The following is a 144179-nucleotide window of genomic DNA, read 5'->3' as shown; positions in this document are numbered from 1 at the left end:
GTCTTCCAGTGTTGAAGAATAGGCAGACGCGCGCGATCTAGCCGTAGCTGTAGCCAAAGTCGCCGTTTCGGACACGGCCTAACACTCTGAAGAGAATACTGTTCCTGCCATGGATAGTTCTTTCAAATTAGTAGATTTCAAAAAAATCTGCTAAGCAGATTGCTGAAAATTTGCTTAGCATGTTTCTAAGAAAAGTGCTTAGCAGATTTTTTTTAAAAACCTGCTTTGCTTAGCAGATTGCTGAACATCTGTTTTCAAGTGACGGAGTTGCCAAACAATTAGAAATAACATTACAGTGATGCATTCTAGCCGACATAGCAAACAGTCATCTCCTTGTTTTCCTGTAAAAACACACACAGGGTGAATTCATACGACTGTTGTATGCCTCCTAATTTTTTCTGAAGAGTTATCAAATTTAACCCATAGAGAAAATAATAATTTGTAACTCATTTGCAAATGAATTTGAAAATAAATGAAATTTTTTCTATTAAAGATATTTATTTGTGTCGCCGCTGATGCCAAATAAGGAGTAGGTATTGAGAAAGAAATAGGTCATACTTATTTATTTGTACAGTCTAACTGTAAAGAAAAGAAATACAGGAAAAATCTGCAGTGATTGTGAAATACTATTTGGCTTTATGCAGGGTGTTTGTACTTTTTACTTTGAAGGACTTCTTATGTTTCTTATGAGAATTAAAGGCAGTGGATCTGACACTATTGGTAATTACTCAAAATATTTATTAGCATAAAACCTTACTTGGTACATGTGGTAACAAGTAATGGGGAGAGGTTGGTAGTATAAAACATTGTGAGAAATAGCTCCCTCTGAAGTGAAGTAGTTTTTCGAGAAAGAAGTAATTTTCCATGAAATTGATTTCTTTGAGGTATCGCAATCAAGCATATGAAAGCACACAACTTCGTTTTTCAGTATTTGACAAATTTTCACAGGGTTGTTATTGTATGCATATGTTGAGATACAGCAAGTGAGAAGACTAGTCTTTGACAATTAATTTACCAACAGTGTCCAGAGTCTTTAAGCCAACATTTAAAAAATAATTGATCTGTGGTTCTAATTCGCTTCAAGTTGGAGCTGTACACATCAAATTGTGCCAATTCTTTACACAGATACCCTATTTTGAGTATGGAAATAAATGATACACCGAGTTGATTTATGAAACCTTTACTTTTTGCATATTATAATGTTTTTGACAGAAACTGTTTATTTGTGGGATATTTGTTTGTTGCTTTAAATTTTGATAGGAGGTAGGAAATGGTTTCTTTTGTCTTGGGGTTGTTGTTGTTTTTACTATAAAAAAAAACAACTTATTGTTTGACTCGTAAAAAAGCGTACCAGGTTATACTGAAATTTCAGAACTCTGACTTTTTTTATGATTGCCTTTTGGCCAAGGGGGCACCCTGGGCACTTGTTTTGTATGCCATTCTGCAATAACATATCATTTGGTGAAAGCACCCACAGAGTTAACCCTCCTACTATCTTACCATTCAATATAATCCACCTTGTCTTAGAATAATGAGTAAACTATGCTGGCCTGCAATATGACACCAGGACTGCATCTGCATTGTACACAGTCAAGCCTCCTTTTGTCTGACATACATGTATCAATATCATCCAATGCGGTGTTGAAAGAAATGATCTTGAACAATAAAATGGTCAGGTTTTTGTTATCGAAAGCTTTGGGTCTGCAGTAGATGACATAATTACAGGACTTATTGGTATACACAAAGTGTTAATTATTTGATGATGATAATAATAATAATAATCAAAGCCTTGTATGGCGCCTGTATCTGCCAAAGCAGGTGCTCATCCCTTGCTCAAAACACCTGCACTCTAGTCGTCAGCTGAGCTCCAAGTGCACTGCTCGCGATACCTAATAAAAAGTTGTAGTCATTATGCTTTTTGGTAAAATTCACATGTCCATATCTAAATAATGTCAAAGGCAATGATTACTAAAATAAAAAGTTGATCCCTAAGCTGCCTCTCCACAGGATGTATATTAAATGTTGAGGGAATCCCTGGCTATACAGCAGTTGCAGATTGAACGGCTTCTGTGACTGGCAACCCCTAACAAAGATATTGACTAAAATAGCAAAACCGCTAACATTAGTGCTAAATAGCTGATTTGGTGGAGCGACGCTACAATTCAAATCCCGCTCGAGTAAACTTTTCTTTGCTCAACCCCAAATTATTTATTATTGATGCCGAAATCATCGTGCAGCATTTGAGTATTGACATGAATTTGGGAGAAGTATTTGAGCTGATTGTAGACACTGTACATAATCATAATGAGACCGAGATGTCAAATAGAATAATATGGTTTGAACATTTTTGTGGAGTTTTGTTTTATAAATAAAATACAGTACATTTAAGAGACTTGAAGTATATAAAAATGGATTAAAACTAAGATTATAAACCTACTCAACTTTTGACTGCTTTTTTTGTGTGTGTTGGCACTCGAGTGCACTCCCTCTAACCTTTGATGAGAAGCCATGGTCCATTAACATAGCTCTGCCTACCGCCAAATTCTTCACGAATGCAATCATCATTCGTTGCTTTCAGGGCAAGCGCAAAGTTTCTGCGCTAGTAGTGTAGGTGAACACTGGTAGCATACATGCAAAACATTTCCCTGCTAACCTGTGACATGACGTAAACGAAGAATTCCCTGCTTCTAAAGCACAGATTCTTTGTTTACGGTAAGCAGCAATTAAGCTCAGTTCAAATCCTGTAATTGACAGCAGTTACTGCTTGTACATGTTGTATGTTACATGTACATGTAAATTTTCCAATAGTGTCCACTGCCTTTAAAAAGGCAGTGGACACTATTGGAAATTGTCAAAGACTAGCCTTCACAGTTGGTGTATCTCAACATATGCATAAAATTACAAACCTGTGAAAATTTGAGCTCAATCGGTCATCGAAGTTGTGAGATAATAGTGAAAGAAAAATAACCCTTGTCACACGAAGTTGTGTGCGTTTAGATGGTTGATTTCGAGACCTCAAGTTCTAAATATGAGGTGACGACATCAAATTTGTGGAAAATGACTTCTTTCTCAAAAACTATGGCACTTCAGAGGTAGCCGTTTCTCACAATGTTTTATACCATCAACCACTCCCCATACTCGTCACCTAGAAAGGTTTTATGCCAATAATTATTTTGAGTAATTACCAATAGTGTCCACTGCATTTAAGGGTACTTTTGGCTGAGCAGTATAGGGTACCAGACCCAAAGCTCTTTTGTTGTCGGCCGGCAAGAGAGTATGGGGTTCAAATATGGGTATATAGACACTTGTGCCCCTGAGCACGATGTTTTACCGTAATTGCTTTGTAATAAGTTGGGAAAGTAGGCTCCTACTCTTAGTTGATTGTAGGCTACCCATGCCTACATCCCGTTGCAACCCCGTTTCAGCCCCAGGAGTAGGTGGCAACATACTCCTGGTGGCAGTTCAGTGTAGCCCTCACACTGAAGTGGCCCTCTGGCCTTGTATTTGTAATGTAAGGCAATTTATTTTTTTGTTTAATCCTCGACGCTGAAAGGAGTACTAGTAGGACTACTACATCACACATTCGTCTTGGTACATTTTCATCAGTTTTTATTAATTTTATTTTTAGTTTTCATTTTGTGGCAAGACAGGTTGCCCTAACAACCAACATCAACTGCAAAATAAATCACGCATCTACATCCCCCATACAGTCCCTTGCCAAAGTCTCAAGATTAGAATTATATTTACTATTTGGTTTGGGAACTTGTAGTGGTACCCTAAAAAAGCTGGTCAAAACTTCAAACAAAATACCCCCAAAATAAGCATTTTTTTAACTTCCAAGGCAAAACCTCTCTTGGATCATTGAAACTTTTGCATATTATTTGAAGAATGATCCAGCTTTCAGGAACTGTACACTATTTTTAATAACTTTTTTGTTTTGTTAGAAACTTTCTAAAAAATTTCAGAAGATGGATGCAGGGAGAAGGAAAAATGGCGAAAATTATCCTGGCCCAACAATCCCAATTCCTCAATCGAAAACATCATTGTATGTTTTCAAACAAAAACCTAAAAGTTTACTCATCAAATGAGTTGAATTTCCACCCAATTTCTTCTCGGATATCGTTTGACCTGGAAAAAGCATGAAATCACTTGCAGATATTTCATAAAGTAGTGTACGGTCCCTGTATTTGGAATTTACAGATCAAACTATGTGGTGTAACAACTACTTTCAACTTAGTCACGATTCACAAAATATTAACAACAGTGAATAATAAATCTCTTAATTATTTAAGTCAATAAAACCATTTTTTTTTCAAGAAATAAAAATAAATGAAGTTACAATAAATAAGACTAAACAATATGCAGTTGGTTCACCACGGGTTACTACATAAAGATATACATTATTTTGAAGAATCGCTCTAAGATTTTTAATTTTTTTTTTGTCCGGGAAGGTATTTGGAGATTTGGGGAATTGTAAGCAACAACAGAAAAGTGTGACAAGTATTTTACACACACTGTACTGCCGGTACAAGAAAATTATCTCAGGGCCTTCAGCCAATTTCACAAAGCTGCTTAGCGGCCAATTTTGTGCTTACAGTTTCCATTTCATAGAGCTGCTAACCTTAAGCTCTGAAAAAGGCTTGATAACCTTCTGGTGCTTACTGAAAGCAAACAAGCTGGTCACCTTATTTTCTTGCTACCCTGTGAAATACACTTTAGCAATTATGTCCGTTACAGTTAGCACGAAACTCGTCTTACCATTAATTTGATTAAGCAATGCAATGGGATTGGTCCATGAGTTCCAGGCTGCATGAAACCAGTTTAGCATATATTATCTGCTAAGCAAGACTGTTTATTGCTTAACAGTTTTATGAAATTGGACCCTTACTTCACTTCTTCTTCTTCAATTCTTCAGACTTCATGGTAAGTCTAACCAAAGAATTGTCATATTTGAGGTATTCATTGTACAGTCAGCCACCCCAGACCGAACAAACTTGCTTTTCAGGATCAGGGCCCAATTTCATAGCACTGCTTAACGGTAAGCAAATTTGCGTGCTTAACTGTAGCAGAAAAATTTGCTTAAGCCTTAGCGTATTTCACAGGTTAGCAGAAAAATTGGACGGCCATATCGGTGTTTACCGTGGATATGCATTGTGACGTCATTTATTTTTGTGCGGTAAGCACCAGAAGGTTAGCACGCCTTTTCGTCTGCTTACGGTTAGCAGCGCTATGAAATAGAAATTGCACAGTAAGCACAAACTCGGCCGCTAAGCAGGGCTATGAAATTGGGCCCTGGCATACCACCATAATGGATGTTTGGATGTTTGAGTTTGAGAGAGAAGAAGTATCCATAATCACCTTAGGAAAATAAGGGCTAGGCAGGAATATTGGTTAGCTAGGGCGTTTTCTTAGTATTATTACAAATGTCATGCTTACAGAGCTACCGCATGCACTAATAATCCCTTAGAGTAGGAAAATAGTGAAAAGCTGAACAAGACACGCTGCCAAAGAGCAGTATCTAGAAATTGGGCAACAAACGATTGCTCTTCCCCCACAATTGCTAAACTCATTCTCCAAAAATTGAACATAACATTGAAACTTCTAGAATCTACATATTATGTGCGTACAACTCTACGTGCAGCAAGATACTCTTCTATCTTTAACTCTGTGGGTTAAAGCGAACTGGGCAACATTGGTAATTGTCAAAAGACCAGTATCGGCACTTTATGTGATCTTATGAATACATATAACAGCAAACCTGTGAAAATTTAAGCTTTACAAAAAGAGGTTAATTTTCACCCACAAATTTTGAATCTGAGATAAGGTTCCAGGCATGAAACCTTCTCAGGTATCTGAAATTACACAACTCAATGCAACGAGGGGTGGCTCCTTCTTGGAACGTCTTTGACCAATTGAGCCCAAATGTTCATAGGTGCGTTATTGTATGCATATATATTGGGATACACGAAGTAAGGATACTAGGTGGATTTCGCAAAGAGTAAAGATTAGTCTTAGCTCGAGTTTACTTTTCCTAACTTTAGGACTAGCCTTAAGTTTTGTATGACTAGTCCTAAGTTAGAACTATCCTTGTGAAATCGCCCCTGGTCTTTGACAACAATTACCTTAAGTATACCCTCCCTCTAAACAAACACCCCTCTTTCCCCGATGCATTCAAACTGGGTCGTCAAATTACTGTTTTACAAAAATTGAATAGTACGTATGTCTGAAATCTGACAGCAATCTCCACATAAGGCATATTTTTAAAGATAAACTTAGTACCCTAATCATTATATTCCATTACTTCAAGGTTATCACATGACAACAAATACTCGACGCATGCCACAAAAAAGCGGTTACATTCACTGTGCACAAAGCATATTAATCATGTTAATATATATACATTTTTTTTCGTCTTAAATCGTGACATAAAGGATCTACAACATCAACCTCAATGTGCTTTTCATTCCATTATGGTGTATTCTTTACCCAGAATTTCATGTTTAATAACTATTTGTTTTCAATGGATTTTATCCCATGCAGTAATTTTATGAATTACTCTTTCATGAAAGTTTATCAAAAAGTAACACAATTTCTGTTTTAATCATTGTCTAAGTGATCTTTTTGTAAAATAACTTGCAAAAAAAGTCTCCACTGAAGGAGAAAACATGTACGCAGTGAAATGGTGGAAGGAAAGACATTTCATATGGGAAAAAGGAAACGATAGAGCGATTAACAAGCCATGTTGAAGAAGCAATCTTCATTTGATTTCCTACATAGTATTTATAATATTTAGCCTTATATATAAAATATGATAAGGCATACTTCTAGAGCTGTAGGTAATTACAGTCAAAGAAAGTTTTTTTAAAAAACCTTTAGTTTAGCTTGATTAATATATGAATGTTTTTAATTTGAATTCTTAACATGAAGTGTTAACTTACAAATTAAGACAAAAATGATCTATTGTTACAGTTTTCTATGCTTGATGGTTCTGAATAGAACTACTCCGTACTAACAAAGAAGACTTCTTCAATGGTATTTAAAACCGTTCTCTTTTTTTCAAATCTCAAAAGGAAGAAAGCAATACATTGTATGGTACATGTACATTTTTTAATATGGATACAACTTACACCGAAAGACAATTTTGTCAGAACGGGTCGATAAAAATTTCAGAAGAAGTTCTCTTTTGATGTCACAATTGTACTGGAGTCAATTTTGCCGATCGATCGATACCAATAAACTGTTTCAGTCAATGGCCAGTGATCAACCAACCGCAATTGTACTGGAGTCCATTTTGCCGATCGATCGATACCAATAAACTGTTTCGCTCAATGGCCAGTGATCAACCAACCGCAAGTTCAACAGTTTTTGGTTACGACCACGAAAACTTACCCATGGTTCACAATGTGCAAGGGACTTCTGTCATATCCACTCAGTTATTGAAAACCTCAAGTAGGAAAATGAAAACATTTCACTGGTTGAACCTCACGTGGTTTTGGGGTCACATACATTTGACCATCCAGTAGCACTTTGTGCACTTTAATTTCTTAAAATAAACTTTCTTTTAAAACAAGTTTTTGATTTATTTTTCATTATACATCCGCATAAATGAAGCCTTTTTGAAAGTCGGAGAACACAAGTTTACCATACAAAACTTTGAACAAGTTAACCAGTTATTCAAAGTATGACTCAATCGAAGTATGGTTAACTAGTTAACTAGTTAGCTAAGCTCTGTAAACCAGGTTTGGATCCATGGTTCTCTGTAGAAGTTAATTAATGTGTAAGTACAAACAATGTAGTTAACATAAAAGCTAGTTACCCACACTCTGTATGGTTTACCGCACTATGCACGGTTGACCACACTCTGTAGGGATAACCACATTTTGTACAGTTGACCAAACTATGTACGGTTCACCACACTATCTGCAGTTATCCAATTTTTAAATTGGGAATTACAAACCATGCATTATGTTTTCCAATTAGATTGCCCGATGCATTTGTAATAATTGGATTTGTTGTCTAAAACACCACCTAAAGGCTCAGGAAAAGACTCTTTACATACATTACACTGCACATCTCACAAGTAGTTTCAAAAGCAATGAGATCGGCTGAGCTTTGTACAAGCACGCTCATCTACAATCACATCACAAGTAGTGCGTTTATTTTGGTAAGAACTTCAAAACTAGAAACATAGTTCCATGTGGGATGCAAAAAACATTCATGGAAGGTTATCGATGTCCACAACTCAAAAAAAACAATCCCTTTTTCCTCTCTCGGGCGTTTGGAATACATAACCAGAATATACTACATATTTTCACCTTTTTTTTTTTACTTTTTTTTTTTTAATAATAAGTTTTACACCGGTTGTTGCACATGAAGTCTAAACATAGAATATAATACGCGTGTTACTTGTAATGCCACCCTCCCTGGTTTTTTGTTTGGAAATGTGAGGACCTATTTTTAGCAGCAGCCCCCTCCGGCCTGTTGACCGCCCCCTTGTGATGGTAGCGTGGGGTTTGTTGGTGAGTGCTGGGGTCCTAGCTTGATGCCGTTGGCCTGGGAGATACAAACAAAACAAAAAAGAGACCATAAATGACAGAATACTGCAAGCAGGAAACTGTCAGTCAAAATACATTCCAAGTGGTCTTGATGGGTACTTCAGTGTTGAAAAGTATCCCCATTTAATATGAATTAAAGCCACGTGCAAAAGTTGACAGACAAGTGAAATGAAAATCTTAGACCCATTTCAGACAGGCGCTCCAGAGTCGCGCCGAACCAAGTTCTGAATTAAGTACATGAAAAGTTCCACGTCTTAAACAGTTAGGAGCAACTGGACGCGCTAGAAGTTGAAAGATTGATTGTGGCAGTCTTTGGGAACGGCTCTGGACTGCCTTGGTTTCATACATCGGTCATGTCATGTAAATATGTAAATGTTGGGTGTGTTCGTTTGGCTTCCCTGGGTCACCCCAGTCTGCCCCGGTACTTTCAAATAGCTTTGACAGGGCTCAACTAGGTCAGCCCCCAGTGCCCTGCTTGTCGAGTGGGTCACTTTGGGTATGCTGTCACCACGAGAGGGCCGGTGTGATCATTCGTTTAGCTCTTGTCAGGGGCTCACCCGAGTGAGCACCGCGGGGTAGACCCAGGGAAGCTAATCGAAGCACCCCTTATGCTAAGTTCACCTGTGTGAAACCAAAATTCATTTGGGTCGAGCTAGAGTCGCTTCTAATCTGTTTGGTTTGGTGCGACTCTGGCTCGCCTGTCTGAAATGGGTGTAACTGGTCCTTCTGGCTAAACACTGGAAACATTAAGAGCAAACGCTGACCTCATTGTTGATATCGAAGACGCCTTCCTGAATCTTCTGGTAGATCTCCTTAGCCGTGTTGATGAAGGCTTCTTCAACGTTGGCTGCCGTCTTGGCTGATGTCTCCATGAAGATCAGACCGTGCTCCCTCGCAAATGCTTCACCCTCCTCTTTCTTGACATCGCGTCTTGCCTCCAGATCACTGTGAATCAAGACAACCCAAGTTTATAATATGAATGCTTTATAAAGTATTTTTAATCAATCCATCTACTATCTGACCTCTTCAATGTTATCCACTGTGGTTTTACTGGTCGTGATAGTTGCCACTTTGACACTAGTTGCGACTCATTTTTAATTCCCAAGATGCACTGCGGCATAATGTTTGCCGTGGCACAATAACGTCAAAGTGGTGCTGAATGAATTGTTTCACTGATGGCTGATTGTGTTTCGTAAGTAATTTAGAAAGCCGTGAATAGTCCTGAACAACACATATAGTCAAAGTGGTGCTGAAAGAATTGTTTCACGGATGCCTGATTCAGATTTAGTTTGGTAAGTAATTTAGAATGTCGTGAATAGTCCTGAACAACACAATTGGTTCAGCAAGCAGGAGGTGACACGCTTTTTAATTCTCTTTTCATAGAAGCACTATACCTTTTGTTTCCGATGAGCATGATCACCATATTAGAACTGGAATGCTGACGGGCGTCTTCTAACCAGGTGGTCAGGTGGTTAAATGTGTCTCGCCTGATTGGCAAAAAAGAAAACAAACAAAATATATTTCAATCCTCTCTTATCAATCAATCAATCAATCATAATCAATGTATTGAGGGCCAAAATCCAAGGTTTGCTCAAAGGCGCTAAGGCACAGAAGAAATAAAGAAGTCATTGATGGTAGGCCTCATGAAACAAGTGGGCTTTCAGAAGTATCTTGAGCATGTTGAAGGATGTTGTGTCACGGATGTCATGGAGAAGTCTATTCCAGAGTTTGGGGTTTTACTTTGGGTGTCGTGGCCGAGCAGTCTAGGGTAGTGGTAGTTCCGTAGTTTACAGAATGCGGGTTCAAATCCTGGCCTGGACCCAATTTTATGGGTGTGCTTACCGTATTTACAGAATTGGCGCTTACGGAAGAAGGGAATTATGTGCTTACGGTGAGCGCGTTTTCACAGGTTAGCGGCGAACTTTGGCTTCTGCTACGTTACTAGGTATTACACGCTTACAAGGCTAGCGCAGAAATTCGGCACTTGCACGTAAGCTGGGAATTGTGATCGTAAGCGCATAATTTGGCGGTAAGCAGAGCCATGAAATTGGGCCCTGGTCAGTTTGCGACACTTTTAGTGCAAATGATCAAGGCTTTTTTATCATCTCTCAAATGGGTACCGGTGGGAGCTGGGGAGTAACCTGCGATGATTTTTCAAAACAGATTTTTCAAATGAAAATCCAACCAATCAAAGACCTTGTTATGTCTCTGATTAGGCAATTACATTGAGAATATTAAAATCCAGCCGATGACGTACCTTGTTATATCATAAACCAGCAGGGCACCAGCTGCTCCTCTGTAATAGGACCGTGTAATTGACCGGAATGATTCTTGACCAGCCTATACAGAAAAACAAAGAAACAAATTTAAAAAAAAAAAACATTCTAAAAATTTTGCACATATGTTAAATACAAAAATTCAAAATAAATACTCCCCATTTAAAAAAGTTATATAATAATTTTTATGGAGAATCACTTTAACTACCTGTCCGCCTTGTATGGTGCACACAAACACACTGTATGTACTGGTACATACAGGTACAATGACAACAAGACTTGTGCCGTTTATAAATTCATCGTCAACAAACAATTCAACAATACATCAATCCTGATGTAATAATTTATGCACCCGACACATGTAATGATTTCCTGGCCATTGGCCACCAGATCTACCTGTCACCAGATGTTTCTTGTTGGATTTGCACTTTAACTTTTAAGTTTTAGGTCTTACTCTTTATTTAATGTATCATTTAATCCTTGTTTACTTCTGTATAATATTGCTGCGTTTTTGTTTTTGTACAAGGCCAATACGATTTCCCATGCAGAGACAGTTATTTAAAACAGATTTATTATTGTAATTGTGTAAAACCTCTTAAAAAGATTCTACTTTTTTGATTGGTTTGCGAGCCCGACATATGATCAGATATAGTGTCTTAATTTTACTAGAAAGACACATGAACAAGACGCGCTATACTTGCAGAAAGTAATGAACTACTAGACCCATTCAACAACCAATGTACTAACCCATCTCAATCAGTGTACTATACCTATAGCAACCAGCAGCATCAAATCTTTGTACCTAGCGCCAAGACACAGTATTATCTTTAATTTTAATTGTTTTTACTTGTGCTACGGTTAAAGCTATGACTTCCTCATCAGTGATCCCCGGAGCAGTCCACTCGACCTCGGTTTGACTTCAGGGAAAATAGAACGCACCAAGGATCAACTCTTGAGTCAGAGTTTTACCCACAGCACTAGAAGCAGTTGATATTTGCATTCAATAATGCGTGTATGACGTACATGTACGTACCTCACCGCTGCCCGACCAACAATCGCTCCACTAATAAATTCTCCAGCCTCAAGCCAATATGGCCAATACAGAGTTCACCTATTGGTTATTATTAACAACAGTTAATAATCTACTACATGTACCAGAGGTCATATCAAGACGCTATCGTGAATTATTGAATTAGCTAAGGGGCTCCTTGGGAGTAAAGCCTGTGTGAGTGAGCTGATTATATTAGTAGTCTATTCTAAAAATGGACATTACAATTTTTTTTAGAGAGGGGCCGTCAAAAAACTGTCTGACTGAAATGCTTTTAAGGATTGGTCTGTCGTAGAGCCACACTCTCTGTGTGACAAATATTATAACTAGGTTCAATGTGAAATTGGTTTCAATTCATCACATAAGCTAAACATATTACTGTATGTGTCATTTTAAACTGATATAATTAGTCTTTTCCAAAAAATGGACTTTACAATCTTTGGAGAGACGGCCATTAAAAAACCGTCTGATCAAAATTCTTTTTAAAGGCAGTGGACACTATTGGTAATTACTCAAAAAAATTATTAGCATAAAACCTTTCTTGGTGACGAGTAATGGGTAGAGGTTGATGGTATAAAACATTGTGAGAAACGGCTCTCTCTGAAGTGCCATAGTTTTCGAGAAAGAAGTAACTTTCCACGAATTTGATTTTGAGACCTCAGATTTAGAACTTGAGGTCTCAAAATCAACCATGGTAATGCACACAGCTTCGTGTGACAAGGGTGTTTTTTCATTCATTATTATCTCCTAAGTTCGATGACCGATTGAGCTCAAATTTTCACAGGTTTGTTATTTTATGCATTTGTTGAGATACACCAACTGTGAAGGCTAGTCTTTGACAAATTACCAATAGTGTCCACTGCCTTTAAACCGACTATAATGTACACATTTAAATTTAATTTTAAATGCTGATTATGTGAGTCTATTCTTAAATGAAGCTTACTTTTGAGAGGGAGGGGGGGGGGGTCCAAAAAACATCTGAATTAAATGCATTTAATGGCCGGACTGGTCACAGTCTGTGTAGTACGCAGTGTGGGCTGTTCATGAATCCATATGCTACACACTATGTACTGTACACAATATGCACCCTTTGTTGAGTGCATTGTACATGCACTGGGTAATAAATGCATTGTCCCATGACGATAAACATGTCCAAAGTGAAAGTGGTTCCATTTCATTACAGATGTACACAAGGTACACATAATACGTGTCATTTTAAAGGCAGTGGACACTATTGGTAATTACTCAAAATAATTATTAGCATAAAACCTTTCTTGGTGACCAGTAATGGGGAGAGGTTGACGGTATAAAACATTGTGAGAAACGACTCCCTCTGAAGTGACATAGTTTTCGAGAAAGAAGTAATTTTCCATGAATTTGATTTCGAGACCTCAGATTTAGAACTTGAGGTCTCGAAATCAACCATCTAAACGCACATAACTTCGTGTGACAAGGGTGTTTTTTTTCTTTCATTATTATCTCCCAAGTTCGATGACCGATTGAGCTCAAATTTTCACAGGTTTGTTATTTTATGCATATGTTAACATACACCAAGTGAGAAGACTGGTCTTTGACAATTACCAATAGTGTCTACTGTCTTTAACTACTTTGCACTTAAAACGATTGTGTTCAAATTAATGTGTAAAACAGTAAAACAAACAGAATCATAAACGTGCCTTCTTTTGCTATCTTTTTCCTATATGTATACCATATGTTTATGCTACAAATCATCTGCTTGGTGCACATTGGTTATAATTTCATACTCCGCAACGATCAAAAGGTCATTAATTGAAAATTGCGTATAAATTTCAAACAAATAAATCCAAACCAAGAAATAAACGTTTTTATTTAGAAAATAAATACTTCTTTTTGTCTTGATCAATAAACCCCACTCACTAGGAGCTCCAAGTATATGCATTTAAACAATTCAATAAAATTCATACAACTGAATCTGCAGCAGAAAAAATCCTTGTGTGTGAGCACTTCATTATATCATTTAAATTATTTATATTGTGAAATACAATTAAATGCCTAATTTTTAAATCAAAACAAGCCAATTTTTTTTAATTGATTTTCAGGCCCTTTTGTTTTCTGAAAGCTCAATCTTGTATCTTTGTTGATTGCCTACTTCATTGCAGTACTTAAATTCAATTCAATTCAATTCAATTTTTTTATTGGTCCTACCATTAAAGGCATTTATTTTATAGTTTGACCATAAACAGCAAAACGCCCAAAACAGCTCAATATGGTGGTATGCAGCCCACAAATTTTTGTCAAAAGATACAGCAGAATACAGCTAAACGTCAACTTATCACGGCAAAACTTCCAACAAGTCCGTGATTTTTTTTAGCGGATCAAAAAATAGATGATAATAATAATATTAAGAGTATTTAATGAAATGTCCATTACAAAATAATGCACTGTCCGAGGGCGTCCTTGACCTTTGACCTCTACAATACCAACACACTGTGCATGGTGCTATGGTGGTGTGCATACGTCCATAACAAGAGGATCATTTACACTTGAGTCAACCACACTACACACAATGGCCCCTCAACGTTCCCAGTGTGGCTGTAGTGACCTGTACAGACTGATTGAATCATTATCATAACTCATTGATTAAAACCAATCAAGTCCATACACAGTTAGGCCAGTTAGGCTGTGTATTCTCATGCCAGTATAAAATCTGTAGATCACCTATGTAGTACAAGCACTCTAAGGTATGCCCACAGCTAACGCCTGGGTACAGTTTGGCTGTGTATCCTCAACAGAGATGCCAAGTTCAGAGGCCAGCTATGCGTGACATTTTTTAGGGGGATAAAATTATTTGTTGAGACAACAGTGTTTCAAAATGCAATAAAACCTCTTTAGTATACTTAGAACTCACACGTGGTACACAGAAGATGTTGCTGGTTAATGTGGAGGTACGATTGTGTCAGATTATTTCCCCTAAAATTTCTGGCTTAAATGATGTCCAAAATCCTGCGCTCAAGACTTCTGCCTGTTGAGTCTACGCCCGTGGAGCGCATTCAATGAATTTGCTTAGAGATCGAGACAAACATGTGCGCAATTCACATTTTGCGCGCTGCGGAATTGCCAAATTGTCGGCTGAATCTTCTCAGAGAGCAAAAAGCGTGCGCAATCTTGAAATTTGCCCAATGTTTGAATGCCAGCTCCAGTTGATAATTCTGAAAAACTCTGTGCAATCTGAAGATTGTGCATTACTAATTTTTTTCCTGGTCTGGCCCTAATGCGTGAGAAAATGGTTGCGGTGCTTGAGAGCGTGAGACAGACCCCTAATGCGTGAGTCTCACGTCTAATGCGTGAGACTTGGTAGGTCTGCCTCAAGCGGAATAACTGTGGTACACAAATGTACGTAAATACAAGCCCCAATCTATACCCAAAAAGATACATGTAGCTACAGTTCAAGCCTAGATACACACTTACGCTGTGTATCATCAAGTGGTAAAAGCCCCAATTGATATAACCCAGTACCCACAATGCAGGCCTTAATACCTGGTTGGGCTGCGCACCCTTAAATGGGTATATGGTTCAAGCCCCGATTTATACTTGGTTGCATTCCCACTGCAATTATTTTGTACATGTTGTCACAGTCAGAGGTTGTCCTAAAACCAACACAACTACACTATATGGTCTATGCATGGTCAGTGATGTATTGATTAAATGAAGGCATATCAGCAGCACTAATAAATTCATTCTGCAGTGTACATCCAATATTTCCCAGTATGTCCCAAGATACATGAACGTACATGTGTACTTGGTATGGAGTTATCACTGCTGTCCTCAAATCGGGGCTTAAATTTGGGGTAAAACCTACAAAACCACTGGGCCTATATGTATACAATTACTTTTATGAATCACAATATTATTACTGAAAAAGATATTTTGTATTTTTTTTGTAACAACCAGAGTCACAGTATAACGTAGTGTAACCTGGTTTTTAAATGTACTTCACGCGAAAGCAAGTGCAAGCAGCAAAGCTTATCACAGGGAGCAAACATTGCGTGTGTTGTTTTCTAATTGTGACACAGGGACATTCGCTCCATTTTTGCATGATTATTGTATGATTGGACCGGGCTGAACTCATTTTACTGGCACAATCACTGAAAGAGGCTTTACACAAATATATGTAGATCTAATTTGTTATAGGCCTACTGTACATGGCTAACTATTATTCAATTGAAAATGACATGACAGCCAGATTTGTTCGGACCTGAGTTCACTAGCACGACCTACTTCAATTACTGGCCTCAAGCCTGCAGTCCAATGTAAAATTCAAGCCCTACATGTATGAACTCAATGTGAAGTTGATGAACCTTGACATCGAGGTCAGATGATGACCTCTCCTTATGTCTGGGTCAGACCTATTCTAGAGGTCAGCATCCAGAAGGCCATGTGGGTTTGGTGTGTGATCAGATTCATTTAATGAGAAGAATTTCAACTCATTGAGCTCCAGCGTGGCGTCCGTCAAGACGCCACGTGAGCCCTCAGTATTAGCATGACATATCTCATCATTTCACACACCATCCTTCACTCACTAGTTCAGGGTACTTTCTCCTGAAGACAATCGTAGCAAACTAATATAAAAGTTGAGTCGTTAACCACCGGTTCTTTGCAGAGGCAACACTACTCAAAAAAAGCGTCAGGTTGGGAGAAGATGCATCCAAACATACTTACAGTGTCCCAAATCTGCAGTTTTATCTGTTTTCCATCAATGTTTATCATTCTGGCTCCAAATTCAACACCTGCACAAATAAAATAAATATACATCACATTAAAACATGTTTGCTTCTTTTTAACTAACTCGTTTAAACAGCTCTGGGCATCATCTATCACAGAAGACCCCCCCCCCAACCCTGTAAAGCAACACAGCTACAACTATAGACGATGTGACCTATGTTTACATTCAAACCGCCCTCTGTTGAAAAAACACTGTATACGTCATGTTTCGCCACACAAAATGACACATAGTCATGGTAAGATTGCATACACTTTCTAGCTGGCTGCCAAAACACAAAGGTTTTGCCCGGCGGTATGCGCGCGAATCATGTTATGATTTTCGTGTGACGTTCGAGGTCACATCGTCTATACGTGGAACCTGACCCAAATCTCCACAGTAATTTGAGAAGCTGCGCTCTCAACTCCCGGGTTTCCACCAATCGAGATTCAACCTGATAATAAAGTCAACTTTACACATGATCGACTTCCTGTATTCATTACCCAATAACCTTCTCACTTGTATCCCGCTGACAGTGTCATGGATTTCTAGCTAGTCATCCTCCACTAGCAATTCAAACACACCTTGCAGTCGCACTGCGCTTTTAATCACACTATGCACGATGTTGATTTCAGTCATTTGTGTATGTTAACATTAAAGTGTTCAGGGTTCTCCTCCATATTTTTCAAATCTGTTGGGCATTCAAGTTGCTAGAGAAGATGTTTTACCACTAGAATACTAGTGCAGGTAAAGTTAGTGAACATAATAGTGTTCACTTGACCAGTGATGATAACACAATACTTGTAGTAATACGATGACGAAATCATGGAAACTCACAGATTTGTATGCGCTGCGCACAGGATTTTACCAATTAAAGATGCTACGTCAGATTTTTTGGCCCAAACATAAACAAAAAGTTTCACTTTTAATGGTCAGGAACCGTGACAAAAATTTTAACCGTTTCTTATAAAACACATCAGAATTGGTCATGTGATATTTTGTCGGGATCCCAACAAAAAATTAATTTTGAGCACTTTATTTCACTGCTCATGCTGCTACTAATTATTGGCAGACTTTTTGCAAGCAATGGCTCAAATGAAAGCTTGTAACTTTTTCGACCCCCATCAAAATTTTGGGGTCAAATCAACCAAAAATCTGACATAGCATCTTTAACAACGTCCTTTTGACTTCTAGGCGAAGTGTCGACATAATGTGCATTGAGGGCAGTAATATAGAGGGAGACTTACCTATTGTAAGATCATGTACAGGTTGAAACCTCTTGTCTGTGAACTGTAGAAGAAGGCATGACTTTCCGACACCTTTAAAACAAAAACACAAATGCATAATCAATACAAAATGATGGTGTTTACATTTGTTGGTTAAGACACAATGTTTGTATGAATTTTGTAAGGGCAAAGACTTTTATTCTTCTTCTTATGAATGGGCACCTTTGTGAGGAAAAATATAATTGTTTACTAATTTAATAAATGGTGAGGGGTTACCAAAACAATGACCCAATGCATGACAAAGGCAATTTTTGTTCGGGAAACGTAATGGGGATGTGTACTTCACAATTCAGGGTAAACTAAAAACATAACTAAGTTTTGAGACAATCTTGGTAATTCAGTCCCATTCTTTTAGTTTTAGTTTGAATTATAAATTTAATATTTCTTTTCTTGGAAATGTAACACACAAGACAGAACAATTCTAATATTTTATCCCCCCAGGTAATTAGCCTGACCTGCACCACACACAAGTAGTGCAGCCAAACAAGGTTTTCAAAAAAAAAATGAAGTCAACTTTATATATCCTCCGCTTACCAGTTTTCACGCTATTATGCCTTTTTCTTTGAATTGGGAAAAAATAATGATGCCATATATCAACCGATGCCCTAATTATCTTTATTTGTTACTATGGAGTATGCAAACATATATTAAAACTTGATGGACATTGAAATGTTCACACCACACACCGATCTTCGATGACTTCAACTGGCCCCATTTGTTTCGAGTTTTTCCTGTTTTCACGGCAAACGAGAAAGTATGGTTTCCCGGTGAAGCCATACATGGAAGAAACATCTGCAGTGACTACAAGTGTTCTTTGAGACTTTGTGTATTACTCTATAGCCAGCAGTTGTCTTCGTTTTACTAAAAATATTTTTTTATTAAATTTTCAAAATTACCATGGTAATTTTCAAAATTACCATGGTAACTTGCAAAAAAAAAAAAAAATTATAAACATATAAAATGTGTGAATAATTACTGGCTTCCAAATCTGATTTTTTTATTTTTTTATTTTTTTTCCCTTTTTAATATTTACAATAAAGCGTTTAAATAAACAGTGATAATTGAATCAACAAGCTGATGTTTAAATTTTAATATTAATAATAATATTGATGAGGGATTGAGGGTTAAAAAATAAAAATCTCCAAAAATATTAGAAAATATTAAGGCACATGGCTTCTTTAAGCCTCTGTATTTTTTTTCCAGAATGCTCAGCAAATTATTCAGTCACATGATTTTGATCATCATGAATTGTGAATTGAAATGGTGTGTGATGAAACTTTTTCGGTGGGCAAATATTTTTATATGGCCTCAACACTATGACATGTTTTTGAACCTTGTAGAAATGCCTAAAATGACCAGTGGAGCCTTACATGTTTCTAAGTTTTGGTCAAGGGAGAGGAGACTCTTTGCTTGGCAAATAAAACAACACAATTTTTATCTAGGGACTGTTTACATCGCGCACAGAGAGGTAAAAGATTTGCCACGATTTTAGGGACACCTCGAAAACAGGACCTCCTACGATACGTTTGCCTTTTTTGTTTCAATCTTGGGCTTGTTTTTGTTTCAATCAAATATTCATAACAGTAACATAACACTAAACAAACAATGAAATAATATGGTTTTAAAACTTGATTGATAAACCATGGAGGTAGAAATAGAAAACAGGGTATTCGATAAACAAATACATTCCACCATCCATCCATGCATTGCCAGTACTATTTAAATAGGAATACAAATACATTGGGCACTTTATCAAACATCCAGGCCGTGTTTATTAATATTATTGAAATGAAATTCTAGTGTAGTAATATTATAATATAATTTATTGATTTATGATTTTAAGTGAGCAAGCATTATTTTACGAACTCATCTTATTAAGGAGAGATCAAGGAGCAGGTTTACATACGATAGCACTGCTACCAGCAGTGGCATTATTGACTGATTAATGACTGAATCCATCTACTTTTTAACTAAAAATAGTAAAACGCAGCCATCTTGAAAATGAAAATTATTCAATCGCCATTGGGTTGTGCACAAACCATGACAAAAAACCACGTCGACACTGCATAAATCGACAGATTTGCTTTTGCAAACACGTCAAAAACCCTACCGTCCAAAACGATCAAATATCATTCGAACACTAAGAACAACAAACATGATTATTTGTTACAAGAAAATCTTACCTGTGTCTCCTATAATAATATATTTGAAGAGATAAGCGTACGACATTTTGTCTTGTTTTTGTACACCGTGTAGAAAATAATGTAATGATTTTAGTATGGCACTGAGTGGAGCTGGTTCCCTGTTATTTTGTTCCGTGCGGATGCAGGTGGTTTTGATCTGTGGTTGTCGGGCACCATTGGAAGGTCTTCACTTTGATGACGACATCATGTTTATTGAAGATGCTGGGCGCTGATTACCAATGGTTTTACCGATCGTAAAATTGACGTGAGGGCGCTTTCGAATAGTTTGAAACAATATTATTAGCACTGGGGGGGGGGGGGGGGGGCGAAATGTAGGCCCTCTTCATGCTGTTACAGAAGGAATGCTACGGGATTTTGAGCGTGCACGATGGGTTTGAGCGTGTTTAATCTTTGTGTTGTAGCAGCTTCTTTTAGATATTAGAACACTAAAATAATATATAATGAATAGGGTAGATGGCCTTAGCTTTCGATCCCATCCGGACCTTCTTCAGAGGCATAAGACAAGTACAAACAAATACATATCCATTTATAGAAAAAGAGAGGGGGAAAGGGATTAAGGAAAGGATCCAGAAAGAAGCGGGAAAATAACAGCCAATCAAAGTTCCTATTTCAGAAACAATATTGGGGGCTATGAACCAATAGGAGTGAAGTGGCGAGGACAAAGGATGTTTAGAATGAAAGAAAGGGTTACTGGACCATAAAAGTGGTAAATGTATTGTTCGACAACAATGCAGGGAGACATGAAAGGGTAGGATTAGAGAGCAAGTTGCATCATGATGCAACTAACAATGGTCAATTAATAAGAATAGCAAGATCAAAGGTATGATGATTTTAAAAATAGGTATGAGGGACCTGTGGAAAAAAAGGGGGGGGTTACTTACATCAGATAGTTACAGTGATGAATTTATAAAAACAACTTTAAACTAGGTTAATTTATACTTTATGTACAGAATATATACAACATATGAATTCTTAGGCAGAAGTGAAGTGGAGGGTAATGAGAAGTTATTTAACACCAGTGTTTATGTTAAGTCCAAAGGGTTTTACTGTCTTGAGTTGGTGAATCCAGTGTGATTCTCTATTCTTGCGGTGTGTGTCATCACCATTGCAAGCTTCAATCACCAGAAGTTCAACATCAATGACACTATGATTGGGGCTGTTGAAGTGGATAGAGACTGGGTACGGTTTCTTAGTCTTTATGGAAGAGACATGATTCGCAAAGCGAAGACTAAGTTTGGTCTTAGTCTCTCCCACATATTGTAGCCCACATCTCTTACATGATATGACATAGACTACATTAGACGTGCTGCACTTCTTGTGTGTGGTGCAGGTCAGGCTAATTATCTGGGGGGATAAAATATTAAAATTGTTCTGTCTTGTTTGTTACATTTCCAAGAAAAGAAATATTAAATTTATAATTAAAACTAAAACTAAAAGAATTGGACTGAATTACCAAGATTATCTCAAAACTTAGTTATGTTTTTAGTTTACCCTGAATTGTGAAGTACACGTCCCCATAACGTTTCCCGAACAAAAATTGCCTTTGTCATGCATTGGGTCATTGTTTTGGTAACCCCTCACCATTTATTAAATTAGTAAACAATTATATTTTTCCTCACAAAGGTGCCCATTCATAAGAAGAAGAACAAAGTCTTTGCCCTTACAAAATTCATACAAACATTGTGTCTTAACCAACAAATGTAAACACCATCATTTTGTATTGGTTATGCATTTGTGTTTTTGTTTTAAAGGTGTCGGAAAGTCATGCCTTCTTCTACAGTTCACAGACAAGAGGTTTCAACCTGTACATGATCTTGCAATAGGTAAGTCTCCCTCTATATTACTGCCCTCAATGCACATTATGTCGATTGAGTAGGGCGCCCTCGCCTAGAAGTCAAAAGGACGTTGTTAAAGATGCTATGTCAGATTTTTGGTTGATTTGACCCCAAAATTTTGATGGGGGTCGAAAAAGTTACAAGCTTTCATTTGAGCCATTGCTTGAAAAAAGTCTGCCAATAATTAGTAGCAGCAAGAGCAGTGAAATAAAGTGCTCAAAATTAATTTTTTGTTGGGATTCCCGACAAAATATCACATGACCAATTCTGATGTGTTTTATAAGAAACGGTTAAAATTTTTGTCATGGTTCCTGACCATTAAAAGTGAAACTTTTTTGTTATGTTTGGGGCAAAAAATCTGACATAGCATCTTTAATATTGCTAAAATCCTGTGCGCAGCGCATACAAATCTGTGAGTTTCCATGATTTCGTCATCGTATTACTACAAGTATTGTGTTATCATCACTGGTCAAGTGAACACTATTATGTTCACTAACTTTACCTGCACTAGTAGTCTAGTGGTAAAACATCTTCTCTAGCAACTTGAATGCCCAACAGATTTGAAAAATATGGAGGAGAACCCTGAACACTTTAATGTTAACATACACAAATGACTGAAATCAACATCGTGCATAGTGTGATTAAAAGCGCAGTGCGACTGCAAGGTGTGTTTGAATTGCTAGTGGAGGATGACTAGCTAGAAATCCATGACACTGTCAGCGGGATACAAGTGAGAAGGTTATTGGGTAATGAATACAGGAAGTCGATCATGTGTAAAGTTGACTTTATTATCAGGTTGAATCTCGATTGGTGGAAACCCGGGAGTTGAGAGCGCAGCTTCTCAAATTACTGTGGAGATTTGGGTCAGGTTCCACGTATAGACGATGTGACCTCGAACGTCACACGAAAATCATAACATGATTCGCGCGCATACCGCCGGGCAAAACCTTTGTGTTTTGGCAGCCAGCTAGAAAGTGTATGCATTCTTACCATGACTATGTGTCATCTTGTGTGGCGAAACATGACGTATACAGTGTTTTTTCAACAGAGGGCGGTTTGAATGTAAACATAGGTCACATCGTCTATAGTTGTAGCTGTGTTGCTTTACAGGGTTGGGGACAATGATCGCATATCGTCACCAATTTAACGAAGGGCCAAAAAGCTTAAAATTCGATAAAAAACTGATTTTGATTTTTTTGGTGGATTTGACTATTGTGATCGGGATCTAACTATTTACAAAGTTATAGGTCTCAAAATTGTGTAGTTTCCTAATTACGCTAATTTGATGAATGACAAAAACCTCAAGAACCTGGAATTATGTTTTCACGTAGAGCCAAAAACCTTTTTGGAATTTTTTGTTATACCTTACCACGTTGATTGTAAAGCTGGCACAGTGCCAATCATGAGCGCGCCGGCTTTTGCGTTTTCACGACGAGCCAAAAACTTAAAAGGACAAAAAATAAGCACCACCCGGAATTGCGTTTTCACGAAGTGCAGAAAAGTGTATTGCTCTACCACGTGTAATTATCCCTTGGCAAGGTGCCAAAAGTGGGTGCTCCGGCTTTTGCGTTTTCACGAACAGCCAAAAAGTTTATACACGACGTGCTGCACGCAGACCATGTTTTGTAACGTTTTCACGAAAAGAACATTTTGTTAATTAAATAATTACTCATTAATTAAACATGTTAGGGACAAAATTGAAACAGATTTGTATGATTTAGGATCTCTTCTTCCCTGACATGTAAAAAATTCCAAGATTAAATTTCGAATAGTCTACCAACTTGTAGTTTCAAAATTAGCTAAACTTAAAACGCGGTTTTCTCGAAACAGACATTTTTGGCTGCAGGGGACTTTTTAGCCCTTCGTGAAATTGCTGACGATATAATATACTACAAAATTATCAAACATATATTAACAATTATTGCATATATATTACAAATTATCGCACATATATTACAATTTATCGCAAATATATTACAATTTATCGCACATATATTACAATTTATCGCACATATATTACAATTTATCGCACATATATTACAATTTATCGCATATATATTACAATTTATCGCACATATATTACAATTTATTGCACATATACTACAATTTATCGCACATATTTTACAATTTATCGCACATATATTACAATTTATTGCATATATATTACATTTATTGCATATATATTACATTTATTGCATATATATTACATTTATTGCATACATCAAATGAATATCGCACTTATATGTGACAATTATCGCATAATGAGAAACATCGCACATACATTGTACATTAATATCGAATAATGCAACGTTTGACACGCCATAGTGGGTCAACAAAATACTACGCACGCGCACAACTGGAAACAGAGAAGCAGGCCAGCCTGGTAACTTGCATGCATCGTTGTCCGAGTAAACATCGCTGCTGCCGCGGGAACCCGGGAAATGACATGTGCGTTTGTGGAAATCCGAAAAGTGTGCAATGTATTATAATAACAATGGCTTCCCTGGCCACTGGACCGCCGACGGGCCGTGGCCGCCTCGGCAAAACTCGATGGTGTTTTATTTGCGGCAGAGAACTTGTTACTTGTAGAAGATATTGCAAAATAATTTCGAAATTAATGAAAGACAGTCAGCTATTATCGGTATTAAGCACAATTTTGGGAGAAGAAATCACACCAACCGCCAGTATGAATATATGTGAGCAATGTGATACCAAAGTTGCCAAGTGGCGAAAGGGCAAAGTGATAGGGAACGAAATTAAACAACAGTTCTCGGCAACTACAGCCAAATATTCCACGTCTGCATCATCAGCTTCTGCTGCAACTTCCAGTGCAAGTCCAAGTACACCCGTCAGAACCCTATCACAAGATCACAAGAGGAAGGCTGTGTATTCACCAGGAACCCCATCGACCCGCAAAGTAAGTTCGATTAATTTTTAAACTCAATTAATAACTTTATTTGTAATGCGCCAAATTGCCAGAGAGTGCACGGCGTTGAAGAAAGAAGGAACTTCACCATAGACAAAGTTGACCAGCTATAGTATACGTATGAGGAGAGGAAAGCAGGTTTCTTAAAACCACATTTGTTGATGGAATGTTCTGTTTATGAGTCCCCTTTTGCTTTATGCCCATGCCTTACTCACAATCAAGTCAAGAAGACAACATCCCCAATTTAAAAAGAAAATGGCACTAGTACACTACATTTCAATTCGATGGCAATCTATAAAATATTGTGTGTTTCACTGTTAATATAGAGTCGTTTACGTAGAATAGAAGGTCAGTTTGTTTCGTGTGACTAATTTAATTTAGGAGCGTGAATAAAGTTACAGGGATAATATTGACATGGTTTTGGTTCCAAAAGTTTAAATAGAACGGTCTTCCAAATGGTTCCAGCATCCAGGGGAAGTTTCTTTTCTAATCGGAAAACTCGACTGTAGAATAATAGCGACATGTACACGGCTAAGTAAAACTGTTGTCCATTAATAAGTCAAAACTGTGTGCAAACTCAAACCAGTGTGTTGTTGTCGTCGTTGTATTGTACAAGTAGATGCCATGCCAAGCTGTTCCCACCAAAGACGTACAGATACCAGACTGATGCCGATACTGCAAGGTCAGAGTTAACCGAACGGAAGCTAGCACAGTATTGGGCCCGAAATAGCCAGCCGCGTATTCCCGGAAAAACCAGCCGCGTATTCGGGAAATAGAACACATACAGTACAGGGAGGTGACAAGATTTCGCATTTTGCTCGATTCAAAACTGTAATCCGTTATTTTAATCGAACGAATTTTGCAGTACAAGCAATACAACACAATTTTTTAATAGATAATATTTTTATTTATTAACTATAAATTATTTTGAGGCAAAACATTATATTTAACCAATTGAAAAATAAATGAAAAAATGGGCCGCAAACAATCGAGCCAAATCCGAGTCAGTTTGTTTGCATTACGTCTGTTTTGTACAAAATCATAGATTGAAAAGAATTTGTACCCTTCGTTATGATATAAAATTAATTTTTTAGACCAGAATCTTAAAGACTGATACCATAGGCACTCAAAATAACGAAGCGTCAAAAATTGGTTCACTAATTAGTTGTTAATTAACCACAGTAATGTATGCTATTTTCAATGAAAATGCGCACAACGGTTGACTTAAAAACTATTTGAAAAGAATTTGTACCCTTCGTTAAAATATAAAATTAATTTTTAAGACCAGAATCTTGAAGACTGATTTTATAGGCACTCAAAATAACAAAGCATGAAAAATTGGTCCACTAATTAGTTGTTAATTAACCACAGTAATGTATGCTATTTTCAATGAAAATGCGCACAATGGTTGACTTAAAAACTATTTGAAAAGAATTTGTACCCTTCGTTAAGATATAAAATTAATTTTTAAGACCAGAATCTTAAAGACTGATACCATAGGCACTCAAAATAACGAAGCGTCAAAAATTGGTCCACTAATTAATTGTTAATTAACCACAGTAATATATGCTATTTTCAATGAAAATGCACACAATATAATGCATAGTGGTTGACTTTAAAACTATTTGAAAAGAATTTGTACCCTTCGTTAAGATATAAAATTAATTTTTAAGACCAGAATCTTAAAGACTGATACCATAGGCACTCAAAATAACGAAGCGTCAAAAATTGGTCCACTAATTAATTGTTAATTAACCACAGTAATATATGCTATTTTCAATGAAAATGCGCACAATATAATGCATAGTGGTTGACTTTAAAACTATTTGAAAAGAATTTGTACCCTTCGTTAAGATATAAAATTAATTTTTAAGACCAGAATCTTAAAGACTGATACCATAGGCACTCAAAATAACAAAGCGTCAAAAATTGGTCCACTAATTAGTTGTGAATTAACCACAGGAATAATTATATGCTATTTTCAATGAAAATGCGCACAATATAATGCATAGCGGTTGACTTTAAAACTATTTGAAAAGAATTTGTACCCTTCGTTAAGATATAAAATTTATTTTTAAGACCAGAATCTTAAAGACTGATACCATAGGCACTCAAAATAACGAAGCGTCAAAAATTGGTCCACTAATTAGTTGTTAATTAACCACAGGAATATATGCTACTTTCAATGAAAATGCGCACAATGGTTGACTTTAAAACTATTTGAAAAGAATTTGTACCCTTCATTATGATATAAATTTAATTTTTTTAACCAGAATCTTTAAGACTGATACCAAAGGCACTCAAAATAACGAAGCGTGAAAAATTGGTCCACTAATTAATTGTTAATTAACCACAGTAATATATGCTATTTTCAATGAAAATGCGCACAACGGTTGACTTAAAAACTATTTGAAAAGAATTTGTACCCTTCGTTATGATATAAAATAATTTTTTTTAACCAGAATCTTTAAGACGGATACCAAAGGCACTCAAAATAACGAAGCATCAAAAATTGGTCCACTAATTAGTTGTTAATTAACCACAGGAATATATGCTACTTTCAATGAAAATGCGCACAACGGTTGACTTAAAAACTATTTGAAAAGAATTTGTACCCTTCATTAAGATATAAAATTAATTTTTAAGACCAGAATCTTAAAGACTGATACCATAGGCACTCAAAATAACGAAGCGTCAAAAATTGGTCCACTAATTAGTTGTGAATTAACCACAGGAATATATGCTATTTTCAATGAAAATGCGCACAATATAATGCATAGCGGTTGACTTTAAAACTATTTGAAAAGAATTTGTACCCTTCGTTAAGATATAAAATTTATTTTTAAGACCAGAATCTTAAAGACTGATACCATAGGCACTCAAAATAACGAAGCGTCAAAAATTGGTCCACTAATTAATTGTTAATTAACCACAGGAATATATGCTACTTTCAATGAAAATGCGCACAATGGTTGACTTTAAAACTATTTGAAAAGAATTTGTACCCTTCGTTATGACATAAAATTAATTTTAAAGACCAGAATCTTAAAGACTGATACCATAGGCACTCAAAATAATGAAGCGTCAAAAATTGGTCCACTAATTAGTTGTTAATTAACCACAGTAATATATGCTATTTTCAATGAAAATGCGCACAACGGTTGACTTAAAAACTATTTGAAAAGAATTTGTACCCTTCGTTATGATATAAAATAATTTTTTTTAACCAGAATCTTTAAGACGGATACCAAAGGCACTCAAAATAACAAAGCATGAAAAATTGGTCCACTAATTAGTTGTGAATTAACCACAGGAATATATGCTACTTTCAATGAAAATGCGCACAACGGTTGACTTAAAAACTATTTGAAAAGAATTTGTACCCTTCATTAAGATAAAAAATTAATTTTTAAGACCAGAATCTTGAAGACTGATACCATAGGCACTTCAAATAACGAACCTTGAAAAATTTGTTCACTAACTAGTAATTGTTATGATGTCCCATAGAGGACTATGGTGTTCCATAGAGGACAGCCTCCGTTGGAGTTGTGAGTTGGGCCGTCGGAGTTATGAGTTGGGCCGTCGGAGTTGTGCGTTGGGCCGTCGGAGTTGTGGGTTTTCCGTCGGAGTTGTGAGTTGGGACGTCGGAGTTGTGGGTTGTCCGTCGGAGTTGTGAGTTGGGCCATTTGAGTTATGGATTGTCCGTCGGAGTTGTGAGTTGGGCCGTCGGAGTTGTGAGTTGGGCCGTCGGAGTTGCGGGTTTTCTGTCGGAGTTGTGAGTTGTCCGTCGTAGTTGTGAGTTGTCTGTCGGAGTTGTGGTAAAGTTTAAGTGTAAGGGGTCCCGAAAAACCTACGCACGCGCGTGCCTTCGTCTCAATTGTCACAACACACATAGCCTGGATGATGGTTTGCCCGTATTCCTCAACAAAATGAATTTTTACATATTTTTAACACCAGGAACTTTAGGTACAACGATTTTTATTCAGACCGTTTCATTCCGATTGGTTAAACTGCGGTCAATCAGGAGAGAATGTGCAACTTAATGAGTATTCATGACTGTTAATTTCGTGCACACACTACGAAAGTGTTAGCTGTCACTTTGTGTACAGAAGTACATAATATTAAAGCACCAGACTGCTGTGACATTCAAATTATTGAAATTTACGTCATACTACATGAAAATGAAAAGGCTGATCCAGCCAATCACTATATATTTTTTTAACTTTTAATCGTTGAAATATTTTTTGATAAAGTAAAAGCCAACAACTCTCTATAATCCTTGGAAAATTGCAATGTTACATATTTTGGCCTTCAAATGGTCTTAAAATCTGGCAATGCATCTGTAAATTGCTATATTATTAGGTTCCCGGGTGATACATAAGGAGTAGTTTTTGTTTTTGTTTGACAAACAACCCATCAAGGATTAATATCAATAAAACTAACTCAAGGCATCGTCAGATTTATGATAATAATTTTATTAGTTGTAAGCACAGCTTTCATACACACAGATCACAGCTCGGGTATCAGGAAAACTTGCACAGTTCCGTTGGCTTAATTCATTCATGCGTTCGTATTGTCGTTTACAACAAACATAATATAGGTTTTCTCGGTCAATTTTCATGCGTTCGAATTAAAGCTAAAAAGAAACCCTAGTTTGAGAGGATTAGGAGGAAATGCGTGAATTTGAACGCATGTTAATGATTTTGAATGATTTTTTGCTGAAATTGGCCGGGAAAACCTATATTTAAACATGAGAGTATAATTATGTTTCTGAACAATAAAATAATGTTTTTGAGTAATTGTTTTTAACGATTTTTTTATGTAAAAAAAAAACTTTGCTTCGATCGAACGTCGAACACACGTCCGTCGTGAGTTTGTACGTTTCGAAAAAGTGTTTTTCTTGCATTTTTTTCCGGCAATGTCGACCAGGTGTATTGCTGCTGGATGCAGCAAAACAACTAAAGATGGGGTCAGTTTGCAAAGTGGTCCGGTCCGACGACCTTTCCAGCGCTGTGCAGCAAACACTTCGAGCCGTCCGCTCCGAGAATCCGCAATACACTACACATTTTGACATGAAGAGAAAAGTTCTTTTCTAAAACATGACGCCATCTCAACAATTTGTCCAGCTAGTGGAGAAGTCGAAGAAGTTGGCACTGCATGCGATTCATCGCGCCTCGATTGACGTCACGAACAGCGCCCTCTCGTGTCGGGCTTATTTTCAAATTTGTAAATAACATGGATACTAGTTTTAAAACCTTAGTTAATTTTGTATTCATATTCCACTCATCAAAACACATAATTTATTTTAGTGACAAAAGCTTTATTTTGACAATATTAATACCACTTCCAGGTGACTTTTGTGCCTACCCTTTACAAAGGTACAAATCAGAGACATTAATCGAGCAGGTGAAGGATATTTTTTGATATCCTTCCATTGTCTTTAGCTATGTCATTATTGAGCACATCACAACTTCTGGAAGGTGGTAGCAGCAGTCATATTTCATCATTGTTCGAGAGGTCTTAACACACGCTTGACGATGGCGTGCTGACCTGCCCTGTATGTTCAAATTCTACACTTTGCTGTTCGTGGTTTTCCCGGTCAATTTCGGGAAATGAGCAGCCAATTTAACCACCAGCCTATTCTTTTTCGCACAAAATCGAATGCTTCTGAAAAGGGTCATTCGATTTCATTTTAAGACTAGTCAAATGTACTTTTACGTCATTCAATTTAACAAAATAATCATTCCATTTAACAATTTATCGAAGCTGCATTCAAATTCGCATGATTTTTTGGGGGCAGTCAATTTTGGAATTTGTGCATTCTTAAAAACGCTTGGTTAACTTGTGTTTCCTTACTTATGTTAAAGGCATGCTGTTCATTATTTTTGCACTCTTCAACATAGTTATGCCAAGATGTCTGGCACGCCAACAGATTGATGGTTGGCGAAAATTTACCCCCCAAAAACATAAAAAATAAATGTAGGTTTTCTCGGTCAAATTCGGCAAATGAGCAGCCAATTTAATTTTCATGCGTTCGAATTAAAGCTATTTTGCCTCTCCAGTTTTTACTGCGTTTCAAATTCAGAATTCGGTCATTCAATTTCGTTTTGAGGCATTCAAGTTCCTAGCACATTCATTCTTTTTCATGACACACAATCATCATTCAATTTAGCAAAGCTGGTTCGACTAGAGATTTTGCTGATTTGATCATTTTCAATTTCGTAAAGAGGCAATCAATTTCGCTCACCGATAATTCAAATAAGTACGACTAAAGAAATACGAATAAACAGAAAAACTGTATAAGGCAAACCGTTTCGTACCTTCACTTTTAAATCAAGCGAACCTTATTTTCTTTGTTTTATGTTTCCAGTAGACTGGAAGGGTTGTTTTCTTCTTTATTTTTTTCGGGTGACCTTCAATGGTTAACTGACCAAGACCTGAAATTTGAATGTGTGCCAAAAAAAATTTGTTGTAAAAAAAAAAAAATTCCAGTTGTTGGTTTTTATAAATATTCACCAACCATCTGTTGGCGGGCCAGACATCTTGGCATAATTATGTTCAAGAGTGGCAAAAAATTAACCGCATGCCTTTAACATTCGTATAAGGAAACAACAAGTTAACCAAGCGTTTTTAAGACTGCACAAATATCAGAATTGACTGCCTCAAAATGAAATTGAATGACTAAACACATGCCTCAAAAATACTCCTGCGAATTTGAATGCAGCTTCGATGAATTGTTAAATTGAATGATTATTCTGTTAAATCGAATGACGTAAAAGTAGATTTGACTATAGTCTTAAAATGAAATCGAATGACCCTTTTTTAGTAGCATTCGATTTCGTGCGAAATAGAATAGGCTGGTGGTTAAATTGGCTGTTCATTTTCCGAAATTGACCAAGAAAACCTATATTAAAAAAATCGGGTCTTGCTCAGTTAACCAATAAATCTCTCCGGAAAAAAAAAATAAAGAAAGAAAAAAAATCTTAAGGGGCCCCAGGTAAAGTCTACTGGAAACATAAAAACAAAAAATTAAGGTTCGCTTGCTTTAAAAGGAAAATCACGAAACAGTTGCTTTTAACTTTACAGTTAATCTTATTATTCGTATTTCTTTGGTCGTACTTATTTGAATCCTCGTTTAGCGAAATTGATTGCCTCTTTACGAAATTGAAAATGATTAAATCAGCAAATCTCTAGTCGAACCAGCTTTGCTAAATTGAATAATGATTGTGCGTCAAAAGAAAAGAATGGTTGTGCTATGAATTTGAATGCCTCAAAACGAAATTGGATGACCTACTTCTGAATTTGAAACGCAGTAAAAACCGGAGAGGCAAAGTAGCTTTAATTCGAACGCCTGAAAATTAAATTGGCTGCTCATTTTCCGAAATTGACCGAGAAAACCTATATTCTAATCAGGCCCGCATCCTACCTGCAGTTATTAAAGAATATTGTTACAATGCACGAAGAACATTTCGAATAGGGGCGTAGATAAATAATTATAGGTTTTCTCGGTCAATAGCGGCAAATTAGCAGCCAATTTAACCACCAAGCTATTCTATTTCGCGCGAAATCGAATACTACTGAAAAGGATAACTCGATTTCGTTTTATGATTGGTCAAAATGTAATGTTGCGTCATTCGATTTAACAAAAATAATGATTCAATTTAATAATTCATCAAAGCAGCATTCAAATTCGCAGACGCTTCTTGAGGCGTGTGTGCCACGAAAAAGAATGTAAATACTCTAAATTGAACAGAGTGCTAAAGGAATTTGAATCAGCTCAAAACGAAATTGGATTGCCGAATTCCGAATTTGAAACGCAGTAACAACTGAGGAGACAAAACAGCTTCAACTCGAACGCACGAAAATAAAATGGCTGCTTATTTTCTGAATTCGACCGAGAAAACCTATAATTATGAGATCTGCCATCTGACAACATAGTGCGAACAAAACATCGGCCTAATTTCCCAATAAAAGCATAAAACACATGGGTCCATCCATTTCATGTAGGCCTAAGGTAAGCAAAAACGACATCTCATTGCCTTCTCGGTGAGGAATCGAGTCAGCAAGGTACAATAATCACAATCGGAACTCAATCACGGAGCCTCAATCACATGTGAAAATTGCCAAACAAGAACCCGCAAGTAGGCCTACGCCAGCAATTATTGGCCATTACAGTTTAGTAAAACAAATAAAAGTCAGACGGCCAACTCACAACTACGACGGCCAACCCACAACTACGACGGCCAACTCACAACTCCGACGGACAACTCACGACTCCGACGGCCAACTCACAACTCCGACGGAAAACCCACATCTCCGACGGACAACCCACAACTCCGACGGCCAACTAACAACTACGACGGCCCAACTAACAACTCCGACAGACAACCCAAAACTCAGACGGCCCAACTTACAACTCCGACGGACAGCCCACAACTCCGACGGACAACCCACAACTCCGACGGCCCAACTCACAATTCCGACGGACAACCCACAACTCCGACGGCCCAACGCACAACACGTCGTGTGCCCGGCAAAAGGACGTAAGGGAAAGTTCCCGGCAGAAGGACGTAAGCAATTTATGTTAAAATTTGTGTTTCAAGAATTATGAGCGGGAAAGTTTGGTAAATTTGTTGCCATGCAAAAGTCATTCTAGAAAGGTTAAATTCTGCATGGGGAATGGGGAAACATGTCTTCAGGGTAATTCTAGCAAAAGAACAAACAAAAATGACATATTTTTCATGTCAGGAGCCATTTTGTTGCTTACGTCCTTTTGTTACTGGGACGAACTACTTTATGTTCCCGGCAAAAGGGCGTAAGGCCTTACGCCCTTTTGCCGGGCACACTACTCCGAAGGCCCAACTCATAACTCCGACGGTCCAACTCACAACTCCAACAGAGGCTGTCCTCTATGGAACACCATAGTCCTCTATGGGACATCATAACAACTAGTTAGTGAACAAATTGTTCAAGGTTCGTTATTTGAAGTGCCTATGGTATCAGTCTTCAAGATTCTGGTCTTAAAAATTAATTTTTTATCATAACGAAGGGTACAAATTCTTTTCAAATAGTTTTAAAGTCAACCGCTATGCATTGAATTGTGCGCATTTTCATTGAATAAAATAGCATACATTACTTAGGTTAATTAACAACTAATTAGTGAACAAATTTTTCACGCTTCGCTATTTTAAGTGCCTATGGTATCAGTCTTCAAGATTCTGGTCTAAAAAATGAATTTGTTTTCATAACGAAGGGTACAAATTCTTTTCAAATAGTTTTAAAGTCAACCGCTATGCATTATATTGTGCGCATTTTCATTGAAAATAGCATATTACTGTGGTTAATTAACAACTAATTAGTGCACCAATTTTTTACGCTTTGTTATTTTGAGTGCCTATGGTATCAGTATTCAAGATTCTGGTCTTAAAAATTAATTTTTTATCATAACGAAGGGTACAAATTCTTTTCAAATAGTTTTAAAGTCAACCGTTGTGCGCATTTTCATTGAAAATAGCATATGCTAGTGTGGTTAATTAACAACTAATTAGTGGACCAATTTTTGACGCTTCGTTATTTTGAGTGCCTATGGTATCAGTCTTTAAGATTCTGGTCTTAAAAATTAATTTTATATCATATAAACGAAGGGTACAAATTCTTTTCAAATAGTTTTAAAGTCAACCGCTATGCATTATATTGTGCGCATTTTCATTGAAAATAGCATATATTCCTGTGGTTAATTCACAACTAATTAGTGGACCAATTTTTGACGCTTCGTTATTTTGAGTGCCTATGGTATCAGTCTTTAAGATTCTGGTCTTAAAAATTAATTTTATATCATATAAACGAAGGGTACAAATTCTTTTCAAATAGTTTTTAAGTCAACCGTTGTGCGCATTTTCATTGAAAATAGCATATATTACTGTGGTTAATTAACAACTAATTAGTGGACCAATTTTTGACGCTTCGTTATTTTGAGTGCCTATGGTATCAGTCTTTAAGATTCTGGTCTTAAAAATTAATTTTATATCATATAAACGAAGGGTACAAATTCTTTTCAAATAGTTTTTAAGTCAACCGCTATGCATTATATTGTGCGCATTTTCATTGAAAATAGCATATATTCCTGTGGTTAATTCACAACTAATTAGTGGACCAATTTTTGACGCTTCGTTATTTTGAGTGCCTATGGTATCAGTCTTTAAGATTCTGGTCTTAAAAATTAATTTTATATCATATAAACGAAGGGTACAAATTCTTTTCAAATAGTTTTTAAGTCAACCGTTGTGCGCATTTTCATTGAAAATAGCATATATTACTGTGGTTAATTAACAACTAATTAGTGGACCAATTTTTGACGCTTCGTTATTTTGAGTGCCTATGGTATCAGTCTTTAAGATTCTGGTCTTAAAATAAATTTTATATCTTAACGAAGGGTACAAATTCTTTTCAAATAGTTTTAAAGTCAACCGCTATGCATTATATTGTGCGCATTTTCATTGAAAATAGCATATATTCCTGTGGTTAATTCACAACTAATTAGTAGACCAATTTTTGACGCTTCGTTATTTTGAGTGCCTATGGTATCAGTCTTTAAGATTCTGGTCTTAAAAATTAATTTTATATCATATAAACGAAGGGTACAAATTCTTTTCAAATAGTTTTTAAGTCAACCGTTGTGCGCATTTTCATTGAAAATAGCATATATTATTACTGTGGTTAATTAACAACTAATTAGTGGACCAATTTTTGACGCTTCGTTATTTTGAGTGCCTATGGTATCAGTCTTTAAGATTCTGGTCTTAAAAATTAATTTTATATCATATAAACGAAGGGTACAAATTCTTTTCAAATAGTTTTTAAGTCAACCGCTATGCATTATATTGTGCGCATTTTCATTGAAAATAGCATATATTCCTGTGGTTAATTCACAACTAATTAGTGGACCAATTTTTGACGCTTCGTTATTTTGAGTGCCTATGGTATCAGTCTTTAAGATTCTGGTCTTAAAAATTAATTTTATATCATATAAACGAAGGGTACAAATTCTTTTCAAATAGTTTTTAAGTCAACCGTTGTGCGCATTTTCATTGAAAATAGCATATATTACTGTGGTTAATTAACAACTAATTAGTGGACCAATTTTTGACGCTTCGTTATTTTGAGTGCCTATGGTATCAGTCTTTAAGATTCTGGTCTTAAAAATAAATTTTATATCTTAACGAAGGGTACAAATTCTTTTCAAATAGTTTTAAAGTCAACCGCTATGCATTATATTGTGCGCATTTTCATTGAAAATAGCATATATTCCTGTGGTTAATTCACAACTAATTAGTAGACCAATTTTTGACGCTTCGTTATTTTGAGTGCCTATGGTATCAGTCTTTAAGATTCTGGTCTTAAAAATTAATTTTATATCATATAAACGAAGGGTACAAATTCTTTTCAAATAGTTTTTAAGTCAACCGTTGTGCGCATTTTCATTGAAAATAGCATATATTATTACTGTGGTTAATTAACAACTAATTAGTGGACCAATTTTTGACGCTTCGTTATTTTGAGTGCCTATGGTATCAGTCTTTAAGATTCTGGTCTTAAAAATTAATTTTATATCATATAAACGAAGGGTACAAATTCTTTTCAAATAGTTTTTAAGTCAACCGCTATGCATTATATTGTGCGCATTTTCATTGAAAATAGCATATATTCCTGTGGTTAATTCACAACTAATTAGTGGACCAATTTTTGACGCTTCGTTATTTTGAGTGCCTATGGTATCAGTCTTTAAGATTCTGGTCTTAAAATTAATTTTATATCATATAAACGAAGGGTACAAATTCTTTTCAAATAGTTTTTAAGTCAACCGTTGTGCGCATTTTCATTGAAAATAGCATATATTACTGTGGTTAATTAACAACTAATTAGTGGACCAATTTTTGACGCTTCGTTATTTTGAGTGCCTATGGTATCAGTCTTTAAGATTCTGGTCTTAAAAATAAATTTTATATCTTAACGAAGGGTACAAATTCTTTTCAAATAGTTTTAAAGTCAACCGCTATGCATTATATTGTGCGCATTTTCATTGAAAATAGCATATATTCCTGTGGTTAATTCACAACTAATTAGTAGACCAATTTTTGACGCTTCGTTATTTTGAGTGCCTATGGTATCAGTCTTTAAGATTCTGGTCTTAAAAATTAATTTTATATCATATAAACGAAGGGTACAAATTCTTTTCAAATAGTTTTTAAGTCAACCGTTGTGCGCATTTTCATTGAAAATAGCATATATTATTACTGTGGTTAATTAACAACTAATTAGTGGACCAATTTTTGACGCTTCGTTATTTTGAGTGCCTATGGTATCAGTCTTTAAGATTCTGGTCTTAAAAATAAATTTTATATCTTAACGAAGGGTACAAATTCTTTTCAAATAGTTTTTAAGTCAACCGTTGTGCGCATTTTCATTGAAAGTAGCATATATTCCTGTGGTTAATTAACAACTAATTAGTGGACCAATTTTTGACGCTTCGTTATTTTGAGTGCCTATGGTATCAGTCTTTAAGATTCTGGTCTTAAAAATAAATTTTATATCTTAACGAAGGGTACAAATTCTTTTCAAATAGTTTTAAAGTCAACCGTTGTGCGCATTTTCATTGAAAGTAGCATATATTCCTGTGGTTAATTAACAACTAATTAGTGGACCAATTTTTGACGCTTCGTTATTTTGAGTGCCTATGGTATCAGTCTTTAAGATTCTGGTCTTAAAAATAAATTTTATATCTTAACGAAGGGTACAAATTCTTTTCAAATAGTTTTTAAGTCAACCGTTGTGCGCATTTTCATTGAAAGTAGCATATATTCCTGTGGTTAATTCACAACTAATTAGTGGACCAATTTTTGACGCTTCGTTATTTTGAGTGCCTATGGTATCAGTCTTTAAGATTCTGGTCTTAAAAATAAATTTTATATCTTAACGAAGGGTACAAATTCTTTTCAAATAGTTTTAAAGTCAACCGCTATGCATTATATTGTGCGCATTTTCATTGAAAATAGCATATATTACTGTGGTTAATTAACAACTAATTAGTGGACCAATTTTTGACGCTTCGTTATTTTGAGTGCCTATGGTATCAGTCTTTAAGATTCTGGTCTTAAAAATAAATTTTATATCTTAACGAAGGGTACAAATTCTTTTCAAATAGTTTTAAAGTCAACCGCTATGCATTATATTGTGCGCATTTTCATTGAAAATAGCATATATTCCTGTGGTTAATTCACAACTAATTAGTAGACCAATTTTTGACGCTTCGTTATTTTGAGTGCCTATGGTATCAGTCTTTAAGATTCTGGTCTTAAAAATTAATTTTATATCATATAAACGAAGGGTACAAATTCTTTTCAAATAGTTTTTAAGTCAACCGTTGTGCGCATTTTCATTGAAAATAGCATATATTATTACTGTGGTTAATTAACAACTAATTAGTGGACCAATTTTTGACGCTTCGTTATTTTGAGTGCCTATGGTATCAGTCTTTAAGATTCTGGTCTTAAAAATAAATTTTATATCTTAACGAAGGGTACAAATTCTTTTCAAATAGTTTTAAAGTCAACCGCTATGCATTATATTGTGCGCATTTTCATTGAAAATAGCATATATTCCTGTGGTTAATTCACAACTAATTAGTGGACCAATTTTTGACGCTTCGTTATTTTGAGTGCCTATGGTATCAGTCTTTAAGATTCTGGTCTTAAAAATTAATTTTATATCATATAAACGAAGGGTACAAATTCTTTTCAAATAGTTTTTATGTCAACCGTTGTGCGCATTTTCATTGAAAATAGCATATATTACTGTGGTTAATTAACAACTAATTAGTGGACCAATTTTTGACGCTTCGTTATTTTGAGTGCCTATGGTATCAGTCTTTAAGATTCTGGTCTTAAAAATAAATTTTATATCTTAACGAAGGGTACAATTCTTTTCAAATAGTTTTAAAGTCAACCGCTATGCATTATATTGTGCGCATTTTCATTGAAAATAGCATATATTCCTGTGGTTAATTCACAACTAATTAGTGGACCAATTTTTGACGCTTCGTTATTTTGAGTGCCTATGGTATCAGTCTTTAAGATTCTGGTCTTAAAAATTAATTTTATATCTTAACGAAGGGTACAAATTCTTTTCAAATAGTTTTTAAGTCAACCGTTGTGCGCATTTTCATTGAAAGTAGCATATATTCCTGTGGTTAATTAACAACTAATTAGTGAACCAATTTTTGACGCTTCGTTATTTTGAGTGCCTATGGTATCAGTCTTTAAGATTCTGGTCTTAAAAATAAATTTTATATCTTAACGAAGGGTACAAATTCTTTTCAAATAGTTTTAAAGTCAACCGCTATGCATTATATTGTGCGCATTTTCATTGAAAATAGCATATATTCCTGTGGTTAATTCACAACTAATTAGTAGACCAATTTTTGACGCTTCGTTATTTTGAGTGCCTATGGTATCAGTCTTTAAGATTCTGGTCTTAAAAATTAATTTTATATCATATAAACGAAGGGTACAAATTCTTTTCAAATAGTTTTTAAGTCAACCGTTGTGCGCATTTTCATTGAAAATAGCATATATTATTACTGTGGTTAATTAACAACTAATTAGTGGACCAATTTTTGACGCTTCGTTATTTTGAGTGCCTATGGTATCAGTCTTTAAGATTCTGGTCTTAAAAATAAATTTTATATCTTAACGAAGGGTACAAATTCTTTTCAAATAGTTTTAAAGTCAACCGCTATGCATTATATTGTGCGCATTTTCATTGAAAATAGCATATATTCCTGTGGTTAATTCACAACTAATTAGTGGACCAATTTTTGACGCTTCGTTATTTTGAGTGCCTATGGTATCAGTCTTTAAGATTCTGGTCTTAAAAATTAATTTTATATCATATAAATGAAGGGTACAAATTCTTTTCAAATAGTTTTTAAGTCAACCGTTGTGCGCATTTTCATTGAAAATAGCATATATTACTGTGGTTAATTAACAACTAATTAGTGGACCAATTTTTGACGCTTCGTTATTTTGAGTGCCTATGGTATCAGTCTTTAAGATTCTGGTCTTAAAAATAAATTTTATATCTTAACGAAGGGTACAAATTCTTTTCAAATAGTTTTAAAGTCAACCGCTATGCATTATATTGTGCGCATTTTCATTGAAAATAGCATATATTCCTGTGGTTAATTCACAACTAATTAGTGGACCAATTTTTGACGCTTCGTTATTTTGAGTGCCTATGGTATCAGTCTTTAAGATTCTGGTCTTAAAAATTAATTTTATATCTTAACGAAGGGTACAAATTCTTTTCAAATAGTTTTTAAGTCAACCGTTGTGCGCATTTTCATTGAAAGTAGCATATATTCCTGTGGTTAATTAACAACTAATTAGTGGACCAATTTTTGACGCTTCGTTATTTTGAGTGCCTTTGGTATCCGTCTTAAAGATTCTGGTTAAAAAAAATTATTTTGTATCATAACGAAGGGTACAAATTCTTTTCAAATAGTTTTTAAGTCAACCGTTGTGCGCATTTTCATTGAAAATAGCATATATTACTGTGGTTAATTAACAATTAATTAGTAGACCAATTTTTCACGCTTCGTTATTTTGAGTGCCTTTGGTATCAGTCTTAAAGATTCTGGTTAAAAAAATTAAATTTATATCATAATGAAGGGTACAAATTCTTTTCAAATAGTTTTTAAGTCAACCGTTGTGCGCATTTTCATTGAAAATAGCATATATTACTGTGGTTAATTAACAATTAATTAGTGGACCAATTTTTGACGCTTCGTTATTTTGAGTGCCTATGGTATCAGTCTTTAAGATTCTGGTCTTTAAAATTAATTTTATATCATAACGAAGGGTACAAATTCTTTTCAAATAGTTTTAAAGTCAACCATTGTGCGCATTTTCATTGAAAGTAGCATATATTCCTGTGGTTAATTCACAACTAATTAGTGGACCAATTTTTGACGCTTCGTTATTTTGAGTGCCTATGGTATCAGTCTTTAAGATTCTGGTCTTAAAAATTAATTTTATATCTTAACGAAGGGTACAAATTCTTTTCAAATAGTTTTAAAGTCAACCACTATGCATTATATTGTGCGCATTTTCATTGAAAATAGCATATATTACTGTGGTAACAATTAATTAGTGAACCAATTTTTGACGCTTCGTTATTTTGAGTGCCTATGGTATCAGTCTTTAAGATTCTGGTCTTAAAAATTAATTTTATATCTTAACGAAGGGTACAAATTCTTTTCAAATAGTTTTAAAGTCAACCACTATGCATTATATTGTGCGCATTTTCATTGAAAATAGCATATATTACTGTGGTTAATTAACAATTAATTAGTGGACCAATTTTTGACGCTTCGTTATTTTGAGTGCCTATGGTATCAGTCTTTAAGATTCTGGTCTTAAAAATTAATTTTATATCTTAACGAAGGGTACAAATTCTTTTCAAATAGTTTTTAAGTCAACCGTTGTGCGCATTTTCATTGAAAATAGCATACATTACTGTGGTTAATTAACAACTAATTAGTGGACCAATTTTTCATGCTTTGTTATTTTGAGTGCCTATGGAATCAGTCTTCAAGATTCTGGTCTTAAAAATTAATTTTATATTTTAACGAAGGGTACAAATTCTTTTCAAATAGTTTTTAAGTCAACCGTTGTGCGCATTTTCATTGAAAATAGCATACATTACTGTGGTTAATTAACAACTAATTAGTGAACCAATTTTTGACGCTTCGTTATTTTGAGTGCCTATGGTATCAGTCTTTAAGATTCTGGTCTAAAAAATTAATTTTATATCATAACGAAGGGTACAAATTCTTTTCAATCTATGATTTTGTACAAAACAGACGTAATGCAAACAAACTGACTCGGATTTGGCTCGATTGTTTGCGGCCCATTTTTTCATTTATTTTTCAATTGGTTAAATATAATGTTTTGCCTCACAATAATTTATAGTTAATAAATAAAAATATTATCTATTAAAAAATTGTGTTGTATTGCTTGTACTGCAAAATTCGTTCGATTAAAATAACGGATTACAGTTTTGAATCGAGCAAAATGCGAAATCTTGTCACCTCCCTGTACTGTATGTGTTCTATTTCCCGAATACGCGGCTGGTTTTTCCGGGAATACGCGGCTGGCTATTTCGGGCCCAACACTGTGCTAGCTTCCGTTCGGTCAGAGTTATGCAGGCCAAGCGCAGCGGCATGGTTGGAATGTGCTCGGAATTTCCCGAGCGATTTGTACACGGACCAAGACCTTTCTTGGTGACGAGTAATAGGGAGAGGTTGACGGTATAAAACATTGTGAGAAACGACTCCCTCTGAAGTGACGTAGTTTTTGAGAAAGAAGTAATTTTCCACGAATTTGATTTTGAGACCTCAAGTTTAGGACTTGAGGTCTCGAAATCAACCATCTAAACGCACACAGTCACAGCTTTGTGTGACAAGGGTGTTTTTTCTTTCATTATTATCTCGCAACTTCGACGACCAATTGACCTAAAATTTTCACAGGTTTGTTATTTTATGCATACTTTGAGATACACCAAGTGAGAAGACTGGTCTTTGACAATACCAATAGTGTCCACTGTCTTTAAAGATTCAATGTTGGTACCTTTTCCCTTGAAAGTCAGCAGCGTCACACCTGCCGGCGGAAGGCAACAACTACAGGCAACATGCATCATAATGGAGACTTATGGTGTTTTCATGCTATGCTGAGTTAAGCTAGGCTGATTTATCGATCTTTTTCTCAAACAATATTAATTGGCACAAACGATGCTCATCTATTATTTTTGACCGGTGTCGCATGCAATATGTCCTCGATGCAATACTATCAGGAGGACATTATTGCATATGCAATAATGTCCGTCGGACGGTTTCAATATGCAATCATGTCCGCCTGGACGCTGCTGCATAACGTAATTGTGTCCGCCCGTACACATTTATACAGTTTGTGTCCGCCCTCGTGCAAAACCGCCCTTGGTCGATTATACTTTCAGTTTTATATTTACCAAAACACTTGGAGAGCGAGCCCAACATCTTCTGATTACACTGCAAGTTTAGAAGAGATTTTCCCCTATAGTAATGTTTTTTATTTTGTGCTTTCGTACTCCCAAACACACATAAAGAGTTACGGCGTTTCTGCTGATGGCATTTGTCACACCCAACCAACCCAACCTTTTCCGAAAATGTTTTGTGTAGCCCGAGTTCACAACGAGGCAATTACAAGTTCAGTCAACATTTATTCATAAACTAAAGACTCCAGTATCTATATTTATTTCGTACAATTGTATAATATAACACAATAATTAAAATACGTAAATTCGCCACTAATTTTATAAGTTGAAGCTATTGGACACTTTCGGTAAACAGTATTGTCCAAAGGCCCACACTTCGTGTATCACAACTAATATTTAAAACAGCAAACCTGTGACAGTTTAGTCTAAATCGGTCATCGGAGTCGGGAGAAAATAACGGGAAAACCCACCCATGTTTCCGCACGTTTCGCTGTGTCATGACATGTGTTTAAAATAAATCCGTAATTCTCGCTATCGAGAATTGATAATTGTTGTAATGTTTTCTCAAAAAGTAAAGCATTTCATGGAATAAAATTTCAAGAGTAAGTCTTTCACCATTACCTTCTGTAAACCCTGTAGGTTATTTGTAAATCTGTGAACTTTTATTTTTGTTTCTGTTCCGAAAGTGTATAATGGCTTTAGCAAATAAATAAATAACTAGATACTTAATAATTATAATAAAATAATATGAAATAATAAATACATATTCACAAGAAGACGGTCATCTCACAACCGGTCCAAAGTTTACAACAATATATTTACAAAAAAAAAAATCATTTTTACAATTAGAGTAATATTAAATTCTTACATACCACACTTAAAGTTGCTTTTCATTTTTGGGTTGTTGGAACACTCGAGGCATACTTTATTTTGTGCATTTCCTTATTGCTCAACAACAAAACATAGTGCACAGGCTATAAAAACCGAGTGATGTACCATTTTTGAAAATGTTGTTTTATTATTCTTTTAAATTTGTACTATTGGTGTACACGTCTTACACGTGAGTGATGCTCTGGGGAAAAGAGGGGGCGGGTTCTGAGTCTCCCCCCCCCCCACCCCGGCCCTTGGTGTGCTTTCCACAATCAGTTGCTGATACTTCTTGTGGTAATTCATGTTTATACACCCGTACTGGTGCCTACGTTGGACATTCCCTCAATGTTTCCACAGTCGTCTGAAACTGTTGCAGATGAACCGCCTGACGGCCCTCCACTTGATGACACTTGGGGAAGACACACCTATAAGGAAAAAAATATATAAAAATAAATAACATTGTAAAGTAGGTACAGCTAGAATAATAAAGATTTGCAAAAAAAATAAAATAAATAAATTGTTTTTTGTCCACTTCAGTATTGTATTCCTTATTTAATATTACTGTTACTGTAGGCCTAATGTTTCTTGTTATTTTGTTCTCGTGTGGATTAGAGGAATAACGTCAATGAAAAAAACCCTTGTATTTTGACCCCTTTATAAGTTTGTATGATGTTGTGTCGATGCTGTTTTTGTTTGTTTTGTTGAGGGTCCCTTATGAGTGTGACGGTCATAAAAAGGTCACATTAGTAAAAACCTTCACCCTCACTATTATAATATGTCACCCTTTAGATCGTTAGCAACGGTCGCTTTACATCTTCTCAGTTGCACTTGAGTGATTGTAATATCCATTTAGCCCCCCCCCCCCCCTCCCCCTATCACCTACACAGTTTGTATTCCCCCATCTTTGATATACCAATACCTGCTGGCGATGCTGCAGTTGACTGTCTACGGATACAAGCGGGGCTAGGTTTGTGTAGACCTGAATTGGGACCTCAGTAGAGACTGGAACCCCTTGGCCAACACTAGACGCGAGATGCAATGGTTGTGGGTTGGCACTGCTCAGTCCGGAGTGTCCGGCTTGGGCCAGGTTGTAGCATAGACCACTCTGATTGGACGGGGTCGGAGACATGATGAATGCTTGGCTGGTGGTGGGTGGGTGATGAGGAGGGCTCGGTTGTGGTATGGCACACAGCATTGGGTCATAGCTGGTAGTCAGCAGGGGGTCATTACATCTTGACAATGAAATACCTGTTGAGAAAAAACATAGTTTTTGAAATTATATCCCAATATAAGTTTTTCCCAAACAAACACTGATCCATCCTCCGACCCTTCTTTATGCAACAACTTCAAGTTAGTGGCAAAGCAACAAAATGCACAAGACCAATCAAGAACTTAACAAGGCCTGTAATCATGTGCGCCGTGAGCATTATTTATGCACACCCTTCAGCCCAGGTAGGCCTAGCCTACTATTTATAAGTGACACCGTCAGGAGTCTTACATCAATTAAAGGCCTACAAATAGTAAAAACACACCTGCGTCGAAACTTACCGCCTGGATTCTGCAAACTGCCCATAAAGCTTTGGCCAATGTCAGCTTCTTGGATGACGACAAATTTCTTCAGCTGCCCCTGTTGGTTGAATAACGTAGGGTAGTCGACTTGCCGGGGCTCTGCCGGGCAAGTTGCCGTGAGAGACCCGCTGACCGTGTTCGCGATCAACGTCAGGCCGTGAAGGCCGCCGACTCCCGCTCCGTTGACGCTTGGGCTCCACGAAGAGGGACCGTAGCAATTCGGTTGGACAGTGCTGGTGGTGAACGGTGTCTGCTGGTATGGGCTGAAGCGATTGTGAATATCATGAAGAGGTTCGGACTTGACCGGGGCATAAGTCGCTCCCTGGTGGTGGAACAATGTCTGCGAGTTACGACAGCCCGAGGACAGATGGCCAAAGCGGTTGTAAGGGGTGGTGGTGAAATACGAGTTCTCGGCATTCTCGCTTCCTCCTCGACGTCGATTGCCAGCCCGGCGAACGTGGCCTAATAACTCCGGGCGGTTCCGATTGAAGAAAGGGTTCTGGAAATGGTGGACGTCCTCCCCGGACATGCTCTCCTTGGTGGAAACTGCCGCCAGTTTCCGGAATCCGTACAGGTTGAGCTGCCGGACGAAACTAGAGAAGTTCTGCGTTTTGAAAACGCTGAATTCTTCATTGTAGAGGACCTCATTCTTGAAGGTCGTGCCGTTGATTGCAACGCAAGTTCCAGCGTTACTCCAGCCGATGGACTGGAACCGTCCGCCATTCACTAGTTTCCACAACTTTCCGGGGAATGTGTTGGAATTGATTGGGCAAGAAACGACACCGAGTGAAGCTGAGCTTGAAGAACTCATGATAAATAGTCGAGGAATGTCCGCAAGAACACGAAAGAATACCTGTTTGTACGGTACGCAAAGAATAGGAAATGAACATTCTCTCGAAAAAAATTGAGTTTTTCAAACGCGCGCAGTCAACACGCCACGCGCTCAAACGCGCATGATGCACTCATCGACACGCGCACGCATTGGAGAGCATTCTATTTGTATGAAGCAAGCGCGATGCGTGTGACAACAGTTTTAGCGCGTACGGTGTACAAGTACTACGCGAGCGCGTGGAATACAATTTGATTCTAGTTATACGACGAACATTCGATGGGCGGGGCGGGCTTGTCAAAATTAAATAACAACAAAACAAAGGGGAATATAAAAGAGGTATCGTTTCGTTATTCCTCTTTTATACTCCCCTTAAAATCTTCACTGTAAAAAGTATCCGTATTTTAACGGACTCCGTAAAGTGAATTATTCCATAAATTTCGCCGTTATTTTACGGGTTTTCCGTATATGCAAATATTAATTATGCTAATTATGAACTGGCCTGCATGTAATAATGAATTCTTCGATCGGGAATTTTGTTTTCATTCGAGCAGCGAGCACGACGAGTTTTTTTGTCAGAGGAATACGCCGTTGAGGGCGTTCTATAATATTGACTACCGTCTGTGTGTCAAGGGAAAAATAATGGTCGCCGCGCGTAGTGTGGCATGGCGGTACTTGGTGGATGGTGTGGTCAACTCGCAGTGTTTTTGCCGACAAACTCACCGAACTTCCTGCAAGTTGTAAAGTCGCAGGGTGCAACTATACCATGAGAGACGGTGTGAGCCTTCGCAAGTTTCCATCTGATGTAAAATCTCGACTCAAGTCGTGTTCAGGACCCTCGTATCGTATCACGGGACACGGTTGGTTTGCACATAAAGCAAATGGTTTGCACTGTAAAGTACTGTAGAATGGAGGTAGAAATCACTAGAAATGAACCACATCAGTGACATTGTTTTCATTCGGCGTCTGGGCTCTTCAATAAGTTCGACTCGAAAATCAAACCAAATGCTTTTATATGTTTGGCATAATTAAAAAAAATGCTACGTTCCAACTTTATTCACTGACAAAGCTTTATAAATTAAAGAAGGCTGAAAAACGCTGCGAGAGACAGAGAGTGGTATTTTGTTATTTACTTATCAGGTCAAGTCACGGCCGGGTAATTACCTTATTACATTTTAAAATATCTGCCAATGCCAGTCGGACTTCATGTAGTGTAGAACTAGCTGAAGAAGTGCGTAGTGTAGACGGTGTCAGTCTCAATATTTGTCAATCGACTAGGTCAACTTTCATTTTCAGTAAACAACTGCAGACCTGACAAAAGGTACACTTTCTAAATTCTCTCTACGCGGTTATTATTTCAGTCACTGGTACTCCTCCCCCATCAATCAGCCTATATTGAGGTTTGTTCCGCGACAAGTTACAGTAGGTTGACTGGCGATGTTTTTTGATAACGGCAACGCTTGATATCGCAACGCCATTTACTGTCCGCAAGAACACAAATTATTGGAGAACTGATACATATGATAAGTATCACACAAACAGCTCACTGTATGTATATGGTTTGGTACTTCAACTTAGCATTGTTCTATGAACTTAGTAAGTGCGTCATTTCATCATATTTATATTTCAGTATGGCGAACGCAAAATGGTGCCTCATTTGTGATCGGCAAATTAAAGCCACAAAATACATGTCACTAGATTTCGCTAGTGCAACACTGAAGAGAGAACCTGCATTCCTGGATTTTTTAGGTGACATGGTTGGCGATGAAATTGATATTTTTGCACCCCACATGAGTCAATATATGTGCGGTACATGCCATTTGATGGTAATGAAGTGCATCAATGTAAAGACGCTGCAAGAGACCATCCGCTACAAGTTCCACAAAACAACAGCCAAGCACATCTTGTCAACAAGCTCAGAAACACTATTAAACACAGCCCTATTAATACCACCACCATGTAATCCACCAGAGGTAGATCTACTTCGAGCAAAAGTGGCTCAAAGGAAGGCTTTGGAGTCTCCTAGAACACCCTTGCCCCGCAAGGTATTATACAAAATTAAATTATATATAAATGTAGTATTAAAGACAGAGGACACTATTGGTAAATGTCAAAGACCAGTCTTCTCACTCAGTGTATCTCAACATATGTATAAAATAACAAACCTGTGAAAATTTGAGCTCAATCGGTCGTAGAAGTTGCGAGATAATAATGAAAGAAAAAACAACCTTGTCACAACAAGTTGTGTGCTTTCTGATGCTTGATTTCGAGACCTCAAGTTCTAAACTTGAGGTCTCGAAATCAAATTCGTGGAAAATTACTTCTTTCTCGAAAACTACGTCACTTCAGAGGGAGCTGTTTCTCACAATGTTTTATACCATCAACCTCTCCCCATTACTCAGAATCAAGAAAGGTTTTATGGTGATAATTATTTTGAGTAATTACCAATAGTGTCCACTGCCTTTAAAGACACTGGACACTATTGGTAATTGTCAAAGACCAGTCTTCTCACTTGGTGTATCTCAACATCATTTAAAATAACAAACCTCTGAAAATTTGACCTCAATTTGGTCATCAAAAGTGCGAGATATTGAAAGAAAAAAAACCTTGTCACGCAAAGTTGTGTGCTTTCGATCTAAATCTAAATCTGAGGTTTCAAAATCAAATTCGTGGAAATTGACTCTCTTGTAAACTACTCTACTTCAAGACAATTTACCCACTACTCACAATGTTTTATACTATCAAAAGCTCCCCATAAACATGTTTTACATGTAAGGTTTTATGGTGCTATTAATTATTTTGAGTAATTTACCAATTAGTGTCCACTGCCTTTTAACTGTTGATTAGTGAACAATTTATTCTTTCACAAAAAACAAGTTACTTCAGAGGGAGCTGTTTTTCACAATGTTTTATACTATGTCAGCTCCCCATTACTTGTTACCAAGTAAGGTTTTATGCTACTAGTTATTTTGAGTAAAGGGAAGGTACATGTTTGGTAATTGTCAAACAAAGACCATTTTTTTTTGACTTTGTGCATCTCAACATCATAAAGCATAAAATAACAAGCCTGTGAAAATTTGAGCTAAATTAGTCATTGAAGTTGCGAGAAAATGATGAGAGAAAAAAACGCCCTCAGAGGACGAATTAGATAGGAATAAAAGACTTCTGGCTAGAAGTCTTTTATTTATTGATACATTACTTCTTTCTAAAAATCTTTGCTACTTCAGAAGGAGCCGTTTCAGCTCTTCAATGCTCATTACCAATTCAGTTTTAAGTTAATATTTGTTTTTAGTAATATACCAAACGTGTACCTTTTCTTTAAATTTCTAGGCCTTGTAAGAATTGGCGACCACAACTATAAAGATGCAGTCAGTACTCGGTAATCATCTTGTACATTATTATTAACTGGGCCCAATTTCACAGAGCTGCTAAGCACACAAATTTTGCTTAGCATGAAATTTCTTCCATGATAAAAACATGATTACCAACCAAATTTCCATTTATTACATATATTATTGCTTGTTACTGGTATTCAGCTGTCGTTTGCTTAAATCCCGAAAATCACATGGCAGTTTGGTTGGTAATCCTGTTTTTATCAAGGCAACAATTTCATGCTAAGCAAATTGTTGTGCTTAGCAGCTTTATGAAATTGGGCCCTGATGACGTGCATGAGCAAATATGTAACACCAAGCCATTATAGTGTAGCAAAGTCTTGTCAAAGTCTCCTAAAGTCTATTGCAATCTGAGTAGATTGGTTGTCAAATTGGCAGTTCTGGACTGCCCAGGTGCGTTTGAATTGCTTTGATGTCAATCCAGGGGCTCACCCGTGGCAAGCCCTAAGTGCTCTGATTTTGGAGTTGGTCACTTGGGGGCTGGCCCCAGGTGCATGAGGTCACTACGAGAGCGGTGAGTGGTCGTTCGTTTAGCTCTTGTCAGGGGCTCACCCGAGCTAGCACCGTGGGGTAGACCCCTAAAGTCCGATTGCAATTCGAGTAGATTGGTTGTCAAACCCTTCGTGGCAGTTGTAGCATGCACTGCATTTGAGGTTTTTTCACACTTCTCTATTCCCCGGGGAATAACAGCCAGCCCTTTCACACTTGAATCCCCTTACTTACCTTATGTCACAGGTTTTCAAGGACTAACTTTTGTTGTGTCTGTTTTTCTTTGTTTTGTTTTTGTTTTGTCTTTGTTTTTGTTTTGTTTTTGTTTTGTTTGTTGGTTTTACTGCGCCTTGAACACCCAGCAGGGTGGATACGTGCGCATTACAAGTCTGATTATTATTATTATTATTATTATTATTATTATTATTATTATTATTATTATATCCGGGCTGACACGATTGCATATGTAAAACCGTCCGGCAGACATCATTGTATATGCGGCGGACATTATTGCATATGCAATAATGTCCTCCGGATACTATTGCATAGAGGACATAATAGACCCTTCCCATGAAATATGTAAATTGCACATAGCGCGTGCGCACTAATGTTTTGGTTGGCAAAATGAGGGAACATCGCGCTGTTTTGTACACGGCTAATAAAGTACTTTGACTTTGATTTAATAGCTCGATATTAATAAACAACAAATCAAATTTTTATATATTTTTTTACCCCTCCCTTGTATTTTTTATTGAATTAAATTGAATTAAAATGTAGCGCTTCTGGAACGCCCACTAAAAATAGACAGTAGCTCATGAATACATGTACATGACGTCATCGCGGTGACGTCACTTGGGGAACGAAGAGCACCAACCGGTCCACACTCGACAACTCGTCCGTCGGACAACTCGTCTGTTCGGACTACTCGACGGTTCAGACGGGTTTCGTTCAGACAGCTCAACGGTTCGGACACCTCGACGGATGATTTATTCAACTGTCAGACAACTCGACTTGGGGTCAAGACAAGTCGACGGATGGCCGTGACGGGGGCTCAGATTATACAGGAAAGTTTGTGTAAACATGACAGTAACGGAGGTCGGCCGCTCAACCGTCGACTTGTCTTGGTGGCCATCCGTCGAGTTGTCTCAAAGTCGAGTTGTCCGAACCGTCGAGTTTTCTGAACCGTCGAATTGTCCGAATGGACGAGTTGTCCGACGGACGAGTTGTCTGACATTCGCGTCAAACACAATAATAAAGATGTCGGCGCACGTGAATGAACGTTTTCCGGAGCTCAACAATGCCGAACTAGAGGGTATTGTCGACAGTAAAGATGGCCCTGCAACTAAAAAGACTGCCGCAATGCTGTAGATACCCTGAAAACGTACTGTCATGCTAAATACCTAGATATTTCAGCGGTAGAGGATTCCCTTCCTGAGTTGAGCTTATTTCACCTAAAATTTTATGCTGAGGTGCGAACCGCAAAGGGAAACTTCTATGCCAAGAATTCGATGGAGGTATGGAGATTTGGTCTTCAAAGACATTTCAAATCTCATGTTTTACAGCATGATGATTAAACTGCTGAAACATGAAGGCAAGGTTGCTGTTACACACAGAGAACCTATTCATAGCGAGGATATGGAGAAAATTCAGAACTCTGAAGCACTTGATCAACACACACCACTGGGCCTTCAAAATAAAGTTTTCATAGATATAATGCTGCATATGTGTAACAGAGGTCGTGAAAATCTACGTGAAATGGGCAAAGACGTCTTTGAGATTAAAACTGATGCTACTAATAATCAGCGTTATGTAGCGTTATGCAGCGTTATGTAGCGTTCAGCATTATGTATGCAGAACCAGAGATCGTCTGTCAAAAAATCACCGTACTGGCGACGAAAGTTACGGAGGTAGAATGTATGAAACATCAGACACCCCAAAAAAACTGTTCCTTATTGACAGCAATGTTTGGTATGACAACATTACTCTGGGGAAAAACAAGCTCTTCAACAAAATGAATGACATTTCACTGCAGGCAAAGTGTTCAACACATTACACCAATCGCTGTCTACGAGCAACTGGGGTCACCGTTCTAGATGCTGCTGGATGTGAGGCCCGCCACATCAAGTCTGTGTCAGGTCATCGGTCAGAAACAAGTATCAGGAGTTACAGTCGAACTGGTGAGGATGAGAAACGCAAAACGAGCCAAATTCTGTCAGCTAATACTTCACAAAACCTGACTGCAACTTCATTGCAGGGCAGCGCTACAGCAACAGACCGAGATCATCAGCCATCAACCTCCTCAGGTTCCACCATCATTGACTATGATACACAACAGTTGCCGCAATCTCCACAACTTCAGTTGCTGTCAAACTCCCAAGAGGAAGCAAATCTGAATGATTTGACAAATTCACCAAACTTCGGACAATCCTTGAACATTGGAAGTTGTCCTGGTGCAAACGTCATCCAATTTGCGATTCCACAACTGCCAGGTTAACATTTATAACAGCTGAAACATGAACACGTAAACAATAATGGACTGAGCTAAATCCATATTTATTGTATCCTTCCTTGTGTTGAATAATTAATCATAACAGATTCAGTAAGTTTTTGTGTTCATAAAGTGCAGAAATTAAATTAAGAAAAGTCCATGAAAAAAGTTATCAAGATTGCATTTTATTTCTTCAGTCGTCATTTCCCCTTGTTCCTATTTGCAACGATAACTGAATAATTATGTATGAAGTATAGTAAAACAAATATAACGTGGTTTATTTCGGGTGACTAGTCGATATCATTAGCTCCCCTCGGTATTGGAAGTTGACAAACTAGTTCCCGAGGCGAAGCCGAGGGAACTAGTTTGTCAACTTCCAATACCGAGGGGAGCTCATCAGCTAGTCACCCGAAATAAACCATAATAATTTGTTTTACTATAATCATACATATTCAGTTATCGAAACAGGAGTTTTGAGCAAGAGAAAATGATTACTGTGAAACAAAATGCACATGATAAGCTTGTTCATGTGTTGGATGTCGCTTAGAGAGCGCTGTTCGTGCGTGTGTACAAAACGGTGCCACGATCAATAGCGCCCGGGGATGACATTGCGCAATGGTAGTGCGCATGACAAGTAGAATAGCTCCCGGGGAACTATTACTTGTCATGCGCATTTACCACTTGCGTGAATACTCATGTGTGCTTGGTAGTTAGCAAAATTAACACCTGGCACGTGGTGACGAATGGACCAATGAGAACTCGGCTCTCTGTCATGAATATGTATGAGGTATAGTAATATCAACTAGTCACCCTCAACCATGTCATATTTGTATATTAGCATTGACTCTCACCCCTCTATGCTTGTTCACCCCTTCTTCATTCTGCCAATGAAATTCTTATTCTGATTGTTGGTTGCAGGAATTCCAACAAGCCCCTGGTGAGGACATCCCACAGCAGGCGGACACGAGCTTTTCCCACCTGTCATGTGCTAGACATGATAGAATGGGAAAAACTTGTGTCCTTGTTGTCAGTTAGTGTATTGAGTGGTAACTTTTTGCAGTTTTGTTTACATTTGTTGTCACTTGTTTATTGTTTTATTGCAGGATGATCAACAAGACGATGGACAGTCAGTGGAATCCTTCAACGTGAAGATTGAGAATTCCGTCAGCCATGAAACAGTAAGCACTCAATGCATATAATGCAGGTTTTTCCCCCCCTTTTTTGTGCCTTTTATTATTAGTAGCCTACATGTAGCAATTAAACAATGGGTGCTTGCTATGTAAACCAGAATTACAGGGTTAACCCCTTACAGTACTGTTCCACAGATAGACGTGCGGAAGTGCACTGTGCATTGTGCATCATCATTATCAGTTGGCTGCAGAGCAGGCGGACACAAGCTTTTCCCACATGTCATGTGCTAGACATGATAGAATGGGTAAAACTTGTGTCCTTCTGGCAGTTAGTGTATTGAGTGGTAACTTTTTGCAGTTTTTTACATTTGTGTCACTTGTTTATTGTTTTATTGTAGGATGATCAACAAGACGCTGGACAGTCAGTGGAATCCTTCAACGTGAAGATTGAGAATTCCGTCAGCCATGAAACAGTAAGCACTCAATGCATATAATGCAGGTTTTTTCCCCCCCTTTGTGTGCCTTTTATTATTAGTAGCCTACATGTAGTAATGAAACTATGGGTGCTTGCTAAGTAAACCAGAATTATAGGGTTAACCCCTTACTCTTCCACGGATAGACGTGCGGAAGTGCGCTGTCCATTGTGCATCATCATCAGTTGCCTGCACAGCAGGCGGAAAAAGCTTTTCCCACCTGTCTTGTGCTAGACATGATGGAATGGGAAAAGCTTAGTGTCCTTGTTAGTTAGTGTTTTGAGTTGAAACTTTTTACCGTTTTTTACATTTGTGTCACTTGTTTATTGTTTTATTGCAGGATGATCAACAAGCTGATGGACAGTCAGTGGAATCCTTTAACGTGAAGATTGAGAATTCCGTCAGCCATGAAACAGTAAGCACTCGACGCATATAATGCAGGTTTTTTCCCCCCTTTTGTGTACCTTTTATTATTAGTAGCCTACATGTAGCAATGAAACTATGGGTGCTTGCTATGTAAACCAGAATTACCAGGTTAACTCCTTACAGTACTGTTCCACAGATAGATGTGCGGAAGTGCGCTGTCCATTGTGCATCATCATTATCAGTTGGCTGCAGAGCAGGCGGACACAAGCTTTTCCCACATGTCATGTGCTAGACATGATAGAATGGGTAAAACTTGTGTCCTTCTGGCAGTTAGTGTATTGAGTGGTAACTTTTTGCAGTTTTTTACATTTGTGTCACTTGTTTATTGTTTTATTGTAGGATGATCAACAAGACGCTGGACAGTCAGTGGAATCCTTCAACGTGAAGATTGAGAATTCCGTCAGCCATGAAACAGTAAGCACTCAATGCATATAATGCAGGTTTTTTCCCCCCCTTTGTGTGCCTTTTATTATTAGTAGCCTACATGTAGTAATGAAACTATGGGTGCTTGCTAAGTAAACCAGAATTATAGGGTTAACCCCTTACTCTTCCACGGATAGACGTGCGGAAGTGCGCTGTCCATTGTGCATCATCATCAGTTGCCTGCACAGCAGGCGGAAAAAGCTTTTCCCACCTGTCTTGTGCTAGACATGATGGAATGGGAAAAGCTTAGTGTCCTTGTTAGTTAGTGTTTTGAGTTGAAACTTTTTACCGTTTTTTACATTTGTGTCACTTGTTTATTGTTTTATTGCAGGATGATCAACAAGCTGATGGACAGTCAGTGGAATCCTTTAACGTGAAGATTGAGAATTCCGTCAGCCATGAAACAGTAAGCACTCGACGCATATAATGCAGGTTTTTTCCCCCCTTTTGTGTACCTTTTATTATTAGTAGCCTACATGTAGCAATGAAACTATGGGTGCTTGCTATGTAAACCAGAATTACCAGGTTAACTCCTTACAGTACTGTTCCACAGATAGATGTGCGGAAGTGCGCTGTCCATTGTGCATCATCATTATCAGTTGGCTGCAGAGCAGGCGGACACAAGCTTTTCCCACATGTCATGTGCTAGACATGATAGAATGGGAAAACTTGTGTCCTTGTTGGCAGTTAGTGTATTGAGTGGTAACTTTTTGCATTTTTTTTACATTTGTTGTCACTTGTTTATTGTTTTATTGCAGGATGATCAACAAGACAGTGGAAAGTCAGTGGAATCCTTCAACGTGAAGATTGAGAATTCAGTCAGCCATGAAACAGTAAGCACAGGATGCATATAATGCAGGTTCCCCCCCCCCTTTGTGTGCCTTTTATTATTAGTAGCCTACATGTAGTAATGAAACTATGGGTGCTTGCTAAGTAAACCAGAATTACCAGGTTAACCCCTTACTGTTCCACGGATAGACGTGGGGAATGCGCTGTTCATTGTGCATCATCATCATCAGTCAGTCGTGCAGGCACGAGCTTTCCCCACCTGTCTTGTGCTAGACATGATAGAATGGGTAAAACTTGTGTCCTTGTTGGCAGTTAGTGTTTTGAGTGGTAACTTTTTGCAGTTTTGTTTACATTTGTTGTCACTTGTTTATTGTTTTATTGCAGGATGATCAACAACACAGTGGAAAGTCAGTGGAATCCTTCAATGTGAAAATTGAGAATTCAGTCAGCCATGAAACAGTAAGCACTCAATGCATATATGTAGTTTCTTTCCGTTTGTGTACCTTTTATTATTAGTAGTCTACATGTAGTAGTAAAACTGTGCTTGCTACTATGTGAACCAGAATTACCCCCTTACTCTTCCACGGTAAGTGTTCAGGGGGTGATTTCACAAAGAGTTAGTCCTTGGAGAACTTAAAAACTTGAGGCAATTCTGAGTAAGTTAGGACCAGTAACTTGACCTCCAATATAATTCCAGATAAGACTTCTTAGCTTTTGTGTGCACGGACAATCCTAGTACACAGGACCTACAGCTTAAAGCCATTGGACATTTTCGGTAAACAGTATTGTCCGAGGCCCACACTTGTGTATCACAACTAATATATAAAATAACAAACCTGTGAAAATTAAGCCTCAATCGGTCATCGGAGTCAGGAGAAAATAATTGGAAAACCCACCCTTATTTCCGGCACGTTTGGCCGTGTCATGAAAGGTGTTTAAAATAAACACGTAATTCTCAAAATCGAGAATTGATAATTGTTTTAATGTTTTCTCAAAAAGTAAAGCATTTCATGGAATCATATTTCATTCAAGAGAAATCTTTCACCATTACCTTCTGTAAACCCTGTAAGTTATTTGTATGAACTTGTGATTTTTTTCTGTTCCGAAAGTGTCCAATGGCTTTAATGTCCACGCGAAGGACAAAGCAATTATGGTTCAGTATCTTCCTTAAAGACACTGGAAACTCTTCTCACTTGGTGTATCTCAACATATGCACAAAATAACAAACCTGTGAAAATCTAATCCTAACGTCTCAAAATCAAAATCAAATACATAAGTGGAATATGACTTCTTTCTCAAAAACTAAGTTACTAAGGAAGGAGCTGTTTCTCACAATGTTTTTACAATCAACAGCTCTCCATTGCTAGTTACCAAGTTAGTTAGTTAGTAAATCCCTTATAGTGTCCAGTGCCTTTAAGGACGCAAAAGCTATTATTAATAAATAAACAAATTGAAAACAAACTGTTATTTCTGTCGTTTATTGTCAATCTTTTTAATGTGCAGCATGAGGGTCGACCCAAGACAGTCAAGAAAGATAAATGTGCGGCGTTTGGATGTACACATAAGAAGAGCAAATCTCGCTGTGCCTTCTACAGCTTCCCAAGATACTCCAAAGCAAACAAGAAGTGGATCAAAGCTTCAAGATGCAACCTCTCCAAAGATGGCTTTACAAAGAAGAAGAATTTTTCAAGTCGAAATTTGAGACTTTGCGAGTGTCATTTCGCTAGGGTACCTTATCCCAGATCGTCAAGCCAACGGTTGAAAAATATTGCGCCCACTTTGTTTAACTTTCTCGCCGCTGACTTTAAAGCTAGCAGTAAGCCTGTGAAGAGAGTGAAGAGAATTCCCATCATGTCTGCAAAGCCCCTGGAGAAACCAACTTCCCCAGAGGTATGTTTAAAACCAATATTTCATGTTTTAAAGACACTGGACACTATTGGTAACTGTCAAAGACCAGTCATCTCACTTGTTGTATCTCAACATACATGTATGCATAAAATAACAAGCTTGTGCAAATTTGTAGTCAATTGGTCATCGAAGTTGCGAGATAACTATGAAAGAAAAATCACCCTTCTCACACGAAGTTGTGCGCTTTCAGATGCTCGATTTTGAGACCTCAAAATCTAATTCTGGGGTCTCAAAATCAAATTGGTGGAAAACTACTTCTTTCTCGAAAACTATGTCACTTCAGAGGGAGCTGTTTCTCACAATGTGCTAAACTATAAACCTCTCCCCATTACTCGTTACCGATTAACGTTTTATGCTAATAAATATTTTGAGTAATTACCACTAGTGTCCACTGCCTTTAGAGGGTTTGATACTTTTTGTACATCAAGTTTTTGGCCAGGGCATGAGTCCCTACTCTGAGTTCTGAATGATGATGTTAATTGAGTTACCTGTAGAAGTTTCAGCTTCATTAAAAGTGAATATGGAGCACAGAGCAATGTTATCAAGAAAGGCGTATAAACATGTTTTTTTGTTAAACAAAAAGTACCCAACCTTTATAACAAGTCCGATGATATCTACCCACCAGAATCCAGTATTGGTACTTCTAATCACCCAACATGAGAGCAAAAACGGAAATGTAAATAATTTGTTGTATTTATATAAATACAGCAAATTGTTATATATATAACCCAAAATATATATATGATTTCTTCTACATGCTCTTTCAGTTCTTATCGCCCAAGGATCATCATTTTGTTGGAAATAACTTTATAATTATTAATGTCTGAATATAGGGGCCATCATTGCTGAAGTGCAATCTAAGGGAAATCTGTGTTGGGCTGCACGGTGTATTTTGCTCCGGGCTTAGTGCCGGGCTTATTGTTTAATATCTGGGCGAGCCCGCCCGCCCGGCATCCCCAATGTGGCTATTACACTGATAATTTGTCTGATTGGCGTATACTTTCAATCGTTGTCCATGTTGTTTTGTTTTCACAGAATAACTGTCGACCTAGCTTTTATCAACAAATGAAACATTTTCTGTCGAAGGAAGCCTACGATGCAGTTGACTCATGCGCCCCAAGTTTTTGGAAGACTTATCACCAGCTTGAAAAAGAAGTGATGACGCTTAAAGCAACGTGCAATTCCACCACGGTGTTGTCACTTCAGAACATCAAATGTAATGACAGGGTCTTTGAAACATACACCGGCCTCCCCAACTACGCAACTTTTGAAGTTCTCTGCGGATATATGGCTATGAATGCTTCATGTCTTTGGCGCTTCAAAGCTTTACCATTTGGGGAGTTAACAGTCATTGACACAAACAATGTTAATCGACAAACCTTGACAATAGAGGACCAGTTGTTCTTGTTCCTGGTCGCGGTCAGAACTGGTAGTTCCAGCAAGGATCTCGCCATTCGATTCAGCATCAGCGAGCGCTTGGTCAATAACATCATTTCATCATGGGCCGTCTTTGTAAGTGACACCCTGGAGAAGTTCTACAACACAACGGTAACTAAAAAGGCAAAGTTCAACGTTGCGGTGGATTACACAGCTCTGTTTAGTGAATCTCCAGCGTTGTTGACCACTCAGCAGAATGAAACAACTATTAACCGACGATTAATAGCAGTTGGCTTCAGCAGATATGGCGTAGTGACAAGCGTACTCAGCACTAAGAGAGGGCATGCTTTAGCAAGAGTTTCAACAACCCACAACGAGGGCACAGACAGTGCCTCAAAGCAACCCTCCTCATTAGGGCCTGTCAAGCATGAGCAAGGGACTAAAATCTTGCCAAGCTCGTCACAGCCAGGGGATGTCTCTTCTCTTGTCATCACAGAGGACTTGAGTAAGAGTCACATGACACCCATGTCCACTGCTGAAGTGTTCCATGTGGAGCGAGCTCTGAATAGAATCAAGCAGTTCCATTACTTACAGAAGCAAGTGGAACCATCGATGGAGGACATGTATGAGCAAGTGTTTAAGGCTTGTGCATTTCTTGTTAACTTCCAGAGTGTTTCATAAAGCGCACATGTACATGTAGCACAATGACAATTATCAGAACTACCATTATATTGGCAATGTTAATTACATCTGGATAGTTGCAGGTTCAAGTCCAGCTCTAGTCAATTTTTCTTTGTTCAAACCAAAGTTATTTAAGAGTTTACCAAGTCAGTGTCCCTTGTGGTTTACAACTGTATAATTTGAAATTTAATGTTGCATCCTCTTGATGTGGTGCCTCTGTTTCCACTTCAAAGGTTGTATCGTAAACTTGAGTATGATCCTAGACTAAACGGCAGTTACAGGCTGAATGGCTTCTGACTAGCACCAACCTCGTTCCAAGGCCGTGCCTTTTTTTTCTCAGCATGCCTTGCTCGATCATAACCCCTGGAAGTGTGACCTGAAAATATCCAGATATATTGGATGTTACAATTAGTCCTGTGGTTGATACATGTATGCTCTGTGGGCGTTTGTCGCTCACATGCTGGATGCGCTGTGTGGAAAGTTGTACAATACATACAGTGTATGTATGTAATATTAGTCATAAACTTCAGGCGGTCAGTGTTGCGTGTCAAAAAAGGGGAATACATACGCACGTGTTTCGACATATAGAGCTTTTTGAAGACACATGGCGTTTCATATTTTGCGCGTATATAATGGCCAATCAAAAACATGGATCTGAGTTTCCCTCCCAGGGGTTTGAGACGTCACAGAGCTAGCGGGTGATACGGCTCGCTGTCCATGGTAGCGAGGTTGGACTAGCACCCACAAGCAAACATACATACATGTTTTATTGACAAAATAGGGAGACCACCATCATAGGGCTGGATAGCTCAGTTGGAAGAGCATGTTTAAATTCTGCTCTAGTCAAATTGTCTTACTCTTTATTCAACTCAAAACTATGTACCATTAATGATTATTTTCAACGATGAGGGCCTGAAGCAATTCATGTTCATGAGTTTGTACCGGTAACTGCAGTTTGGAGAGGCACACTTTATATCCAGTTCTAATTTACTCAGGTGTGCTATAACAAAGAGTACATTCAAAAAGGTCACTTTTAAAAAGTGTATTGACCCCTTGCAGTGTGTGCCTTGAACCCTCACATGCGCCTATCCTGCGCCCTATTTGGGACTCCCAATTTACAGAGGATGCAAGGAGTCGACTGTTAATTAGAGGCACTGGACACATACATTAAAGGGTCTGTGTACTTAGGTCCACAGATTTACATTAAACCTACAGAGTTTGAAGATGATTATAGTATAAAGCTTCCCTTGAAATTTTACTTACTGAGGTGCTGTAGTTTTTGAGAAATGAGTAAAACAAATAATTTTCGTCTCAGTTTTAGCATGTAAAAAATAATTTATGCTGGTTCTGGTATAATATCATAACTGGTTAATGGGATTTTACATGGGTAAACAATTTTCGTCTTTTTGAGATGAAAATGTTTTGGATGACTTGTTTTACTCATTTCTCAAAAACTACACAGCCTCAGTTAGTAATTTGAAGGGAAGCTTTCCACTATCATTATCTTCAAACCCTGTATAAGTTTAATGGTAATCTGTGGACATTTTGAAAAAGTACCCGAATCCTTTAAGAATTCATAATGTGCATAAAATAAAAACCAAGTAAGTTTTTATGCTATATTTTGAGTAATTTATTAAATGTGTCCAGTGCTTTTCTGCCAAGTTATATCCTGTTTTTTTCCTTGAAGCACTGTTGGAGTTTCGTTGATAAATTATCATTTGTACCTAGCAAACAAGTTGCTTTTCAAGAATAGTTTTAAAAGTACAACCAGTTGCAAAAGTGAGAGAGAAAAAACTAATCTTGCCAAAAATAGATTCCCAAGTGTCAGTATTTGTGATTGATTTTGTGCTTAATTTTGCCTAGAAGAAATTTGTGTAGCAGTATGTTCTGCTGCCATGATCCTTTTGACATTGAGAGGCCATGTTCTCAGTTGCCCTTCTCAAAACTGTTGCCCGGATTCAAAGTGATTTTGCATTTGAATTTGAGAATTAAAGTAGCCAACTTAATATCAACTTGCCAGCGGTCTCAGAAAATTTTCCTTTCGGTTGTGTTTAGGGCCAACATTTGTGTTGTCTTATTTGGTGAAAAATACTTGGGCAATCGTATCCTGTTGTGACTGCCTCAAAAACTAGACTTTGTCCCCACAAACTTTTTAAGCCAAGGGTCATTTCACGGGGTCGACGCAGCTAAACGTACGCATCGCTGAGGGCGATGTTGAAGGAGGACAACTCGACCTCCTCCGTTCGAACAAATTTAGTACACGTGTGTTCGTTGGACATGGATGGACGGCCGTCCCCGTGCACTCTGTTTACACCGAAATTCGTTGACGCAACAAACGAGCACGGCGCCAAAATCAACAAGAAGCGTAGCGTACGACGATACGACATACTGCTGAGCTAATTGAGAAAGTTTCCGGTATAGTTTCGGCAGCAGAGCATCGTGAAAATTTTACGAGTGACAATTCAAAAGACAGGAAAGAACAACGATGACTGATAACAAATGTTGAAATCAACAAATAAGTAGGCCTTGCATGCTGGTGAGTGTTTGTAAAGTTTGTTTTGAATTATTTGTAGGGATCGATACAATTTACATGTATTTTGAATTTGATGATTCAGAATTTTTACCACTCGGCCACCTACAGTCCACACTCGGCAGTTAGTTGGGAGCACTGCAAAATACGGAGTCGGATGCCTTTGTCATTCGTATGAGAGTACTCGTCTCGTTGGGGGCCAGGCGGAGCTCCGTCCCCCACGAGCCTGCACGGAAGACTTGGTCCGTTATTAAAGTACTTACTTGGTCGACCGAGTCCGAGTGTGTTTTGGATTTTCTTCTCTGGTCATATAGAGCATGTGGTGGAGACAATGTGGATGGGTCATCACTTTGGCACCCCAACATTACCAAATACCATGGTGGTTACTATTTCTACCATTAATTATCCATGTAGTAAATATATTCAATCAATTCAAACATTTGTGGGGGTTTGTTGGGGGGGGGGGCTCGTGTGTCCCCCCCCCCCCCCACCCACTAGATTATATTTTTATCTACCCAAATGACATACTGAAAGTTTTTCGTTGGGTTGTGCTCATAGTCATAGAGCTATATAAAATATTAACTCTATGGTTGTGCTCCATTCTCCATTTCTGTACGATTGATATCTCATAAAATTAAAAAGCAAGTCGAAGTACAGTTTATTTTCCTCTTTTTTTTTATTATTGTGTTTGTTTGGATATAATCAAAAGTTTTATAATAATTTAATATTATTACATCACTGAAACAGTTTACACCTACACATTTGTCGTACAAAGAGGGACGTGCCCCCTCCACCACCCACTAGATATCTATGCCCCCCCCCCTTTCCAGGTCCAGTATAGGCCCCCATTTGAAATCTGGAATAAAGAGGGGAAAATCTGACAATTTAACATTTTAAATAAAGCTTTAATGAAATGTAGTGTACAATGTACGTAAGAACAAATGTTTTTATCAGTAAATGCCTTGGACTCCCCTTTTACTGTGTAAGCCTTTGGATAACTTTCCGTATGGCGCCACCACTTTTTCACTCATTTTTACTAAAAGGGATATCTCATTGAGGTAAATTAGATACTATATTATTTCATTTCGAAATGAAAAAGTGGTGGCACCATACGGAAAGTTTTCCAAGCCTTTAAGGTGAATACGTTTGGTAATTGTCAAAGACCAGTCTTCTCACTTGGTGTATCCCATTATACGCATACAAAAACAAACCTGTGAAAGTTTGGACTTGGTTGGTCATTAAAGTTGCGAGAAAATATTGATAGGAGAAGGCTCCTGGTGCGAAGTCTTTCATTATTTTTTTTTGAGAAATTACATCTTTCTCAAAAACTACATTACTTCAGAGGGAGTCGTTTCTCACAATGTTTTGAACTATTGCCAGCTTTCTGTTGCTTGTTACAAAGTAAGGTTTTAAGCTAAAATATATTTTGAGTAACCACCAATAGCGTCCAGTGCCTTTAAGCTAAGTTACGCCACTGCTTGCTTTGAAGACTTGACTTTTATAATTAGATGGTGGGGGGGGGGGGGTGTTCACAACAATTATACAATAGTTATCTAAATATACCTTGAATCTGTTTTCTCTTTTTTTTCCAGACGGAGCCAGACAAGCCACCCGAAGGAACTTGATACTTTTTTGTTGATTCGCATAAAGCTGCCAAGTTGAAGAAACCCTCAACACTGGAATATAGGCTGAGATGGGAAAAACTAAACAATCAAAGACATCCATCACCCCTCCAGCAGAGACCGATCAATCTACTTTGAAGAAACATGGAAAGTCAACAACCAAATCACTTAAAGCTGCCACTTTGAAGACACCTCACTCACTTCAGCCGGTAAAAACTACTGAGTCATTGATGTCAAACGGCCAAGAGAAATCTGCAAAAAAATGTACGCGTATCACTTTCAAGTTTAAGAAACAAGACGGGTTGTTAGCAACTGTTAAGCGAAAGGGATCAACTAAGAAGTCTGTTACACATGATGAGTTAAAGAGAGTAACCAAGTTCAAGAAATCCACTAATTTAAAGAAGCTAGCAAAGGTGGAAAAAACAGTTAAGTTGAAAACATCTGCGTGTACAAAGTTAAGAACAACAACTAAGACAAGAAGGACCCCTGTCGAGTCAGAAGAAGTGTCCAGGTTGAAAACAACTGCTTTTTACAGAGAGCTTTTTAAGAAATACACCAATATAAAGAAACCAACTGTTGGTAACGGGTTGTTAAGGAAATCCACAAATTTAAAGAAGCCAGCCAAGGCTGAAAAAAATGTTAAGACGAAGACACTTGCATATTCAAAGTTAAGAACAACAACCAAGTTAAGGACCCCTGTCGAGTCGGAAGAAGCGGCCATATTGAAAACAACTGTTGTAAACGGGTTGTTAAAAAAATCCACAAGTTTCAAGAAACGAGCCAAAAAGGAAAAAACTGTTGGGGTAAAGACACCTTGTGTGTGTATAAATTTAAGACCACCAACCGAGTCGAGATGGACCTCTGTCGAGGTTGAAGAAGTGGACAGGTTGAAAACAACTGTTAACAGGTTGTTAAGGAAATCCACAAGTTTCAAGAAACAAGCTAAGGTGGAAAAAACTGCTCCGATAAAGACACCTGCGTGGTCCCCTAAAAAAACACCAACTGAGTTAAGGACCCCTGTCGAGTCGGAAGAAGTGGACAGGTTGAAAACAACAGTTGTTAACGGTTTGTTCAGGAAATCCACCAATTTCAAGAAACAAGCTAAGGTGGGAAAAGCTGTTCCAATAAAGACACCTGTGTGTACAAAGTCAAAAGCACCAACCGAGTTTAGGACCCCTGTCGAGTCAGAAGAAGCTGCCAGGTTGAAAACAACTGTTGTTAACGGGTTGTTAAAGAAATCCACAAGTTTCAAGAAACCAGCCAAGAAGAAAAAACTTGTTGGGGTAAAGACACCTAGTGTGTGTACAAATTTAAGACCACCAACCGAGTCGAGATGGACCTCTGTCGAGTCGGAAGAAGTTGCCAGGTCAGAAACAACTGTTGTTAACAGGTTGTTAAGGAAGTCCACAAGTTTCAAGAAACAGGCCAAGGTGCAAAAAAAAGTTAAGAAAAAGACACCTGCATGTTCAAAGTTAAGAACAAAAACCAAGTTAAGGACCCCTGTCGAGTGTGAAGAAGCTGCCAGTTCGAAAACAACTGTTGTTAACGGGTTGTTAAACAAATACACTAACTTAAAGAAACCAGCCAAGGTGCAAACAACTGTTAAGATAAAGACAACTGCATGTACAAAGTCAAAAGCACCAACCGAGTCAAAGACCCCTGTCGAGTCAGAAGAAGCTGACAGGTTGAAAACAACCAATTATAACAGGTTGTTAAAGAAACCAGCCAAGGTGCAAGAAACAGTTAGGTTGAAGACACCTATGTGTACATCGTTAAGAGCACCAACCAAGTCAAGGACCCCTGTCGGTTCAGAAGAAGCCAGCAGGTTGAAAAAATCCTCCAAGTTGGCTAATCAGAACAAGCCGCAGAAAGCCAAGTCGAAGTTAGAAGAATCTGTTGAGTTGAAGACAAACGCGAAGTCAAAACAGATATGTTCAGCACTTGGATGTTCGCATCCCAGGGTTAAGTTCGGTTGCACTTTCTACTCGTTTCCGAAAAACAAGAAGCTGGCGAGAAAGTGGATGACAGCAGCAAAATGTGATGTCGCAGAAAACAAGATAACACGGACAAAACTGATCACAGGCAACCATCTAAGACTCTGTAATTGTCATTTTGAGAAACAGCCAACTCCCACGAACAAGGTTGTTCCAACGATATTCTTCAATGTTGCGCCAAGTTTTGAAACTGAGCCCATTTCTAACAGTGCACCACACCAAGGGAGAAAACTCAAGAAAAAGGTACTCAAAACAAGTTCTTGTTTTGCTTATAATTATAAATTAAAAGATTAAAATGGAAATGTTGCCTTTGATCGGTCGAGTTGGTCTATGAAAATCATTTGAAGCCATTTGTTATAAAATGTGTATTGTTAGAAAGATGATTTAAAAGTAGAATAAAATGATCCACACAAATATACCTCAAAATTGCATGGTTTTATTTATACGTCACCAACTAACATGGCATGCCATTTTGGGGAGTCAAGTTTATGACTCCATAAAATGGACGACCTTAGTTCGCAGAGTAAAAGGAAAACAACCTACTTTCAAGGCTTGTTTGTGTGGGTAATAATATTCTACTTTAAAAACATCTTTTTAACCATATCGATTTCATAACAAATGTTTTTCATGGACCAACTCGCCCAATCCAAGGCAACGTGTCATTTTAAGTTCCAAGGGAATTGTCCGACCTCCTCTCTAGTGAAATGAAACATCAAGTTTTTTGGAGAACAAATAGAAATATGCGGTGATGGTGTGATTTGTGGCAAAACCCTAACAAAGTTTCAAAACAAAGAAAAACTATATTTATTTTGGTTTAACACATACACACCAGTGTGTTAGCACTGTACTTTTTCGTGCTCTGTGAAAAAAATACGGCATTGAGGCATAATGCTGGGGTGGAATTTGAACCCACAGCCTTTGCAATTCTAGTACAGTGTCTTACCAACTAGACCAGTGAGATTGCCCGGTAGCTAGAGGCAGTTGGAATCCTATATTTTAGCAGCGGGTACCGCACCGATCTAATGGACTGAAATTTGCACCAAATGCAAAATTCCATCTATTGGAATACCAAAGTGGCATGCTGTGTGTGAGTCCGGGTTTTATAAACTGATATTTGTGTTTTCTCTTGTTCTGCAGAGTCTGGATCAAGTTCAAGATGAGCAACCAGCGAAGAAAAGTTGCTCTCAGGAGAACGATTTTTGGAAGCACTATCATCAATTGATGGAGGACTCATCATCTTACAAAAAAGCTTGTGATTCCCTGAAGCTGCTTAGCCTCCAAAATGTCAAAGACAGTGACAGTGTGTTTGAAATGTACACAGGTCTTCCGAATTATGCGATCTTTAAACTTCTCCATGACTATTTGAAACTCGATGTAGAGAAGGTCAAACCCGAACCTTTCCACATCGTCGAAGATGTCGAAGATGCAGAGATGAACTCCCAGCAACCTTTGACGTCAGAGGAGGAGTTGTTCTTGTTTCTTGTTGGGTCGAGGACGGGAAATTCCGCAAGCGATCTGTCTGTACGATTCGGTGTCAGTGAGGAGACGTACAGATTCACCTTTGCATCATGGGCTGTCTTTGTGAGCACCAAGCTGGAAGACTTTTACGAAACAGAAGCAGCCAAAGGCGGAGACACGTTTGTAGCGGTTGATTTTACAGCTCTCTTTTCCGACTCTCCCAGTGTGTTTTGCGTTAAGAATCAAAACTCGTCCCGATCTGAGATCCGCAAGTTGACTTTCCTCTGTTTAAATGACAAGGGAGCAGTGACGGGTGTGCTAACCATGCCAGATGATCAAGCAGTAGTGAAGATTTCACCAAACAAGTACTTGGACTTCACTAAGGTTCACAACCAATTTAACAATCCAACCAGGGTGCCTAGAATGCCTGAAAGGAACAAATGCGCGACTTCCTCAAATGACATTGACAGAACAATAGATAGAATAAAACGGTTTTCTTATCTCCGAAAGCAGGTAGACCCGACGCAATTAGACATTTTTGAGCGAGTGTTTAAGGCTTGTGCTTACCTTACTAACTTCCAGAGTGCCTTCCGTATGACTGGTACGCTAAAAGAGTAGGTAGTCTGAAAACAGGGATAATTGGGTGTTGAGCATAGCTTATACTTCCTGCAAATGCAATACAAATGTTGACGTCACAAATGCGCAACAAATAATTTGGAAGAGTTGAAAGTTACTCGACTCCTTTCGCAGCGCAAACAGGGCTGTGACGTCAGGATTGGTATCGCATTCACATTCTCAGGAAGTATGAACTGGGCTTTACCTACATGTAACTGTCTCCTTCTTTTAAGTGCTGACAAATTGCCTACTGTAGCCCATGCATAGTCCCAATGTGCATGATCATCGCGCAAAGGGTTTAAATTTGTTTTGGCAACACCAGCAACCATCATGGTATGCTGATTTTGAAGCAATGCTGTAGACACCTACAAAACCTGGCATAGTTGACATGTCAATAACAGCTTGGCGTCCATTTTGGCATATTGATTTCATTTTCAACTTTATCTCAGTTTCCCAATATTCATTGCGGTATTTTTTTAAGATGGCGCTAGTGCATATGGGCTACTGTGAAAAAAAGTGGCACCGATTGTTTTTCGTCAGGTATTTGGTTGTGAGGGAAGTAATTCCCGGACTTCCATGTTTGATACCAACTTTGTGTCTCAAACATTGTCCTCTGCCAAATTAATTATCATTGTGTCCATGACCTATGACTGGGTTTGAGTCGGTGGATTCGACTGCCACATGGTTTTAAACAGGAAAGCAATAAGAAATAGAAGTGATGTTTAAAGGCAGTGAACACTATTGGTAATTACTCAAAATAATTATTAGAATAAAACCTTAATTGGTAATAAGTAATGGGAGAGGTTGATAGTATAAAACATTGTGAGAAACGGCTCCCTCTAAAATGACGTAGTTTTCGAGAAAGAAGTAATTTTCCACGAATTTGATTTCGAGACCTCAGATTTAGAGCTTGAGGTCTCGAAATCAACCATCTAATCGCACACAACTTCGTGTTAGCAAGTTCGATGACCGATTGAGCTCAAATTTTCACAGGTTTGTTATTTTATGCATATGTTGAGATACACCAACTGGGAAGGCTAGTCTTTGTCAATTACCAATAGTGTCCACTGCCTTTAATCCTGAAACTAATGTAACTTTTTAAATTTAAATATCCCTAAACTCCATTCTTGAGAAAAGTTTAAATTTCTACATGATGAATGTATGATAATTTTTTTAACTTCAGAGTTAAGATTGGTAAGATTTGAAACTTTGCTAGGTGGGATTATAATTGGGTGATGTTTGCGGTAAGACCAAGTGTTGATCTCTTTTAATAAGTAGTGTGGGTTCAGAGCATTGATCAAATTGAGATGTCAAATTGTCAACCACTGGTTCTTTTTAGAACCAACACTACTCAAAAGAGATTTACACATGGTGCTACCTCCTAAGTTTAGATGCACTCTGCCAATGTGGAAGCTATTGCAAAAACCTTTGTTTCCAACAAAAAATGTAAACAAATTAAGAAATCCTTATTCAAACGGAGCAGTTTAATAGTTTGTTTCTTTTAAATGCAGTGGACACTATTGGTAATTGTCAAAGACTAGCCTTCACAGTTGTTGTATCTCAACATAAGCATATGATAAAATAACAAACCTGTGAAAATTGAACTCAATTGGTCGTCGAAGTTGCGAGATAATAATGAAAGAAATAAAACGCCCTTGTCACACGAAGTTGTGTGCGTTCAGATGGTTGATTTCGAGACCTCAAGTTCTAAATCTGAGGTCTTGAAATCAAACTCTCCCCATTACTTGTCACCAAGACAGGTTTTATGCTAATAATTATTTTGAGTCGGGAGAAAATAACTTTCTGCATGTTTGGCCGTGTCATGACATGTGTTTGAAATAAATCCGTAATTCTCGATATCGAGAATTGATAAAGTAAAGCATTTCATGGAATAATATTTCAAGAGACATCTTTCACCATTACCTTTTTGTCCCCTGCAAGTTACTTGTAAATTTGTTAACTTTTTTTTTCGGTTCCGAAAGTGTCCAATGGCTTTAAGCTAAAGTATTCAGTAGATTTAAAATTAAAATTTTTTAAATAAATATTCCTATCATCAGTGCCTCTTCCAAAAAATTATAATGTGTAATTTGAAACTTTGCATGTGGTATATCTAAGACAGGTTTGTAGTTGCACAATGTGAACATATCTTTTTGATACATGGTGTTACCACAAACCTCTCTTAGTTTAAAGGCAGTGGACACTAGTGGTAATTGTCAAAGACTGGCCTTCATAGTTGGTGTATCTCAACATATACATAACATTATAAACCTGTGAAAATTTGAGCTCAATTAGTCATTGAACTTGCGAGATATGAATGAAAGAAAAAAACACCCTTGTCACACGAAGGTGTGTACTTTAGATGGTTGATTTTGAGGCTTCAAGTTCTAAATCTGAGGTCTAGAAATCAAATTTCGTTTAAAATTACTTCTTTCTTGGAAACTATGGCAGTTCAGAGGGTGCTGTGTCTCACAAAGTTTTATACCATCAACCTCTCCCTATTACTTGTCACCAAGAAAGGTTTTATGCTAATAGTTATTTTGAGTAATTACCAATAGTGTCCACTGCTTTTAAATTTATAATGTGATAACCAGGATTAACATACTCTTTGGTGCAAAAAACAACAAACTCAAAACCTAAAGAATTTCTTACGTTTAAAGTTGGACTTGTATAAGTTCTCTGAAAAAAATTAACTATTAAAAATTTAAAGGAACTGTTTTTCTGGGTTTTTGTTTACCTCCGTCAGCGGTCTAAAGAATTCCTGAAAACATTCCAACCCACTGCCTTTGCCAGAGCATTACTTACCAATTAGACCACGACGTTGCCCTGGAGCGTACTAGTTGGACACTACTCAAGAATTGCAAAGGTCGTGGTTTGGATCGGGTTCAAATCTCACCCGAGTAATATGCATGTGATTTTCAAACAACTCGGGGAAAGTCCTCGGTATACAATGGCTAAACGCATATCAGTGTACAGGTATCTCCCCCCCCCTCTTAAAGCTTAACCAGTTTGTCCTATATTAATAATAATAATAATAATAATAACAAATTCTTATATAGCGCATTTCACAATAACCGTATCAATGCTCTTTACATTAGTGCCCTGGTCATGGGGCCAAATAACATCCCTGTAATGTTTCTCAGCTCTCGTGGGAGTATACAGCCCTGAGCTGCCTGTAAGGCGCTTGTGGCTTTTTCATACACATTAACAACCTCTACCCTCGCAGGTACCCATTTATACCCCTGGGTGAAGAGAAGCAATTATAGTAAAGTATCTTGCTCAAGGACACAAGTGTCACGACCGGGATTCGAACCCACACTCCGGTGAATCAGCACCAGAACTTGAATTCGATGCTCTTAACCACTCGGCCATGACACTCTATATTGGAGACTTTGAGAAGTGGAACACCATTGAGACCTTGATCATTCTGTCTTTTCTTCTTGGTCATGTTCCTTGTATTGAATAAAAAAAAAAAAATGCTAATAATAGTTTTGCAAATAGGAACCAGACTATTTAGTTCTTCCAGCCTCGGTATTGATATCAATGGGAAAAATCAAGGATGGCTGCACCTTGATAAAGGAATTTAAAGTCATATGTGCAGTATGCATAGAGTTCTTCAAATTGCTGTCGCATATTTTATGAGTTCCTGGTTTATATGGAAGTTATTGATCAAAGCATAGAGCAAGGACATCAAAGTGGTCTCCAACAAAATTGTTGACAGATGGAACATTCAGTTTTTACGAAAAACATTTACTAGTGGATTTTGATTAATTACGCATTTTTCACTAAACAACCTTTTTTTTGCTGGGAGTATGAAATTACAATTGACAATATTATTCTAGTGGTATAGGCAGCAACCCTACAAACTTTTAAGCAAAAAATAGTTAATGGCCTGACGTTTCGACCCTAGCAGAGTCTTTCTCGAAGGCTAAATGACAACACAACAAACATGAACAGGTAACTAAGTGAAACATAAGCAGTGAAGTGGAAATACATGAATGGGGTTAGAAAGCATTTATACTCTCGGTCCATTTGGTTGGTAAGTTGTTTGCAACAGCTAATTCTATTTTCTCAAACTTTTAAGCAATCAAAATTCTGTGTTTTCTGGAGAATACATTGATGGTCAAAACAAGAAGAGCCAATTCTGCTTAAGAAAAATGTGCAAGAAACCGGTAATAAACTGTGCACATAACATGGTATATTGGCTGATAAGCATTTTCTAGTTGTTTTGTGCTTAGTCAACTTTGGGCCCTGCATAGCAGTGGGCTGCAAACCCTATCCAACAATGCTATGTGTCTGGACGTCCGGACAGGAGAGGGCGCTGTTTGGACTGCACCACGATCTCACAAACACTAATAACACGCACGTAACGCATGTTATGCAGTCACAGTTACACAATTACAAGTACGTACCAGTACACACCATGCACAAACGCGAACGTTTCGTAAAACCACACCACTTCGCTCAGAGTTCACCGTACCACTTCAGCAGAACGTGAGTCCTCCGATCCAGCGCAGAGAACCGCATAAATGCTGAGTCACATCGGATGGTATTCTTGTGTTTAGATCCAATCTTGTATTAGTTGTGATGGTCGAGTCATGGTCGAGTCGACACCTCAAATTACTGCCTACTGGTCACTGGTGGTGGTAGCATCAAAATAAATTGGGCAAGTTCATTCAACAGTTCAAGTTCAACTTCAACAAGTAGTTGCGATAATCATAATAATAACGTAACCCTCCTCCCGACGGCCGCAAGAGGGAGGAGGGTTACGTCATCGCAACTAGTTAGACGTTGTATCGATACTTGCTTAAAGTAATTTACGTACTTATTCAAATAATAAACTGTGAGTTTTATTTCATTAATTAATTTTTTATTGATGTTTGTTTATTTATTTTCTATATGTTTTATTCGTTTTTAGGGGGGTGGGTATATATTAGGATAACTTTCCGTATGGCGCCACCACTTTTTCACTCATTTTTACAAAAAGGGATATATCAATCAGGTAAATTAGATACTATATTATTCTATTTCGAATGAAAAAGTGGTGGCGCCATACGGAAACTTTTCCATATATTATTTTCCTTGTGTTTTTGAGCCTTTGTTATTATTCAGAGTTGGCCACACAATAGTTGCGATAAAAAAACTGTCGTATCGTAGGAGGTCCTGTTTTCGAGGTGTCCCTAAAATCGTGGCAAATCTTTTACCTCTCTGTGCGCGATGTAAACAGTCCCTAGATAAAAATTGTGTGGTTTTATTTGCCAAGCAAAGACTAGAGTCTCCTCTCCCTTGACCAAAACTTAGAAACACGTAAGGCTCCACTGGATATTTGCACTTGTAAATGCAAAACGTTTGGTATTTTAGGCGTTTCTACAAGGTACAAAAATATGTCATAATGTTGAGGCCATATAAAAATATTTGCCCACCGAAAAAGTTTCATCAAACACTATTTCAATTCACAAATCATGATGATCAAACCATGTGACTGAATATTTTGCTGAGCATTCTGAAAAAAAAATACAGAGGCTTAAAGAAGCCATGTGCCTTATATCATTTTCTAATATTTTTTGAGATTTTTATTTTTAACCCTCCGATCAATATTATTATTAATATTAAAATTTAAATGATCAGCTTGTTGATTCAATTATCACTGTTTATTTATACGCTTTATTATAAATTTTAAGAGAAAAAAAAGGGGTAAAAATAAATAAAAGTCAGATTTGAAAGCCAATGATTATTCACACTTTTTTTTAAATTTTTTATTTTTGTTATTTTTTGCAAATTACCATGGTAATTTTAAAATTTCATTAAAAAATATTTTGAATAAAACGAAGACAACTGCTGGCTATAGAGTAATACACAGAGTCTCAAAGAACACTTGTAGTCACTGTAGATGTTTCTTCCATGTATGGCTTCACCGGGAAACTATGCTTTCTTGTTTGCCGTGAAAACAGGAAAAACTCAAAACAAATGGGGCCAGTTGAAGTCATCGAAGATCGGTGTGTAGTGTGAACATTTCAATGTCCATCAAGTTTTAATATATGTTTGCATACTTCATATTAACAAAAGAAGGTAATTAGGGCATCGGTTGATATAAGGCATCATTATTTTTTTCCCAATTCTAAGAAAAAGGCATAATAGCGTGAAAACTGGTAAGGGGGGGGATACCCTCCTCCCAACGGCCGTCGGGACGGGGGTTACGTTATCGCAACTAGCCACACAAGTGGGCTGTCATTTCAATGGCAGGCTCCTATCTTTATCTTAACCCTTAATCAAGTTAGTCTTCTAGTCAATTGTCACACAGTCTCGAATGAGTGACTTAAAAGTGCATTAAAAGCTCTCCCCCATTGCCTATTGACCAATCTCAACCCATTGCCCTACCAAAAAAGTCTAACACTTTTTAGTCCGAATGCGTGCGCGTATAATGCTTTGCGCGCACGACAGAGTTGTGCAGAATGTCATTGGAGAGGCTCACGTGTTCTTGCGCTCACACCTTTTCTACCTCCATGCTCACACCATGGTCCATCATGGCAGTAGAACACACACGTGCGCCGCGGGTGGAGCCTATTGGATCGGTGTATTGGTGACTGGTGGTATGGACCACACCAGGCCTGATACATGTACATGTACTTCACGAAGGCAATGAAGGAATTTGCCTCCATGCCCCCAGTTCATTGCCTTGATGCCCCCCTGGTCATTGTCATTGCCTTGTGGCCTTGAAATGGACAGTAGAAATTTACCAAGGAGCACATGCCTTGATGCCCTCCTTATAAATGAAGTATACAGGCCACAGTACAGGACAATCAAATTCACGACTGAATGCTCAACCAAGGTGCAAGAGGTTAGAGGGGACATTCAATAGGAGACTTTCCAACGCTAGGCGGCAGCAGACATACCGGGTAAATTTCCATTGTTTACGTAGTTCTGAACATGCGCATAATTCTGAGAACAATGGATTTACCCGGTAAGTCTGCTGCCCTCTATCGTCCCAGAAAGTCTCCCATTTCTGGGTCAAAAGCAATAAGAGGTTCTAAAAAATACTAGTCTTGCAATGCCAAACATTAATACAATGCTGAGTCATGCTAGCTATCGGATTCTATCTTTTTAGTGAGCTTGTTTTTTTTTAGTCTTGTGATGGTTGACGCCTAAAATGTCTTATTTAGGTATTCTTTTCTGGTGGTAGTAGAATTTAAAAGTTTGGTTTTATTTTAAACAAGTTGTAGTTGCACTTATTGTGAGTAAATTTATCGGACTCGAAATTAAACAAAATTAATATCAATTTCTTTTTTATTTACACAGTGAGGTATATTTCAAGCTGAAATAAACACAAGACCACAGGAGTTGTACAGTGCTGAGTTTACTTGCCTGACGCTACGACCAGTCGAGGGCCTGTCCAGTGTGAAATCTGAGTCCTGTTGTTTCAGTAATTCTCTCTCAGATCTCAACATAAGTTCAGCTGTCTGTTCGCATCGAAGAATTGTTACCTCCAGAAGGGAGAGAAACCAGTCCAGGGCCTGCAGTCCAGTTACAAATCCAAGACCTGCTGTTTTGGTAGTTCTGTCTCAGCTTTCAACATAGACCCAGCCTTCAACCTCAAAGAAGTATTAACAGAAGTGAGAGCAAAAACAGACACAATGGCATCTTCTCAGAAGCAGCTCTCCTGCGTTCCACTTCCACTGGACCCAGAGGTCTTGACCGAACTCCGGGATTCCTCTAAAGACTGGGCGCTAACGCACGGCCTCGTGGTCATGTACATGTCACCCGAGCAGGAGTGTTGTCCCGATCGCATCACGTACGTCCCGCACACTCTGCTGCCCTCGCCTGTCCCGAGGGAACTGTTTGAGAAGGTGGTCAGAATTCAGACGCACATCAATCTGCTGATGCACAAAGTCGCTGAGGACCGAGAGTTTCTGACATCATCTTTGAAAAGGTTTGTGTTAAAATGGTTAAAAATAGTTTGTAGCACATTCCGTACCGTATAGACCTTATCGGAATGGTCTGTGCTCGTTAGGAATGAGGAATGAGGTGCTTGCTGGATCAAGTTTGATTCTTCTTAGACCAGCATGCACCTGGATATTTACGAAAAGGTACATGAAGGTCTACTGACAGGTAGGATCAGAGATTGGTGAATACTCCAAAAGCTGTGACAGCTCCATCACTGGACCAGTTCCGGAGTCAGCTGTCCAGCCTACGGTTCCGTTAAGCCACCAGTTTTTCTTTTACTTGCACTAGCAGCCTACCTGCATCTGTGTGAATACACCTCATTTCACGTATGCCTGTGAATTTTTTTTTTTTTACTGCGGCCTGCTTACTTTTGCACTTCATAGTACGATATTACTCACATGTGAGGCTTGTGCTCGCATAGGAAGAAGAAGAAAGCTAATGACAATAATAAACTTACATGTATGAGAGTGTGATGAGAAGCACTGCAACCTGTAAAACAGAAAGTTTAATCGAAGAAACGGTTCATGTATTCCCTCTGCCACAGTAAATTATATCTGGCATGGTAGAGGTCATTGGATGGAATGTTATTAAGAAACCATTTAAGGTTCCAGTTTAAAGCACCAGGAGTAACAAGAATGAAGATAAATCATGTAGTCTTTGACTTTCTATGTTTTACAGTACAATACAAACGGATGACTTCACCCGCAAATTGTTTGAAATCTATGAAGATGTGCACAAGGACGGATTTACAAAGGTAGAAGAGTAACTTTTATCAGTTTTTATATCATACATTTATCATATGTACCATAATATGTAGTCGAACAAGTTCAAAGTTAAAATCAAAAATAAATGTATTTGTTAAATTCATACAGAGAAAATAGAGCTAGCTGTTATCGATTGTTGTACCAACCATGGTATAAATGCACAAAATAATGAACAGCCCAAGTGACGTTTTTACCCTAAACAGAGTTTTTCTGGAAGGCTAAATTACGTTTTAATTTTCCAGAAAGACTCAGCTAGGTTCTTTTTTTGCAATGTTTTTATTTATATATCTGGGTGCAGCGCAGGAACTATGGTTGTTCAATATCATCAAGCTGCAAGTATGACCATCCAATGGGTTTCTAGTAAACTAAGAGAAGCAGTTTTGTTTTCTCGCCTGGTGACTCAAGCACCATCGACAGTCTGGCTAGAATGCCATTTTGTTTTTGTCCAACTCTTATTCTGCCAATTTCAGCCATGATACTACTTGACCAACAAACATTTAAAATGACAAGTTACAAAATAATAACAGTCTTGTGTTTTCTCTTTAATTTCCGTTTTCTCTAGCCTATAAAGTTAACCCTTCTCCGATCAGACTACATGATCGACACACAAGGCGGGCAGCAGTCCATGAAGCAGATAGAAACCAACACGATGGCTTCAAGCTTTGGGGGCTTGGCAGCCAATGTAACACATCTGCACAAGTAAGGTCCTTGAAGATCTGCCCCTAAATTTCCCACAAGAAAAATTAACACATAACTTTAAGACACTGGACACAATTGGTTGTTGTGAAGGACCAGTATTCTCACTTGGTGTATCTCAACAGACATGTATGCACGAGTTAATTATGGAAGAAAAAACACACGAATTTGTGTGCTTTCAGATGCTTGGTTTCAAATTCTGAGGTCTCGAAATCAAATAAGTGGATAATTACTTCTTTCTCAAAAAAATATGTTACTTCAGAGCGAGCCGTTTCTCACACTGATTTTAACTATCAACAGCTCTCCATTGCTTGTTACCAAGTAAGTTTTTATGCTAACAATTATTTTGAGTAATTACCAATAATCTCCACTGCCTTTAATACTTGGGTAAACATTGTCGATAGGACTGCTGTGGTATTTACATATAAACTGTTATTAACAATATTATTAAGGGAATCAATGTGTGGTGAAGAGGTTTTCAACTAGTGGTTTAATCCAAACAAGGCCTGGTTCTTGATAATTTTACCGGGTATGAACCACTAGTTGAAATGTCGCGCGTATCGCGTGATGTGGCACAACTGTCCCGGCCGTTGCTCTTGACCAATAGGAATGAAGAAACTGTCTCATAAGCACAGGTGCAAGCTCGCGTGTCACGCCCATGTTTCAACACTTTTTACTGGTCATAAACAAAGGTTTATACACACCCACTTGACGCGCTCTCCACTAACAGGGATAGCGAAACTGTCTGAGGTATTTATTAATAATAATTTAAAGGTGATTTTCTACTTCTTGGTTCTAGATATACACTGGGTCTGCATTCGTGTCCCATTGACATTGAGTCGCACATCCCTGAGAATGCCTCGCTGCAAGGTTTGGCCGATGGTATGGTGACGGCGTGGCAGCACTATGGGAACAAAGAGTAAGTACAGAGGTACAGGGGCATAAAGAGCCAACGCCCACTGGGGCTTTGAGACCTTCAACCCATATGAAGATGATCAACAAAAATTCTTGTATGGATACAACACCAGCCAAGAAACCTGAAAGGACTGTTTGGAAGCTTTTAAACCCTCCTACTGTCTGACCAATTAATATCATTCACGGTGGTTTTGATTGATAGATTACTACGCCAGCCTGCAATCTATCATATGGTGAACTTATAGACGAAGTACAGTCAACCCTCCTACTGTCTAACCATTAATACTATCCACAATATATTATGAGGTGAAGGCATATACACAGTACACAGTCAACCCTCCTACTCTCTGACCATTCATTGTCATCCACTGACGGACAGATTTCTTTTTTTGTGGACCAATCAAAGTATAGTTTAGGAGATAAAGAATATTGAGCGAAATTTCAGCTGCTTAGAGCAGGTAAAAAGATGAGCAAACTTTATTTTAAACTTTATTTGAATCGTGGAGAAACTTTATACCCAGGATGTCGGTGGAGTGCAAGGGAGACTGGCATCCTACCAGGGGTTACTCAAAACAGTGAGTCTGTTAATGGCTGAGTTAATGTTTATTTCTCCTGTATTCTTGTTGATCAGTGCTGTCGTGTGCTACATGGTGTGTTGCCCGGAGCAGAACATCTTCGATCAACGCCTTTTGGAGTTCACCATGAAAAAGCAGGAGTCATGCATACGAGTTATCCGACGATCGCTGTCTGACATGGGCAAGAGGGGGCGGCTTTCGGACGACAGACGTTTAATCTTGTAAGAAGAAAAAACAACAACAATAGTTTACTTTTTTGTCTTCTTAGTAATAGTCAGGGATGAGAAATGTTAGACTTTATACATGTTATGTTTATTCAGACTTTTTGTCAAGTTTGCCTGGGAAACAAAAAATGCTGTATTTTTCTCCAATTTGAAATGAGTCTAGCTGGTTCATCTCCCTAATAAATAATAATAATAAGGAAAATCAAAATTGCGCATATATTCACCTAAAAAGGTGCTCAAAGCGCATGAAAAGAAGAAAACAGAAACAAATCAACAGAAGAAAGAGGGAACATCGGGAAAACAAAAGAAATAAACTTCTAAAAAGCTGTTTGAAACAAATGAAATTTCAATTTGAAATTGAAAATTTCAAATTAGAAAATTTCAAATGAAATTTCAAGTTGAAAATTTGAAAACTTCAGATGAAATTTCAATTGAAATTTCAAATGAAATTTCAAATAGAATTTCAAGTGAAAATTTGAAAATTTCAAATGAAATTTCAATTTGTCTTTAAAGATCATTGGAATCTTTAACTCCAGGGGTTACCAAAAGGTGGAATAGCATTATTTAAACAATCTTCCCTAGATTCAGACAAATTTGTCATAAGCTTGCCTGTCACCCCTTATTATTATTAGATGTGTTTGTTGCTGTTTACTTTTCTGCGGTTTGATTATTATTGTGACCATTGTTTTGGGGAACTCTTGAACTTTTTGTTAAACTTTTGTTTAATTTTACTTTCATTGTGGTCCTGTAAACAATTTCCTGATCCATTGCAAGTTTTGAGTTTCACTACCCTGCAGTCTCAAGATCAAGCCCTGCAGTGGGTGGGCTCTGAGAAGAACCAGAGATTCACTCAAAGCTTAAAGACATTGGACACTATTGGTAATTGTCAAAGACCCGTCTTCTCACTTGGTGTATCTCAACATATGCATTTAAATGACAAACCTCTGAAAATTTGAGCTTGATGGTCATTGGAGTTGCGAGATAACTATGAAAGAAAAAAAACACCCTTGTCACACGAAGTTGTGTGCTTTCAGATGCTTGATTTCGAGACCTCAAATTCTAAACTTGAGGTCTCTAAATCAAATTCGTGGAAAAATACTTCTTTCTCAAAAACTATGTCACTTCAGGGGGAGCCGTTCTCACAGTGTTTTATACTATCAACTTCTCCCCATTACTCGTTACCAAGTATGGTTTCATGATGATAATTATTTTGAGTAATTACCAATAGTGTCCACTGTCTTTAAAGACCTGCTTGAATGAAAATGTCAAGTCGTGAACTTTGCTGAATTTCACTTTCAAATGTTTTCAATGAATAAGGAAAGCCTTGATTATATGATTATAAATAGATTTCAATTGTGTAAAAAGACCAATAATTTCGAATGCCCTTATCCAGTGCTTTTCTGAGAGATTTGCGAAAAGCCCCGTTACATAACCACTCTCAAAACGTCATAGTTGGGAGCTTCAATTTGTAAAGCCGCTTTGTTGCAGCGTGGAGGTATAACAAAGCAAACTCCCAGACATGACGACAGCGGCATTGTCCTTTGACTTGCGCAGTCAAGGGCAGAAGTGTTGTCAGTTTTTCAAAACCTTTAGGTTAGGGCCTGATTTTTTAATCGATAATGACCAAAAATTCAGAAGTGTACACGTTTCAAAATACATTAAAATGGTGAACAAGTGCATTTTAAACAAGTTAAAAAACCATTTCTGTTGAAAACATTCCGCTTAAGTAGCTGTTTCAAAAATGTGCTTCATTCCAAATCAGGAACACATAGCGACTCTGTTTTCACTCTCTTTTCCCCTTTTTTCAGAGACGACATGGAAGTGGCTGTTGTATATTACAGAGTCGGCTACGTGCCCTCACATTTTTGTTGTGGGGAAAGGGTTAGTAAACTTCATTCTCTAGTTGTTTTTGGGTGTTTTGTTGAGATTTGTTCACTGTATAAGAATCAAGTACAAGTTAGCAGTAGGATTAAGTATAAACTTCTGTGTTTTGTGTATAAATCACTCTCTAAAAATGCCCATGCATATATTGATGATCTTCCCTGCTGGCTCATACAAGTCTCCTTGTAAACTCCTTAGAATTCTAGGCTCCTTATTGAGCCTATATCCAATCATTCATGGGGAGACCGATCTTTCTCGCATGCTGCTCCATGCCCGATGGAACAAATTGCCAAAACTAGTAAAATCATCTGTTTAAATAATAAAAATAGTAAAAGAGAGGTTCATATAGCGCTCTTACAAAAGGCATAGCGCTTTACAAGAAACTATACAATAAGCAAATAAATAATGGCACTGATAATGGGAAAACAGTCAAAGCAATCAGTCATTGAACAGGAAAGTCATAAGATGTTTGTTGAAAACTGCAAGTAACTCCGCGGAGCAAAATTGATGAGACACATCTGTTTTTGAGTATAAATATTTGAGTCAATTGTTTTACCCGTTGATGTTTTCTTAGATATTGTGTATTGTGTTTCTCTACTAAATGTTCTTGATTTTTTTTTAAAGATTAGGCTTGAGTTTAAATTTTGGTTATTTTTACATGTTTATATTATTGTTTGCACAGTTAGCACTTTGATGGATTATGATTATTATTATTACGAAGTACTAACATTTTTATTGTCGTCTCCACAGGCGTGGGATGCTAAGATCTTAGTGGAGAAGTCTTTAGCGGTGACATGTCCATCCATAGACTGGCACCTCGCCGGCTCCAAGAAGATCCAACAGGAGCTGTCCAGGCCGGGGGTGTTGGAGAAGTTCTTGGACGACCCCGAGGTCATCAGAGACATCAGGGCGACATTCGCTGGGCAGTACCCCCTGGAGCTGGTGAGGTTTTTTTTATGTGAATTTCAGAAGACTCTTGAATTCACATCGGGAAACGTTCTGTATCCTGCCACTTTTTCACTCATTTAAAAACTATATATCTTGTTTGGGTAATTTAGGATCCGGAAACTTTTCCTTCACTTCCTGAAAACATCAGACAATAGCACAGCATCATTGACACTCTCCTCCAGCAGAAACTTAAAACACGCCTGTCTGTGCTTGCTTTTCCCACAATTTGACTTTACTTTAACTTAAACAGCCAATAAAGGATGATCTCAAATACATAGATATTACAGTTTTCCAACTGCTGCAGTCCATCCAGGAAACTTAAAAAGTTATAACGAGTCTCTTACCTCACATTTTTGACTGGAGTTATTTATTACTAAATGCATATTTTGAGAGTAAAATGGTTATTAACCGGTATCTGCGATGTCTATTTGGCCATAAAAAGGTGATAGTTGACATATTGAGATCATCCTTTATTGGCTCTTTAACTTCTACCGGACCGGCTCTTTTTTGTACACTCCCACTGAGTGCCAGTAACGGAATGATTGAGGAATGAGAAGAAATTCTCAGACAATTTTGCAAAGTCAGAATCGTTGCATGTGACATGGTGCTTTGGCTGGTAACCTTATTCTGGTGAGAATCATTTTATTTGGCTTAGCTACTTTTGTGCTTGAGCACTGATCCAAAAGGGACAGCATTGTAATGAAGAACCCTGTTCAAATATTAGTCCGTTTCACCGATCCCTATTTTTTTTCTATTTGCTCAGACAAAGGAAGGGGATGAAGCAGCTGCTATGGGAATCAAGAACCCCGAACGATACGTCTTAAAACCTCAGAGAGAAGGTGGAGGTAAGACCTCATTTATACTTATTACTTGAAGTATTACATCAACAGTGCAATGTCTACTAAAGGGCTTGAAGAAATTCCATTTGGTAATTGGATCCTACTCTTTGTGTCAGTTTAACATAAATTGTAGTTGTAGAACTAACCTGTAAAGATTTCATGAAAAAGGAGGTAGTATTGTCGAAAATCTGGTCCATGTCCATGCAGGAAGAATAATCTGCAATTAGGATTCACAATCTGAGAAATGTTACTATCACTAACGTTTCTCAGATTCAAGTTTTGGTGGATAAAAATCTCAAAATGCACTGTGATGTACTATCCAAAGCTGCTCTATATCTACCAATGTAGGCTTTTATTGCCATTAAAGGAACACGTTGCCTTGGATCGGTCGAGTTGGTCTTTGGAAAGCATCTGTAACCGTTTCTTATAAAATGCATATGATTAGAAAGATATTTTAAAAGTAGAATACAATGATCCACACAAGTATTGCTCAAAATTGCGTGGTTTTCCTTTTACCTCGTTGACCAACATAGTCGGCCATTTATGGGAGTCCAATTTTGGACTCCCATTAATGGGCGATCGTGTTAGTTCGCACAGTAAAAGGAAAACCATGCAATTTTGAGGCAAACTTGTGTGGATCATTGTATTCTACTTTTAAAACATCTTTCAAACCATATGCATTTTATTAAAAAAACGGTTACAAACGCTTTTTATAGACCAACTCGTCTGATCAAAGGCAACGTGTTCCTTTAAATTTCAGAGCTGAGTGATTACCAAATGCATACAGACCCTTTCAAATATTGATCAACAGTACAATGTCCTTGTACACCTCCATAAAAAGGCGGAATTATATTGTGATTAATTAAAAAAAAACTATAAACGATGCAATGTCCTTGAACAACTACACAAAAGGTTGGGCCAAATTTTACTGGGGTTTTGAAGGAAGACGTTGCCTTGAATCGGACGAGTTGGTCTATAAAAAGCGCTTGTAACCATTTGATATAAAATGCATATGGTTAGCTAGATAATTCAAAAGTAGAATATAATGATCCACACAAACATGCCTCGAAATTGCGTGGTTTTCCCTTTACCTCGTCGACTAACACGGTCGGCCATTTATGGGAGTCAAATTTTTGGCTACGACTTGAGCTTATAGGATTGTATTGAACTATACTACTGCCGAATTGGTCTCAACGTTTCGACAAGCTTGCTGTAGTCATCGTCATAAGAGTGAGGAGTTATTTATAGGGGTTCAGAAGATCCAGTGTGAGCCACTCAGCGCTCTGATTGGTTCTTTGGTTGGCTGACTCAGGGCTGTTGTTAGGGTTGCCCCTACGCCTCTCTTAATACTTATGCATGACGTCATTATTCTTACCCAAAATGAGGTTATGGGCGCACCTCCCCCATCACTTACAGTGGGTGCGCCCATCGCCTCGTTTTGAGTTAGCATTGGGACGTACCTCATGCATAAATATTAAGAGAGGCGTATTGTGTGAGAAACCCCGTTGGGTGTAGTGAGGCACGCGGTAGACTGGGGGTTGTTAGAGGAGGAGGGTGGTAGGGTAGTATGCCAAATGCTGCTGATGGAATAGCCGATATCTTGTGGCACAGTGTCGTGTGAAATTGTTCACAGAAGAAATTGTTCATGTACTAACGTAAAGATGAACCTTAGCTGGCCTCCTGAGCATAGAGCACAATTCTGCTTTTATAAAAATGCAAACAAATTCTCAGTCATTCATTGGTAGTTCTAGTTTTGTATCTTGATGATGTTGCCTATAAATCAGCTTTCTGATGACAAAAATCAATCTATGATCCTCGTTTTCAATTTCTGAAACAAACCGTTAGTTGAGCGAGAGGTTGTCTTCAACGACGCCCTCTCGGGGGACTCTAATGGTCGCCTTCCAAACACCAGTTTTAAAAAGTGGTTCAAACAACCTAGCAGCATCTCTTGATTTTTTATTCTCCTCGGCAGGTAATAACTTCTTTGATGAAGAGGTGAGGGAAAAGTTAACAGAGCTCGAAGGCAAAGAAGAACGCGGAGCTTACATACTGATGGAACGTATTCAACCACTCGTCATTAAGAACTACAAGGTACGAGGGAACCAACCAGCCCAGCTAGAAGAAATGGTCAGCGAGCTGGGTATCTATGGAATATTTGTCAGGTAAAGGAACACCTTTGGTATTTTATTATTTTAAACAACTGTGCTTCATTGAAGGCAGTGGACACTATTGGTAATTACTCAAAATAACCATCAGCATAAAACCTGACTTGGTTAAAAGTGATGGGGAGAGGTTGATAGTATAAAACATTGTGAGAAACGGCTTCCTCTGAAGTAACGTAGTTTTTGAGAAAGAAGTAATTTTCTACGAATTTGATTTCGAGACCACAAATTTAGAATTTGAGGTCTTGAAATCAAGCATCTGAAAGCACACAACTTTGTGGGACAAGGGTGTTTTTTTCTGTCATAGTTATCTTGCAACTCCGCCCACCTATCAACCTCAAAGGTCACAGATTTGTTGTTTTATGCATATGTTGGGATACACCAAGTGAGAAGACTGGTCTTTGACAATTACCAATAGTGTCCAGTGTCTTTAAAGTTCCATTCCACAGAATAAAAGTGAGTGTGAAATCAAAAGTATTTATGCAAATTTATAAAGTGTGTATAATAATAGACCTTATGCATTGACGTCATCTAGCCGCCATCTTAGAGGAAAAACGGTGACGGTACGCGCGGCGCACAGTATTGGCCAATGAACAACCTCCTTTTGACCTCTAGGTGAGGGCGCCCTAGTGAAACGACGTCATTTGCATAAGGTCTATAACAAGCTAGTGAGTAGGCAAGGAGGAACAGGACCAAATGTTATGGCTCTGCTTACCGCCCAATTCTGCACTTATGATCACCATTCACCAATCTTATAGTATTGCTTATTTTATGTATGTAGACTTTCCTGTAATTCCAACCGTGGCTACAGTGGGATATTTTGTTTTTATAGAAATAAAACTTCTAATGACTGATTGAATGAATGAATAAACATTCATAAATACCTAAGACAGTTTATCCATTCTGATTGGTCGAGAGGGCATCACGAGGTGTTGTTTGAACGGACGATTTAACACCAGTAAAAAGTGTTATAACGCCGAGGCCTGGTTCTTGATAATTTACCTCGACTTCTTCTCGGTAAAATTATCAAATCCAGGCCTCGGCGCGGGTTTAGACCACTAGTTGAAAACCTTTTCACCACACATTGATTCCCTTATTGTGGCTGTAATGGATCTTTTGTTGTTTAATCATGTGTTTTATATATTCTTGCCTTGCCTTTAGCAGTTTTATAAACATCTCTGTTTTTATGTGTAAAAGATTTAGTGCCATTTTTAATATTTGATATATTTAACTCTAGTCTTGAAATGTTGTTACTGTTCATTATAATCTGCTGCTGCCAGCGATTTGAATAGTTTTTTAATAAACCATTAAATGAATTGAATGAATATTTTAATGATTCGTTCCGCAGCAAAAACGGCAAAGAGGTTCACAATACCACGGCGGGTCACCTTCTGAGGACGAAAGACCACAAGACGAACGAGGGCGGGCTAACAGTCGGAGCATCTGTCATGGACAGCCCTTGTCTTATGTGAAGACAAGATTGTTTGAGGATCAACATAAAAGTTTTGTAAGGTTGGACGTTTATCTCGTGCATACAACTTGACCAATTGACGGATTTGAGAGAATTATGACGATTTTTAAAGACTTTTTAAAAGCAATTACATATGAAGAATAGGTGGACGGCTTTGGTATCCTTTGGAAATTCTCAGAATATTAGGACATATTTTTATATTGTGTATTAAAGTTGGTGGATGGTTTTGATTATGTTAAAATATTTTTGCTTCCGATATGAATAAATCCTGATCTACTTTTCTAGTACGGAGGATACTTCGGAGGATCGATCAATCAATCATAAATAAATAATTTATAAAACGCCTAAATTAGTCGTGGCCGGGCGGATAATAGAACTTAACTCAAACTCTGGTGTTTCTGATCAGCAGAGTGTGGGTTAAAGTCCTGGTCGAGACACTTGACCGTTATCGCTGCATCCTTTGGATGGGATGTAAAGCCAAAGGTCCTGGGTTGGATTTCACAAAGAGTTAAAGGCAGTGGACACTATTGGTAATTGTCAAAGACTAACCTTCACAGGTGTATTTCAACATATGCATAAAATAACAAACCTGTGAAAATTTGAGCTCAATTGGTCATCGAACTTGCGAGATAATAATGAAAGAAAAATACCCTTGCCACACGAAGTTGTGTGCGTTTAGATGGTTGATTTTGAGACCTCAAGTTCTAAACTTGAGGTCTCGAAATCAAATTCGTGGAAAATTACTTCTCTCTCGAAAACTATGGCACTTCAGAGGGAGCCATTTCTCACAATGTTTTATACCCCATTACTCGTCACCAAGAAAAGTTTTACGCTAATAATTATTTTGAGTAATTACCAATAGTGTCCACTGCCTTAGTCTTATCTCTAGTTAGGATGCATTACTTGTCCTAACTTAGGACTAGCCGCACGTTTTTCATATCTCCTAAGACTAGTCCTAAGTTAGGATGAGTCCTAACTCTTTGTGAAATCGACCCCTGCATGCACTTTTCGTAAAGAGAGGGGGTTCGCCCCATTGTTACTGGTTTGAAATGAGATAGGTCTCATACTTGAAAATACAGGGTAATTTGATGCTCCATCATGTGTGCTATATTTCAAACTTTTAACAAGTAATCAGAAACGGAGGTCAAGTGTTGATCTCTGTTTTTGACTATTGTTGGTTGTTGATTAGTTTTTTCTCTCTAAAGTTCATATTTAATTTATACTTTCATACAGTATGATTCAATTTCATCATGACCATAAACTACATTAAATCAGAGTATGATTAGAACATAGAAATAGAACACGGAGAACGCCGTCTGCGCAGTGTGCTTGCGATTTCGTTGTGAGACCACTTTTACCGATGCGAGTATCCCATTTCTTTTACCATGCAGTAGATGGGGTGAACATTAACCAAGAAAAACACTTAGAAACAGTATTTGTGCGCTCATTTTGCCATACACGCGTGGTGCGATAAGTCGTGTCTACAGACAACACATGGTGTGGTCGTGCTCAGCATTCTCAGTTTCTATGGTGAAATACCATGTGGTTAGACCAACTTGGTCACAGATATATAAATACCCCCAAACAAAGATATTGACAAAATAGGGACACCGCCAATATAGGGCTAGATAGCTCAGTTGGTAGAGAGCCAGCACGTTAATCCGGAGGTCGTTGGTTCAAATCCCACTCTAGTCAATTCTTTGTTCAACCCCAAAAATCAGATATATAAATATGCGCAAGACTAACACAGTATAGGGAGCACGCAAAACTATTGTCACAGCTCAGGAGGTCAAAGGTGAGTGTACCCGGTCGCCCCAAGATTGCATATTTAACCATATTTTATCAAATCAGGGAATTCTTAATTGAAAATCTATTGTAATTTGAATGGTTAACAAAATATATATTAGATAGTAAAATGGTTTAAAAAATTAATTATCATCCAAAAACAGTGTTCGGCTTTTCTTTTTGCCAAATGTGCTAATAATTTTTTATTTATTTTTTCAAAGAAATCAGAAGAAATTACCGTAATTTTAAGTTTTTAGATTATTCCCCCCTCCGATCTTCTTGAGTGCCATCATTTGTTGATTAAAGATAGAATTTCAAGTTTGGAAAGGTACTGATACTAAATTTAGTAAAAATATAAAAAAAATTAGTAAAAAATTTAGTAATTTGGTATTAATTTTGGGTTATATCGTTTGTATTGTTTCAGAAAAAATGGTGTAAAACTGCTAAAAAATAAAACTAATAACTCTTTTGTTATTTGAGCTGTGGCCTTTCATTTTATGTCATTTTAAGTATTATACAGGATTTTGTAAGGATAAAAGACACATTTTAAAAAATTTAGTCAGAAAGATTATTTAAAGAATAAACTAGAGCCATTTTGTCTGCTCCCTCTTAAGTAAATTATTCAAATTAACCATCTGAAAACCTGTTTGAAAACTGAGTTCAAATGTTGCAACCCAAATTAAGATGCTTACATGCTGAATAATGCTTGGATTTTCAATATTTTCTCCTGACTCTCACAAAAGCTCAAGGTTTGTCATTTCATGGTTGCGCAAAACATGAACGCTGTCGGTGACTATTGTGTCGGCTCTACAATTTTTATATAATACCCAAATGCAGCATTGTCACATAATCATTTATAACACGTGGGCCCTGACCCGTCCCTCTTAGGCATGGAATTATACGCAGACAGCGGAGGGAACAAATCTCTGTTGCCCCTGGTCTTGGCCTTTTTTATAGTGCCCCTTCAAAGGTGCTTTTAAAATAAATGGCTTTAGGTATTGACGTATTGTAGTATTGACCTGTTTTTCAACGCACAGTCTGCCAGTGCACTTACACACGCCTATCCATCTCAGCAAAGCTCTTTAACAACTTCACTCCCAATGGCGCTCTTACAAATCATCACACTTGAGGTTGACCACTTTTGCGTTCTGAAAGTCTCAGTTGTTTTGCACTTCTAGCATCGCCTCCTCTTTTAACACCTGTATTATATTGGAATGTGGTTTATGTATCGTACACGCTTCGGGCTTCTCAACATTCTCATTTGCCTGCGGTACTATAACCTCCTTGTAGTATTTATCAATGTACTGACTAACATAGGAGGGGCACCCTCGCGGGTCATGGGCGTCACTGTCTGCAGGCTCCCTCCAGAATTGCAGCTGTGCGGGTGAGACCGTTCGCTGAGCATTCAGCTCCAGCTCCTTCAGGAACCACACACATAGATCCTCCGGGAAAAGCTCCTGAAACGTTGTGGCCACTTTATCACCGCGGCACAGGCGTAGTTTGCTGGCTGTTCGTGGATGAATGAAGAGGCGCATTCCTCTCCATATCCCTTCGAAGACGATGCCGTGATTAATGACGATGACCAGACCCATTCTCTCCGGGTAGTGTTCTGCGACCACGTGGTTTACGGCTCTGGCAAGCATCGGATTACACGCTGCCATCGTCAAACCTGAAATAAAATTTTTGACTTGATTCAAACTTGGCGACTAGTGTGACTACTACTACTACTACTACACGGTTTTTATATAGCGCTTTTTCACGGGGTGTCTCAAAGCGCTTCCGACATTATTACCCCTGGTCACTGGGCCTTAAATCATTCGTAGTGTAGAAGTCGCGACTATTGATTGCTTAGTCGGGTCATGACTACCCATTATTCACCTACAGTATATTAACAAACTACATTGTCAAAACATAGGGGTGTAGCATTATCCCTTGTTGAGCAGTCATTGTTTACAGGATATCTCAAGCTTGCGAGTTACAGTGATCAAAATTGAGGCATCCTAGGTTTCATAACCTCGGGCATAATATTTGGTCCTCGTGGAAACGGCAGATGACCATTTTATTGAGTAAAAGGGCTGACCTACAATTACACATGGTGTAGGCTTTAATAGACATTTCAGGGGTCGATTCCACAAAGAGTTACAACTATATAATAGTACTAACTTAGGACTAGTCCTAGGAGATATTAAAAACTTAAGGCTAGTCCTAAGTAAGTAACTTGCCCTAACTCTTGATAAGACTAGTATTAACTTATTGTGAAATCCACCCCTGAGTGTTTTTCTGATTTCTCGAAGGGCAAAAATAATCGGAAATCAGACCCAAGAAAGAAGATTATTAGAATGGGCTTGTCCTGTCTGTATTTATAATTGTCTTGCTTGATTTGCCAGTGTTCTGTTTCAGTTCCATCTTTGGTTTACAATTGTTCTAGATGTCCGAGTTTTTTAATTTTACACTCGTTGTTTCTTATAGTGTTATATTGTTGCGGTAATATCGTATCTTGTATTGTTTGTTGAAATCTTGGCCGAATAAATAATAATAACAATAACATTTAAAAACTTACCAGAGCAGTCTAGTACCCAGACCCATGTGTATTCCTCTGGTCTCATACAACGTTTTGCGTTCTCCATGAGGTATAAGGTGTGTTGTACGTTATCCTCCGCTGTGAAGGATCCGGTCGCCTGAACGAAAGAGGAGTACACCACTGGCCTGCCTTGTTTGTCGATGCCCACTTGACGCTGCAAACGTAACACACATAATTCATCGTAGAAATTTACTTCTGAAGGCATTGTTTAGTGTGTATTTTTAAATTGCATCTTTTTAGATACGCAAAACCAAAACGCATTTCACTGTACAAAATATATTTGTTTTTTACAAGTGACAATAAAACCATGTTTAATTCTATTCTATTGCACTGTTAGTAGTAATCTACTGGCTTTGGACATAAACACCGTCCTGATCAGTCGTTTGGTTCTGGACAGACTTATCTACTTTTTCAAACTAAAGTTGGCTTCCATTCTTATCATTTTAGCCACATGAACAGCGATTGTGCCTGGAGAGAAGGCTATACCTACCCATGAGTGAAACCCAGGCTTGTTGTCGCAGTATTTACAGCTAGTCTCCCATGGTCTGAGCTTGCGTCTCCACTGTAGGGTGGCCTGGAGTTTCTGGTGTGCAATGTTCACATCCCAGTCGTATCCTCGGAGGTAACGAAGTAAACTGCAATTTTAAGGGTGTGAAAGAGAGGCTGTGAGTGATTATAGACTGGCCCAGTTAAGATTATAAATCGTTCATCGGCTGATTAATTTTGTACACATAGTGCGCTGGGTTATATTAGAAATGGCCCAACCGATTCATATATTTTGTCAACATTTGAAAACCAATTTATGATTTTGTACACAGAAATGTTTTTCAATGAGCATTTGTCCTCGGCTAAGTGCAAAACAAAGAAAGACATTTGTTTGAGTTAAACCACTATTCACAAAGAATAAATGAAGATAACACATTAGGGCAACCCTGTTAAGACATAGTCTAATCTCCCATTCATAAATTCCTCCAGTTTCGCTATTCCTATTGGGTTAGAGCGCGTCACATGTGTGTGTATAAACCTTTGTTTATGACCGGTAAAAAGTGTTAATTCATGGGCGTGACACGCGACCTTGCACCTGTTCTTATCAGACAGTTTCTTCATTCCTATTGGTCAAAGCAACGGCTGAAACAGTTGTGCCACATCACGCGATACGCGCGACGCGCACAGCATTCCCTTATAGGGAGTTGTTTACCCGAGGGCAGCGGAGGGCTTTACCATTTCATAGCTGGAGGGGTGTTGTGTTGAAAGAAATCATTTAACAGTTATAATTTTTGCATTTATATTACTTTTTGACCAAAAAGTGATGATGTTTTTGACCGAAAAGGTATTTATGAATGGAAATCAAAGTGTGTTGAAACGGTTTTCAACTAGTGGTTTAAACCCGCCAAGGCTTGGTTCTTTATAATTTACCTAGATTTCATCTCTGTAAAATTATCAAGACGCAGGCCTCGTTGGGATTAAACCACTAGTTGAACACCTCTTCACCACACATTGATTCCCTTATTTGTACACAAAATTCCTTGTGGGGCACCCAAGCCTTAGAATTGTCCATGTGGAGACATTTTAATGTGTTCCCCTTTCTCTTGTGTCCTCGGTCCCCATAAAGTCATTGAACATGAATCCAAGTTTAAACACTCCCCTGTTCTCATTAAAACCTTTTGTCTGAATAGAGAAAAAAAGTGGCACAGCTGTAGTTTTAAGTTGTTGTCCTTTTTCTTCAAATTATTTCCTCAATGGTGTTTTGAGTGATATGATAGGATTCATAGACATTGATTGAGGATCAAGTTCGTGTTCCTAGAATTTGTGTCATGATTTTCAAAAGTGGTAAAAATGGAGCAAATCTGCTGACTGTCTGTCGAAATTGTACGTTTTTAACCATTTCGCCTTTTTCACTCGAGTATGCTTCGTATACCTCCGGCTACGCCGTCGGCAGGAGGGTTGCGTTATCGCAATTTTAGCACAGCTGCTGTTATGATATCAAAAGAAGTTTGAAAATGCTGTCATACACGACAACAAACCTTTCAAAAGGCAGCCTAGCTCATACATTTGCTTTCCGCTCCTATATAACTTCGTTCATATTAAATGATTAAACTTGTGTCAACACCCATAATATGTACTTACTTGTATTTATCATTGAGGAATCCTTCCTCATCATGCTCAATCTTTAAACGAAGACCCAACTCGCCAAGTCGCCGGTCTTGTTCACTTTCGTCCGGCTCGTACTCGTTGGAGTTCGATGGCATCTTGACGGCTTAACGATTTTAATATAGACCTATACATTAACGTGAGAGAAAAGAAAGAAAGGGAACACAACTTTGGTCATAACTTATTGTTTCTGTGTGGTGCTGCCATGTTAGTTTTTGCACGCCCACACTTCTCTCCTCAGATTCTTCAAAAATCGAAGCGCCAAAAAACGATGCGTGAATTAAAAATAAACGCGCACGCAACGGCGATACCACACATACCTGAAACGGCGGCAACATGAGCTAGAAGCACTTTCCGCGGTCACAGCTGTATTTACACAAACAAAATGAGAACAATCTTCCAGGATCCACATGACCCACTCCCCCAAAAGTAAAGTCAAAGTCCATAGATTACAGCCATGATTGTAATTATAATCATGGCTGAATCTACCACGTGTTGGCCGGCCGATTTCTCATGTTTGGATCGTCATTAATAATTACATGTATACGAAAATGAGTTAACTTAAAAACTGACTTGGTAAAGAGCATTGGAGAGCTGTTGATAGTATAAAACATTTTGAGAAACGGCTCCCTCTGAAGTAGCATTATAGATTTTGAGAAAGAGGTAATTTCTCACTAAAATAATAAAAGACTTCTAGCCAGAAAACTTTAATTCCTATCTGAAAGCACACAAATTCGTCAAATAGGGGTGTTTTTCTCTCATCATTTTCTCGCAACTTTGATTACCAATTGAGCTCAAATTTTCACAGGTTTGTTATTTTATGCTTATGTTGGGAAACACAAAGTGAGAAGACTGGTCTTTGACAATTACAATGTGTACCAAAACGTAACGCAAGTAACCCTCCTCCCGCACCGTCGACGGCGTTATGAAAAGTTTGTTTTGGACCCTTTCTTCTCCTCTGTGCAACAAGAACTACAACAAATAATGGTACAGCCTATAGTGAATTGTTGGATGACAACGTAACTTTAAACCAGCGAAAACAACAACGAAAACAACAACGATTCGCTTTTGCAGAAAACTATAATGGGGGAAAAAGACGGAAATAACGCAACGCAAAATTGATACAGAAGGCCGTTTATTTACTTTCACAACAATTATGACACTCTTACTCAAAATATTATATTCTTTTGTCAGACAATGTGAACTAAAATGTGAAGTAAAAGAATATCTAACGATTCCTTAATTTGAATAATTTCAAACGCTATAAGTGTTCATACAAAAGAGAGGCCTACTTCAATTCAGTGAAGATCTCATCAGAACAACACTTCATTTCTATTAGCCCTGGCGGCTATATACTTTCGTATTGTACTGAGAAAGAGGGATACATTTCTATATGCCTGCGGGAGGCTTAAACTTAAAGGCAGTGCATGGACCCTATTTGGTAATTACTCAAAATAGTTATTATCATAAAACCTTTCTTGATTACGAGTAAATGGGGAGAGGTTGATAATATAAAACATTGTGAAAAACGGCTCCCTCTGAAGTGACGTAGTTTTCGAGAAAGACGTAATTTGGCACAAATTTGATGATTTCGAGACCTCATAATTTAGAAGTTGAGGTCTCGAAATCAAGCATCTGAAAGCACACAACTCAGTGTGACCATGGTGCGACATTTTTTTTATTATCATTTAGTTGAAATACGCCAACTGTAAGGCTAATCTTCGACAATTATTACCAATAGTGTCCAGTGTCTTTAAGCCACCCATTAATTTTGAATGTGTACATTTTGAGATCAAATATTTTATAATAATATCGAAAGGGCCGTGTATCGGCTGCTGGCCTTGACCCTTTGTATTGGTACGTCCCGTAGAAACTGCTGCGCAACGTTCGGAAGCATGTGTGCAGGCTTCCTATATAATTTCGAGGTACAGACCACACACCCGTGCCTCACCCTCACACCATGCACACACCACACCATGCAGCCCTCCCCTCCATGCTCAACGACCCTCCATGTAGATCGAGCAAAAGGAAACCTCACACAGTACCCGTTATGCACACCATGGATCTGGAGAAGGCAAATCTTCCACCATTTTATTTATTATAGCATACCTTCACACGCACATCCGCTGCAGCTCCCCGTAGTTGGCATTATACAAGCTGTAATTATCGTGTTGGAAATCCAGCCATAGTGGGTATGAGGTTATATTTAGTTACACCATGGAGGAATTATTCCTCCATGGTTACACAGTTTATCCGGGATATGATGTCAATCTTATCATCAACGCTTGATAACTTCATTCATGGTTACACGAAAACACAATAGCTACAGCGCCCTTTGAGCCGTTCCCAGTTTATGTTAATTTCATTATTGACTGTTGCAGTTAAGCGCGCAACACACAAAAGGAACTGAACAGGATATTTAAGTGCGGATTTACGTCACTGTGGCCATGACGGCGTGAGGGTCAGAGCCGATTCCGGAGGCTATGGCTATGGCTACGGCTATTGCTATACATCCCAACATCTAGCCGCTACTTCAATTAAGAAGGGAAGGGGGGGGGGGCGAGGGTGAGCTGAGGCAAACCAAGGATCGAGTGTATTTTCATCATGGCTCCGAAAATGCAAACCACCGTGTGCTGTTTGACGTGTAATTATTATTGACAAACTGACCTATTGCTTTAACAAGATGCTTGTTTGGGAGGCCCTAACTGTCAGAACCCAGTACTATCATTTTGTGTATCCCAATATGCATAATACTGACAAACCAGTGAAACGCTGGGCTCAATATTGGTCATCGAAGTTGCACTGAGAACTTTTGAAAGAAAAACACCCTTGCTGCATTCTTTGTTTGATTTAAGGGATGCGTAATATAAGTTAAGGATTCAGCTAGAGTATTTTTTTATTTGAGAGATTCCACTCTCTTTCTCAAAAACTACGTTACTTTAGAGGGAGCCGTTTCTCACCATGTTTTTACCATCTATAGCTTTTCCATATTGCTCTAATGCTGCAAATTATTTTGAGTTATTACCAAACGTGTCCGGTGCCTAAGACGTGAAACTCGTTAATATTGTTGTCAACGAAAATAAGTGTACATTATGCCCTTGCACATCCCAACGCCACAGGAAACGTACTTCGTCCAACTGTTGGCGAAGCCGGATATGAACACATGTCACGGTTTTCCCCCGCGTCACCCCCTGCTTGAAGACTCCACGTGGTCATCCAGTTTTTGCCGTATAGCCACCTTTTATATGATATCGTTTTCTTCGCCGAATTGATCCCGTGGTCTATTATTTTTATTTTTAAAATATGTTTGCTGTGGATGATATAAACATATAATAAAAGTTAAAATAAAACAAATACAAAAAGCTGTACTTTGCCCGGTCAATCCGCGAAGATTATGTTTGTCACACCATGGTTGGTCACATCCATTCTGTTATATTAGCTCAATGGCCACCCCATAACAAATTTTCTGCTGAGAACATTGACATACAATCTGTTGAAAGACTCCTAATATAAATGGGGTTCATAAACAAAAACCAGTCATAAGTTTGAAAATAATGCGTCATTCCTTGTGGCAATAATAGTACACCAAACGAATCCTACCCGAGAAATTTGAATATTCCTGTGACACATCGTCGGTGCATATATGGAAAATTAAAACGAATATTTTCTATCCCCGATGCAAATTTATGAAAACGATAAACGAGATTTCTACTTTTAGGAATAATATTGCTACAGTAATTGTACAGAGCTCACACATAAATGATGTACTTACCAACGAATAGGCCTACCGCAGACGTCACTCTATGGCAACAACATTCTAGAGGAACTAATTATTCTAAATTTCGAAGACAGCCCAGAAATAAAATTGGTCATGCACATTACGCATGGATGCCCACCATGAACTATTCTAATACAGAGTGGTCTGCATAAACAGATCGGTGAGTGTAGATACATATTAAAATTACATTGGCCTTAGCAACATAAAATGGAGGTACCCTTGGCGATTTTGAAATTAGCATTTTGCAATTATTCCGTTACGATTACGGTGACATTAAAGGAAAACGTTGCCTTGAGTTGGACGAGTTGGTCTTTGAAAAGCGTAAAAAGCATCTGGTTATAAAGATAATTTTTAAAGTAGATTACGATGATTCACACAAAATAAATTGAGGCATGTTAGTGTGGATCATTTACTTTTAAATTATCTATATCTAACCATTTGCATTTTATAACAAATGGACCAGTCCCAACTATAGTTGTAACGATTATCAAGTTGGGACGGAACAGTCCCAAACGCTTTTGAAAGACCAACTCGACCGATCCAATCCAAGGCAACTAGGCTGTTGCATTATTTTGTTTTCGCACATAATATAAGAACGAACATCGCACATGTATATTAAATTATCGCATATGTGTATCGTCACAAAACATCGCATACAAATGATCGCATATAATCATGGAGCAATAAACTAAATAAACATATATTAAAAATTATCGCATATATATTGCAAATTATCGCACATATTGCAAATTATCGCACATGTATTACAATTTATTGCATAATATATATTACATTTATTGCATACATCAAATGAATATCGCACGTGACAATTATCGCATATATGAGAAACATCGCACATACATTGTACATTATCGAATAATGCAACGTGTGACACGCCATATTACAGAACACTGCTGCTCGCCTCGTTTCTTGTCTGCCTCGTTCTCACCATATTACACCTGTACTAATGCAATTGCATTGGCTCCCAGTTAAGTTTCGAACAGTTTACAAAATTCTTCTGTTAACTTTCAAGGCTCAAACATGTCAATCTCCTGCTTATTTATCTGAACTTGTTCATCATTATTCCCCTACTCGGACTTTACGATCATCTCAACAGTCATTGCTTTCTGCTACTAGAGCTTCTTCCATTTTTTATGGCCACAAATCTTTTTCTTACGCCGCACCGTTTCTTTGGAATAGCTAATGTTTTAAGTCCTTGTTAAAAACTTATTTGTTTAAAGCTTCTTTTTTGTAATTTGCCTATTTGTATCTTGTATCTTTCTCTAATTGTTTATTTTATTGTTTCTTTAATGCGCTTAGAGGCTTTTGCATTAGGCGCTTTACAAATGTCTTATTATTATTATTATTATTATTATTATTATTATTATTATTATTATTATTATTATTATTATTATTATTATTATTATTATTATTATTATTATTATTATTATTATTATTATTATTATTATTATTATTATTATTATTATTATTATTATTATTATTATTATTATTATTATTAGTATTATTATTATTATTATTATTATTATTATTATTATTATTATTATTATTATTATTATTATTATTATTATTATTATTATTATTATTATTATTATTAGTATTATTATTAGTATTATTATTATTATTATTATTATTATTATTATTATTATTATTATTATTATTATTATTATTATTATTATTATTATTATTATTATTATTATTATTATTATTATTATTATTATTATTATTATTATTATTATTATTATTATTATTATTATTATTATTATATTGGGGTGCCATTTTTGAACTTTTAGTTGCGGGAGCCATTATTGAACGTGTAGTTGGGGAGCCATATTAAACGTACTTTTTGAGCAATTAATGAACGTTCAGTTAGGAGAGCCAATATTTGCAAAGATATTTCAAAGATATTCGTGCATCTCAAACAATTAATTTGCAAAGATATTTGCAAAGATATTCGCGACATCACAAAAATAATTACAAAGATAAATTTGCGATGTGCGATGTCCCTTCAGGGCTACCATAAGTTTGCGTGTTGCAAAATATTGCTCACAATTTGGAATTCCCCGTTCTAAAAATAAACATTAGTCAGGTACCCATATCTGGTTTGATTGCTGCTATACCACGTTGACTGCGACACGTCTAGGTAAAACCATAAACGGTAAACCATAACTGGTGTCATCCCATTTCCTTCTAAAGAAACAAAATTGCGGTTCAAGGTGTTTGTGAACGTCACCTGCTTGCAGCCTGTAAAAGAGTAAGATTTGTTAAAATGTTTAGCTGTTTACTTTGAAATTGTCCTTGTTTTACTTGTAAAGATAATAATGGTAGTAAGGTACACCAATTGTTACTGTTTATTACTTAATAATTTACTTTTAATAGCATGCATGACTCATGAGGCTTTTTCTTTTGAATGTTCGTCACTCGTCAGTCCACGACGGGTAATTATAAGGAAAAGTTTCCGTATGGCGCCACCACTTTTTCATTCGAAATAAAATAATATAGTATCTAATTTACCTGATTGATATATCCCTTTTTGTAAAAATGAGTGAAAAAGTGGTGGCGCCATACGGAAAGTTATCCAATTATAAAATATTGCGGTTTGTGCCGTTGGAAATGGAATCGTTAATTCATTGTTTGTAATGTATATAGTACAGAAAAATGACTGTACACTGTTCTTCAAGTTCAACTTCTTGTGTTAGACATACTGTTCTTCAACTTCTTGTGTAAGTCGTCGTCAGTCGTTAGCCCATGAAACGAGCCAAGAGGATTGGCCCTCTCTATATGTGGTTTGTCTTGGTAGTACCATCATAAGCCTTTTTGAGGTATGGCGGACGTGATACGCGCGCGTCACACGCCGCGACTGATGCCACGCTCACCATGTTTGTTGGTGGTCATTTGGTTTACGTGTAAACGCCGCATCACCTAAAATGCGCACTTCACTGAATAATATACGTTCTATTTCTATGGTCAATACGCACAATATTACCACAACGTACTAGTCTACTAATAATAATAATAATAATAATAATAATGGACACTTAATAAAGCTACTACACTAGGCTAGGCTAACGTGCACTCTCATGCAAGCATGCATGCTCCAGTCCTACTCAAATTTTATATTTTCAAGGAGGGACTTAAAATTATTGGCGTCAGGGGCTGATTTAACTTGTGCCGGGAGTTCCAGCATTGGATTTGGATACAAGTAGGAAGGTCGACGGAAAGGCCTCAATCGAGATTTTTATCTGTTACTACACGAAAAGTGTTTGTAAAATCTCACCCAAAAGACTTCATTTAAGTGCGAATTTGGATGTACAAAATCATCTGTGGTTAGCTGAAGACATTTCCTTTCACAATTAAGCAGTTTTTTCTCGATTGATTGGAGTTTTAAATGAAAAAACACAGAGTTGAAAATGAGAAAATTAGTGCGTAACAGAGAGCACATTTTGGTCGCGGGAAAGCTCAATTGATTTTGTGTCGGAAATGGGTTTTTTTAAAGTGAGCCCTCTTGTGGCCTCGATAGCCTATGGTCACGTGGGATATGCTGATATTTGTGTAGAGGAAGGTCTGAGGAATTGGTAGGTAGGCCTACCAAATTTGATAGAATTTGATTGATATTTTAAACTGTTTTGATATCTTTCATTTTATTTTGTTACCAAAAGTTGAGGTTTTACACATAAACTTACATAAAAAATCCTCAATTTCTAAAATATGGAAACTACAAAACCTATACAAAACTCGTATTTTTTGAAAGCGTATACCTTCGTGATCAAGTGAATATCTTTGTTTCTTTACTTGGTAGTTGCTCATACATGTAGCTGCGCATTTAAGATTTAGAGGAAGGGGTCCTGACAGATTTTTTAGCAGTCTATGGACTTTTGTGCATTCTGTCCACATGGGGACATTTGTTTGACAATTGACATGATTTTGAGAATGGTCTGACAGACAAAAACAAAGTACAAAAATACAGTAAAAAATAATATCTCCGCAACCTTTAAAGATAAACGATTGATTTTACTACCATTAGAGATTACGTTTGAGATAAGCTTTCTAATGGTATCAAACTTGTTTTTTTTTTCGTAAAAAATTGGAAAACCTGTCGACCTCCCTAATACATGTACGTTCAACGAGTAACGGTAGTAGTCTTTGTTTGATGAGATAGTGTTAGAATTTAGGGTCTAATTTTGACGAGTTGTTAGTCTGTTCCATTCTATTTCTACCGTCATGGTTGGTTGCAGCGAAGATTACTAATGTTGGATGGATTCATGGAGTTGGTTTCTTTGTAAAGTGTAGTAAGTCTATTTCTAGAAACTATAAGGCTCCGTTGATAGGTGAAAGTTTTACGACCGTTCGCCATCAATAACTAAAATTTCCTTTGTACTACACACCCGAAACTTTCACCACACACTCAATGTACATTCATGATGCTTGCATGGCCTTTTTGTTGAGTTAAAATTAAAAAACATCTTCAACACATCTTCAAAAAAGGACATTTTCTGCTCGGTACTCACTGCTGTTTTTCTTGGTCACAAAGCACTGTACACAAGGGCACCAGCCAACTCGCTTTCCGAACTGCCGAGCCACCACCGCGAATGGCGGGCCTCGTGAGCGGACAGCTTACTACCAATATCGAACATTACTGCAAGTAACTACTGATACTATGTTTTACAAATTTGTATATTTACGATAATTGTGACACTCCATCCTCCTGACGGTCACAGAGGATGGAAGGTGACGATTATTGCAACTATACAAATAGGAGATCATTCCTAAGTTGTAATTGTCAAGGTTTGGTGGCAATTCTTGATGGCAGATGACCATCAAAACTGCATCTTTAAGACGACATGTCAAGTTAGGTCTTGTGTACATTGTGTATGCGCTGTATGAAACACCCAGGAGACTACCTTGAAAAAGTAGAGGCTTGCCTTGCCTTGCCTCTGGGTTTATCCTTGTTAGTTGCAATAACGTAACCCTCCTCCCGACGGCAGGAGGGTTACGTTATTGCAAGTGCTCTCTCTGACATGGTTAGAGTTAACTTACATTTTATAATTTTGATTTGCATTTGAGCATGGAACTAGCACAGTATAGACCGAAATAAATTTAGTCGCAATCACTGTAGCGCACTGTAGCTCATGATTGGTCTGTTGAATAGGGTGTCTTCCACTTTCAGCTCAAAATATTGCTCAGCTTGTTCGCCCAATCTGCACGCTACAGGAACATGGACAGCCTGAACATGGACGAGCGTTTTGTTATTGTTGCATCATTGTTTACCTCCTATGTAGCAGGGCTTGAGTTTGTTTACATTGGACAACCGGCCTGAGGCCTGTAAACTCAAGACAGGACAAGTCTGAAGGTCTGTCTTGAGTTTATGTTCAAAATGTTGAATTTAAATCACACAAAGTACATGTATCTTTCAATCCTGCTGAGTAGGCTGTCGCCTATAAAACAGTTCGCCAATATATAAACCTTATTTTAGTTTTTGTTCAAATAAGAAAAATTTTTATGTAAAAACTGTATCTCATTTTGATTCTGGTCAATTGTAAATAAATTCCTGGTAGAGTAAAGATTCTGAGCTACAAGTCCTGGGCCCAATTTCATGGCTCTGCTTACCGCCGAATTCTGCGCTTACGTGCAAGTGCCGAATTTCTGCGCTAGCCTTGTAAGCCTAGAATGCCTAGTAACTGGGAGTACGCACGCGCAGAAGCCAAAATTCGCCGCTAACCCGTGAAATACGCTTGGCGTAAGCACAGAATTCCCTGTTTCACCCCAAATTTGAGGCAGTGATAAAGCAGTGGATGACGTCCATTCATAATCAGGGTTAGAAATTACTGGTCTACAACAGCGCGGAGTGAGTCAAAATTCCATCGCTTGTACATTGGACGAAATTGAATGAACAAATATAATTGGCCTTTCACACAAAAAAGGGGTACGGTGGTAAAATTCCAAAAGGAGATTATTTTCAAACTGGTAAAAAGGTTTTGACAATTCCATCACTAGTACATTGGACGAAACTGAATATCAAATATTGGCCTTTCACAAAAAATAAGGGGTACGGTGGTATTATTTTCAAACTGGTAAAAAAGGTTTTGAAAAATCTTGATACTTGCTAGATTTAATGTGGCCACGTCCACAATCTAATAACAAACATGCATGCACATATGGTGCTGCATTTGTATTGTGACTGTACCACCGTAATATTCGGTCACCTGCCAGGCGTTGATGCACAAGTCTACAAGGTAACCAACAGTCTGCGTCTAGAAACTATCACAAACATATTGACTGGCAATGAGGTAACTAGTGATAAGTTTATTCCCCCCCCGAGGGACTTTGAGTAACCAGAAGAGGGACCTATTTCCCGAGGTCGAAGGCCGTCCGGTCGATCACAGTTCGGAGGGGGAATAGAAGTACACTAGTTACCGAATTATGCCAGTCAATATCTGTTTTAACAGAAATCTGGAAAAGAATGGAAGTTTTTTAGTTGCTATTCATGGTCAAGAGAGGGCGCTGTAACCAGGCACTTTTTTCAAAGATTAGTGCCCGCTCAGGAACTAGTTCCCGCAAAACGCGTGCGCGCGATCACTAGACTATTGATAGTTCATCCCACAAGACAGTGTTTCAGCCAACCAGAATACAGAACAAGCAGGAGGTGTGTTATAAAAATATATAGTAAACTTGCGGGTACAACCAACCTTGACGTTTCAAACACTTTATCTGCTCATTTTCAGGTTCTTCTGATTCTAAAATCATGAATCCATGATGGTGGTTGTTGAAGAGAATATCATTTTTAAAGGGCAGAAATAAGGCGATAAGATGTGATAACGACGTGCAGTCTTATGAAATAATGTAAAATGCGATAAAGCCTAAGAGCCATTGGACACTTTCGGTAAACAGTATTGTCCAAGGCCCCCACTTCGTGTACCACAACTTGTATACTATTAAATAACAACCTGTGAAAATTTAGGCTCAGTCGGTCATCGGAGTCGGGAGAAAATAACGGGAAAACCCACCCTTGTTTTCCCACGTTTCGAATAAATCCGTAATTCTCGCTATCGAGAATTGATATTGTTTTGATGTTTTCTCAACAAGTAAAGCATTTCATGGAACAATGTTTCAAGAGAAGTCTTTCACCATTACCTTCTGTAAACCCTGTTAATTATATGTGAATCTGTGAACGTTTATTTTTTTTTTCTGTTCCGAAAGTGTAGTTGGCTTTAATGGCCGTAGAGGAGTTGAAGCAGTTTGTAACAGCTTATCCCACTTTCTTGGGATTTAATGTAAATTCTGAAAACACTTTTAATATTTTTTGCAAATTATGTACATTTATGAATGTTACTGGAATGCATGCACCTAGTTGCACAAGCTTTCACAGTTGTTAAATAAGGGAATCAATGTGTGATGAAGAGGTTTTCAACTAGTGGTTTAAACCCAACGAGGCCTGGTTCTTGATAATTTTACAGAGACAAAGTCGAGGTAAATTATAAAGAATCAGGCCTCGGGGGGGTTTAAACCACTAGTTGAAAACCGATTCAACACACTTTGATTCCCATTCACATACCTTTTCGGTCAAAAAACATAACACTTTTTGGTCAAAAAGTAAAATAAATGCAAAAATTAAAATTTTGTCAATGATTTCTTTCAACACAACACAACACCCTCCAGCTATGAAATGGTAAGGCCCTGGGGTAAACAACTCCTTATAAGGGAATGCTGTGCGCGTCTCGCGTATCGCTCCAGCCGTTGCTCTCGACCAATACGAATGAAGAAACCAACTCCTTAAAAGGGAATGCTGTGCGCGTCTCGCGTATCGCTCCAGCCGTTGCTCTCGACCAATAGGAATGAAGAAACTGTCTTATAAGCACAGATGCAAGCTCACGTGTCACGCCCATGTTTCAACACTTTTTACTGGTCATAAACAAAGGTTTATACACACCCACGTGACGCGCTCTCCACCAATAGGAATAGCGAAACTGTCTAAGGTACTAATGAATGTAGAACATTTAAGAAAAAAGTTACATGTGTCCAAACATTTCGAAAAAACAACAGATTGAAATGTTCAAGTGATTTTTAAAATGTTACATTAAGGGCCTACATTATTGGGGTGCATTATTATTTGCTGTCAGAGAATAAATGTTGGCGCTCATAAAAAACATCATGTCCTTGTACAGTTATCCACTTCCTGCTTTGTTGCATACATTATGTACATGGGATACATTGGGGAATGTTTACAAACTGTGATGAGGAACAGACAATAACAATGACTGCAATCACCTTTGGCCTGCAATCCACAAGTGCTTTGATCATAGAGTAAGGACAGACAGTCAGTCTGACTTTGAACTGTTGGTGTTTTTATAAGCCACACTTGAGCAGGTTCTGGAGGGGACAGAAACACCAATATCGTTACTCAAGTTTTAAAAGTGAATTAATAAGTCAAATAGGTTGCTTTTTTTTTTTTTTTACATTACAATGCTCATTATTTCCTGAATTTGTTGTATGGACAATGGATGTGTTTGTATAGTGGTCATGTTTCGCACAAAAATACTTCAAAACTCAGTTGAATCTCTCTGGCAACTCGGCAAGGTGAGTCAAGATCATTAATGTACATTGTACAATACAAGTCATGTGTGTGTGCATACTACATGTTACAAGTACTGTGTTTGTATTTAAATGCATTCTACCTGTAGAATGTGAGGTTTGCTATAGCACAACGGTACATTTCTTTTGAGAAGTTTTGGTCCAGTGAAGAATAATTTTGACAGCTCAAAAGAGACACATGGTTCTACCAGCAAAACCTCACCTTATTATTTACCATGCAAAGTTTTAAACTATACTTTTAAAGGCAGTGGACACTATTGGTAATTACTCAAAATAATTATCAGCATAAAACCTCACTCCGTAACTAGTAATGGGGAGAGGTCATAGTATACAAATATTGAGTGGCTCGGAGTGGAATGGGAGGAATATTATCGCAAGGTAAAATTTGGACTGGTGCAAATTTTACCGAGCGATATGTTCCTTCCATTCCACGAATTAAAGCCACTCATTATTTGTTTTATATAACTGACATAGATCCTTGTCATTTGATGTATTTTAAAAGTATATCATTATGAAAAATCACACAAATTACTGACAACCAAAAATCATGTAGCGCGGCGTAGCGGCAACAATGCACAAAAATCGGATCACAACCTTTTGCACAGATGCTCCTTTGTTTTAGCAGCGGCGCGGCGCTTTACTGCTCAAAAGCATTGGGAACAAGGATGATCCTAACTGTTGAATGGGAAATGCTGTCCTATGGGCGAATAGGTCTTTTTGATCGCCGGTGCGGATGGGAGTAATAGTGAATGTCACGTGAAGTAAGTTCCACCAATCAAATGACAAGGATCTGTATGTCAGTTATATAATATAAAACATTGTGAGAATCGGCTCCCTCTGAAGTGACGTAGTTTTCGAGAAAGAACTTATTTTCCACGAATTTGATTTGGAGACCTCAAGTTTAGAACTTGAGGTCTCGAAATCAACCATCGTGAGACAAGGGTGTTTTTTCTTTCATTATTATCTCGCAAGTTCGACGACCAATTGAGCTCTAATTTTCACAGGTTTGTTATTTCATGCATGTGTTGAGATACACCAAGTGAGAAGACTGGTATTTGACAATTACCAAAAGTGTCCACTCTGCCTTAAAAGAATGTACTCATTTTTGTACAATCCGTCCTTAATCAAAATGTTACATTATAGGGCCTTCATGTAGCTCTACCCATGGATCCACATATCATTGGTTTGCTTTTGTTCTTAAAAAACTTTCACATTCATTACCGGCATGAGAGTAAAATCAGGAATTTTTTTCCCCGTTGTGATTGTGAATTCAATTGAAACCTGCAACCCTTTGTCACGCAGGGCAACTCTTACCATTTTAGGCCTACACCTACATGTTGGCAACTTGGAGGCAGCCAACTGGGGGGGCACAGTGCATACAAAACGGAATACCGGTTGCACAGCCCAGGTCGAAATTCCAGTTGAACCTAGTTAAACTGGGTTTAACTGGAACTAGTTGAAACCAGTTGATAAACTAGTTAAACACAGTTAAAACCAGTTGGTTTAATATGGAAAATGGACAGAGACCAACTGGTTTATAATTTCAACCTAGTTGAACACAGTTAAACCTAGTCCAAACCAGTTGGTTAATATGGAAAATGGATGAGTTTGATCACTATCCAGTTGAACCAGTTGACCCCAGTTAACTAGGTTCAACTGGAATTTTGACCTGGGAGGAGTACATCCCCCCCCCCCCCCCCCACCACCAACAGTGTCGATAAGTTCTATTCCAAAGAAAATTATGTAAAAATTGTGACTGCCTTTTTTTTTCTTGGAGATTTGGCTGGAACTTGGTGCATGTAATGTATAAACATTGACTTGTGTGACATGGCCTTAGATAATAGAGCATGAAGGCACTTATTATGGGGAAATGGAACTGAAATGTGAAATTTGCACCGGTTGCAATTTCAGAGAGCATTTTTTTTCATGGAACATACAAATAGTTCAGTTTAGACAATTAATATTGCTGCCAATAATAACTAGATGGTAGGATTGTAATGTGAAATGTGGACTGGATGCCATTTTAGCATGCAACTCTTTTGACATGTTTGATGCAACGATCGATCAATGGTTCTGAAAGCTTAAAGGCAGTGGACAAATTACTCAAAATAACTATTATCATAAAATAACTACTCAAAATAACTATTATCATCAAACCTTACTTGATTAGGAGTAATGGGGAGAGGTTGATAGTATAAAACATTTTGAGAAGCGGCTCCATCTGAAGTAATGTAGTTTTCGCAAAAGAAGTAATTTTCCACGAATTTGATTTCGAGACCTCAAGTTTAGAATTATTATCTCACAACTTCGACGACTGATTGAGCTCAAATTTTCACAGGTTTGTTTTTTATGCATATGTTTAGATACACCAACTGGGAAGACTAATCTTTGACAATTACCAATAGTGTCCACTGTCTTTAAAACATAATTCAAACAATCTTAAAAACAGTTTGCATTAGGCCGACCTCAAAATATTGATTTTCACCAGTTTATAATTGTTTCTTTTAATTCTTCAGCTATTCAGTATGCCTTAGTATGGATACACCATGTACAACTGCAGCAGCTCTGCAGCGGCCAAGCGTGTTGGTGCCGAAACAAGAGGAGCCAATTGCCACCGCGGTCGATTCCAAGTATGCCAATCTCGATAACAAGGTTTTAGAGACGGTGAAAGAGCTCCATGTGCAACTCGAAATCCTCCTGAAGACCATTCCATTGGATGAGAGTAGGATTCAGACGACCCTGGACACAATAGTTTCACAGAATTGTCCTCTTCCGGCCAAATTTTCACGGATCGACGTGTCTGATCTCCTGAAGAAGAACAAGAATATCAGAGTAAGTGTCGACAAACGTACATTGAAGTCTCTTAAAGTCAGTGGACACTATTGGTAATTACCCAAAATAGTTGTTAGCATAAAAACTTACTTTGTAACAAGCAGTATAAAATATCGTGAGAAATAGCTCCCTCTGAAGTGACGTAGTTTTCGCGAAAAAAGTAATTTTCCTCAAAATTGATTTTGAGACCTCAGAATTAGATTTTGAGGTCTCAAAATCAAGCATCTGAAAGCACACAACTCCGTGTGACAAGGGTGTTTTTTCTTTCATTATTATCTCGCAAGTTCGACGACCATTTGTGCTCAAATTTCCACAGGTTTGTTATTTTACGCATAGGCCTATGTCTGGTCTTTGACAAATACCATTAGTTCTTCTCTGGCACCTTATTAAATAAAACAAAAATGCAAAGTTAGACTCAATAATTGCACAGAATTGTCCTCTATTGGCAAAATATATAGGATGCATTGAACTCATCCTAAGTTAGGCAGCAGATGTCTTACCAACTAGGACCACCAAGATTGCTCGTTACCTAGAGGCAGTTCAAATCCTATATTTTGAAGCAGTAGACCGCTCAGCCATGGCACACAACCATAAATCTCCAACACATTAGACTATTTTTCAACAATCCCTAGTAGACCCTCAAATTTAAGATTTTACACAAAATGTTTTCAAGCCTACTAAATATTCCTGAAGTAGGGACCCAGCCATGTTACGTAATTGTAACCCCCCTTAGTGCATATAAATGTGTTTCATTATTGGTCAGGTACCCTGCGAGAATACAGTTTAATCAGTCTCCCTAACCAGATGCTTCCCTTTTAGAAACGAGCAGTAATCGATGACTTGGGGGATCAGGGAACTATGTTTTCAAGGTTTGCGAAAGGTCGCACCGAGCAACCTCAATTCCTGATCATAATCATTACATCTAAGGCCAAATAAAATACAAAACATGTTTAGCTTCCTGCCTTTTTGAAAAAAAGAAACGAGGTGGGCATTTTTTCTTTTCTTTTTAATGGCTGCCAACACATTTTTGAAGATAAAGTGTCTTTTCATCTGAGATCGAGAAAAAAGAATCCTTTTTATTTTATTTTTTCAAGAAAAGAAAAAAAAAGAGGTGGCCTCTAAAAAGGAAGCAGACAGAGACGCTAAACATGTTTATTTTGTTTAGGCCTAATATGATCCAACAAGAAGATCTCTCAACATGCCCTCACCTGCTAGTGACTAGAGTCGGAAGTCGGCTACTTAAGAAACGATCCAGGGCCGTCTGAGCAAAATGAAAAGTTAGAGTTCCGGACATCCAACTGAATCTCCTGGAAATGCAGTATGTGGAAAAGAAACAAACATGTACATCTGTGTGAATGACTAACGCTAACACTGCAGATTCCAAAATGGAACTTGGCCATTTTAAAGTGTTGGGTTGGGGTTTTTTTTAAGAAGAGGAATGTGTTTGTCACAAAGTGGATTTCCGTTTGAAAGGCTCCGTGATTCTTATGTCAATCAGAGAAAACTTTGAAAGTCTGCAGTTTTAATTAAAGAAAAGGTTAGATAGTGAATAATTACATTTCTTTTGTAGTGAGTGGGTAAAGACATCAAGTTGTGGAATTGGAAACAAGTGTCTTATTTTTACAGAGCTGCTTAAGCTGTATACAAAACTGCTGAGCAAAAATTACAAATGTAGCAGTAAAACCAGTCATGTAATGGTTCTTGTGACATATTATTTTGGATGGTAACCCTATTTTGGTTAGCACTTTTGGTTTCCATTCTCCATAATTTGTAGGGTAAGCATAAGGGTCTGGGCAAGCTATGCCAGTGAAAAATGCTTCATAATGCTTAATGTCATCTTAAATACTGTTAGTAAATGCACACAAGCTAAGTTTCTTTACAAAGATGCGATTTCTCCGTTTTTAAAACATGTAAAAAAAAATTCCATGTTTATTTTTTAACATAAAGACTAAACCATATATATTTATATCGCTCCATAATGCAGAGAAGGCTGTTAAACCATGTGTAGATAAATTAATGTAAGCAGGTTAATGCAATTTGCAAGCTTTCACGCTCGCAAACTTTCACGCTTTGTGCTCACATGTTTTTTTTTTCAACAGTCTATCACATCTCTGCAAAGATCTTGCCCAAATTGGTGACTACAGCTCTGGCTAGTGCTAGATTTCCATGCCATCATGTGTTGAAGTACAGTTTGTCCTTTACAGTCGTAGATGTTTTTAAAAAACCCAGGTGTCAGCTGTTCTGTTCAAACCATTTTTGTTCCTGCTAATTATAAAATAATGGCTAAATTCAACAGGGTATTAATTGCCCATTTTCTTAAAGCTGGTAAGGCAAACTAAATTGCAAAGCACAGACAAATCTTGCTAAGCAGGAATTGGTAACCAGGCAAAGTGCCAAAAAGTTCATATAATTGCCACCGATGCCCATAATTTTTTACCTGCCCGCTGAAGTTGGCAAATCCAATAATGCCTTCACTTAACTATTAAAACTTTACCCTATTTATAGTTCAATTAGTCGTTGCTGTTGTGCTGTGTACAATACAAGCAGCCAGCCTAAGGAATTATTGGCACACGTATCAAGTGCTGGATTAAACCTTGGTAGCCCAGGTCACTTGACCACCCCCCTCCACCCCTCCATTTTTCCAGGGTCGTACACTGTGCAGTACCTCTGAAGTACATCATCCAATTATTAAATTTCCTCCCGTGGCTAATAGGTAGCGCTGTTGCCATTGTGCTACTTTGTGGTTTTCTTTGACATAAAAACTGGGACACAAAGATAAAGTACCAATGACGTCGAATGTTACGCTTCTCGGTAAGAATCTTTAAGATTTCATTCAAATTTTTGTTTCCCTTACCCAGGTCAGCAAGACTAAAAAAAATTATTTACTGACGTGAACACCGTCGTTTCTGACGCAGTCGTTTCTGAGCTGTGGTATATAAAAAATGCATTAAATGGAAGCTCAGGTTGTAGTTGGATTGCAAAATTTGTGAACAGTTCTTTGTTTCAGATTCCAGAGAAAGTTCAGCAAAGTTTCCTTTAGTTTGGAGTAAGTGAGACGTGAGTGGGCAGAGGAGTTTGTGACTTTTTTTCTTCATTTAATGTATCGACAATAAAAAAGGCTTTGTCGTTAATCTGAGGGTCCTATCGTCGGCGGCGGTGTCACCCACGCTCAACGCACTCGGCAATCCCACTCTTCCGGTTTCTTTTTGGCTCATAGTCAAATCAACATTTTTTCTTTTTGATACCCGACATATGCAGTTAGAGTTTATGATTCATAGCTCGTTCATTTCATCTGTTTTGTGTTGTTACTTTACTGTCATCGTGGGGTACCTTCCCCTGCTGGGGAACCCCTTATCCCACCCCTATTATATATGTTCTTGACGGAGAGAGACTTTTCGGGGGGCTTCAGGAAGGAACTATGACAGTCTGCGGTTTGGTTCGGGTTTGCAAGCCGACAGTACTCCAGTTCCTTCTGATTAGAAGTTGGAGTTGATTACTTCCCTCCTCTTTGCGTCACGGCTACATTTTTTTCTGTCTCTACTTCCTCGTACAGGGAGAGGAAAGTTTGAAGATTCTTGTGTCGGCTCTAGGTCTGCTGGAGAAGTACGGACGGAACTTGCTGAGACCCAAACGCCCCACGCTATGGAAGTGTATCTTCTTTGCGAATAGTGTCTTTCGGACGAGGGTGGACATTATAAAGGTAGGTGTGACTTTAAGATAATACTTTGCCTTTCTTAATTGTATCACTTTGGCCTGTTTGGTTGTTTAGCAGTTAAGTTTTTAGGCAAGTTCTGAATGGTTTTTTTTGCACAATTTTATTTAAAAACGGGTTTTATTCATCATATTTTAAAAATTTTGTTATCTTTATTTTATTTGATATATGTATGATTGGAAATAATTTATTAAAAAAAACTTTATTGATTTACAAAAAAACTGATTGAGAAACTATTGACTGAATGGAAAATTGATTGATTGATTGATTGGAGAATTTTTTTTTATAGATCAATTGAATTAACTGTATCGATTGAATGGAAATAGATAGTGTGCTTTACTAGTGTATGGCTAAAAGCAAATATTATTTTTTTATTTTTCCCTGATGCAAATGTAACATCTATTAAAAAGAGCACTGTATGCTCAGTACTTTCCCAAAGTCTTGTGAAAAAGAAAGTCCACAGGCATATAATTGGGGTGGGGTTTCGAACCCACAACTTTTGCTGAGACCACCGAGATTGCCCGGTAGGTAAGTAGACGAAGTTTGAATGGCAAAAGTTGTGGGTTTGAATTCCAACCGAGTATAACTGCAAAAGAAGTTTTTTATTCAACCGATCCTCACATTAATACGAACCCATCAACATGGTTGAAAAAACAATACTATAAAGGCAGAAATAAGAGGGTAAGATCGTTTTTTTTATGTTTTGAAATTTGTGATATTATACAAACGGAAAATTCAAGACTAAAATCAGACTATGCCTGCCTTTTTGGCAAGAGGGGGGCGGGGATGGTCAGAATTTTCTTTTTCTTTATGTTTTATTAAAAAAGTGCTGTTATGTTTTTTATAGTTTTTTGGTCTGGGGGGGGGGGCGGTGACCACTTTTTCTTTAAATTCTTTTTCAGGCTCTGAAGGAAAGAGCCACTGGCATCCCTGCGAGAAATACATTGTATGCTTAAATGATTTTTTTTGCAGAACTCTGGAAAGTACTTTGTACACATCGGTGTTGGCAAATAATTCTCAAACTTCTTGACATAATATAAATGGTTCAAATACAGCCCCCCCCCCCCCTTTTGCAGCATCACCATATTTTTGTTGAAATGTTCACTCTGTATGTTTAGCATTGGAGTCGGACACTTGCTTTATGTGAGTTTTACCAGTATCCATTTACCTTTGATTACTCACAGGGTGCCAGACACATATTGCAGCTTATGGGATACTCAGAAGTGGTCGAGGATGGTTTGAGCTTTCCTACCGATTCAGAATCTGCCGACCCGGACGTCGTTGCCAACATAACCGCCGACCTCGCGATCGCCAAGACGGAGATCGACATGTACCATCTGAAGCAGCACCCTTACCCCTACCGCATCAAGGACTGCCTCGACGGCACCATGACCATGATCCAGATCCCGGGCGACTCGCCCTCGGGCACTCCAAAGTCGTTCTTTGTGCGTCGCCCGGAAGAGGGGCGGGCGACCATCTACGAGAATGTCCCCAACCAGTCTCAGCCGTTCCCAACACGGAATCCACCAAACAACATCCAGTTGAAGCAATCTCAAGCGCCGGTCATCGCGAGTAAACCCCAGCATTACGCATTCTCGGAGAATGTCTTCTCAAACAATGATGGGATCGTCAGTAAGATCGGGAATCTTGCTTCTAAGGGCAGCCAGGTGCCCGGTAATAAAGGCTTTGGGTACTTCGCCCAGAATCCAGAGTGCGTTGTAACAGTTAAGGACTCGACGCAGGAGATCAATCCGCAGCCTGCTAAGCAGACAAGTGCTGTGGTTCATGTCAGGGGTCAGGCTGATCAGATGAAGGGTAAGTTAACTCTAAAGCACTTTTCACACTGTATCTTTTTTAGATTTTCTGAAATATTTTTTGGGTAAAATCAATCTTTTTAAATTCAGCTTTTCATGTTGTATATTTTTATAGACTTTGTGGCCTGTAGTGTAGTCTGTTTTATGGTAGATAGTAATTTTAAGTAAGTTTGTTGTATAAAAGGCCGAAATGAATTTCCCATCCCGGATAATAAAAGTGAATTGAAATTGAAATTGATATTGTATCTTTTATCCCAATGGAATACATCTCTGGGGAGGCCTCTGGATTTGTTTTGCCCCTCACTTTCACACACGAGTCTCTAATCTGCAGGGTTCCGGTTGCATGATTCAAGACTATCCCAGGGTTTTACCACATACCTCTTACCCCTATTCTGGAGCAGGGGTAACCTATTTTTGCACAACAAAAATTTGTCTGTACTAAGCAAGTTTTGTGCTTACAGGTTTTATGAAATTTGGCCCTGATTGGAATTCAACACGTTGTCTGAGATCTTGCTATTGAGCTTCTTCTTTTTTGACCAATAGATCGTATTGAATATGATGGCACCGTTTAATGGCGTCTGTGCACGTGTGTGTGCATGTGTGCGTGCATTTGCTGTAGAAATCAAACCAGGAATGCTGTGTGATGCATGCTTCATTGATGTGCGCGTTTGGACGCGCATACGGTTTGCCCTACAAGATGGCGATTTTCATAGCAAAAAAGGGGTTATTCAATACGGTCTATAGAGGGGAGTGCTAATCTGGATCATTTATCTTGGCCCAATTTCATAGAACTGCTTTTAAAGCAGCACATATTACTTTAACAATTTTTTACTTAGCAGAAATGAGCAGGATACAAGTCACAAATTGTATGTGACATGGGCCCAATTTCATAGAGCTGCTTATCAAGCAAAAAAAATTTGCTTAAAGCACGAAAATAGCTTGCTTCTTTTACACATGTTACTAGCAAAAATTTCATGCCATGTACATTGCTTGTGACTAATATTTAGCTGTTGTTTACTTAGCATAACAATTGAGTGGAGTGGTAGCCGCTAATTTGAGTTTACAAAGCAAAGATTTTTTGCTTTATTAAGCAGCTCTATGAAATTGGGCCCTGGTAGTTTGGCTGTTAATTTTATCCTGGTGAGCAATATTGTATTGTGCTTAGCTACTTTTTGTGCTTTATAGTAAGCAGCTCTATGAAATTGGGCCCTGTGCAGAATTACCAACTACAAAAACAACAGAAACAGCCTCATTTTGTGTAAAGGTTAAATTTTCGAAACTTGCACAAGCCAGAAGCAGCAAACTGTTTTGTTGTGGTTTTGATTGATTGATTGGATTTATTCAGGTAAGAATACAGGAAGAACTCGGCAAAAATACAACACACAACATCGATAATTTAAACAATGGAATAAAATAAACAAAAATAGAACACAAGGAAGTAAAACTGCACACAATTTTTCAAGATACTACATTGTAGCTTTAGACTTTATAACTTTAGACTTTGCCCACGGCCTACTGGAGTCGTTTTTAGATACTGCGATACACATGTAGTCTACTCAAACTTGCTTAGCCGATACCATTTATGAGTTTACTTTTCGATAATTTGCAGTGACCTATCCACTGAAATATCAGTTACTCCATTTCCAGGAACAATGTTATTATTAACTCGACAGCCAGATCAAATAATTAGCTTATAACTGTGTGTGTATTTTTAGAGCTTTTTTTGTTCACCGTTATGAACATAGAAATATATTAAGTACTTCTTTGCCGATCTTGAAAGTGCTGGGTAATCCAACATGTATGAATAACTTTGAAATAGCTGTTGCATAAAACAGTGGTTGTCAATTTGTTTGTAGTTCATTTACATACACCCCGGTATGTGTAATAGACCTTATGCACATGACATCATTTCTGTAGGGCGCCCTCACCTAGAGGTCAAAAGGAGGTTGTTCATTGGCCAATCCTGTGCGCCGCGCGTACAAATCTGTGCGTATCGATTGTTTCGTCACCGTTTTTCCACTAAGATGGCCGCTAGATGACGTCAATGCATAAGGTCTATAAGCACGGCAAAAACATGCACACCAGGACTTTGCCCCCAAAACTTGTCAATTGTGTACCTAAACAAAAATCTGAAACTCCACATTTCTAACATTTCCCCAGCCACCGACTCAGAGGAGACTGAGTGTGTCATGTGCGGAAAGAAGACAGCCAACATGCAGTGCCCCACATGTCCCGGCCTACGCTGTGAGTCATGCGACAGACAGTGGCACATCCACCCCAGCCGGCGATCCCACCAGCGCAATCAAATAGAAGCAAGTCCCGTACCTGTGTCATTTCCCCCGATCATCTTCTGCAACGTCTGCGGCACGGAGCCGGCCACAGTGCTGTGCAACAACTGCAGCAGTAGCTTCTGCGGGCAGCACGACGTGTTGTTCCACAATCATCCCCAGCGTGGGAATCATGTCAGACAGCTGTTGAGTATCGAGCCACAGATTCCCACGGCGGAGAGCCCACCACCTAAGAATATAGTGCTGTCACCTGTAGACACTCCGCTGTCACAATCGACGCAAGATTCTTCGAGGACCCCAGAGTCAAGGTTTCTCGTCCCGTTTCATTTATTATGATAGTCTTCAAGTTTTTTTAAAGGCACTAGACACCTGTGGTAATAGACCCTTCCCATGAAACATGTAAATTGCTCATAGCGCGTGCGCACTAACGTTTTGGTTGGCAAAAATGAGGGAACATCACGCTGTTTTGTACACTGGTAATGGGTGCGTGACGCAGACGCGTTTGCGTGCCTGCTTTGTGCACCATTCTATGGCTTTTGCCAACCAACAGGGTCGGTATGCATGCGTGAATGTAATTAGCATATTTCATGGGGAAGGTCCACTGTCAAAGACCAGTAATCTTACTGTGTTTTACAACATATGGATAAATTAAAAAATCTGTGAAAGTTTTGACTAAATTTGTTATCAAAGTTGCAAGAGAATATTGAGAACAAAAACATTCTTGCTGCACAAATTTGTGTGCTTTCAGATGCCTAAAAAAGGATGCAGACCTGAATTATTTTATTATTTGAGTGAGAAATTACCCCTTTATGTTACTTCAAAGAAACATAAGAACAGTGTACATGGTTTTGTTTTTGAGCCGTAGATTCTATGATTACATCAAAAACATTGGCAAATCTAAATTCAGGCCCAATCCTTGTCTTTGAGCCCCTTTTTTTGAACAAATATTGGTGAAATATTGCGGCCGTTTGCGGCCGCCGCTCTAGGCATTTTTGTACAAGCCGCTTGCAGCCGGGGTGTTCTCTAAAAGGGTTTTTGGTCTCTCATTTTGATCCTAGCAGAGTGTTTCTCAAAGACTCTGCTGGGTTAAAAAGTTTTGCATGAGTTTGGTTACTAAACAATCAGCAAAGACTAATTGATTTTTCTTTTCTTTGTTTCATTTGTTTAGCTCCCGCTCTGGAAGTACTAAAAAAAGACCAGTTCCTGCTCCGAGAACCTCTGTGAAAAAGTCAAATAAAAGTGATGTAAGTATAAATGAAAATCCAACAGCCTGACATTTCTAGCATGGTCTCACTATTAATCATGAAGAACACTGCATTATGTTTTTCCCCCCTATCAATAATTTACTAAAGTAAAAGACACCCCACAAAACTTGTTTTTTAAATGTAGAATTTTTTTTTTTTCCACCTGTAGAGAGAGTACCACTTTCAACCCTTATAATTAAAATGTTTACACTTCCTATTGCAGGAACCCTTTCGGATAAGGGACCACCAAAATGTATTTATGGGTTCGAATCCCACCCGAGTAACATGCCTGTGATATTTGTTCACAGGACTCGGGAAAGTACTGAGTATACAGTGCTAACACACATCGGTGTATGGGTAAAAACCAAAAAATTAATATTCTTTATCCCGATGCAAATTTAACATCTATTATATCGTTGCGGTACCCGCTGCCAAAACATAGGATTCGAACTGCCTCTAGCTACCGGGCAACCTCGGTAGTCTAGTTGGTAAGACACTGCTCTAGAATTGCAAGGGTCGTGGGTTCGAATCCCACCCGAGTAACCGAGTAATGCCTGTGACATTTGTTCACAGGACTCGTGGAAAGTACTGAGTATACAGTGCTAACACACATCGGTATATGGGTAAAAACCAAAATTAATAAAATGTATTCAGTGTCCTGTTTCATATAGCTGACAGTCAGTTCTGATCAGTATTAATGAAATTGTTCCCAGTACTACCCACAGTAGTAATTTCTAGAACACCAGGATCATAAATTTGAGAATTGCCAAAAATTTAACCATGACTCAAACCAAGTAAAAAGGGAAAACAGTCGTGTAAAATTCACCAAGAATTTCTTATTTGTTTCTGAGACTGTTCAAAGTAGTTTTAATAGGTTAATAGTATCATCAAGTATTTTAAGCAGGGATAAGAAAAGTCAGACTTTTATCTGAATTCAGCCTTTTCAGAGGTCTGCATTGTAGACAAAAATTGCTGTTTTCTCTCTGAATAAAGTAAGTCAGGCTCTTTGATCTAATAGCCCGATCCATTAGGCTTCCGCCCACGACGCACGTGTGAGCAAGAACACGTGAGCCTCTCCAATGCCTTTCTGCACAGTCTGCCGCGGGCACCAAGCATACGCGCATGCATGTCGGACCTTATTTGTCGGACCTTCATTGCGTTGAGATTGGTCAATATGCAATGGGATTGGTCTTCTCTAGCACTGAGGAAACTATTTCCAGAATTGAATTGAATTGAACTGAATTGAATAAGTTGGGAAGTTTAGTGCATTCTTACTACCAACCGGGCTCCTAGTAGGTGATGCCCATGCCTACATCCTGACTGACTGAAGAGGGTTACCCTGTTTCAGCCTCGGGAATAGGTGGAAACATGCTCCTGGTGACAGTTGAATCTCCAGAAGACGATCAGAGCATACTGATCGAAACGTCGAGTTAATCCAACGGTTCTTTTCAGAACCACCCCAACTCATTTAGAGATTGTTATTACATGGTGTTACCGCAAACTTTTCTATATCTTACTTCCACCATGCAAAGTTTCAAATCCTACTCAATTTAAGCTCAATCGGTCATCGGAGTCGGGAGAAAATAACGGGAAAACCCACCCTTGTTTCCGCATGTTTCGCCGTGTCATGACATGTGTTTAAAACAAATCCGTAATTCTTGATATTGATATTGAGAATTGATATTGTTTTAATGTAAAGCATTTCATGGAATAATATTTCAAGAGAAGCCTTTCACCATTACCTTCTGTAAACCCTGAAGTTACTTGTAAATCTGTGAACTTTTAATTTGTTTTCTGTACCAAAAGTGTCCAAAGGCTTTAAGCCATACATAAAAATATATAAAAAAATAGTCAAGTACTGTCCTTCAAAAGGTTAATTATGAGAGTTGTTTTCTTTTTTATTTGTTTGCAGTCATCACAGCCAAATTTGAGTCCAGTCGAGGGCTCCAAATTTGATGACGATGTGTTCAATGGGCAAGCAAAGCCAGCCTATGCTGATCTCAAGGTCCAAGCCAGGGAAATCACCAGGACACAATCAGATACGATGCCCATCAAGACCAAGACAGCGCCTTCTTCCAACCCGGAGCCTTTTTACTCCCTCCCAGCAAACACTAACAATGTCACAGCCCTGTTGGAAAATGTGGTGAAGAGGGACATTGCAGTCCTCCAGAAGATCCGCGGACTCCGATCTGCCATCACCACGGAAGGCTTGGCGGTAGAGGGCTCGCTGAAGGCTGAGGAGAGACACCTGCTGGCAGAACACACATTGCTTCTGAAGAAGCAGAAAGAGTTGGAGGAATCCATGAAGGGGTTGGGCTTGAGTAGCAGCACAGAAGAGGTCGAGGTGGTGAGGAAGGACCCAGTGGCCAGTAAAGAATCCCACGTCAAACCCTCGCCTAGATCGGTCGCTCAAGACGTCATTCCAACTACCCCGGTTAAGACAGTTGGTGCTGCGGTAAACCTGGACGAGGTGTCCCGCCAGACTGTTCAAAAGACCCAAGCAGTGCCTACTCCTACGAGACGTAGATCCACATCTCCACCGGTGCCTCAGAAGCCTAACTTTGCTTCAAAGTCTCAACATGCTGAACAGAGGCATAGCCCTGCAGATAGCACCCCCTTAGAGGCACAGTCAGGGTCAGTATCAACACCTTCTGCTGACGTTTACAAACCCCCGCAGGTTTCTCCGCGCCCACAACTCTCTGCCACCGGCCCGGGACGAGTACAGCAACTCGCCACTAACATAAGGCTGACTACCCCAGCTGGCAACAACAACTCTGTCCGACTCGAGGCATGGTTTTGCCCCCAGTGTGGCGACCACAACACATCGCTACAATGCCTACGCTGCAAAACTCAGATGCCTCTAAGCAGCAACACAGGACCATCCGTAGCAGCGTTAGGTCAGCAACTCGGATCGGCCATTCCAGTAGGGGTGCCTCAAACCTTAGCAAAGCCTTCTGTGAAAATGCAACGCGATGTGCAACCTCCTCAAGGATGGGTTGATAGTCAGATTGGAGATAGTCAACAGTCAACAGCAGGTGCTACTGTAGGTGCTGCAGCTACTGCTGGTGACAAACCACAGCCATTGCATAATTTCTTTCTTCTCCAACAGCTTGATGAGGTAAACATTATTCATCTTTAATCAGGAAACATCTTTAATTAGAAGCCATACAAATTGCAGTAATGACCTTATACACCAATCTAGACGTAGCACGCCTTGCTATGGTGTACCTATGCCTAGTTTGTGCACAAAGACACAAGAAAGTTGTTTTCCTTTTCACTTTTATGGAACTGAATGTCTTCCTCGACGAACTATGCAATTTCCCTGACATGGCTGCATGATATAACGTTGTACTACATTCTTCATTAATGTTTACAATTAAGCAGAAAGTAAATACTGAAATTCTAACGAAATACTTTGCCGCTGTAACGCATTAAACTAGCGACTATATGCAGTTTCTTTGTCTATGACCTTTAAACTCACCTAAGGCGTTTCTAATTAGTTGCAAATATTTGTGGTCAGTGATCTACATTGGTACATCATGGTGTGCTGTCAAGAAAATTGTGTAAAGTCGTTGAGGAAAACGTCTCATTTCCATGGAGAGTGAAAGGACATTATTCTCTCGTGTCTTTTTGCATAAACTAGGCACTGAAGACACCGCAGCATTGGCGCCCGGCGCCCCACGCTCGGCACCTGGATTGCTGTATAGTTTTGAGCAGCGAATTTGAACATTTGGTGCTGGTCAGTGTTTTTTCTCTTTCCCCTGTGTCTATGGCCTGTATTTGTTTCCTTTGATAGATTGCTGTTGAGAAGCAGAGAGCAAAAGAAGAAGATGAGAGGAATCAAGCCAGAGAGAAAGAAGAAGTCATCATGACGCAGACGGGTCTCTTTATAACACCGCGATCAAGGAAACTGAGAACGATGGTCAGCCCAGATCCACCTGCAGCAGGTCCCACCAAAAAACAACCGATTCTCAACCAAGGTTGGTCTTCATCAGCTCTCAGCAACTAAATTATATTGATGGTTTATTAACATTAACCAGTTACTGCCGGAAAGTAACATTGGTTTAGCACTGGGAATTATCACATTGGTAAAACTGGAAGTCGCGTTGGTTTTTCACCAGGAAAGTCTGTGCGGATGTCACATTGATCTAGCACCAGGCATACATTTGATGTTACATCAGCAGGGCTGAAAACTAACACTGGACCACAGGCCTGGGGCCAGTGATTTTGGAATCGGGCCAGTAAACTCACAATGGTGCAAGCCCGTTGGTCTTGGTTTTTTTTCTTCTAATGGATAACTCATTGTGTAATATTTTTGTTTAAAAATGTGGGCTAAGAGTCTGATGAAAATCTTGAAACTCTTTTCAGTATTGAAATACCGTACATAAGACAAAAGAGAAAGATTTTACTCTTAGTGCTTGTTCAACTCATGTTGATTCTAATCTTGCAAAATTAATGTTGGGCCAGTAAAAAGTTTGAGCTTGTGGATATTTTCCTTAAATTTGAGCCCTGCCGTCGATTTCACAAAACTCTTCCTAACTTAAAAAACTTAGCTTAGGACTTAGGACGAGTCCCAACACTGCACTGAAGCATGCAGACCTTAAGATTAATCCAAAGTCCTAACTCGAGATAAGACGAGTCCTAACTCTTTGTGAAATCGACCCCTGATCACTTTATCTAGATGTAACTTCATTTTGGAGGGGATTTTATCAGGTTTGTATTTGATGTCTGTTGCTAAACCATAGTGTTTTTGTTTCTTCATTACGTTTCATATCATCTCCTTGCTCCCCCATGAACATGCAGTAGCAGCAGCTGGGTTAGCACAAGTCATACGGACGGAAGATAGGAGAAGACTTGATGAGCAATGGGCTCAGAGTCTGGCTTATATTAAACTACTACAGGTAAGCGTGTTGTGCTAGATTTCATAAACAGTTGAGTGAAAGATTTATAGATTAGCGTCAATTGAATGGTTGCAGTAGCTGCTGCTTAGAATTCGAACTGACTCTAGCAATGCAAAGGTTGTGGGTTTGAATCCCACCTGGGTGACTTGGTGAGCAAAGTGCTCAGAGTCTGTCTTATATTAAACTACTACAGGTAAGCGTGCTGTGCTAGATTTCATAAATCGTTGAGTTAAAGATATAAATAGCATCAACTGATGGTGATACCTGCTGCTAAGTGCTGCCTCTAGCCATCAGTGTAGCTTGATGGTTAGTCATGCTTAGCAGACACTAATTGTTAGCAAAAAACTACCATAAAACTATTGCGATTTGGGCACCAGTAAACTTTTGCTTAGCAAAGAGTTCTGTCAGTCTTTTCTGCTTAACAGCTTCATGAAATGTGGCCCAGGTTTATGAAATCGGTAACTCTTTTTCTTTTCTTAGCAAGATCTTCTCAGTGGTTTTCAAGTTTCTTGCTGAACATCTTGAGGAAAATGAATCTAGAACTCATTTGAATCTTCTTCTTTCCTCTTTTTTTTTCAACCCCCCAAGTAACGATATCTTTGAACATGTCCGGCGTCTACACTGAATGATTACATGATGGCAAATATGTTGTTGGTGTTTCACATCCTGTACAGGCAGTCTATGGCGAGTGGGGTTAGGGTCCGGGGGAGGGGGGGGGGTCCCCTGACATCATGTGGGGGTAGACCTTGGGGAGGGAAAGTGGTTTATTGGAAGGAAGGAACGTTTCGCCCCCAGCTACTTTTAAACCCACACTTAACAGGTGTTTCCTATTAATGCGTCTTATAACTTGTATGTATTATATGATGCCCTAGTTGTTTTGTTTTCATCTTTGTGAAAATTTGCTTTTCATTAGAGTGGTAGTTAAGTTCATCTAATCAGGGCCCAATTTCATGGCTCTGCTTACCGCCGAATTTTGCGCTTATGATCACGATTCCCCGCTTACGTGCAAGCGCCAAAAGAGATTTGAATGTTGTGGTACAAAGACAAGATCTAAGATTAAGTGGCAGAGAGTTCCAGATGCGTGGCGCAGCTAAAGAAAAGGACCTGTCTCCCCATGAGTGTCGAGACTTGGGTTCAAAGTTTATTTATCCTTGCAGGATGCAGAGGACTGTGGGCAGTAAACACCAACACCAAACAAAACAAAACAAATCAAAGAAAAACAGACACAATAAAATTAGTCCTTGAAAACCTGTGACATATGTAAGATACGTTTTGAGAAAAGATTTGAATGTTGTGGTACAAAGACAAGATCTAAGATTAAGTGGTAGAGAGTTCCAGATGCGTGGCGCAGCTGAAGAAATGGACCTGTCTCCCCATGAGTGTCGAGACTTGGGTTCAAAGTTTATTTATCCTTGCAGGATGCAGAGGACTGTGGGTTTCTACCAGAGGACGTCATGGTGGCAACAGAGTCTATAAACAGGACCGGCGGCCAACAGGGCCAGGAACTCCAATGGCTACAGAGTAACTGGGAAGATTACATCTACACCGTTGTAGCTATGTCCACCAATCATCTGAAGAATGAGGTCGGCCAGAGCGTAGGGGTGGTGACTAGCCAAGAGGCCATGATGGCCCTGAGGAAACATTACGGGTGTGTTGAGAAGGCAGTGGAGGAGTGTGTCGGTGCTGTTCAAAGAAGGGTGAGGATCATTGCAGTTATCCCTTTCATGAAACGCTTATTTAAAGCAATAATTTGATCATATGGACACATCTTTTGTTACTAGTTTTTGTGCAAATGGTGAACCCCCCCCCCCTCCCCTAAAAAATATATATATAAAAATACAGGTCAGAATAGCACCCTCATCAAGAGTCCTCTTTCCCATTCTGAAACCGGAAATTCTTCAATACAACATTGCCACTGTCTTATAGAGCTTTTAAATAAGGGAATCAAAGGGTAGTGACGAGTTCTTAAATGGCCGGTTAAACTTGGCAGGGTCGTTGCCGTGTGATAGAGGTCCGGACTTCGTTGCTCCAATTTAAAATATTGCAACTTCATTTTATTTTACTTCCATTGGAATGACAAAAAACTAGACCGTAACAAACAAATGTTCGCAAAGCTTGACTGCCTTTTTGTGTGTAATCTTGGGTGACCAAAGGAAAGGGTAAATTTAGTCATCTGCACTTTTACTTTTTCAATCTAAAATGAAAGTTGGTACTTTATTTTCTACTTCTACTTTCTCTGCAGGTCTTGAGTCTAGTGGACCTGGGGTTCGATTATCAGCGTGTCTACGAATCCCTGGCCGATGTTGAAGGCAAGACGGACGATGCTTTGATTCGACTCAACAAAGGGCTGGCGAAGGGCTTTGCCGATCGTATCTGGCAAGAAGACAACGAAGACCTTGATACTCAAGAAAGGGTGATTTTAAACCACGGGGCGGAGGATCGACTAGTAACGGTCAATGTACGTATCACTCGCCCATTGAGAAATGGGGAAAGTATAGATAACAATTATTAATTAACAAATAAAATTTATAAGGCGCTATTTCATCAAGATCATAGCACACTAGAAAGAAATGAACCTCGGGGCGGAGGATCGACTAGTAACGGTCAAGGTACGTATTACTCGCACATTGAGAAATGGGGAAAGTATAGATAACAATTATTAATTAACAAATAAAATTTATAAGGCGCTATTTCATCAAGATCATAGCGCACTAGAAAGAAATTAAGAATTAGCATGGAAAAATGTTAGTCTGTAGGACTTTTACGAAATGTAAATAAAGTAACAGATTCCCTAATGACAGTAGGGAGATTGTTCCAAGTCAAAGGCCCAGCTACACTGACAGCTTTTCAAGCGAGTGATGTCAAGTGTGGACCAAAGAAATCGTGGAGGAGTGTAAAGTGGAAGTATAAGAGGTTCAGTTTTGTTCAAGCATTTAAAAACAAGAAGAGCAATTTTAAACTGGTCCGTTCTCTAACTGGTTCCCTAACCTAAGTTCCCTAAGTGATAATGCTGCTAATTAACCCCAATCTGCCTAACTGTGGGATTTCCTGTAGAACACCAAAAGGCAGTTAGCACCTTAGACCCGGTTCATGTACTTCCTCCGAATGCGGAGCGAAATTTTGCGTCACATGGCTGTTTTCGCACAAATGTTTCGCAGAAGCACAGCTCAATCGTTGTGTGAATTTGTGTAGATGAACAAGAAGTTAGTGTCTTACTTTGTACTGTCATAACTAGTGATATGATATGAGATAGGAAACAAGGCCAATTATTAACGACTAGGCCTTGAGTTTCAACTTAGCGAGGGCAAGCCCATTGTCAGGTTGCAAAGGGCACTTCCATTTGTAAATCTTAAAGTCAATGGGATACTTTTGGAGAGGCACCAGGAGCAGATTTCACAAAGCAATAAAATCCATCGCAAGACTAAATGGTCATAGTGACTTGTATTGTGACATCACACTTTTCTTAGCAACTACGATTGATTTACAGTTACGATCAATCTAAGATCTTTGTGAAATCAACCCCAGGGCCAAGACTAGGGAGACTTAATACCCATAACAAGTTCAAAGAGGATCTCAAAGAGGCTCTCACTGCTGTTTTTCACTAGATTTTTGTGTTTCCTTTCTTGTGCCATGAGTGCACTTGTGATGGATACCTGCTCTTTAAAGGCAGTGGACACTATTGGTAATTACTTATAAAATAATTATTAGCATAAAACCTTTCATGGTAATGAGTAATGGGGAGAGTTTGATAGTATAAAACATTGTGAGAAGCGGCTCCCTCTGAAGTGACGTAGTTTTTGAGAAAGAAGTAATTTTCCATGAATTTGATTTCGAGACCTTAAGTTTAGAATTTGAAGTCTCAAAATCAACCATCTAAAAGCACACAACTTTAGTGTGACAAGGGTATTTTTTCTTTCAATTTCGATAACCGATTGAGCTTAAATTTTCACAGGTTTGTTATTTTATGCATATGTTGAGATACACCAAGTGAGTAGACTGGTCTTTGACAATTACCAATAGTGTCCACTGTCTTTAAAAGTATTCTTTTTATTCTTGTTATTATGAAGGCCATGGCCTCTGTATTCCTTCAAGCCTGAGGGATGGTTCTTAATGTCGTCTTTCAAAAACCATTGATAAATAAAATTGGTCTTTAACTCTCACAGAGGCGCCTTCGTCTCCTTCTAGCGGACTACGAACTTCCCAGCTGGGGTCGCGCTGAAACCGCGGCCCGATTGATCGATACAAGAAAGTACGCGACGGAGGACGCTATCATCGCTGCTCGGGAGTGTGGAGACTTCCAGAGAGCTACCCAGTACTTGGAAAAGACATGCTCGATTTGCTACACGGAGTTTCCCATGAATAAGGTCAGACAGGTTTATTTATTTATTAATTTATTGTTTTATTTAGATTTGAAAGGTCAAGGGTCGGTTTAACAAAGATAGTCCTAATTTGAGGCTACCCCTAACCTAAGACAAGTAACTCGTCCTAACTATGGTTAAGACTAGTCTTTAATAATTCTTTGTGAAATGCACCCCTTTAAACGTTTGGTAATGACTCTGAAAATGAATGCCATTAAAAACTTACTTGGTAAGAAGTTCAGCAGCTTAAGAATGCATTTTGAGGAGCTTTTTACTTTGAAGTATAGTGGTTATTGAAAAACAAATTAGTTGTATCCCGTAAATTTGAATATGAGAAGTGTTACTGACGGTGATTCCCGTACTTGATTATGGTAACCAGCCAAACAAAAATATTCCACCTGTACAGACCGTGACTGGTATCCAGCTCATTTACGTATGCTCAGCAAAAAAATGTTTCCTCCATGCTTAAGCAGCTTCATAAAGTTGTATGGTATGCAGAATGGGCTAAATACCAATGGATACAAACTATACCTTTACCCCAACCCCCCATAACACACTTTTAGCAAAAAAGGATTTGATAAGACTTCATCCGTTTCTCCTGTACCATCCACAACAGTTAAACACCTTGATTTTTTTTTATGATTTTTTGTTTTGCAAGTCGCCAGACACACAAGGCCTGAAGGCCACTTCAAGGTGTGGGCTACAATTATTTTTGTCCAGAGGCCGTTGCCACCTACTCCTAGGACTGAAACAGGGTTACCCCTTTTACAGTCCATACGGATGTAGGCTTGGGTATCATCAGTCCGAAGCCTGGCCGGTAGAGCAGAAAGCGCTACATGTACCTCCCCAATTTTATGTAGCAAGTGTCACGACCGGGATTCGAACCCACACTCTGCTGATCAAACAGCAGAGCTTGAATCCGGTGCTCTTAACCGCTCAGCCATAATAAACTGTTGGTGCAAGATCTTCTTGGAGTGATCTGCTTTAAGGATATAAACACGTAACCACCTCTAGGCACCCCTCCCATAAGACACTTTTAGCAAATGAGGATTTGATAAGACTTCATCCGTTTCTCCTGTACCATCCACAACAGTTAAACACCTTGATAAACTGTCAGTGCACGATCTGCTTGGAGTGTCTCCAGAATCACTTCACCGTAGTGGTTCGTGATCGTAACATCCTCAACGCCACCTGTCCAGCCTGCGACATGCCGGACCTGAGAGAGGGTGAGGTCGACGCCATGTCGGACTACTTTGGATTCTTAGATATGCTGGTGAGGGTTTATTAGTATTATTTTTTATGTTTCTACCGGGCAATCTCAGTGGTCTAGTTGGTAAAGCAGCAGTGTAGGAGCTAAAGCTTTTGCTGCAACTGGGCCAAAATGCTGGAATCGTCTTCCTCAATCTGTTCGTTTAACCAATTCCCTGAGTTCCTTTTAAAATCGCACCTCTAGCCTAAGTTACTCTAGCTTGAATCATTGTTCATTGCGTAGTTTTGTCTGTAAAACATGTAGTTTATCTTTTTGTTTGGTTGCTATTGTATTTTGTAAGCGCTTTGTATCGCTTTGTAAAAAGCGCTATATAAGTATTGTTATTATTGAAGATATCTACTCTACACTAGATTGGAAAAGGTCCTGGGTTTGAATACCACCATAGTAGAATGTACCTGTTGTTTTTTTTCTTCAGCAAACTCAGGAAAGTACTGATTATCAGCGGTGTAAGGGTAAAACCAAGTAGTTATTTTTTGATCTCTGATGGAAACTTAACATCTATTGTATAACTTTGGTAATGAAACCAGCGATGCCTCATAAAAATGAACTACAAATCGCTGTAGCTCACAAGCCTGAGTACACCTGTAAACAAGATTGTGTGTGTAGGTGGGAACCAGAAACACCGGGGTTAACCCCTTTGCGATTCGTAGTTGGTTCGGTATTTTAACACAAATCAACTGTTTTTCCACTCAGAAACATTTTGCGTGTTTTCATGTCAGTCTACTTGAAGTGGTTTAACCATAATGAGTATGTTTAGGCATAAAAAAATGTTATGTCGGGCCCAAAAATATATATTAGGTAGGGATTTAAAAAATGTTTCCCCTCCCAGCAACGAAAATTACATGTTTTCTAATTGTTTCAAAAGCCAGTAGTACATTGTATACACAATAACAACAGAAAACAAGGCTACACACAACAAATAGTATATTTTTAAACTCTTGATGACATTTATTTTTATTTTTATGCCTTTAATAGATTTTAATCATTAAATTTCTTCCCTTGAAAAACATTAAAACATCCAGGGTCGGCCGTATTTTTAGGGTAGGTCGAGTTACGCCAACAAAACATTTTGCCTTAGGTTCATACTCTGATCCAGCTGAAGAAAAAGTCTGTGCACCAAACCACCCGAACATACATGTAAATGAATCTTAACCAAGTGAATCTTTTTCTGGCAGCTGAAAGGCTTTTTGGATGAAGCCACGTACGGTTTGTTCCAGAATAAACTGCTGATGTGGAACCTCATGAAGCAGGATGACTTCAGATGGTGTTCACATGTAAGTATAAAACTCACTCTTAGGATTCAGGCATATGTGGGATGTCCTAGCCAAGTGGTTAAAGGCATCGGACACTATTGGTAATTACTCAAAATAATTGTTAGCATGAAAACATAATTGGTAAAGAGCAATGGAGAGCTGTTGATATAGTTCCTGGTTTGAATGTCTGCTTATGGCGCAACACCACCTTGTTTAAAAGGAACGTTACAGAATTTGTAAGAAACAAAATGCATGAAGATCACAGATTTACATTAAATTTGCACGGTCTAATGATGATAAAAGTAGAAAACCTCCCTTGAAATATTTCTGTATACAATGTCAAAATTGATGAGAAGTAAATAATCTAACTCCACTGAGGTTATCGCTCAGTGAGCATTTTAATTTTTTTTTTTTTTTTCATACATGTTATACAAAATCTGTTTCGGTGTGTCACTTTTTTTTCGTGACCCAGATAGCAGATCAACTTCTACATATTCCTCCTTTTATGTATATGGTGGATTACTTACACTGCCAGCAACTGTTTTGTTAGCAAAACCATTTCTGTAATGTTCCTGTAACCATCGCCTGGTGCTATGTAAAAGGATTAGGTCTCATGACTCAAACGCAGTCACATTAATTTCTTGCAGGAACATACTGAATAATGAATGAGGCGCCTTAATTAGCACCACTGAGTGACCAATATGAGCGCTTTATAAGAAGCCTCTATTATTTATTTTGTATTATTATTATAGGAGGTATCCAAGGTTTTTGCTTTTGCTGATATCAGCCTTCTGTTTAGTTGGCAAAAGAGTTGTACTTTGGCAGCATATTTTTTTATCTGCACCATGTCATATTTTTTTATAAGAAGCCACTGATACTTTTATTATTTGTATCGTTTCATTGTGAAATGTTATCTTTCTTTGCAGTGTGGCAACGGCTTCATCAACGAAGCCCCCGGTCGACGTAAAATGCGTTGCCCAGAGTGCAACAAACTTACGTGTTTCCAGTGCAAGAAACCGGTATGTAATTCTGACGCAATCTAAATTGTCAAACCCATTAATTTCTTTTTGGTGTGGCCTGCGAATGTGTCCCTTATCAAGTTAGTCCATGCACCCTGCTTTCATTTCTTAATGGCTTTTTTTTTTTTTGGTGGTTTGGGGGGCGGGGGGCATAAAGTGCTCATTCCCTTACCACTGTGGCCCTGGTTTGATTCTATGCTGGGGTCGTAGGCGAGTATTGTTGTACGATCGTTCTGCCCTGTGCCACAAGGTTCCATCCCCTCCAGTTTTTTCTCCTTGCGAAAAAACACTTTCAATCTCTGGCTGTATTCTGTGCTCATATTATGGGTGACGCGGAAATTCTCAATGAAAAAAGAAGATCTAATGAACTCATTTCTAGTTAAAGCGCCATCTATCTATTGCCCTCTTTGCACTCTAATTGTTTCGTGCTCGAAAGCTGTCACATTTGGCACTCACAGTTAAAGTTTTTTTTCCCCAATAGCCTACCACAACCCTTTAAATCATGATGGCACCACATATCAACATAAGCCGGTCAGCTTTGTGCTTGTTCATGGGTAAAAAAAACCTGAAATCTAGTTGTTTTTTATATACTTTGTTTTACTAGTGGATGGATCAACATGAGAACATAACCTGTGATGAATTTCAAGCATGGAAAGAGGCGAATGATCCCAACGCACAGCTCCAAGGGTTGGCCATACACCTCAAGGAAAATGGAATCGGTAAGTCAAGTCTGGTACCCAACCACCCCAGACCCGTCAAACTTGTAAAACTTGATTATCGTTTGTTTGATTGCATTGGTCTGAGTAACGCACTAGTAACCAGGGGCCTTTCTCAAACCTCGGGCTAAGGCTCCGGCTTAGGCTTTGCGTGCTGATGTTTGTGCAGTGTACGCGCTGCTCTAACATGCAGTTTAAAGACACTGGACACTATTGGTAATTGTCAAAGACCAGTCTTCTCACTTGGTGTATTTCAACATATGCATAAAATAACAAACCTGTAAAAAATTTGAGCTCGGTTAATCACTATGAAAGAAAAGAAACACCCTTGAAGTTGTGTGCTTTCAGATGCTTGATTTCGAGACCTCAAATTCTAAACTTGAGGTCTCGAAATCAAATTTGTGGAAAAGTACTTCTTTCTTGAAAACTACTCCTCTTCAGAGGGAGCCGTTTCTGACAATGTTTTATACTATCAACCTCTCCCTATTACTTGTTACCAAGTAAAGTTTTATGCTGATAATTATTTTCAGTAATTACCAATAGTGTCCACTGCCTTTAAAGGCTGAGCTGCGTACATGTCGCGCAGAGCCTGACCCAAAACCCAAGCCAAGGTTTGAGTAAGGCCTTTGGCTTGGGCTCTGTCTCCGGGATAGGCTCTGCACGCTGCGTATGTAGTGGAATTGACGCTTGGCTTTTATCCTGCATTTTTCTGAGCAGCCGTACTTATGCGGTGGTTTGAACATCAGCAGACGGACCCTGGAGCCTAAAGGCCGGTTTATATTTGGTCGTGCGATTGTTGCGCTATGGTCGCGCGATCATATAAAGAAACAGTTTTTAGGCGTCAGCGAGGACTATAAACTGTTTCGTGCTTCAAGATGTCCATCGCTGGACCATCACGCGACCAACTATAAACCGGGCTTAAGATGGAGGACTGGTGGTCTTAGCATTTGATCTTAAACCCAGACCTTCGTCAAAAGGCATAGAACTAAGTACATAGACTAGGTCCCTTTATATTGTTAACTTATTTGATTTGATTTGATTGCAAAGTTTTAGGTCATGTGAAAAACTGTTACAAAGACATAATTTCAAGTTTGATTTGAAAACTTTGCATGGTGAGAATATTATTTAGGTGAGGTTTTCTGTAGTACCATGTGTAAATAAATCTCCTTTGAGAAATGTTGGTTCTTTCAAGTTAAAAAGGAAAATGGCTTTATCATTTTGATGACATCATCTTTAATTTGTAATGTGCACATGCTCAGAACTACGTAAACAATGAACATCTACCTGGTAAGTCTTGCTGGCACCTAGCGTTACAAAATCTCACATTAGTGCCAATCAAATAGAAGAAATGTGGGAGGAAAATCCCTAAAAGGGGAAACCCCACGCAGATCAGGCAGGGACTGAAAACCCAATCCACATAAAAGGCCCCAGTCAGAAAGGTGGGATTTGAACCAGGGTCTATAGAGGTGAAATGCAGGGAAGGAAACCACTTGTATAACCCGATCCCCTGTTTTTGTATGTACTTTTTCATGAGTGAAGTAAGAAGTTGTTTGTCAAGTTTTTCGTTATACATTGATCTTATTGTCATCATTATCATTGTCATCATCACAATCGTCATAAAATTCACTAATACTTCGAAAGTACAAAACTTTTATAAATCTTAACGAAAGAAAACAAATCTCGGAGGGTGTTTAATCACACCAGGTGGTTGAGTGACATTTTGGAAAGATTAATTTCATCTCATCTTGTCGTAAATAATTTGTTTGTTTTTGTTTTTAATGAAACTGTCCCCTTGAGCAGACTAATAAATGCGGCAGTAAAAGCTATTTTGACATTTTAGGAAGATGTGTTACTTCATGGTAGACTCTGTCGTTAATCATCACCATCGTCATAAAGTACAAAACTCTTATGAATCTGTCGTTCATCATCACCATCATCATAAAATATAAAACTGAATCTCAGAGGGTGTTTAATTACATGTTTTAATTGTCATTTCGTAAATTGCTCGTTTGTTTTTGTTTTTAATGAAACCGTCCCCTTGAGCAGACACTCAAAGACGGAAGTAAAATTAATTTTGACATTTTTGGGAGATGTGTTACTTCATGGGAAACTCTGTCGTTTAATTTATTATTAAACCACTTAGATAACAAATGATTATTAAACATAATAAAACAATACAAACAAAAGGAGCATTAAGGGCTATAAGATATTAAAGACAGTGGACACTATTGGTATTTGTCAAAGACTAGCCTTCACAGTTGGTGTATCTCAAAATATGCATAAAATAACAAACCTGTGAAAATTTGAGCTTAATCGGTCGTCGAAGTTGCGAGATAATAATGAAAGAAAAAACACCCTGGTTACACGAAGTTGTGTGCTTCCAGATGCTTGACTTCGTGACCTCAATTTCTAAACCTGAGGTCTTGAAATCAAATTCGTCGAAAAGTACTTCTTTCCCAAAAACCACGTCACTTCAGAGGGAGCCGTTTCTCACATTGTATTATACCATCAACCTCTCCCCATTACTCGTTACCAAGTGAGGTTTTATGCTGATAATTATTTTGAGTAATTACCAATAGTGTCCACTGCCTTTAAACATGCTAAAACAATACAAAACAAAAGACCATTAAGGGATAAAAGATATTAAACTGCATATCAAAGTAATAAATAATAAAAAACATACTGATACTAAATTTTTAAAGACTTTTTTCTCCCTTCTTTTATCTATTTGTAGATTGTCCAAAATGCAAGATGAGGTATGAGTTGGCAAAGGGCGGATGTATGCACTTCAAATGTGGCATGTGCACTCATGAGTTTTGTAGCGGCTGCAATGCTCCTTTCAAAAAGGTAACCAGAAGTAAAGATCTAATGAGAGCCACAATTTCATCCCTGTGGTTATAATGAAATTTGGACATGCTGTTTGTGTATGAAATGACAATCAAATGTTGTCGTTTGTTTGTTTACTTGAACAATGGTGACGTCAAATCAGTTGACAATGCCCAATTTCATAGAGCTGCTTAAGAATAAAAAGTAGCTAAGCATAACAAAATTAGGCTTACCAGAACTTGTGACTGGTATCCTGCTCATTTCTGCTGATCATACAATTGTTATGAGCAATTCTTTTCTGCTTAAGTGGCTCTATAAAGTGGCCCTGGTGACAAGATTGAAATTATTTTATTTTTCAAATTTTTAGACAAAACTGAATCGAGCCTTGAACCTATCACAGACAACTGAACCTCTACAACAATATGACACCTGGAAAATGAGGTCTGTGTCAAATTATGTCACATAATAGTGTCACCCGCTGCTTTGAAAAATCTCACGCATAGCTGGCCTCTGGACTTCGCATCTCTGCGTAGGTTTAAAACCCACCCGAGTAACATGCCTGTGATATTTTTCTCACAGGACTCTGGGAAAGTACTGCGTATACAGTGCTAACACACATCGGTGTATGGGTAAAAAACAAAAATTTATAGATCTTAGACAAATTTTGTTCTTACCAATTCTGTAATGTTCCTTTAATTATCTTCTGTTCCTGTAGGATTGCCGTAAGTTTTCAAATTGTCTAGGTAAGGGCCTTCATGCCCATCATCCCAGAGATTGTCTCTTTTATCTTCGAGACCTCGACATCAACACACTCAAAAAACATCTCAAGGTACGTTTGTGTTTTTCTCTTACACAACCTCAGCCAGAAACAAACAGAAATACATGTATTTGAGATCTCACAACGGTTTTGTTAATGTGACACTGCTTCCTTTGGTACATAGCTCCCTCCTTGTTTTATTTGCTGAGGTTTTTATCTACCGATTTTGGTTGTAATGCATGTATATTGACTTATGTTGTTGTTGTTTTGATTTTCATTGCATTAGTTTGTCTTTACTGCTCATGTTACTTTTTCAATGATGTATTTCCTTATTTGAATGATCTGCCTCACTGGGTTCCTGTGTTTTGTGTCATGACTTGTGAAAGTCAAATGTTTTTATAATGAAATAAATATTTTTTTTTTGTGAATGACTTTTTCTTTGTGTCTTTGTTTGATGAGATTCAAGGCACAAAAGCAGATGGATAACTTTCTTCAGCTGTGTCTTTACTTATGGAACATCTTAATCCCGGATTTTGTAACATATTAATCCAAGATTTTGTAACATATTAATCCAAGATTTTGGAACATATTAATCCCAGATTGTGAAACATCTTAATCCAAGATTGTGAAGCGTCTTAATCCCAGATTGTGAAACATCTTAATCCCAGATTTTGTAACATCTCAATCTCGGATTTGGGAATATCTTTATCCCGGATTTTGTAAGATCTTAATCCCTGATTTTGCAACATCTTATTACTGGATTTCAGAATATTATAATCCCAGATTATCTTAATCCCAGATTATGCTAACTTGTATTCATCGCTGTCATTCATCCCTCTTGACTCTTTTAATATTGACTGTGTAGAATCTAACTACCCTTACTTATCTTAAATTGATTGTGTGCAAATCTTGAATTGATTGTGTGCAATTTGCTCTTATCCCCTTGCATCATTGTTATTTGCATTGTTTTGTTTGTAAAACATGTTTGTTTTGTTGCTTTTGTATCTCTTTTGTATCGCTTCTGTAAAAAGCGCAATATAAGTAAGTTTATTATAGGTTTTCTCGGTCAATTTCGGCAAACGAGCAGCCAATTTAACCACCAAGCTATTCTATTTCGTGCGAAATCGAATGCTACTGAAAATTGTTATTCGAATTCGTTTTATGATTAGTCAAATGTAATGTTGCGCCATTCGATTTAACAAAATAATCATTCAATTTATAATTCATCAAAGCAGCATTCAAATTCGTAGACGCTTCTTGAGGCGTGTGTGCCACGAAAAAGAATGACGATACGCTAAATTGAACAGAGTGCTTAAGGAATTTGACTCGACTCAAAATGAAATTGAATGGCCAAATTCTGAATTTGAAACGCAGTAACAACTGGAGAGGCAAAACAGCTTTAATTTGAACGCATGAAAATGAAATTGACTGCTCATTTGCCGAATTTGACCGAGAAAACCTATATTATTACTAGTGTTGGCTTACAGTTTGTAGGAATGTGAGATTTCCTCTTATTACATAAGCTGATTTCCTCTTTGGTTGTTTTTTATTTTTCCTTTTTTTCCCTTTACTTTCTGTATACAAAAAGTAGGAATGGTATCTTCTCCTCTTTTTTTCTTGCCCGGTTTTCTCTTTTTCTCCACTTTCATGGAACATTAATCACATGCCTTATAGTTTGTTCAATGGTTAAATTTGTAAACTTTAAATTCTGTAGTTTGTTATTTTGTTTGCCATGAGTCTCTGAGGCAGACACAGATGCATAGGAATGTTATACTTATGTTCACTAATAATTTATAAAAGTGTACTTTTTTTTATCTAGATATGTTTTTACTCAGGCCTAGTATTATTGACCAATTGGTTTGCAAACTTTTAGAGATTGAAGATTTGTCAATAATTATGTGCATTTGTAAACCATTATGTTCATTTAGTTTCAGGCTTATTGTTGCACGATCTGTTTAGCTTAGGCAGATCCCTGGATACAAACCACTGTAGCAATTCAACCGTTACAGTAAGATAGGTTTTCCAGCTGTTAAAAGGGTTATGATTTTGGAACAAATAAAAAGTGTTTTTTAACGATGTGTCATTGAACCAATGGTCATTGCAGAAGCACAACATTGACTACAAGCGAAACCATCCCGCTAGTCAGGAAGCAGTGTGTACTGTCATGGAGCAAAAAGAGGGGCCAGGAGGCCTGGCAGACGCCCTCTGTGGCCGGGATACTGTCCGCTCTGGTCTTTGCGAGTAAGTTCTTTGACTTTCTTAGATGTTTCTCTATAGATGCATACTGAGAGTCCTTGTGCATGGGAGCGTAGTGAGCGTCTCAAACATTCTGCATGTTCATGGTGCAAAATAACATTCCCATTTGCAACGACTGCCCACAATACATTGGGATGCCAATCTCGGTTGTCCAGTTGGTAAGACATCTGGTCTAGATTTGCAACGGTCGAGAGGGGATGGTTTCAAATCCAATGCCTGCGATTGTTTTTTCTCCACAGAACTCAGGAAAGTACTGAGAATACAGGGCATTACAAATGAACGATTTCCCTTGTATAGCAGAGCAAATATCGTACAAACTGGATTGGCATGTCACTATCAGCATTCAGTGTGTACAAAATAAGTTCAGTCGAAATTTCTTGCAATCAAAATTGCTTAACAAAATCGTTCTTTAGACACACATCAGTGCAAGAGTAAAAACCAAAATTAATATGGTGTTATTTTGTTCTGTTTGTACTTGAGGATACACTACAAGGAGTACTTGGTCAGTAAGATGAACCAGAATCGCATTGATCCTGCCGATGGGTTTAACATAGAGGGTCTATGCATCATTCTATTTAGGAATAACCTTCCTTCACCAGCCAGGGCAGATAACGAACCTGAGGCTACCTACAGGGAGAGGATGCTACAGGTAATAATCTTCAAGATTTATCTTCAAGTACGCGCTTATCCACCAATCAGATTGGCAGAATGGAGTGGTGATAAAAACCTATATTGCACGGCTAATATCACTACCATGCGTATTGTGTGTTCTACATGTACACGTATGTCACGCGCCAAGTTTGCTTGAAGATAAATACGTTATCACACGCGTGCTCGTGGAAATACAGAAAATATAGCGCCTCTGCGTCCCGTATCCAAATGGGATGCAGAAGCGCTATATTTTTCCGTATTCCACTCGCGCTTGTGTGACAATTTACATTGTTCCTTCGATAATACGCTGGTACCAAAGACTTCTAGGAAGTACCACACCTTCCCAGGCAAGCATTGGATGCATGGGTTTATCCTTGTATAGCTGGTATGATCAGGAATTACCATGGCTTGATGTACTGTGGATTTGGTCTCCACGGTCTCCATGGGCCGAATTTCAGAAAAACTAAGATTTATGTTAAAGGCAGTGGACACTATTGGTAATTGTCAAAGACTTGTCTCTTAATTTGGTGTATCTCAACATATGCATAAAATAACAAACCTGTGAAAATTTGAGCTCAATTGGTTGTCGAAGTTGCGAGATAATAATGAAAGAAAAAACACCCTTATCACACAAAGTTGTGTGCTTTCAGATGCTTGATTTCGAGACCTCAAATTCTAATTCTGAGGTATCAAAATTCAAATTTGTGGAAAATTACTTTCTTTTCAAAAACTACGTTACTTCAGAGGGAGTCGTTTCTCAACGTGTATTAACAACTTGTTACCAAATAAGGTTTTATGCTAATAATTATTTTTAGTACTAACATGTACCAAAAGTGTCCACTGCCTTTAAAAAACTGGAAAAAATTGTGATTAAATGGCCATATACATGTAGGTCAGCCCTTGTACCTTATAAATTATTAGGAAACCTTGTGGCTTGTGTACTGTGGACTTAGTCTCCCCAGTCTCTTGTGGTATTTTGTGGCAAGGAGTAGTTGGGTTGGAGAGTGTACCAACACACTGTTACCACAGACTACCATGCAGTCCCATACCTTTTAGCATTGGGGTGCATCCATGGGTTTTTTCTGTACTACCTATGGTATGATCAGGAAACCCCATGGCTTGTGTACTGTGGACTTAGTCTCCACAGTCTCTTGTGGTATTTTGTGGCAAGGAGTAGTTGGGTTGGAGAGTGTACCAACACACTGTTACCACAGACTACCATGCAGTCCCATACCTTTTAGCATTGGGGTGCATCCATGGGTTTTTTTCTGTACTACCTATGGTATGATCAGGAAACCCCATGGCTTGTGTACTGCGGACTTGGTCTCCTGTGGTTTTTTTGTGGCTGAAGCTTGTTGGTAGAGTGCACTGATATTAATAGGGTTTTACCGTCCTTTACTCTTGTACCACAGATTGCCACAAAGTACCATACCTTCTTGGCTAGCATTGGGGGTAACATGGAGGCGATTGCTTCTGTTGCCTCCAATGAAGTATCAGGCGTACAGTTGACAGTGATTCTCTTGTAATAAAATATCCTCAATTTTGTTTTTGCTTAAACAGGAGGTGAAAAGAAATCTGCCTCTAGAAGAGAAGAATCCAAGAGATAGAAGTCAGTCGGTAAATTGAAATTAATCTTTTGGAAATACTTGAGTGTTTCAACCTAGATGAAACCTGCAGGAGATACTCCGTGAAAATTTATATGAAATCTTCCGGAGATACTCAGTGAGTGTTGCAGCTTAGATGAAATCGGGAAATTTTTGGATTCTTTAACCAATGTCCGCCTGACTGGTTTGAAAACATAAATACTGTTCCTGCCGAAGCCCATGTAGCGCTCATTTACTTGCAAATGATCATACAATTTCAGCAAACTGTACATAGTTGTCTCTTATGTGATTATGAATTTTCCAACTGATACCACTAGAAATGTTAGTATAAAGAAACACTTTGTTATGGGTACTGTTTGCATACGAGTTTCCCTGTACCTAAGCGATTTATGTTTCTTAAGAAAATCCCATAGATTAAGGCTGAAAGGTTTGGTTTTTCACCATCATGTTGACGCACCAATATTTTTCCCAGCTAGAATTCGGGTGCTGTTCATAATATTGTATTTTCTTGTCTCATTGCATTACCACATTTTCCACTACGGAGCATGCACGGACTATCCAATCAAGCAAAAAGCTTTTGTTTCACCCACACAAAGCAAACAGGTAGTAGTCAAAGCATGGCGGTAGAAACCTCCATGGTCCAAGCAAGCAATGCTGGAACTCTGCCAATGTGTTGGTCAACTCTGTAATCCCCAATTACAGGCCTTTGTCCTACTGATTGAAAGAGAGGGATTACAGACCTTTGTCCTACTGATTGAAAGAAAGGGATTACAGGCCTTTGTCCTACTGATTGAAAGAAAGGGATAACGGGGCTTCTAGGGGTTTCAGGGGCCAATTTCACAAAGATCTAAGATTGATCTAACTGCAAATCAATTGTAGTTGCAAAGTGAAGTGTGATGTCACAATACAAATCACTATGGTAATACTGAAAATGTGTCTTGCAATAAACTGTAGTTGTATTCAATTTATTAGTTAAACAAATGCGCTGGGGGCTTGACAAAAGGCCATGAATTGAACGCCCTTTTCTGCAGTCATTTCAAGCTATCTGAGGGCCCAAATTCAAAGAGCTGTCTAAAACACAAGAAGTCTCCGTAGCTATGAAACACAACATACTTACTTATAAAAACATAAGGTTATATATGTTTTCTCGGTCAATTTCGGAAAATGAGCAGCTAATTTAACCACCAGCTTATTATACGCAGTACTTACCAGAGCTCTGTAAAAAAAAATTTACAGGCATATTTCCCGGGTGGGTTTTGAACCCACGACCTTTGCAATTCTAGAGCAGTGTCTATTCAAACTTGCCAATCGAGAATAAGGTTACCAGCCAGAATACTGTGTCAAATGTACCATAACTGGACTGGTACCCTGCTCGTTTTTTGCTTAGCAGAAATTTCTCAAGCAATTTTCTCTGAATTGGATCCTGCTCATATTCAAAAATTGATTGGCCATATCAATGTAGTCAGACATTTTGCGGTTAAAGGCAGTGGACTCTATTGGTAAATTCTCAAAATAATTATCACCATAAAACCTCACTCGGTAACGAGTAATGGGGAGCTGTTGATGGTATAAAATACTGTGAGAAACGGCTCCCTCTGAAGTAGCATAGTTTTCGAGAAAGAAGTAATTTTCCACGAATTTGAGTTCGAGACCTCAAGTTTAGAATTTGAGGTTCTCGAAATCAAGCACCTGAAAGCACACAACTTTGTGTGACAAGGGTGTTTTTTCTTTCATAGTTATCTCGCAACTCCGACGACCAATCAAACTCAAATATTCACAGGTTTGTTATTTTATGCCTGTGCAGATATACACCAAGTGAGAAGACTGGTCTTTGACAATTACCAATAGTGTCCACAGAGTATTAAAAGAAAATCATCACTTAATACTAAACACAGGCCATGTTTGCATCTTTGAAGTACAGCTGTACAGCTGAATAGGGGTATGTTTTTGTCTGTGCTCTTTTGTAAAACAGATGTATATACATTTCTGTGTAATAAACCTATTGGATAATCTTCAAACGATATTACCAAAAGCTAAAAAGCATGTATTATAAAGAGATTCAAATACTTAGTTTTTTTTTTTTTTTTTCATTCATTGTATAATGCATAGTGATAATAATTAGTGTGCTTGTTTATAATGGTTGTTCCGATGGTAAGAAACACAATGAGGTTTGTCAGAGGCAAAGGTCGTCTATTCAGACCTGTTTTAGGTCAAGGAACCAATTTTCATAGAGCTGCTTAAGCAAAAAAAAAAATAGCTAAGCACAACAAAATTGTGGTTACCAGAGTAAAGTTACCAGCCAAACTGCTATTTCTCATGTACAATTTGTGACTGGGATCCTGCAAATGTTTGTTTAACAGACATGTTTTAAGCATTGTTTTCTGCTTATTTATAAGCAGCTCTATGATGTTGGGCCCTGTTCTGTACATGGCTCAATTCATAAAGCCTGTAAGCACAAAACTTGCTTATCACGAACAACTTTTGTTTAATAAAAAATAAGATATCAGCCAGAATGCCATACAGCTACCATGTTGCTGTTACATGTAGCTTGGTAACTTTCTTGCTTAGCAAAGAAGTTTGACTAGCATCATTTTCTGCTAAGCAGCTTTATGTTATTGGGAAATTGGGCCCTGACGACACCCCTGATGGGATTTATTTTTAATTATCAGTGTAATAATATAGTAAATGATGTACAGTTATCAATGTAAACTTGGTTGAGTTGTTTTCAGTGAAAAGTTCATGTGATGAACTGTCAACTGTGAACACTGGTGGCTTTATGCCAGATATTTAATATCGTTAAAGGTTTGCAAATGTCAATGGGAGACGTTTGGACGCTAGGTGGCAGCAGACTTACCATGTAAATTGTAAGTCTGCTGCCACCTACCTAGAGTCCCCAAATGTCTCCCATTGGTTTCTACCATGCTATATTATACTTAATTGTTATCAGTACTATAACATGCGTAATTTTAACAGTCAGATTCTCTTATTTGCAATAAAGTCAGATAGTTGCATAGTAATGTTATTTCAAAAGTTGTTGGTGTGAAGATCTTTCACAGTGAGGACTTGCCGCTCTTGTAAGTTATTCCACAAACAAACATTGTGGGGTTGGCAATTTGGGGAATCGGACTTGGGACTGTTTTCAGCAAGGCACTACTTCCTGCTAAATCCGCAGGACCAACTGGCTCCCAGAGGACAAACTGGCAGTGAATCCGTGTACAGACACTGTACAGGCACGGGGCTGCTCATACAAATTAAAGGGAATGTGCTTTCTTCTAACTCGATTAATAGAGGGAATCCTTAAATAAAACCAGGATTTTTAAATATTTTATAAATCTAAACAGCAGGGGAGTTATGCCTCCGGAGGACAGAATCTCATTCCACTCTGCCTTTAAACAAAGGAAGTTAATTAAGACGTCATCACGATCTGGGCCAAAGTTCATGATGGCTCAGCTAACCGCTGAATTCCGCTCACATGTACAATCGCCAAGCGCAGAATGCAAACGTACGGGAAGGAGAGGCCAGAATTCCCCGCTATGATCCGTGAAATACGCTTGCCTTAAGGAATTCCCTGCTTCCGCAAGCACTGTTCGATATTAAAGTCGTAATCAGAGTCAAGAAATTGGGAAGTGTGGGCGCGCAGCCAACTTGGGAGTCCGCATCTAATGATACGTTTTTAAAGGCACTTAGACAACTTGGTAAAAGATCAAAGACCAGTATTTCCACTTGGTGTGCCCGGCCTTATCCCAACATATGCACACAATACCAATTCTGTGAATATTTCGACATAATTGGTTATTAAAGAGTTGCAAGAGATTAATATCACAGAAGAACACGACCCTTGTTACGTAATTAGTAAGTGTGCTTTCACATGCCTTCCCCCTTATTAAAATGATATATGCCTGAAATAATATGTTATTATTAGTCGAGAGAGAACTCCTCTTTCTCAAAAACTATTTAACTGCACGCAGAGGGAAACGTTTCTCACAATGTCTTTCAATACCAACCGCTGTCCAATACTCGTTACCAAGAAAGTTTTTATGCTTACAATTATGTTGAGTATTTACCAATAGTGTCCGGTACCTTTAAACTGCCATTGATCCCCATTAATATTAATATTGGTACATGTTTACTGTGAAGTCTGCATTCATTATGATGTATAGCACCAAATATTTGTCTGATAAATCCTAAACGATATTTCCCAAAGGGGGCGCACTCAATAAGGAAATCCGTTGTCTTGAGGATGATTGTATTTCACAATTGGAAGTTGTGTATAAAAACCGTATTCCCATGGGTTTATTTGACGTAGTCTCTAACCCATAAATCTCTTGCGGGGGCATCCTGCAACATTATATGCCAAAATAACAAATCTGTGATCAAGTTGGCTCAATTGGTAATCAAAGAAAAAGCAACCTTGTTAATGCACAAAATGTGTGTGCTGCTTTCATATGCCCGCCGAGAAAGGCTCAGGCCCGAAGTCTTTCTCAGATTCATGTTTTTTTTTCAGTGAGAAATTTAACCTCTTTCTTTACAATATTATACGTTATTCAGATGGAGTCGTTTATCGCAGTGTGTATTACTATCATCAACAGCTCTCCATTGCTCGTTGCAAAGATGCGGTGATATATATTGTGGGTATAAATTTACCAAACGTATTAAATATGAGGGCCTTTATAACGATTTTTTTTTTTTTTTTTTTTTTTTTTCTTACACATTTTTAGGTAAACACGAGAGACTGTAATGATCAGACGGGGTTAAATTTGCAAATCGTCCCGCTAATAATTATAGATAACGTTGTGTACGGAATGCTAAGTAGGATTTGAAATTTTGCATGGTGGAAATAAGATATAGAAGAGTTTGCGGTAACACCATGTAATGACTTTCTCTAAATGAGTTGGGGTGGTTCTGAAAAGAACCGTTGGTTTAACTCGACGTTTCGATCAGTATGCTCTGCTCGTCTTCTGGAGAATGCTGGACTCTGATGCTGCATGCTGCTTAAGTACTGGGCGGCGGATTAGCTTGGTGGTGCACGAAGGCGGGAAATACAGGCGGGAAGTTGAACTCAATGATGCGTGGTGAAACCTGGGCCCAATTTCATGGCTCTGCTTACCGTAAGCACAGAATCGGCGCTTACGGAAGCAGGGAATTTTGTGCTTACGGCAAGCATATTTCACGGGTTAGCGGCGAATTTGGGCTTCTGCGCGTGCGTACTTCACGTTACTAGGCATTCTACGCTTACAAGGCTAGCGCAGAAATTCGGCGCTTGCACGTAAGCGGGGAATCGCGATCGTAAGCGCAGAATTCGGCGGTAAGCCAGAGCCATGAAATTGGGCCCTGCTGTGGAGCCT

The 144179-nt window shown here is 38.2% G+C and overlaps 7 protein-coding genes and 1 non-coding gene across 19 annotated transcripts; 4 read left to right on the top strand and 4 right to left on the bottom strand.

Annotated features, from left to right (window-relative positions):
* Positions 1–6353: 6353 nt before the first annotated feature.
* LOC117288824 (ras-related protein Rab-2A) lies at positions 6354–20190 on the bottom strand. The gene is made up of 7 exons (XM_033769676.1): positions 20087–20190; positions 17865–17936; positions 16578–16645; positions 10813–10895; positions 9950–10042; positions 9320–9500; positions 6354–8553 (listed from the first exon to the last, which is right to left on the bottom strand). The coding sequence occupies exons 1-7, from the start codon at positions 20130–20132 to the stop codon at positions 8458–8460; spliced, it is 639 nt and encodes a 212-aa protein (XP_033625567.1). The 5' UTR covers positions 20133–20190; the 3' UTR covers positions 6354–8457.
* Positions 16308–16420, bottom strand: LOC117289782. Its single transcript, XR_004518987.1, has one exon. It is a non-coding gene; the product is annotated as a small nucleolar RNA U6-53/MBII-28 (small nucleolar RNA).
* A 4209-nt stretch (positions 20191–24399) lies between the features above and the next one.
* LOC117289136 lies at positions 24400–61020 on the top strand. 9 transcript variants are annotated; one of them, XM_033770123.1, is made up of 11 exons: positions 46773–47083; positions 47854–48268; positions 53696–53770; positions 54121–54195; positions 54536–54610; positions 54961–55035; positions 55376–55450; positions 55803–55877; positions 56218–56292; positions 57337–57723; positions 58777–61020. In XM_033770123.1, exons 2-11 carry the CDS (start codon positions 47855–47857, stop codon positions 59797–59799), a joined length of 2349 nt encoding a protein of 782 aa, XP_033626014.1. In that variant the 5' UTR covers positions 46773–47083; position 47854; the 3' UTR covers positions 59800–61020. The 9 variants fall into 9 exon arrangements, with proteins under 9 accessions (XP_033626010.1, XP_033626017.1, XP_033626016.1 ...); XM_033770119.1 differs by lacking the exons at positions 46773–47083; positions 47854–48268 and adding an exon at positions 24400–24859; XM_033770117.1 differs by having other exon boundaries at positions 46772–48268.
* LOC117289137 lies at positions 43732–46478 on the bottom strand. Its single transcript, XM_033770127.1, has 3 exons — positions 45374–46478; positions 44745–45073; positions 43732–44250 (listed from the first exon to the last, which is right to left on the bottom strand). The coding sequence occupies exons 1-3, from the start codon at positions 46203–46205 to the stop codon at positions 44131–44133; spliced, it is 1281 nt and encodes a 426-aa protein (XP_033626018.1). The 5' UTR covers positions 46206–46478; the 3' UTR covers positions 43732–44130.
* Positions 61021–63939: 2919 nt separating the features above from the next.
* On the top strand, positions 63940–68807 carry LOC117289710. Its single transcript, XM_033770964.1, has 2 exons — positions 63940–66188; positions 67083–68807. The coding sequence occupies exons 1-2, from the start codon at positions 64023–64025 to the stop codon at positions 68019–68021; spliced, it is 3105 nt and encodes a 1034-aa protein (XP_033626855.1). The 5' UTR covers positions 63940–64022; the 3' UTR covers positions 68022–68807.
* A 3605-nt stretch (positions 68808–72412) lies between these two features.
* LOC117289665 (glutathione synthetase-like) lies at positions 72413–86955 on the top strand. Of its 2 annotated transcripts, none has more exons than XM_033770890.1 (11): positions 72413–72564; positions 75312–75942; positions 76635–76710; positions 77283–77419; positions 78216–78335; positions 78963–79127; positions 80939–81011; positions 81762–81953; positions 82723–82804; positions 84771–84960; positions 86309–86955. In XM_033770890.1, the coding sequence occupies exons 2-11, from the start codon at positions 75647–75649 to the stop codon at positions 86430–86432; spliced, it is 1455 nt and encodes a 484-aa protein (XP_033626781.1). In that variant the 5' UTR covers positions 72413–72564; positions 75312–75646; the 3' UTR covers positions 86433–86955. The 2 variants fall into 2 exon arrangements, with proteins under 2 accessions (XP_033626781.1, XP_033626779.1); XM_033770888.1 differs by having other exon boundaries at positions 72413–72658.
* A 1427-nt stretch (positions 86956–88382) lies between these two features.
* On the bottom strand, positions 88383–96833 carry LOC117289541 (CRAL-TRIO domain-containing protein C3H8.02-like). 2 transcript variants are annotated; one of them, XM_033770688.1, is made up of 5 exons: positions 96721–96833; positions 92925–93075; positions 91288–91432; positions 90777–90951; positions 88383–89885 (listed from the first exon to the last, which is right to left on the bottom strand). In XM_033770688.1, exons 2-5 carry the CDS (start codon positions 93044–93046, stop codon positions 89374–89376), a joined length of 954 nt encoding a protein of 317 aa, XP_033626579.1. In that variant the 5' UTR covers positions 93047–93075; positions 96721–96833; the 3' UTR covers positions 88383–89373. The 2 variants fall into 2 exon arrangements, with proteins under 2 accessions (XP_033626579.1, XP_033626578.1); XM_033770687.1 differs by lacking the exon at positions 96721–96833 and adding an exon at positions 95058–95299.
* A 2109-nt stretch (positions 96834–98942) lies between these two features.
* Positions 98943–140385, top strand: LOC117289058 (E3 ubiquitin-protein ligase RNF31-like). 2 transcript variants are annotated; one of them, XM_033769987.1, is made up of 21 exons: positions 98943–98998; positions 107850–108165; positions 111719–111865; positions 113062–113692; positions 115852–116287; positions 117148–117223; positions 119136–120341; positions 121020–121203; positions 122027–122124; positions 123543–123821; positions 124367–124582; positions 126288–126488; positions 127576–127755; positions 128928–129026; positions 129932–130024; positions 130629–130743; positions 133475–133587; positions 134282–134395; positions 136428–136564; positions 137060–137228; positions 138791–140385. In XM_033769987.1, exons 2-21 carry the CDS (start codon positions 107869–107871, stop codon positions 138854–138856), a joined length of 4857 nt encoding a protein of 1618 aa, XP_033625878.1. In that variant the 5' UTR covers positions 98943–98998; positions 107850–107868; the 3' UTR covers positions 138857–140385. The 2 variants fall into 2 exon arrangements, with proteins under 2 accessions (XP_033625878.1, XP_033625879.1); XM_033769988.1 differs by lacking the exon at positions 98943–98998 and adding an exon at positions 105155–105318.
* Positions 140386–144179: the final 3794 nt, after the last annotated feature.

Source organism: Asterias rubens, chromosome 4 (assembly GCF_902459465.1).
Source record: "Asterias rubens chromosome 4, eAstRub1.3, whole genome shotgun sequence".
NCBI lineage: Eukaryota > Metazoa > Echinodermata > Asteroidea > Forcipulatida > Asteriidae > Asterias > Asterias rubens.
The sequence above is the reverse complement of the archived record's forward strand: the minus strand, read 5'-3'. Positions and strand labels throughout refer to the sequence as shown.

Excerpts from the sequence above, each read along its gene's own strand:
- LOC117289710 (XM_033770964.1), top strand. The coding sequence starts at position 64,023 with ATGGGAAAAACTAAACAATCAAAGACATCCATCACCCCTCCAGCAGAG. Across the intron at positions 66,189-67,082 it reads GGAGAAAACTCAAGAAAAAG|AGTCTGGATCAAGTTCAAGA; the intron begins GTACTCAAAACA and ends CTTGTTCTGCAG.
- LOC117289058 (XM_033769987.1), top strand. The coding sequence starts at position 107,869 with ATGGATACACCATGTACAACTGCAGCAGCTCTGCAGCGGCCAAGCGTG. Across the intron at positions 108,166-111,718 it reads AGAAGAACAAGAATATCAGA|GGAGAGGAAAGTTTGAAGAT; the intron begins GTAAGTGTCGAC and ends TTCCTCGTACAG. Across the intron at positions 124,583-126,287 it reads ATCGACTAGTAACGGTCAAT|AGGCGCCTTCGTCTCCTTCT; the intron begins GTACGTATCACT and ends TAACTCTCACAG.
- LOC117289665 (XM_033770890.1), top strand. The coding sequence starts at position 75,647 with ATGGCATCTTCTCAGAAGCAGCTCTCCTGCGTTCCACTTCCACTGGAC. Across the intron at positions 77,420-78,215 it reads AATGTAACACATCTGCACAA|ATATACACTGGGTCTGCATT; the intron begins GTAAGGTCCTTG and ends TCTTGGTTCTAG. Across the intron at positions 79,128-80,938 it reads GACGACAGACGTTTAATCTT|AGACGACATGGAAGTGGCTG; the intron begins GTAAGAAGAAAA and ends CCCTTTTTTCAG.
- LOC117289137 (XM_033770127.1), bottom strand. The coding sequence starts at position 46,205 with ATGAGTTCTTCAAGCTCAGCTTCACTCGGTGTCGTTTCTTGCCCAATC. Across the intron at positions 45,074-45,373 it reads CAGTTTGCAGAATCCAGGCG|GTATTTCATTGTCAAGATGT; the intron begins GTAAGTTTCGAC and ends TTTTCTCAACAG. Across the intron at positions 44,251-44,744 it reads AACTGCAGCATCGCCAGCAG|GTGTGTCTTCCCCAAGTGTC; the intron begins GTATTGGTATAT and ends TTTTCCTTATAG.
- LOC117289541 (XM_033770688.1), bottom strand. The coding sequence starts at position 93,046 with ATGCCATCGAACTCCAACGAGTACGAGCCGGACGAAAGTGAACAAGAC. Across the intron at positions 91,433-92,924 it reads TTCCTCAATGATAAATACAA|TTTACTTCGTTACCTCCGAG; the intron begins GTAAGTACATAT and ends TTAAAATTGCAG. Across the intron at positions 90,952-91,287 it reads AGCCTGGGTTTCACTCATGG|CGTCAAGTGGGCATCGACAA; the intron begins GTAGGTATAGCC and ends TTACGTTTGCAG.
- LOC117289136 (XM_033770117.1), top strand. The coding sequence starts at position 47,744 with ATGATAAGTATCACACAAACAGCTCACTGTATGTATATGGTTTGGTAC. Across the intron at positions 54,611-54,960 it reads ATTCCGTCAGCCATGAAACA|GATGATCAACAAGACGCTGG; the intron begins GTAAGCACTCGA and ends GTTTTATTGTAG. Across the intron at positions 55,878-56,217 it reads ATTCAGTCAGCCATGAAACA|GATGATCAACAACACAGTGG; the intron begins GTAAGCACAGGA and ends GTTTTATTGCAG.
- LOC117288824 (XM_033769676.1), bottom strand. The coding sequence starts at position 20,132 with ATGTCGTACGCTTATCTCTTCAAATATATTATTATAGGAGACACAG. Across the intron at positions 10,896-16,577 it reads AACTGCAGATTTGGGACACT|GCTGGTCAAGAATCATTCCG; the intron begins GTAAGTATGTTT and ends TTTTCTGTATAG. Across the intron at positions 10,043-10,812 it reads CTGGTTTATGATATAACAAG|GCGAGACACATTTAACCACC; the intron begins GTACGTCATCGG and ends TTTGCCAATCAG.